We start from the raw sequence: 125,388 nt of genomic DNA on the forward strand, positions 1-125,388 counted from the left end.
ATTTCTTGTGTTCCTTCCCTGTATTTACATTCTAGATAGCTTTTGTCATGCATCACTACTCTTTCCAGCTTGAAGAATTTCTCCAGGTAATTGACTTCTTTTCTGGTCGCCATATTGCCTCGTGTTGCTCGCATTCTGTTTTCAATGTCTCGTTTTTCCATGTTGATTTCCATTTGTTGATTATTTTCTTTTGGATTAATTATTTTGTGTAATATGATTCTTCTTACTCTTTTTGAGTTTCGGAGTCCGTAGTGGACAGTTCAGATAGTCCTGTGGGGGAATCCAGTGCTTCTAAACTGGTATGCTTTGTCCTTGCCATTTTCAGACGATAAAACAACACACACTGTACTTCTCAAGAAGGAGTATAAGAATCCCACTGCAATATACGGGCATTGTGAGCTGTGTTGCCATCGCGATCAGAAACTTTGGTTAATTTATAGAGATAATCCAATCTGTAATAACGATCACCTTAACTAAACAACGGCAAATCTAATTAACCCAGGTCAGATTTGTCTTGTATGTAACGGTCACCTGCCTCTACGTCAGAGGTCAGGTGTTTCCAAATCAAGCAACGATTTCTCCTTGCTTTGGACGCTATCGGTCGCGTGTCCACAGTGCCCGCATGGTATGAGATGATGCAAAATTGTTTGTTTATGATTTATGTTTTCTGTATTTTGGCATTGTGATCAGCAAATTCATTTAATGTATAAATACGTGTATATTGCAATAAGTAGTCATTTTGGCGGACATTGTAGAAGTCCATTTGAGTAAATAATTTGGATCATCAGTGTCGAGTTAATCAGTGTTTTGCTTTGCAGAGATATAGGATAAAACGACAAGAGCCCCCCCACCCCCGTAAACAGAATATAATAATTTAAATAATTAGATCAACAAAAATAAAATTGTACAAGACACTTGAAGGATAAATTTCTACTTGAAAATAGGTACCAGAAGTAATAAAAAATGCAATTAGCTTTTCCGTTTACACATATATGCAAAATTTTGTCATAAATTCGAGTGAACGTTTCGAATTGAATTGTCCGGCACGTCTGCATCTCTGGCCACTCCAGATTCAACGTAGCTTGTCGGTTGGAGTCGACTTCTGCAGCAACACTGTTCCGTCTGGTATTCGCGCTTCATTCAGGCGTAGATTCTTTAATCCGCAAAGGATTCTTTCCATTCATTGTGGAATCTTTCTATCAAGCGTTCTCACGTTGTTACGCTCAGTTTTTCTGACGTTCTGGCGTGGAAGTCATGACGTGTGAGCTCTTTCTCTTTAAAATAAGATAGTACAACTAGATTCATGTTCTACATTGCTCCCTGGAATGAACTAATGTTTCATCTGTCGTCCCCTTGAGAGTTTAGCCATATCGTATTCCAAACAAATGCTAAATGTTAAAATGCTTTCAGAACACAACCTTGCATCCATAATTTGCTTACACACCACCTCTACAAAAGATAATATATAATATAAGAACTTAATATATTCCCCTAATACATCCAACCACCATTACTAATTGATCGAAATCATAGTCTGTACTGACCTCGTACACTTAACAAATAGGCCACTGCAGAATGAGTTATTAATCACTATTTTGACTAATGTCAGTCACATGCAGACATTCGGTCGACAATAAAAAACCGCTTGGTCCCTATTACTGTTCTAATGCTAATTACTGTTCTAATGCTAATTCAACCGACTCAGAGGTTACGAGATTTCACATCATAGTTATACCAATAAATTAGACACGGTTCACTTCTTGTCTTAACTACATCTTTTGCTAACTAGCAATTCAGTGACATAAACATCATACAAACCTAAAAAAATAATCAATTTTTAGCATACATGATTCATATCATTCAACACAAATAAATTAAATCAATTATCTTCAGACTCACATAAAAGAAAACTTTATGAAACTAAGACACTGTACATTGCTCTCTTTTCCACTTTAAAAGAATCGTCTCTCAGGACTTCCAATACACGTCCATTTGACCCTTTTACGATTTAATACTCACTATTCTTCTCAGAGTCAAGACTTCTTGCCTTCGAATGCAGAAAATTAGACTGACGAGTTTTGCGGTGTAATACAATTATAAAACACGAAAGTTCGCCTGAGAAACCTACGCCAATTTAACTTATCTAATCGGGGTTTTATATTTATTTAACCACCATTAACATGCCCATCCAAGGTTTGGAAAATTTCACATCGTTCCCTTTTTCCTTAACAAAGCGATCTCTGCAAAGTTTCAACTCTTGACCAGTTCCCTGAATCAGTCGGAACCTCTTTAAGAATCAATCATGTATCCCCCAGAACGATTAAAGTACCGTATCCTTACCCTTGCCATTGATTTCATTCTGTGCCAGATCTCATATATCAATTCAAAATGGAGTGCATATTTCTGGTCAGATCTTGAAAACTTGGGTTATGTGTTCAATATCATAAAGACCCTGGACAAGTCCAGAAACAAACCACCTATTAATGAGGTGATTTAATATACAATCGGCACATCTTGTTGCTACACTATAGTCTATATTTCTTATCCAGTATTGGTAGAACTAGTTTGCACGATCCACACGTTAATAAGGTCATATTGGAGCAGATTGTTTTGAATCTCTTTCCTATTCTGTCTGCCATATTTCTATTATGATTTTAATTCAGATTTAAAATATGGCCTTATATCTTCATGATCTTGGATGGATTCAATAATAAGCTACATCCATGCATATTAATGAAGTAATCTTGCATTAGGCTGCCTCACCTTGTTACCATTCTGGCTGGAATATTTTTGATCTGATTTTCACCCACGTGGTGTACGTTTTTACATCATAAAGATCTGTGACAAGTCGTATAATGAGTGAAATTGATTTATGTTAATGTGGAAATGTGTATTACGAATTAGGTGAGTGGACTGAATTCTGCATGGGTTTTATGTGAGGCCTGACCTGTAGTGATTAATCAAAGTAATTATGGATGCATACACTATGTTCTGCTGGTTATCACTCCTAGGTTACTCAATGTCTGTGACTTTCACCTAGGAATATATTACTTCTAGCGCTGGACAATGTTTAAATTTTCTAACAGATTTGACGAAAAATGTTTTTAATTAACATTAATCTGTTTATTACTAACTTATTTCCTCTTATTTGATATGATATAAAATAATGTTCTTTTTATTATAAATATCTCACTTTTTTGTCCTGACACAGTAGGTATATTGTTGGGTGGGTACTTCACAGTATTATTGGCCATGTTGTTCCAATGACAGTAAAATTGCCAAATTTTAAAACAATTAAATGTTTAAACTTAGAGATAAAGATTGCCAAAAAGTCTTTAGTTGAAAAACGTCCAAGAATCATTCTAGTCCGAATTTATTTTCAGCATGATAATGCTTGCAGTGGTTACCATGGACTAGTGCAAGCAGAAATAAGATATGAAATCGTTGCTTACACTCTAATTTTTTTTCTCTGAAGTTTATTGTTTTATATACACTAAAACCATAAGAAATGATCGGTTGCTAATTCAACATCTGTATTTTTAAGGTCTCTAAGATTTCTCTCGAAAAAGATAAACTTTTCATTTTTTGTCCCCCACTATAAATTTTCAGCATATATCGATGAGCACCAGGTAATTAGTAATGTCTGCAAGCTTCTCTCGTGACCTTGGATTGTTAGCTATCAGATCAGTTAAGTAATAATAATATATCGGAGTTACCATAATATTGCCATTATAATTCTCTCTCTCTCTCTCTCTCTGAATGCGTGTAACTTGTTTACCAACACGTACTTTCTTTTCTCGTGTGGACGTAATTTGTTACAATATTGATCGAGGCAATGTTTAGATTAGCACTACAGTTTAGTTTGTGATAAGGCGATGATAAAAGAGCTGGAATTAGCCTGTTCGGTTTGCGCGGACTGAACTATCATTATCAGATGACTATTTAGATAAACAATTCTTACTCTTCATTTCTTCAGATTATTACGTCAAGTGTTGACACAGTAGGCAAAATTGGATGACATATGGACAACACGCACACCGTGACGGATGAGATTAAAGTGTCAGTATGTGAGAGTATACATGTATATTTGGGAACAGGAAAAGAAAGACTTTAAATTGCAAAGGACTTCAGAAAAATTTCAACCAGATAAGATAAGTGTATATACGGCCTAAAATACTTGAATGTGCCATAGGAATGGATGACACTTTCAACAAAATGGATATGTCTGTTCCTGTAGTAGATACTCGAGCTAAAGAACCAGAAGACCACGAACCAGAGCCAAAGAGTTCATCATTCTATTATAATAGTGCCTTATGTGAAACTACCCCTCTTACATTATCACCACCTTTTGATTCCAATACAATCATTGGTCTTGAATCAGATCAGGATGCGGCCTTGGATAATAAAAAACCATTGGATGATCAAGAAACTTTTGGGCTTTACGGAAGTTCATCGTCGTCTTATAATAGTGCCTTATCCGAAATAGAATCTTTAAGAATATCACCATGCTTACACCAAGGTATGATGCAGAATTTGGAATACAGTGATGACGAAGACAAAGGTTTACATCACAAACTTACACTGGATGGCTACGACACCTCAGATGTCAATGAGAGCTCATCATCATCTTATACTAGTGCCTTATCTGATATGGACTCTTATGTGCTATCCCCATGTTTCAACCAGGATTTTGAATTGGAGAATGATGTGTTTGATGACTTAGATTTTCAATGCATGCTCCCACAGGATAACCAAGGCACCTCTGAATTATATGGGAGCTCATCATCACCTTATAATAGTGCCTCATCTGAAATATGTTCTATTGCATTATCATCATGTTTAAACCTGGATAAAATACAGGATTTCGAATCAGATGAGGATAGGTTTGAGGATCTAGACTTAAATTGCAAGTTCCCTTTGGATTCCCAACAAAAAGAGGAAAGTACACCTGTGTGTAATGGAGTTATCCAAACACTTTTTGGAGATCATCAAGAGATTAGTCATGGCAGTATGGGTGTTGATTCTTATTCTTGCAATTCGATTTTTGCGTGTGGAAGGCAAGAAAAACAAGTCGATAAAAAAGCGTCTTCAATAACAAGGGCTCAGGAAGGAGAGGAGATACAGTGTTATGATGATATTCCACTATCTAGCTTGGAGTACAACTCTTTGAATACGGATAATGATGTCCCTCTTTGCAATTCAGGTGGTGCATGTGGAGGCCCAGATGAACAAGAGGATATCTTGGGTCCTTCAAAGGCAAGAGTTCAAGCAGTGGCAAATCAGGTGCTTCCTCCCAAAACTAATCAGGTATGTTTCCCTTCATGTGAACAAAAGCCTTGACTGTATAAAGTTTGGACAGATTTACCTTCATGTGATATGTATATTTGGTGGATCTTGAATAATGATTTCTGTTTAAAAGCAATAGTAGAAAAGGAAGAACTGGTTAACTTGATTTATAAATACAAATCACTAACCTTAAGCAAGCGAAAAAGGAATCCTCCCTATTTTATGTTCTTAAGTGTTTTGTCCTTTTCTGTTAACTTATTTTTCTTTGTACAATAACAGTACACGTGTTGGGAAAACGAGGCAGAATAAGCATGGAGCGGATTCTAGCGTTTACATTTTTCGATTTGATTTTTATGTTTATTCTGTTTTCTTGTGATAAGATGCTGAAATGATATAATGAAGGGTGACATAATGTAGTGACGTGTAAGTGTAAGAAGAAATGAAGGAAGAGAATGCAACACATGTCTAAATAAAGGAATAAGTGAAGAAAGAAAGAAAGAAAGAAAGAAAGGGAGAATTAGCTAACTCATAGGGATGACAGAGGAATGATGGGAGAAAAGAGATAAAGAAGAAGAAAGAGGAACGAAATAACGAGCGATGAATAAGGAAGACAAGAAGAAAGAAAGTAGAGCGATGACATGAGATGAGATGAATTGTCTGTTTTACGTTTGTTTTCATTATTTTGACACAAACTGAACGGAAACATACGAGATTTTATGTGAAAATCTCATGCCAATTGAACAACATTATTGATTTGACACCATGCAGCATGATTGTTCTGATCGTAATTGCAATAAAGCTTCCACCTTCCGCCTGTGATCCTAGGCTCCAGCAACCACATGGACCTGTTTCGCTGGATCACTCCAACTAACCGAATGACAGTCGTAAATTACCCAAAGGATCCCAATTACTGACCTAACCTTCTCACAGGATCACAATTTGTACCTAAAACATTTGCCCTTGGTCCTCTGGTTCAGGCTCGGACCTATCGGACTTAATCGTCGGATCAGACTATCTCAACATATGTCAATCACCCGTGATCGAATATATGTTATGGGCCCATAAATGGACCTACCCATGAGTTCGCTTCTTTTCAGTTCGTGCCAATCATCCTTGATCCTATAGGCTGTAGACTCCTGTTGGTTCACTGCTTTAACCTCATTAATACTATGTTCAAACCCGTGCATCAACATGTTATCATTTCGGTCATCAGAACATGTATATATTTTACTAAATCCGACAGAGGTTTAGGGCTCCACATTACCTTGATGCGGTTCATCATAAAAAGGTATCAGAAGACATGTGGTTATTATCCATTTAATATTTGTTGGGTAACTGATAACTCCCTTTCCTTTATAAAGGAGTAAATCGCAAATATTCAGGTTTTCTACGCTGAGGAAAGTTATTCCGACAACGGACAATAATTACGAAATATTTTTTAAAAAAAAACAAGTTAAAGAATTTTCACAATACAGTGTCATATGTTACTTTCATTACATCTCCGTATAATGAACGTAAAAGTCATAACATCTTCACAGATTGATCTAACTTAAGGCTAATTTCCTCATTACCAAAACCTTACACTATTTGAGTTGGAAGCTTGTTGTAATCAGGGTTTTATTAAGAAATGATAATTGGTTACTAAACACCAAAGCTTAGTAGGGGTTATAAAGAATTCAAAACCTTCACAAAACAGTGCCAAAGACAGTAACATAATATTTAAATGTAAAGACTTTCTGTCATCACTGTTTACATCTTTGCTTATCTATATTACAAGTGCAAAATTCCTTATACATCCATACATCATTTTGAATGATAAACCTTACACCTATCTTTGCAATACGTTTATGCTGAATCTCAGCACTGAATTACTACAAGTTCAATATTTGGGACGAATATCATTCATTTTCAGATAATGCTATAGTCCTAGTATACCTCCCCGTTTGTTTGTACCCCCACCCCCACTGATTTAAGAAACGAAAAGCATAAACAAGATTTTTCAAAAATGCACAGAACTTAGTCATTTTATTCATTGATTTATAATTTCTAACCTGACTATGACCAGGTTGCCCCTAACATGGTCATCTTCTACGCATTTCATGCTTAACAAATTTTCCATACCAACAGGGCGCGATATTGCGTACACTATGGGTGAGACTATTTTCCTCGGACAACCAAGTGACGAAGTTCGTCCTAATCGGTGACTGGCGGATAATTCCGTAAATTGTCATAAGGTTGAGAGTCGAGAGTTATAGCCCTTTGCACACATATAAGTAGAAGTTACACCACTTGTTCAATCCACGTAAAAGGCAAATTTGTAATTATTATTCTTTTCCTTTGCTTGATTCGACATCGTAAATATCGGAAGCAGACAATGTAGTATTTACCTTCTATGACATACAAGTGCTGTTGTATATACACTCCTTCACTGAAAATGGACTTGTCCAGGAACTGGAAATGACCGGCGAGCAAGGTCGTCTATTTCACTGAACCTTCTATTTGGTATGAAACGCGCAGACGATAACGGTGTTATGGCCCTCGTGGACATACTCAGGTTTGAAATTATAAATCAATGAATAAACTGACTACCGGTAAGTTCTGTGCTTTTTTATTATCTCATTTATGCTTTTCGTTTTTTAATCGGTAGGGGAGGGGTTTACAAACAAACGGCTAGGTATATTCAGACTATAATGATTAGGTAAAAAAAAAAACAACCCCCCTCCCCAGAAATTTTCTTTTTTACATCCCACCCGTTTATTGCTAATACTTTGAAACTCTCAGCGTTATTATTTTTTTAAATCATACAGAACACGTCAATTCAAAATTATATTTTTAGCAGTTTACCCTATCAGGTAATACTTAACAGATTTAAGAATTATTCCCCCCCCCCCCAAAAAAAATAGCCTGTCAAGAATAAACTAAATTAATGCAAATTTCTGTGCATTTTTGCAATATTTAGATTCTCAATTTTTTTATATAATTTATGGTTTGACACTGGTTTGAGTCAAAATATCTATGATATATAATTAAATTAAATTATTGACATGCGTTGCCAAATACAAATACAAATATGCTTCTAGGAAATCATCGTTGCAGAAAATGAATTAGCTATAAGCTTTGTATCTACTAACTCTATCATGTGCAGCAGCATTAGTAAAGTATTTACCTTATTTAGATTTATTCTCCATCGTCGATGTACAGCGGTTACTCGAAAGTACGAATCATAAGTTGATATTTTCCATTTAATGTATCACATCGAACCTCACTGAGGAATTTAGAAAAGACGATATTTATACTGAAAGTTTTTCCCTATGCAGTGAATTTATAATTTCAAGCTAAATATAACTATGCAGTTATTTGCAGCATGGATTAGTTCTATGAAAAGATTCTATGCTGTAATGTGGTGAAATCAGAATCTTTTATGCCTAACCTCTACCGTCATCTAAGAATTGTGTGTTCACTTTGTAGTGAATGTTAGAAATATAGCGAAATATTTGCAATGCATACTGGAAAATTTGAATTAATATATAACAGTCTAACTATTCAGTCAAGTGACGGTATTGGAAACTATTTGAAAATCAAATGCTGCAAGAAAGTCCAAGTATGACTCTTAGAAGTTCAAGAGTCTAGTTCATTTACAGTCATCAAAGTTACCAAAATACAAATTCGAATGTTACTTTATTTCTTATAGTGAGTGGCAATAAATATAGCCCTTGAATATATACGATAATATGAACTTATCTGCTTGCCAGGGTAAAATGAAATTAAAACTGCTATTAGTAATGCAGTAGAAACTGTTATTCAGCAGTGCAGACTGTAGAAATTGTTATTCAGCAGTTCAGACTGTAGAAACTCATATTCTGCAATAAGTATATGTAAGAGGCTGTTATTCAGCAGCTTGGTGAGCTATTTATAATTCTGGACAGTTTATACTTGTAACAAAGATACAATTGTAAGATCAGTTATTAATTTCAATAACTATTAATTTCCTATTAAAATCAAGAATTTAAAAAAAGTACCGAATATAATAAATTACATGCAAGAATGAGTAGTTTTAATCTCATAAGAATTAGTAAAATTCATTCTGGAGGTTGGAACTTTGAAATGCTGTGCGATTTTTGCACTCAAAGACTTGTGAATGTTTACTTAAAAATTTCTTACTGAAAAATTCCTGCATTTCTTTTACTAAATAGCCTTTTCCTTGTAATGAGGAATAGTTTGTTCCTCAGCTACATCTAATATGGATATAGGCAGCCATTTTAGAACACCAAATTGACATCTTACCTTTACGGAGCGTAGATGACTATATTGTGTTGTTCAGCGGCTTTAATGTATCGTTTGTAAACAAAATAGCCGCTGGCTCTATACTGATACAAATTCAGTTTTCCAGTGAATGAGAAAGACATGTTATATTCACAAAAGAGAGACACAAATATCTTCATAATGCAATCTGTCCCATCAAAAAAAAAATTGTTTCATACTTCAATATTCAAACAAATGAAAGAAGAAAATTCGTCTATGGGATTATTTTGTATACAAAGCAAATGATAAAATAAACAACACCAGCAAGTAGAATGTGTGACGGGTCTTGTTTTATTGCTTCATCAGGCTGAATTCAAACTGAATTCAATATCATTGCTCACGTCATTAAATATATTCAGTTTCTAAGTGATCAATGATATAAACAACATGACATAAATAAGATGACATCATAGCTTAATTAATTTACCATATGTAATTGTTTTAATCTTTAACGAATAATTGGCATGGAAAAATGCATATACAGTACAGATAAATACTATTTTAATACATAAAAATACATAAAACTGGATCTTAAAGATACATATATCTCTCTAGATAACTTTATCAAAACTTTTTAAATAAAGAGATAAACAATTTTATTAATATTTTTATTGTGCATAATGTACTTTTTAAAATGAAATATTATACCTTGATATGCTATTAAAGAATGTTCAGTATTCCATCAGAACTCAAATTATATAATAACTATGATGATCTGCATAATACTAATAATAATGCAAACAAATAAGTATTCTATAAATAATTAATCATATTAATTCCATATTCCATATTTCTATTTATCCATAAAGTATACAAAGCAAGCAGGTTCAAACTTCTCATGTCACATGAATTGTTTTACTTACAATATTAACCAATCAAACAAGAGTAGACTGTGCTTACAGAGAAAACACAGGCACTTGATTCCAGGGTAAAGTAATTAGTTAATTGGTGAGTTTACATATTAGTTTAACCAGGAATCAAGTGCCTGTGTTTCCAATTTATGAGATAACAAATTGTACCGTCTATCGGCCACTAAACTTAACACTAAGCACACTCATTTTATTTATCGTCGTGTAGGCCTAACTGCTACGACAACTTAAGTATTTGATATGATAGAAAATATGTAGAAGATATCACTTGTTCCAGTTTCAGGACAATACAAATCTTAGATGAAGATATGATACACAGAAATGTGGTTTCATTGCACTATGAGATGATACTTAATCTTCAAATTCCAATTTTTCAGCATATACATATTTTTCAGACGGTAATGAGTGACCCCAAGCAGATCAAGATGCTGTTAGACCATGCCAAACGAGCCGTATCTGCCAGTCTGATTCCTCTTGCAAATAAATTTATTACCAGAGCATATGAAAGTTTAGGTGTAATGGCAAATCAAATGGAAGACTCCTTTGTGGCACTTGGGTATGAAACCTGCTCTGATGTATTTCAGAAGGTATGTTCAACAGTACTGTCTATAACTGAACAATTCAACAAATTAGTTTTGACATGTCTGCTGTAATCAGGGTGTATTTTGTGATGTTGTCTGTCCATTTTTTGCCAATATGGATTGTCCACAATAACTTCAGTTGTCAGTGCCATCTACATTAACTTTGTATATTTCTTGTACGTGTGGCAAGGAAGAACCCTATCAATTTGAAGTCAAAGTTCAAGGTCACTGAGACTGAAAGAAGAGAAATAGCTTCTGCACATTTGCTTGAGTTCTTCATGATCTGCAACAGCCAAACTTTGTGGATAGTTTGCACTTAGGGTATAAAATGACCAAATCAATTTAGTGTAGCATAGTGACTTGCAAATGGAATTGTGATACCTGAACTACGCTCACCAAATTTAAATTACCCTCCACATCAAAGGAACCAATTGGCTACTTTGTGGATGATCTGGATTGTTAGAGTGTATCTATAAAAGACTGTTGCACAGAAACTTGAGTTGGTCTGCATCTTGCATCTGTTGTGTTTAGATATTCAGAGGAAAAGACAGTGGTAATCTATTGGTTTTTGAAGGCATTTAAGATATATATATATATATATATATATATATATATATATATATATATATATATATATATATATATATATTATATATATATATATACACACACACACCACAACATACATTACAACCACCATGGTTTTTTAAGTGTTGGTATAAAGCAGTTTGATATACCAATACTATTGTTATATGAAATTGTGATCCGCCAATGGCGTAATAATACACATATATAACATTATTGAAGCCACGTGTTGTTGATTCTAGATCAGTAATGAATTTCCACACATTAATCATTAGTGACGTTTGAAAATAGCCATAAAAAGGATTAATAATGCCCGTTTTCTAAAAGAATTTAATATGGTACACAATTTCATCGCAATCCTTTCTTCTTTCTGTCCTGAGCCTACCCCCTCATGCATAACGGACAAACTGCACAGAAATCTGGAGTGAGAAAGAAAAATAATTTTCTCTGGATGAAAACCTTGAAATTAAACTTACACCAAGAAATTTACAAGTATATGGTTTGTCGTGATGGTATGTGTGTACTTTCCTTGGGATTTATATAATGAATGATACAAAGTTGCAAACCCTGTTGACATTATAGAGTAAATTTCTTGGTTACGTGGTACACATACTTTGATGTATTTAATGTTGTTGTTTCTTAAACCTATTATAATGTTCTATAAATCAATTATTATTAATTAAATATGAAAATGTCCAAAGGCTGCCCTCTCGCTTTTTCTCTCTTGTTTTCTGGACCATCGTAGCATGATACGAGCGAAAATCTGTGAAAAGACGAGCATAAAGGATTCTCATTTGTGTCATCCCACGATGTCTCTGGACTTATGAATGATGATAAAAGTTAAGTCAAACTGAATAAAGGATGAGAGAGAGAGAGTTTTAAAGTCAAACTGACCAAAGAGAGAGAGAGAGTTTTATGGTCGGTAGTACTGTTATTAATGCAAAATAATTACTTAGATAAGCTGTAAATATATTAAAATATTTTAATTACCTCTTGTTGGTTCATTATTTTGCTTAGTTTCTATTTCACCTTAACTTCCATGTGCCAGTACGTTAATGGCTGAGCGTTCATTTGAATGGCGTAGTTAACCATGTGTTTGTAATGCTCTACTTCTTCTTTAAAACCATATTTCAGGTTTAAATCATAAGTGTTTATTATATTGATTTAATCAATGTGATGAAAAAATAGAAACTCAGTAAAGGAAATTATCAACTTATCAATATGCAAAAGTGATTGTATATAGCCACAAAAGGCACAGAACTACATTTTGTAGTGGACACCTTCGGAAGGCATGTGATTAGTTCATTCACCCGGTCAAACCCAGTTGCCTATAGTAAATCTTAACTCTGTTCAGAGGGCAAATATATGTATTTATATGTGATATAAATAAAATATATGTATAGTATGGGAGCTTATCAGTGATATAACACGAGATGTATACATTTTTCATTAAAAGGAAATAAGGCTTGCCGAGTTTCCTTTTAATGAAAAATGTATACATCTCATGGTATATCATTGATACAGATTACATACTACACATATTATATATACATATATATACATATATACATATATATATATATATATATATATATATATATATATATATATATATATATATATATATATATATATATATACATATATATATATATATATATATATATATATATATATATATATATATATATATATATATATATATATATACACACATGTATATGGTTTGACTTAAATTTATTGCACTCATGGAAGTTATTTGTCACCTATAAAGCTATAATTCACTTCCAGATAGTTGCATATGTTGTACAAGACCCACAAAATTGGGTTATTATATTTTTTCATTCAGCTGGTAAACAGGAAACAGTTATATATTGCTTTTTTGTTACTTCTGGTATGTTTGCATCACAGTCATGAATGCTTTTCAGGCAGAAACATTAATAATTATGAATATTAATATATTTCTGTTGACTAAAATGGTTTTCTTTAAATGGAGTGAGACAGTGTCATTTTCACACTTTTATGTGTATGTATCTTTACATTCTTATTTATTTCAGATTGGCATAATCACTATGGCGGTTAGGAGCTTTTATCTAGGCAAGTCTAATTCTTTCTTGCTTGATAGTCATTTTCAAGAATGTTCAAATTGAAGTGCCATGAAGAAAAAAATCAAATAGAAGAGAAGTTTTTAATGTAATCATTTAGTTTATTTAATAGCTTATATATAGTCACATAATCAAATAGTCACGTAGATGGGATACAGGACTTGTTCTCATCAAGTTATACTATATAGTCTTTCACAAGGGTTATAGGGTTTTTTTTGAGAAACTCTTTTCTATGACATATCTGCATTTTTTCCTATAGTTATCCACATCCTATCTGTACTTGGCAATTATAGATGTGATAGCTATTGAAACACCATGCATGCATTTTATTGTTGTCAAATCATATAATATATGTTCATGAGATAAAATTAATTCGTTGATCATGAGATGTATCTTTTGAAAATTCTCTTGGTACATTCATACAGTATATACCTATATGTCTCATACTGTCAGGTTTTGTTAAGTAAAGAAATGAATCATATTAGATTGTTTTTATTAAGTGTTTTTGAAAACAGGTATCATGTATATTTTGGTAAATTAACAAGATACAATAGTACCAACTTTTGCTTATAAATGTAAAGTGTGGGCATATGAAGACTTAATAATGCATGAACATATGCATACCTTTTCTTAAGATGGATTACAAAATGTAGAAGAGTACACCGTGTACATACTGGATGTTATCCAATTTGGATTTCAATTATAGAATTATTGAATATTGGACCAGGTTAATCAAGAGGAAACCAAGAACATTTTTATAGTTATGCTAAAGAAAACTTGCAACTAAATAGTAGTAAACGGGTGGAGAATATGAAAAGTATTTTTCTTGAAATGGGAAGATACAATATTTGGGTATATCAGATTAAAAATATAAATAACACTTGGAAGCGCATTGATAGAAATATACTTTAAGACCAAAATAAGCAAAGTTCATAATGATAACCTGCACCTATCTTCCAAAGGGGTCTTAATTATAGACATTACACCTGTCTTCTAAAGGGGTCTTAATTATAGACATTACACCTGCCTTCCAAAGGGGTCTTAATTATAGACATTACACCTGTCTTCCAAAGGGTCTTAATGATAGACTATACATGTATCTTCCATGTGGTCTTAATTATAGACTTTACACCTATCTTCCTAAGGGCCTTAGTTGTAGACATTACACCTGTCTTTCAAAGGGCCTTAATTATAGACTTAACAACTATCTTTCAAAGGGTGTTAATTAAAGACTTTACAACTGTCTTTCAGAAAGCCTTAATTATAGACCTTACAAACATTTTAAATAAATTTCAGGATCTTCTCTAATACACTTATTTGGATGTTTCTTAGTTTAGAATTGCAACTTATTATTTACTCTTGGATTCGTAATATATTTATTGGGAAAGTATTGATCTTCCAAACAGAAAATATCTATTTTTGTGACAAAAGATGATTTTGGTGACAATTTTTTTTTTATCTTTCCATTTTTCCCAGAAGCCCTGTGAAAACTATATCGATACTAAAGCAACAAACTGAATGGAGTGAACTTGTAAAATGTACAGTAAACTAATGTTTGTTTCAGATTGTATTAATAATAATGGATAAGTGTATACATAGAAATAGCACAATATTCCATATTTTACAATATTCCATATTCATAGATATATGTTAAGTGCCATTGCACAGGTTATGTTATTTGACCCGAGTTATGTTGAATAAATCTTATATCAGTTCTGTTGTGATAAAACCTTAAAAGAGTTGGAATATTTTATGTTTTGGTGTATTTTTGAAATAATCCTTCAAGCATATCCATTGTGATACAATTTAGCAATGTCCATATTTTATTATTGCAAAACACATATTTTCTAAATTGGTTTGAAAAGCGACTTTCATTTTTCAGCTATAAAATATTCTTCCAACTGGGAGGAAAATAAGATGGATCATTTGTGGACAGACCTTTTTGAGGCTTTTGACTTTGTTGATGCAGTTGTAAGTATAGAGGTTATTCATCTTATTTTCTCATTAAAAACGTCACAACAAGCTTACGTTGTTGTGTATGTTCCATCTGTAGCTGTTATAGTATAGAATTGTACTAACTTGTTTTCATACAAAATCCCATGATTTTAAGGTAGACGTTGGTAGGCATGGTGTAGTAGATTAGATATATTGTGCCTCAAAGTTAGTCACATTCTGTTACGCATTTTGTTTCTAAAAATAATTTTCCAAAAATGTGTTTCTACATTAGTAGCGGAAGTGAGTTTTGACCACAGAAAATCAGCATTTGTATAAAACTCGGAAAGATGTTCAAGCTAGAACCTTTTGGGTCAGACTTTGAATACAATTTATTCAGCTGCTTTTTATGAAGTTATTAAAGGTTTTTATATATTTTAAGCAGCGGCTCTATTTGATGACAAAATTTGTGCAGTTTTGAAAGTCCTTTATGCCAGAACACTGTAAAAAAAATTTCAAATCCTTTTGAGTGATTTTCTGAGATGTTTAAAGTATTTGCCAGTTTTAGTGTATGTGTGTGTGTTTTGGATTTTAAATGTAGCTTTAAAACAATTTCAGTCATATCGCTATGATGTCTGCATTGGGACAGTTTTTAGTGATGACTAGTATTGGGGCATCATGCCGCAGACATGTATCATGTCTCACCCAGTTACATTATCCTGACATCAGGCCAATCAATCCTAACACTAACCTCTTAATGCTGAGCACCAAACGAGGTATCTGTTAGTACCATATTTCTAAGTCTCTGGCATGACTCGGCCAGTGTTTGAACCCACGACCTCCTGCATCCAAGGTGGATGCTCTAACCACTAGGTCACTGTAGCAGTCCCAGGTTTAGTAATAGGGACCATATCTGGTGGTGAATGGAGATTATTTTGTATAAATATGGTTACAACATTTAGTCAAAGTCTGCTGAGAAGTTTTCCAGAACAAGTTATTTAAATATTTTTTTCTGTTTTTAGTGACAGTAGCAATACTTGATGGGGGATTGTCATTCTTAGTACAAAGTTAAAATGAATACTTGATGGGAGATTGGCATCCTTAGTACAAAGTTAAATGCCTTTTATGCCAAGAAGCTTTCTGTCAAATTTCATCATTTTCTGTTGAGTGGATATGATGCATTTAGGATTAGTATTTTATGTTATGATATTAACTGTCCATTTGTCTGTTACCACTTTTGTTTCTTCACAATTGATCGTCTTGTCCGATTGATCAACAGCTACCACACTTCGGGAGTGGCTTGCACCAGGGGCTATTAGGAAGAACCCTATTGATTTGGCAGTCAGAGGTCAGATCACTCTGCCTGAAAGAAGATAATCGTTTTCTACACAATAACATTAATTCTGCATCACATACATTGACCAAACTTTGTTGATATCTTGCATTTGGTTAAAAAAGAAACAAAATCAATCAAGAAGAAAATAATTTTTTGCACAAAAATAGCAGTTTTTGACCATGTTTCTTGACCAAGGTTATGACTTATTATTTTGATAAGAAATAAAGTCGTTTGATTTTGGGATAGAAGTGTCAAGACCACTTTAACTGCAAGCAAATGTTTTTTGCATCATAACTTTAGTACGTTGACCAAAAGTTTGTCATGGGCTTGCTCCTAAGACATGGAAGAGGTTTATTGATTTTTAAATCAAATGGCCAGAGGTCATGGTCATTTTGACTCGAAGAAAAATTGTTATTGCAGAATGGGTTTTATTCTATGGCAAGTTCCACACCAAGCATCGTGGATGGCTTGCATTTAATGTAATAAAGGAACCTAAAGGTTCTGGGATCTAAAGGTCAGAAATCATCATTTGCACAATTTTTCAAATAAGAAAAATAATGGTTTCTGCATTCATGACTGCATACTTTGCACATTATTAATAATTTGATAAGTTAACCATAACATACTCAAGGGGCAGGCATATTGTGTGCCATTCCGATTGCTCTTGTTGTAAGAAAGTCATTTAGAAGTATTTGGTTTTTTAGGACCATATCTGATGGCAGATGAGCAGTAGTTGCAGAAACATAAAAGTCCTTGATGCCATGAAGCTTTCTGTAAAATTTGCTTACATTCTGTTGAAAGGTTTTCGGAGAAAGACTATTTGAAATGTTTTTTTCTTCTTCTGGTTTTAATAACGGCAATGTTGATGGTAGATTGGCATCATATACATAGGTAAAAGGACTTCGTGCCGATATGCTTTCTGTCTAGTTTGGTTCCACTCAGGTTTAGAGAAATTATTTAAATGTCTCATATTTTTTTATAACAGTGGCCATATTTGATAGTATATCTGCCTCTGTTTAACAGACTTGTAGATCTTCATGCATAGGTGCTTTCTGTCATGTGTGGTCAAATTTTATTGAGCAGTTTATGTCATTTCAAGGATTAAATATTTTATTTATTAACAGTGGCCATATTTAATACAAGATCAGCATCTTTTGTTTAAATCTGAAAGGTATAATTCATACCAATGTGCTTTCTTTCACATGATTACAATTTGTTCATCACTACTGGAGAAGTAATTTATAGGTTTTACTAGATTTTGGCCATTTTAATGGCATTACAAACTTGAAAGTCCTTTATGCCAGGATGTGTTGCACCAAGTGTGGTTGAAATTGGTCTTGTGTATTTTGAAAAGTTGAAAATAGCAGTTGTTGATAAACAGCTTATAGGTTTTCTAATGTTAATATTGGTGGTCATATTTAAATTTGAATTGGCATCATATATACAAACATGGAACATATTTATGCCAGCATGGTTTCTGTCACATTTTCATCAGATTCTCTTAATTTCTTTTTAATAAGCAGTCGTTTAAAGGCTTTCTTGTTCCTTTTTGTACTGGTGGCATTATTTGATAGCAGATTGGCATCGTTTGTACAGATTTGAAAGTCCTTATTGTCTGGGTGCTCACTGCCAATTTGGTCAAAATTGATCCAGTGGTTTTTGAGAGTATTTTAAAATAATAGTTGTGAATTTAGTAGAAATTCACTTTAGGCAAAAATTTTGGTTTCACTTGCCTTGAGAGTTGTTTAGCTAAAACGTTTTAGGTATATTATCTACATTACTATATCTGATCTTTTTATCTTTTTATCTGCCCAATAGCTGAAAAATTTCAATCATGTTCTTTCTCAAGTGATGTGGTAGTGGAACAGTAATATGCATGTAAGCATCACAATGTGCTTTTAATATGGTACACATCCACACTTGAATGCCACGAGAGAAAATATTTATGTTTTTTGTGCTTCAGTTGCATTTATAAAAAAGATAACTTTTCGGTTATTAATATAACTTCAAAAGGTATGTTTGCTTAAGCCAGTCATCATTTATTTCCATATTTATTGTATTAGCATGTACAAAGGATAAAGAAATGTTTTCATTGAGAAATGAGAAATGTGTTGCTGTCGTTTGTGTGTTTTAGACGACCTGCGTAAAATTATGAAGTATCTTTTGTGACCTCAGGTTTAGCATTGCTAATTCTTGGGCAATAATTATCGAAAGAACAGTCCTTTTAGAATTCTTCAATCTGTTTAGTTCATTTCAAGACAGCAAATGTCCAGGCAGGGTTAGGCTAATTGCCTTGACTAACTCTTGTATGTTACTGTCATACAATTCTTGTTTGCAATTGAATTTGTGTTTTTAATTAAACGATGTGTTTTCATTTTGCCTGAATTGGTTTATTTGTTCGTGTGTTCATTTGTAATGTTGAAATGTCTTGATATACTTGCTTTAAAGATGCATGAAGTCAGACCTCTTTTAGAAGAGCTAGAGCAAATCTCAGTGGATCTGGAACGAGACGAAAAATGGCATAAGTGCTGCTTTGTGTCTCATAATTTGTATGACTTGTATGTAAAAGCTGAACCTCACAACCTCTGGAATCATCACTCCATCCTGGCCAGTGAGAAGAGGATGGTTCTTCAGATGGCAAGATGCACTTATCAAACTGTGAGACAATATAACAGTTTATCTCTTTGCTCAAAAATAAATTTAGAAACAAGAACCATAAAATTTTTGTGCAATCATATAGGTAAATAACATAAATCAAACATGCATTAAATTCAAAGAAAGAATGATTAATCCATACGGATGTGTAACTAAATTGATATATATTTGTTATGCTTTAAGTTGAATGTAAATGGTGGTAATTCTTGATGAATGCAACAGAGATGTCCTTGTTGCATGTTTTTTCTCTAAGATGCATTTTTCAGCAATATTTTGGCAGGCTGTTATTCAATGCACGTTTCTCAATACATGAGGAAAAGAAACAATGAAATATTGTCTGACAGATTTTGCTACCAAATATTTTCGATAGATAAATTTTCATCATTAAATTTAGGTTGTTAATATTAATTTGGATTTCCCTAAGACTCTAATGCATATATAAACACTCCTTATTTGAATCAAACTCACTTTCCTCTTTTTAGAAAAATTTTACTGCTGTCAATCAAAATTGCCGATTTGGTACGTATACAACACATTATAAAACTGATTCATCAAAATGCAACATGCAACATCTTGTGTATATATATATATATATATATATATATATATATATATATATATATATATATATATATATATATATATATTGCTTTTAAAGTGTTGATATAAAGCAGATTGATATACCAGTACTACTGGTATATTAAATTGTGATCTGCCCATGGTGCAGTAGTACACATATATAAACATTCTTGCCACTGTATGCAGTTGATTCTAGACCAATGATGAATTTCCACTCATTAATCATTAGTGAAGTATGAAAATAACCATAAAAAGTATTAATAATCGCCATTTTCTAAATGAATTTAATATGGTACACAATTTCATCTCTGTCAATCCTTTCTGCTTTCTGTTCCCCATCCCCTCTCATGCATTCATGCATAAGGGACAAAATATGCAGAAATCTTGAGTGAGAGAGAGAAAAAATCTGGGTTGGATGAAAATCTTGAAACTGAACTTATACTAAGTAACCTACAAGAATATGGTTCATTGTAATGGTATGTGTACACTTTCCTTGGAATTTATCTAGTGTTTATATAATTATCTTTCTCTCTGATGATATTGATGATTTGGCTCTCCAAATACAGGGATTCAGATTTGAAAGAAAAGATAGGGAATCCATGGATGGTGGGGGTGTTCTTCTCTGTGTAGACAGTTCCATTAGTTATTACACACATGTTATCTAGAGACTATTGGGGTGGATAGTATCTGGATTAAAGTAACCCTTGCCGAATCAAAGACAATACTCTTCTGTTCGGTTTACAGGCCACCTAGTTCTGCAGCTGAATGGATTGATAGATTTGAGGTGCAAAACGATTACAAAAGGAATATTTAAAAACTATCATATTAGGTGATTTTAACATTGACTACATGAAAATTCTACCCTTAACATTGTTAAGTAACTTTGAAACTTACAATTGTACCCAATGACACCCCAACTTGAGTAACAGATAAATGTGCTAGTATCATCAATAATGCTATACTAATAAATCTGACAACATAAGTGAATTAATGTGCTGGTGTATGCATCGAGTTATGATTATCCTGTCTGTGTAACTAGACATGTTCCCAGATTATCTAAAAATGGTCAACACATTGAAATACAATACAGGGACTTTAAACAGTCTGATGAGGAAATGTTCTTAAATGTTTTAATTTGCAAACCCTTCCAATCAGTCTGCAATAAAGCTGATGTCAACACTGCCTAATAGACAAATGGTATCAGATGTTCAATGCAGCCTTAGACAAGCATCCCCTAATTAAAACAAAAGACAGGGTTTAACACCAAATGGCATCCAAGTCAATTACCCCTGAGATCAATGAGACTAGGCACCTAAGAGATAATTTCCACAAGAAAAAAAGATGTGAAAAACTATAGAAAGTAGATCAATAAAGCTAAGCACTTGATAGATAAGGCAACAGAGAACTACTATAAACAGGCTGTTGATGAAACCAAGAGTACCAAGACATTGTGGATGCATCTAAAAGAGCTGAACCCAACCAAGAACAGTTGTTTTTCCCATAGACTTAAGCAAAATGATGATATAGGAACATCGCACAAGACATTGTGGAAATGTTCAATAATTTCTTCACACGCATGTCTAGTAACAATATTCAGAACCAGACTAACTTGATGCTCTTCTGTCATTTATAAGACCTAAAATTCCTGATATTTATTTTTCAATACCTAATGTAGTGAGGCTGTTTTTGATATGCTCATTAAGGTGAGTATTAATAAATCTTCTGGTTTGGATCGTATTTGTCCACAAATTCTTAAAATTGCTGCACCAGTAATAACAGAGTCATTAACACATATCATAAACTTAAGTTTAATGACTGGTAATTTTCCAGAAACCTTGAAATGTGCAAAGGTTACACCTTTCTTTAAGAACAGAGAAAAGGAGGATCCAGGGAATTACAGACCAATATCATTTCTACCTGTATTGTTAAAATTATTTGAGAAGCAAGTAGCCATTCAGGTCTATACATTTTTTGAAACTTACTCTCTATTTCATAAAGCATAATCAGGATTTAGAAAGTACCACTCATGTTAACCACAAAATAATTGATCTTTGGCTGAAGGAAATGGATAATGGTCATATGACTGGGATTGTTTTCCTTGACTTCAAGAAAACCTTTGATCTTGTTGATCATGAAATTCTGCTACAAAAATTGAACTGTTACAGGTTTGACAATCCTTCTTTAAACAGGTTTAGATCATACCTAAACCAAAGGTCTCAACAAGTAAGCATAATATATTAGCTCTCAGACTCACACTATTCATTCACGGGTCCCTCAAGGCTCAGTTTTGGGCCCTCTCCTCTTTCTTTTCTATATCAATGATCTACTATTAAATGATGAATCCACAAATACAGATTTGTTTCCAGATGATGCAACCTTGTATACATCTAGTTCTAATACTGAAGTTGTCCAAAATAGATTAAACTCAGACATTATTAGAGTTCAAAACTGAGCACAACAAAATAGGATGGTAATTAATGAAAGTTAAAACAAAAAGTATGATTTTGGGGACATCACAAAAACTACACAAGTTAGGGAATCCAGAAATATCTCTTACAATAAATAATCATCCGTTAGAACATGTCAAACATGAAAAGCTTTTAGATGTTGCTGCAGAGAATAATTTACAATGGGATGACTATATTGATAAGCTTTGTGAAAAACTGTTATCCAAAATTGCCCTACTCAGCAGAATCAAGAAATATTTACCTATGGAAACTAAAAATTTGTACTACAAGTCATATATTCTTCCAACAATGGATTATTGTTCAAATGTATGGGGAATCTATGCTAAATCTCAGCTTGACAGGATTTATAAACTTCAGAAATGAGCAGTACGCATAATTTTAGATGTTTTAATTGATCATCCCTCAAAAGCATTGTTTACAGAACTCATATGGTTCACAATATATGAAACGATAGATTTTCACAAGGCAGTTCTTGAATATAAAGGTCTACATGGAACTGCACAAGAGCATCTTCAGGACTTAATCAGGTCTTTTTCAACACAATACCAGTTGAGGTCAATATCACATGGAAACCTTCTAGCACCAAAACCAAGAACAGAGCAATATAAAAAGAGCTTCCAGTACTCTGGTACAGTTCTGTGGAACAAGCTAATCCACTACATGTAAAATCTGCTGAAAATATTACAGTATTTAAGAAGAGATATCATGAGCATGTATGTGTTTCTAATACATAATGGAATTTTAGTAGTTTAATACTAAACATGTTAAAATAAACAGTAATTATTGCTATCTTTCATATAATGCACATTGTTATACTCTCTTTAAGAGGGGCTCAAGGGAGAATAGTCCTTGACTAATGAGTCATTCTTTAAACATAAAGTATTATTATTAGTATTATTATTATTATTATAATCAATGATACAAAGTTGCAATAGCCTGTTGACAATATACAGTAAATTTCTTGGTTACAAGACACACTTACTGTAATGTATTTAATGCTTTATTGTTGTTGTTGTTGTTTGTTAAACCTATTATAATGTTCTAAAAATCGATTATTATTAATTAAAATATGAAAATTTCCAAAGGTGGCCTCTTTCTGTCTCTCTGTGTCTGTCTCTCTTTCTGGACCCTCATAGCAAGATACATGCAAAAACCCATGAAAAGAGCAGCATAGAGGAAATTAGCTTGGATTTTAACACGTGTCGCACGACAATGTCTCTGTACCTATGAATGATTGTAAAAGTCAAGTCAAACCGACCAAAGGAGGGGGGAGAGGAAGAGAATTTTATGGTCGGTAGTAACGTTACTTAAAGCAGAATAATGACTTAGATCAACTGTAAATATATTAAATATTTTAATTACCTCTGGTTGGTTTGTCATTTTGCTTAGTTTCTACTCCACACTTATTTCCATGCGCTGTTACATGAATGTGTCACAGGATGAAGCCGGGTTGGGACTGGATTAGGGAAGACACCAAAAGCAACTGCGTTTACAAGATGTTTACTTATAAACGCAATTTGAATATAACAAATCTGACACCATTATAATCAAAAGATCAGGAAAATTATAAAGTTCCATCAACAATTAACTCAACGAGGAAAAACTCTAAGACATGAATTTAACAAATGTAATTTCAAAACAAACATGAATTCCCATCACCGATCAACAATAAAAGTGACCTACACCTCAATATAAAAAGTCTTGAAGGTATCATTCAAATAACGATTTAGAAAAGAATGTAATTATGAATCGTTAAATAACGATTTAGAAAAGAATGTAATTATGTCTCGTTCAAATAACGATTTAGAAAAGAATGTAATTATGTATCGTTCAAATAACGATTTAGAAAAGCAGTGTAAATTACTAACCTATCATTCATAAAATGATATTGAAAAGCAGTGCAAATTGCGAACCTATCAATCGTTCACACAGCGGCATTGCAATAGGAATGAACAACATTATAAACCTATCAATCGTTCACACAACGGTATTGCAATAGGAATGAATAACATAAACCTATCGATCGTTCACATAACAATCTAGCAATACGTGTAATTATTTGCCTATCGATCATTCATGTAATGATATAACAATATGTGTAATTATGAACGTATCAATCTTTCATATAACAATTGAATAGGGATGAATGACATTAACCTATCGATCGTTCATATAACGATAGTAATGAATGGAATGATGAACCTATCGATCGTTCATGTAATGGCATAGCAATAGGGATGAATGACATTATGAACCTATCGATCGTTCACACAACGATATAGCAATAGGGATGAATGACATTATGAACCTATCGATCGTTCACACAACGATATAGCAATAGGGATGAATGTCATTATGAGCCTATCGATCATTCTTATAACGATATAACAATAGGAATGAATGACATGAACCTATCGATCGTTCATATAACGACATAGCAATAGGGATGAATGACATTAACCTATCAATCGTTCATATAACGATATAACAATAGGAATAAATGACATGAACCTATTGATCGTTCATATAACGATAGTAATGAATGGAATGATGAACCTCTTGATCGTTCATATAACGACATAGCAATAGGGATGAATGACATTATGTACCTATCGTTCATATAACGATATAACAATAGGAATGAATGACACGAACCTATCGATCGTTCATATAACGACATAATAGGAATGAATGACATAAACACAATTGTGGAAATAATATGGAACACTACAACTATCATGGCGCCCATTTGACGACCAAGATGTTAACTCCAGTTCCACGCGCTCTAGTAAATGGCCAGAGAAGCACCCATACATGGTCCGCTCCTTTCAGTCTGCTGAAAGATCCCGTACATCACAGACTCATTGGTCGCAAAGCCCTGGTCCCTCGCACCGAGAAAACCAGTTCCCTCTTCAGGTCCAACGTCACCAAACACAGCGCATACATCACAGTAACCCCCACAGAGTTCTGTGACTCCACATCAAACGATGTACAAGGCATGGCAGGCATGTATAAAGCAGCTCTACAGCTGGTGACTCCACATCAAACAATGTACACGGCATGGCATTTAGGCAGCTAAAATGATAACTAAACCGTGTAGTACACATGACATGGTTAAGTACTTCTTCAGTCATATATGTAGCTCATACGCGCACATGAATTCATTACCCAATACATTAATCGTTTAATGCAAACATTGTATAATTAAATACAAGTTGTCTGTTCGGTTGCAACAAATAGCCAACTCGAACCAGACCATAGTAGTTATAATATAGCGTTGTATAACCTAGGTATTGACTCTCCGTAGAATTTAGAATAAATATGTTTCCTGCTTGTTAGCTACTGCATTCAATGAATATGTTTGCAGATAGAAGCCTTTTTGAAACATTAAGGTTCTAAAACATCTAAAGTGTAAAAACAATTCTGTCATATAGACGAATAATAATAAAGAATTTCATTACCTCTACAGCTGGAGATTTGCTCCTGTAAAGGGGTAAGCGTCCTGACAAGACTTGGCATAATGTGATTTGTTTATAGAGAATTTGCTCAATAAGTACACTAGCTGTGACAGATATGCGCAACTAGGTACTTAGTTTCCCCGCTGCAAGCAATTTGTTCGTGCAGCATGGTCTGAGTTTCGCTCAGGATTTCGAAGTAACTAAGCCGAAAAAAATAAACCACCTCGGGTGACGCTGTATGCGGCAACGAAACCCGAGTACATTTTTGATAACATATACATATTGATATAACTCCTACCCAATTCCATGACAGAATGACTGGCGTTCTGTGTTTGTTGTGCTCTACATTCTTCATTAAACCATGTTTCATGTTTAAATCATAAGTGTATCATATCGATTTAATCAATTTGAATAAAAATAGAAACTAAAAAGAGAAAACAATCAACTTATCAATATGCCAAGGTGATTGTGAATAGCCGCAAAAGGCACAGAACTACTTTTTTTAATTTTGTAGCAGACACACTCAGCAGAGATGTGAGGAGTTCATTCACTCGATCAATACACAGCTGCTTGTAGTCAATCTTAACTCCATTCAAAGGGCAAATATGTGTATTTGTATGTGATATAAATAATATATATGTATAGTATGTATGCTGTATCAATGATATACCACTCATTGTATAAATATTTCATTAAAAGGAAACGAGGCTTGCTGAACATTTGTTACATATCATGGTATATCATTAATACAGCATACATATAAATATTTAAAATCAAGAAATATTTTTATAATTATAAATGTTTATTTTCTGAAAACTAAAACAGATTTAATGAAAAAATTTTTCTTAAATGGAGAAATTGATTCATCACATGAGGCAAAAAGTTCACTTGAAATAAAATTTGCGAAGTCATTTTGTTAAAATGTGTTTATTTGAAATAATAATTGCAGTGTCACACATGTTAAATAAAAGTTGCATTGCCACTTTGCTATAATTTACGCCTTTAAAACTTACTTTGTTTTAATGTATAATTGAAATAAAATTTGCACTGTCATTTGCTATGTTTGTGCTTTGCTATAATGTGTTCTTGACATAAAATTTGTGCTGCCATTTGCTATAATGTGTGCGCTTGAAATAAAATTTGTGCTGCCATTTGCTCTAATTTGTGTTCTTGAAACATAATTTGTGCTGCCATTTGCTATAATGTGTGTTCTTGAAATATAATTTGTGCTGCCATTTGCTATGATGTGTGTTCTTGAAATATAATTTGTGCTGCCATTTGCTATAATTTGTATACTTGAAATAAAATTTGCACCAACTTTTGATATGATGACTGTAAGTGAAGTACGGTAAAATTTGCAGCATCATTTGCTATGATGTGTGCATTTAAAATATGTGATGGCATTTGCTTTAAAATGTGTGCTTGAAATAAAATTTGATGTGTCATTTGCTGTGGTGAATGTACTTGTAGTAAACTTTGTAATGTGATTTGCAATAATATGTGTACATGAAGTAAAACTGCAGTCTCATTTGTTATAATGTGTGTACTTGAAGTAAAACTGCAATTTCATTTGTTATAATGTGTGTACTTGAAGTAAAATTGCAATCCTGTTTGTTATAATGAGTGTACTTGAGGTAAAACTGCAATCTCATTTGATGCAATGTGTGTACTTGATGTAAAACTGCAATCTCATTTGATATATTTTGTGTACTTTAAATAAAATGGGCATGCCATTTACTATAATGTGAGCATTTGAAATAACATTAGCTGTGTCATGCAATAATATGATAGAAATGTTTAATTTTCATATAATTTGACTCTTAGCTCTAAAATATAAGCCACAGCTATCTAAGTAAACTATTAAATAGTCTACACTATTTCAGTGTTGGAAAATTTGTGTGAATATGACTGCGTGGAAGCCTTGATGCTGTGGGCCATATCACTGAGGGAGACAAAGAAATATGATGTTGCTCTAAAGAAAGCCGAAAGAGCTTTAGAGTGTTGTAAGGTGAGGATAAATTGATACATTGCTGGGTGTTGTAAGGTGAGGATAAATTGATACATTGCTGGGTGTTGTACGGTGAGGATAAATTGATGCATTGCTGGGTGTTGTATGGTGAGGACAAATTTATACATTGCTGGGTGTTGTAAGGTGAGGATAAATTGATACATTGCTGGGTGTTGTACGGTGAGGATAAATTGATACAGTGCTGGGTATTGTATGGTGAGGATAAATTGATACATTGCTGGGTGTTGTAAGGTGAGGATAAATTGATACATTGCTGGGTTTTGTAAGGTGAGGATAAATTCATACATTGCTGGGTGTTGTATGGTGAAGATAAATTGATACATTGCTGGGTGTTGTAAGGTGAGGATAAATTGATACATTGCTGGGTGTTGTAAGGTGAGGATAATTTGATACATTGTTGGGTGTTGTAAGGTGAGGATAAATTGATAAATTACTTGGTACAAGAACTCACCCAAAGCCCTCCATATTATTTTCTTGCCAACCTCAGTTGAATTTTTCCCAGTTTTACTTTATTTTTGGGGGGAAAAAGTAGCACTATTGTTCCTCTTGGTATAAGAATTCACCCAAAGCCCTCCATATTATTTTCTTGCCAACCTCAGTTGAATTTGTTTCCCAGATTTACTTTATTTTTTGGGGAAAAAGTAGCACTAATGTTCCTTTTGGTACAAGAACTCACCCAAAGCCCTCCATATTATTTTCTTGCCAACCTCAGTTGAATTTGTTTCTCAGTTTTACTTTATTTTTTGTGGAAAAAGTAGCACTAATGTTCCTCGGTTTAGCAGAAAATATGTCCATCTTAAAAGTATAATATTTGTGAAAATGGTTCAATATTTTATTACAAGGCTAATCATATACAAAGATGACCAATTTTTATATATTTTTGTCACCAAACTAAACGGGGGTACAAGAATTGTGTCTCCTGACAGTGTTTGGGAAATTACTGTTTGTATTTTGCAGATCATATTGTTATTCTGAAGAAAATCTAATTGTTTTACTTAGGTCAGCAATTTATTGATGAGTCTGTACTATAAAACTACGCTTTAAGTTTGTTGCATATCATTGTATAAGTAATGAATTACACACACTATATACTGTAATGGTTTCAAAAGTCAACAAAAGTGAGTACCCATTCCTCTCAATGAATTTCTCTCTCATGTTCATTAGTTAAGTTAATCTAAAACAGGATGACTTAGTGATCGAATCAGTTACTGTAGTTATGGTTAAACTGCTTATACTTTAAGGCACATTTTGTAAAACATGACATAGAAATTGGTTGTTATAACATAGCATATCATCTTTAACCATGTGTAACAAGGTTCCATTTGTAAATAGTATAGACCCAAACCCACCTAGCAACAGATCAGAGTCTTCTCTTTCCCATTAGAACCATGATGTGAAGGAATGTTGTAGATACTAATCTGCTGGCACATGATGCACATTCCACAAATGATAAATTCTTAAGTTCTGATTGGTTAATTACATGTATTTATTTTAGGACAGTATGTATTCCCCGTTCACTCCAGGATATCAGGTACTTGTGCCATGTGAAAGTGTCTTATGTCACTAGAGTACAACAGGCACTAGTGTCATGTGGCAGTGTCATATGAAGTCACATTACAACAGGCACTAGTGCCATGTGGCAGTACTATATGATGTCACATTACAACAGGCACTAGTGCCATGTGGCAGTACTATATGATGTCACATAACGGACACTAGTACCATGTGCAATGCAGTAAGATGCCATCACGTGAAATAATAAATTTATTAAAGTTGTAGTTGTTAAGTAGTTAGCTTGTCAAACCTGCAACCAATATGATTTTGGGTTTGAATCGTACCACTGTAGCAGCCTGGGTTAGCAACTGTAATGTGACCTTGGGCAATGCACTTTATTTCATTTGCCTCTGCACTAAATAACATTACTTATGTTAATACTAACACTGTTATTGCTTTCTCTCTTGGAAACTCTTTTCATACAATGTTTTCTATTGGGCTATAGTGCCTGAGCGTGGGCACAATATTGCCCAGAGAACTATGGGAGAAGAGTTCGCTTGGAAGAAAATAATAATAAGATAGATCTAGGTCCAAGCTGTTTGGAGCTGGATGCCTGAAATACACATGCTAATTCAATAAATGCTTTCAAGTAGGGCTGTAAGATTGATAGGAATAGTATTAGGTTCAGTCTTATGGTCATAGTCATGCAGTGTCTTATCAGAGACAAGATGATGTTAGATGATGTAACAGATTGAAGACCAAGACTTTGATGATCATCCTTACCATGATCTAAAATAATATTTATTTCTTTTTCCAACACAGTCAGAGGCAGAGAGACAGGTTATTAAAAAATTAATAGAAGATGTGCATCAAAGCCGTGAACAAGAACAGCCTGAGGATAATCTTTGGGAGTGGCTGGAGGGAACAAATGTTGGGAAGGATGCAGAGGTGAAGACAATTTGCATACACAACAAGTCTTGAGCTGGATTATATATTTTCATATCTTGTACTTAGTGGCTTTAGTGAGATTCTTGGATGCAAGATTTGGCACACCACTGTACTCAGTACATGCATATATTTTTAATGTTATTTTTACATTAGTGAACTTGCAATACCATAAAGTTCAATTTTTGTCAAAAGAAACGGTAGAGGCTTATTTGGCAAGAAAATGTCCATAATTTATTGTGAAGTAATAATACCTAACATATGTTTGAATTCGTGAATTTTACCATGTTCTTTGTTTAAAATTGGCTCATTCACAAACTGTAATAGTCAAACCATTGCTTTTGGTGTCACTATTATGTTTCAAAATCATTTTGAATTGCATGCAATGAAGGGACTTTCCATTTAAGACCTTTGTACATTTTGAATTGCATGCAATGAAGGGACTTTCCATTTAAGACCTTTGTACATTTTGAATTGCATGCAATGAAGGGACTTTCCATTTAAGACCTTTGTACATTTTGAATTGCATGCAATGAAGGGACTTTCCATTTAAGACCTTTGTACATTTTGAATTGCATGCAATGAAGGGACTTTCCATTTAAGACCTTTGTACATTTTTATCTTTCTCCAATTTAAGGAAAGGCAAAGAGCTGAAGAAGCAAGACGCAGATATCTGAAAAAGGTCAAGAGCTGCAGACGTATGTTTACTCAAATTTTATGCTGGCTTACATAAGAATGGCACTCCGAATTAAGAGAAATATTGTTTCATCCTATTTTAATGATGTAATGCTTTCAGGGCTTTTTAACTATGATCCCATTCATATATGTTTGTGTTAAAGTATTATAATAATTGAATCAACCTGTGTGCTAATATGACCGCTCTGGTGACCTAGTGGTTAGAGCATCCGCCTTGGATGCGGAAGGTCGCAGGTTTGAACCCCGGCCGAGTCATACCAAAGACTGTTAAAAAATGGCACTAACAGCTGCCTTGCTTGGCGCTCAGCATTAAGAGGTTAGTGTTAGGATAATGTGACTGGGTGGGACATCATCCTACATGTTTGTGGCATGATACCCCAGTGCTAGACATCACTATAAACTGTCACACTGCAGACATCATAGCAGTATGACTGAAAAATTGTTAAAGCTACGTTAAAAATCCAAATCACACACACACACACAATCACACACTTGTTAATATGACCATCGTAATTCAAAATTAAATCATAATAGACACTCATAGTCACCAGAACCTAGACTTTAAAGATGGTTTGCTTTGCAAAACTGCTGTCTTCGAGATGTATGTCATTTTACTGTTCCTTCAGTTGTGTTAGCCAGATTTAGCAGACATCTGTGCTTCAAAACCTCTGCACATTTCATTGCTGCAGTCTTTTACAGTTAGTTGTTTCTTAAATCTCACTGATTGCCATAAATTGTACTATTTTCTATTTTCAATTTATTATACCTTGTGACTGGATGAAGAGACAGTAACTGATGATGTTAGAGCCTACCAGTCCCTTTTATGAAAACAAAACCTCCTTAAAGTATGCTTTGCCCAACTGAACCTAAAATTGTGCATCTTGGATGTGCTCAAATCAAGAATAGATATTATCAGAGGAAGCATTTGATTAGAGACATTGATATTCAAGACAAGGTACAATTGCTGGCAAGCATGTGCTATGTCCCATGTTATAATTAAGGATCAGCATTTTCTTACACAATTATAAACATTTCACTACTATCTGTTTTTGATAATATAAATTTGCTTCAGTAAGAACATATTTCTTGCTAAAGCCATGTCAAAGTTCACACATTTATTGAGAGAGTTATTTTTAAAACTTTATCATGGTTTTAAATGTTTGGTGAAATAGAGTTTGAGATTTACTATGTTACCAGGTTAAAGTGTCTGACATATTTGCCATCATTATACATTATTTTAATGGTATTTCTTATCTTCATTGCCATTACTCACAAATTATTTCAAATTTATATTTTGTACTTTATGCTTTAAAAACCAAATACAGCAATGTGTTTTTCTTCTGGAACACTTTCTTATTTAATTAAACACATGGCCTAAGAAAAATTCCCAAACTGGGAATTATAATTTTAGTTCATATAAAGCCATTTTTCTGTTGACCTCAAATCAGAGCTTGTCAGTAAACTTAACGTTGAAAGATCTTGGATGATTTTGACTTTGAGCAAGAGGTTCTGCATATAGAATGTCTTTTTATCTTTTTCCAGAATATAGTAAAATAGATAAATCAGTATAATAGTTTGTAGATAGTTTGCATTAGCTGTGTTCTTACAATACTACATAAATCATACTGTCACCTTAGTCAAATGGTCAGCTGTTGAATTAAGCTAGGTCAGTGATATCAGGCCCACTTGGGCCTCATCTTTTATAAATAAATAAGAAAACAGTCTATATTTGCTCAAGCAAAATTAATTTGTTATTGATTATCTGAGCTGATCAAATTAAAAATATTCCCATTCCTTATGTAAATGAAACAAACACTTACCATATTTTCTCACCTATAAATCAAGTATAACTGCAAACAAAGTAGACTGTAATCTGCTTTCACATAATGCACTGGCAGTTCAAGATCTTTGTTGTCTGTTCTCTCGATAACCCCAACAAGTTCCTCAGACCCATCCATATCTGCCAGGTAGATTATTTGGTTTCATTTCTTCAGAGGTTGTCATGTGGCCTTCATATGGTGGTAGAGCTCTTATTTAACCTCTTCCCAGGGCTCAGAAGTTGTCTTGGAAGCCTCAGTGTTGCACTTAATTAAGTTTTGATAGGACTGTAGCTGTTGAGCATGACTTACATGAGTCTACGTTTGTATTATTCCTATGAAAAGCATCGGTAGAGAGATATTTACATGACAGCAGTGCAAAGTGGTCATTGTATTAATGTAGCTGTTTACTCTTATTCTTCACAGCAAAACGAAGGGAAAATTCATCTGACCAGGAAGACACTGCACCTCAACCCTCAGAGATACTAACAATGGAGACAACCAAATCATCACATTCTTTTGTCCCTGAAACAGAATTACTATACAAAAGAACTTTGTCACTTTCTGATATACCTCTTTCAGAAACGATATTACAGAGATCAAGTACTAGCAGTGAAAATGGTACAAATGCATCAGATTTTTCTGCTTCATTGTCAACTAGAATTAGCCCAGTCAAGTTAGGGAATAAAAGGCAGAAACGAATAAATAGGAACTTGTCGGGGATAAATACTAAAATTTTAGGGAACATTGTTACTTGGACAGGCAGCATCATATCTAAACAAAGATCCCTTTCCTTGAATATTGAGAACCTAGAAGATGTACATTGGTCAGAGTCTGATGAAGATATCAACAGTAGTTCCAGTAGTATTTATTCCAGTATTGATGAAGAAAGAGCAAATACTCATATTAGAGGCCAGATAAAAATTGATGATGATGAGGTCTCCTATTTTGAAAGAAGTACGATGTTTTTTAATAATCAAAATGATGTCAGTGCTAAGGAAGAAATGAATATGGCAAAAATGCTTCAGACAGGACTTGACCTTGATGAAGATTTCTTGGAAAAATTCAACAAACAGCCACAAAGGCCACCGTTTTATGAGGAGGAGCTTTCAGAAGAGGAACTTTGGAAGAGAATTAAGAAGCAACCTAACCAATATAAGAAATGCTATCTTCAGATCAAGTTCGCACATTTGGCATATTGTATTCCAGTGGATCAAAATGATAACATTAAAAAGATCGAGATTTCAGGGAGGTCCAAAGCAGGCCAGGCCTTAAGTGATGATATGGTATGGGTTGAAATTCTGGACAAGGAAGACCTTACTACACAGGAAGCAAAGGTCTTTGGTAAGGTGGTAAAAATCATCAAAAGAAATCGAAAAGAAAATGTAAAACATCCAGTGTACGCATGCACAATAGACAATATAGAAAGCCACTTGATGAAACCAATTTGTAAGACATTACCCAAAATTCATGTACTAAACCAAACCATTTTGAGTGAGTGTCCGAAACTGAAAAAGTATAAGGTTGAATTGCACAAATATGATCCTGTCTCCCAAGAGCTAGAGTTTAAAAAATTGATTAATATTCCACCTGAGAAAAGAAATAGCTTCGTATTTCTTGTTGTCTACATGGGATGGACCAGGCATCATGTCTATCCAAGAGGTGCTGTAGTTAAAGTCCTATCTTGTTCCGAAGACTTGGACTCTGGCATTGGGATAAAGCTTTTAGATATTAAATATGAAGTGCCAGGGCTATATCCCTCTCAGACAGTGGCACATGTCAAAAGAGTCATGAGCAGATATACAGATACTGAACCAACTGAAGCATTGAGGGTGGGTCGAAAGGTCTTAACATCTTTGAGAACATTTACCATTGATCCCCCAGGGTCTAAGGATTTGGACGATGCTCTTAGTGTAGAAGGGATTGAGGGTGGCTATCAAGTGGGCGTCCACATTGCTGATGTAACAACCTTTGTTCAGAAAATGGATCCTGTTGACATAGAAGCACAACAACGTGTGACAACATTTTACTCTGGAGTGAGAAATCCTCATCATATGATACCAGAGCCTTTTAGCCAGAATCTTTGCAGTCTCTTGCCTGGAAAATGTAGACTGTGCATTTCTTTGTCCTTTAACATGACAGATGATGGCAATGTGGTTGGACAACCAAGCATAGAGAAGACTGTCATTAGATCCTCAAGGAGATTCACATATGCAGAGGTGCAGGACATAATTAATAAAACTAGCACAGAGTCTGATCAGGGTGTCAGAGAGGATATAGATATTCTCTTCAGATTGGCTACATTGATGAGAAAAAGAAGACTTGGAAATTCCATGTATGCATTGAAAGTGGAATTGGATGATGAAACAGATGAAGATCAATTGTCCAAAACTCTTGAAGCCCATTATCTTGTGGAAGAGTTTATGGTTCTTGCCAACAAAACAGTTGCTGAAATTTTAATTAAGAAATTTCCAGACCTTGTACCACTTCGATGCCAGAATCCACCTCCAGATGGAGAGCTGCAGAGTTGGTTGGAGAGATGGGGGGAAATTGTGTACTTGCTGCTTTCCCTTCAGGACAGGTGCATTTTAGATTACAAAATGCCTTCCATAGAATCAATAAATGGGAATGCTTCACAGCTTTTGATTCCTGTGCAAGAAAAAGTATTTAAGATTTTACATAGCATGCCCAGTCCAAAGGCATTAAAATGTATGAAGACTGATGGACTTCATCCATTACAATATCTAGCGCGTCAAGAATGGCTTCAAATCCAAGAATGTACTGATTATAGATGCTCAGGAAGCTTGAAGAACAGTTCTACAGAAGGGAAACATTTTCGCTTTGAGATGTGTCAGTACACACATTTTACATCTCCAATCCGTAGATATGTTGATCAGATTGTCCATAGGCTACTTCATTGCCTTATAGATGGTAAGGCAGCAACTTATACCCAGAAAGAAGTGGAGGAATTGTGTGTGAGAATCAACACAGTAACTCAGAGGGCAAAGGCATACCAGAAAAATTGCAAGTCTTTGGCATTCGCTGAGAAACTTCAACAAAAGTCATCAATGTTCTATTGCTTTGTTAGTAATGTTACAGACAGAAGTGTGAACTTCTGCACTCCAGCCTTGAATTTTGTGCATCATAGCCCTCGAGAACTGCCTTTCAACCTATTGGACATTAGCTCAAAACCAACTCTAAAGCAAGATACACAAACAAACCAAGACATTGTGACTGTGGAATGGCGAAAACGTCTGTATGAGGTCGGTGGTTCCTCAACAGCTACAAGGCACATCTCAAGAATTGACCCAAATCAACATGTGGTTTATGTACCATATAAAGATTGGGTGCATGCTTTACAATCAGCATTAAGAGAAAATGTTGGTGGTGTTTTTCAGACCTTTAGAAATATCACCCCTGTGCTTTATCGGCTGCCAAGTTCATATGACACAGTTGAAGATGTCAGCATGGAAACTAATGACTCAACAATGAAAGAACCCCATTCCAGATTTAGTACTACATTTGCATATGGACAGGTCATCAAAATTCAGGTGATGGCAGCTGTACAGAAAGGGATTCTTGCACCATGTGTACAGCTATATGATATGACAAGGAATGTAAAATGTTGCCTGCAGCATGTAGAAGATCCCATCAAGTGTCTTTGTTATTACTCAACAAAACCAACCTTGGAAAGATATCCAGATGTCAAACAGTATTTGTATAGATGGCTTCCACTTGTTATGATGGAGGCTGCAACATCTGCCATTCGCAATGAGGGAGGTTTTACCATTTTCAATCTCCCTGTGACTTTTTCAGGAAAGAAAGGGCAGTTTAGACTCCAAACTGCATTTTGTTTTGAGTGCAACATTGAAATCAGTGGTGGTCATGCTTATGGATTAGTGGATGAATCTGAGGAAGCAGGAGAGAATGAAAGCCAGGAAGAAAACGATTCAGCATCTCATGACTGGCTTTGCATCAGGCACACAGAACCAGAAAAACAGGGGTCTTTGACTCTTAGTTCCATCTGGGTGGCCCATGGCCAGATCAAAGAGGTTGAAAAGATAAAAGAACAGGATGAAGTGTCTGTCCACTTTGAAATTTGTGATCACAGCACTGTTCCCAATGATAATAAAGAAGAAAAATGTACTGTGGAATTTCTCATCAAATCAGATGTAGACAGGTGTGTATATAGCTCCAAAGCTGTAAGAAAACAATTTTTTTTTTAAACTTCTTTTAGAAATCATGCATATGATTAAAGAAAATGACATTGGGATGATAGTGCTACAGTGTATTTGATACATTTTAATAGTTCAATCAAAAGGCTTTACACATTGTCTAGAATTTTGTATTATGTTTGTATTAACATTTGATGGTACTTCAGCAATAATAATGGATGTATGAAGCCAATTAAAAGCTAAGTTCTAAAAATGTGAAAAAGATTCAATGCACAACCACCCATCAAAAGATAAACCCTTCCAAGCAATGTAAACAGGAAATACTACAAGATAAATTATAAAAGGAAAAGATGTTACAGGTCTATAAAATGCATATTAAATAAAATATTAATTAAGGAGAAAAAAATCCTGAAAACATATGGTCAGGATATTTTATGTACATCACACTCCCTTAAAAGTCAAAGATTTTCTCAGGTGGTACATTGTCATCAAATTCTTTAATTGAATTGACATAAAACCTTTGTCTCACGGGGTGGAAATCAATACACTCGACAAGAATGTGTCAGTAGACAAGAGCAGGGTATGTACTCAGGTTGAGGTTCATCCTAAAGGAGCTATGTTTGAGTCAGATAAATGTATACTATTTGTGTCAAGAGTTTTAAACAATTTTTATGACTCTATAAGGATTAATATCCATACTTTGAGTTCCTGGCAATGAACAATCATATCGAGCTATAAGAAAAAAACTTGATTCCCCTTTCTCCAATTATTCTCAAGAAGATCAAATATTTCCCTAAGTTTCTGAAAAGATAAAAGTAAAAAATATTTTTAAAACAGTTGAAAATAATTGAAATACAAATGATGTGTTTTGCATTTGTGGAAAGCAAGTTGTATACAGAATTAAAGTGTCAAGATTAGAAATCTTGAGGAACATAAAATGAATGGAAACTAATGAACTTTCTGTAAATTATGAGGAGAGCTGTGCTTTGTAAGAAGATGCTGTTTTGGTGTTTTATCAAATGTATCATGTGCCTTGTTCTGAACATCTTTTAAAAATCTGTACATATACAAACATATCAAAGTTAATAGGTTAATATTTAGACATTTAAAACTAGATATGCTTCTTGATCATGTTGATATTAGTACCCACAACAGTAACATTTTGAAAGTTAAAAGTTTTTAATCTGATGTAAAATATTTCATTTAAATATTGTTTGTATAAATTTCACGATTATCATTTTTTAAGTGAGGCAAAATTCTATATTTTTTCAGTTTATAAGTTGTACAGGAGAAGAATGCTTTTATAGTAAAAATCAAATGTAAATGAAATTGTGTTGCACATTTTGAATGTTTTTTAATTGCAATCATTAAATTTAGCTTTAAAGTTTGGGTCATTTGTCACTTTCAGGAGAACAGAAATATATCTGAAATCACTCGGCAAGGCCAATGATTTGGCAAAGAAAATTGCTTTAAACAGAAAAATACCAAACTTGGGTAGGTATATATCAGCAATAGATGCATAATGTTGTGTACAATGATCTTTTTAAAATGTCTGCCAGATGTTCCGATCATTTTTCAAGATTTCAGTGTCTGATACATATATCTAAGCACCTGTTTCGGGAAACACTACTGTTTGACTCCTTACTTTTAGAACTACTTTCAAATTAATAGATTTTTTTAATACCACTGTATTGACTTTGAACAAAGAGAAATGAGATGCATTTTTGTAGGTTACTGTTGTAGCTGGTAGGTCATCCATAGATAATAATAATAATAATAATAATGAGGACTTTGTATAGCGCCTAATCTTTAGAAGCTCTAAGTGCTTTACAACATTAGACAACACCTATAAGATAAAAAACGTATAATAACATAATTACAAAAACGAACACCATGAAATTAGAAAAAAAACATTTTTAAAAAATGATTATGTAATAGAAAGATGAGAATTTATGTACCTTCATTTGATTATGTTGCCTGTTTTGGACTTAATAATTGCCTTCAGGCTAATTACTAATTGTATTAAAGTCACAGTTCCCTGTTTAAGTGTGTTATCCTTTTAAAAAAACACATTTTGCAGGTTCAATTAATACACTTCTAATATTCTTTTTCATGTTCATGCTCTCCAAAGCCAGCAATATTTGCCATGTGTATAAGGTCTGTGTCATTTTTTTGAACGTGAATTCTTGTACCTGGCACCACATACAGTCTAGACTTTCTATTATGTAATCAGTTTTCAAAACGGTTGGCAAGGCCTGGCCTGTTAGACACTCTGACATTTTATCTTTGAACACTTCGTAATGATGAATAGTTGGAAGCCTATTAAACCAGTGTATGTGTGTGTGTGTATATATATATATATATATATATATATATATATATATATATATATATATATCCTGATATCCTGAAATTAAATCTTGCTGGAAATTGTTTCCTGAATATTAATGTGGCAGTCATATATATTGATAAATGTTTGAGAAAATGCATCATTTTAGGTTCCGGATATGCTACTGCTTTTGTTTTAGTATTGTCCTTCCATGATTGATTTTCTTTCAAATTAATTATTTATAAACTGTATTTTTCTTAATAAAACATTACAAAAGCATTTCATCCAACAACAGTATGTTATACTACTCTACGTTTTAAAAGAAATTGATTGTTAATATACAGCAAGCATTTATACTACTGTATCCACAAAATATGTAATATTTAACTAATGGGCATTTCTGCTGAAGTTGGATGCTGCAGTTTTATTGGATGAAGTCCCTAAATAAGTCTTGGAGGATGGCTATAAAAGTTGTTGATTGTGCATTTTTTTAAAATTTGGGTCTAAGTTGTAAAGATTTTTTCTTTCTTCATTTATCATGTTGAGACTTTGCAACACAGTCCATGCAATGTGAGTGACTGATGTAATGTCTACATCAGGTTGGCAACCTACAGCACTTGTGCCATATGGTTGTAGATCAAGAGGTTTTGTGTGGCACGCAAAGGGCAGCCAAAATTCTCAATTTTAAGTGTTACTCTCTTACTGATGGCACGCACTTGTTCATTTTGTAATTAATCCGAAAAAGTGGCGCACTATTTAAAATAGGCTGCTGACCCATGGTCTAAAGAATATTAGCAAGCATTCAATTAATTAGAGGGTTTTTGATGAGTCCAGGGGGTTAGCTTTCAAATGTCTATTGTTTTCTGAATTGAGGCTGTGGATTGTTTATATAATTGAGAAATGTCTGTATCATCCTACAAAGAACCAATGTGGTCACTTTTGAATTAATCTTAGTAGGCAACATCTTTTTTATGTTTTTATAAAGAAACAGGGTATAAACTGGACATAGTGACCATTGAATTGTACTTTATGATCTTTATGGTAACAAATTTGAATGTGCCAGATAAACCTGGCAAATGCATGTATTTAAGGTTATCTGATTATATATATATATATATATATATATATATATATATTCGGAAACATTTCTGAGGAGTTGATACTTACTCTTATATGAATAGCTATAATGTTATAAAAATTTTGTAAAAATTGTGTCTGTTTGCGTGTTCACATATTTGACATATTTACATGTTTTTCTACAACATCAGGTACATTTGTTTTGTTTAGAATTTGTTATCAGTGCTCCATTCATTAAAATTTTTAAATTTAAATTCATGATTGGAATCCATTAATGGAATATAAAAATTTAATGGTTTTATTAAATCCAAAAGTTTTTCCTACATTCAGCAGTCCAAATAGAGTTCAGTAGATCTTAATAATTTTCATTCCTGATGCAAAGCATACTGTTATGACATACTTACCTTCACATTAACCTAAGTTGACATACTGTGTTCCCTTTTTACAATTCATATTTTTCTTCCTTTGATCCTTTATGCATCTTTGTCATTTTCTTTCTTCCTGTCCACCATTGTTCTGAGACAAAATTCTTTAATTAATATATATATATATATTGTACCAACTTTGCAAAGTGATTGCAGTGCTGGATTTTGTTTTCTTTTCGACTTTGTAAAAACAGGAATTATTTATCAAAAGACACCATTTTTTTTACACATGACAAATTTTTAGTAGAAACTTTGCCTTGTCATCAAGATTAATATTGCATAATACAGTATATTATACAAATATCTTTATTTACATTGAAATCTCAGAATTCCAAAACATCTCTAAGGTCAAATACACTGAAAACTAAAATACTGTTTTGGGGGTACTGAATGTTCTTTTCTATAACCTCAATAATATTTTCTTCAAAAACTGAGTAATTGTACTTGGGACCAAATATTTATTTAGATTTTCCAACTATATACATCATATGGCATGTAAATAAAGCAGACATAAATATATATCATTATCTGTTAATATACATGTGTGAATGGATAAAACTTGGTCGATCATTTTTTTCTGGATCAAATAAGAGAAGTGTCAGCAAACCGAAACTCTGATTTGGTCTTGAGCATTTTCGGTCTTGAGAAGTTTCATAGTACTTGTATGAAGATATCTTAAGTTTATATCAGATGTTTACACATCTTTAGTTCAGCCACAAATATATAAAAAATTGTTGTAATCTAATCCACAGTTAGACATTATATTGGCAGTAACTTCCTGTCTCATTGCTTCCTGCTACTACATAACCATCGTAAGTGTACCGATTTCATTCAGTGTAAGCAAATCTCTATATTATTTCAGACAAAGACCACCAAGATTTGGCGAAGAGATTAATTGATAAGGAAGAGCTAAATGTTGGAACACTTCCAAAAAACAACAAAAAACAGATTGAAGCTATCACTAAAGCTCTTACATCACGGTTTTCTCTCATCCAGGGTCCACCAGGTAATATATTACGCATCATCCTGGCCAAGGAAAGCAAATAGCACTTCAGACAAATTAACACTTTAAACCTGTAAGATATAATATGTTAACTTACTTTCTGTTACCATTCATACCATATTTACCGTATATGTTGGGACATAATATTTGTTGGGACACCATAAATTAATTTTTAAGTAATTTTTTGTGCACTGTCAGATTTTTCAGATCTGTACCAGTTGTGCTAATTCTCACACTTTTGATCCAAATATTGTTGTCAGTCCTTCCATGAATGAGATCAAAGTACACCAGAATTTCATCTATACTGATGATCATATTGTCGATGAAATCATCTACTTCTCTTCTTGCCTTCAAGAATTCATCAAATGATTTTATTCTCTCCAAATCTTCTGGGCAATAGTTGACCTGGATATATTTCAATCTTGGTTATTTTGCACCTAACACTGTGCCATGGGTGAATGGCAGTTGTCTTCAAGATATTGGTTGATTATTTCCCTCTCATCTGCAAAATCTGCTTCTCTTCTGGCCTTCACGAATTCATCAAATGATTTTATTTTCTCCAAATCTTCTGGGCAGCACAGGGTCATGGATTTCCATGCATGAAGCACTATATTGTATTCACTTTAAAAATGTTCTATTGTTTTAATTTTTTTCCAAATTGCTGTGAAAGCTGGTGAAAAGGAACCGAAGTTGGCTTCCATATCTCAGCCGTTTTTGTATATTAAAAAAAATAATTAAAAAATCAGCATACTTAAAAGAATCCAATGTCGACCTCCAAGGTCAGCTTGCTTTTCAATAAAATTACCTTTGTATTGATATCCTTTAAAAACAGAGAACCCAGCTTCGAAGTGTCCCAAGTCGGCTTCCAAGGTCCGCTTGCTTTCTTAGAAAAATAGCCTTCGTCTTTGATGCCCTGTCAGTAAGTTCAAAGAATGAGTTTGCTGAACACTGCCAGTTGTGTTACTCACCATCTGGGCTTCTATTTACTTTGCATCTGTTGTTATAATACAAATGGGCATTGATGTTTGCTGGTAAATAGTATACACTTGCTTTAATGATACTTTTGTAACCTGTGCTAGTGTAAAGCTTGTCATTTGCGCTCAAGTGAATGCGTTGTCAAATAATTATTTTTATTTCTGAGATACGCTGTCATATAGTTGATCTGGATATAATTCAGTCTTGGTTATTTTGCACCTAACACCATGTGATGCGTGAATGACATTTGTCTTCAAAATATCAGTTAATTATTTCTGTGTGATTGGTGATTTGGTTGGATCCAGTTTTCAGTCAAATAACATTTTCAGACCTTTGAGCACAACCAAACATGATTTGTTTCTCAATGTTCATGTAAATGACCAATATGTCATGTGTTATCAGACATAAGCGATGCATGCTACAGTATGGAAGCCTATGCTACATATATATGGAGTTCATGGAGATACTTTATTTTTTAATGCTCATGATGAAAAAAAGGAATAAATGATCAGTTTCTTTCTTTTTAGTATCAAATAAGCGTGTTGTTTATCTATTTTATTGGAATGTGCAGTGGAGGGGCACAAATTCAATGCAAATTTATTTTGTGTCTTAAGTCTTGGGACATATGACCTAGGGGAAAAAAGTTTCACCATAAGTTCTGGGACAGGAAAAAAAAATTATTTTATTGTGTCCCAATATATACTGTAAATATGGTTGCTTAAAGGAAAAGTCAGTAAAAGGAGCTAAGCATATGAAGTATTTTTGTCATGTTTATATCTACCCAGATGGTACCTTCTTAATAGTTTTGATATTATGTATGTGTCATCTCCAGCATTATTATTATTATTATTTTTAGCAAATTATATTTCAAACTATCATCTGAAAGGCATTTTATTGTTCACCTGAAATGTCTCAGTATTTGCTACTCATAGGACTGAAATAGAATTGTTTACCATCGTTAACTGAACTCTTTCCAGTATGATAGAAGAGATATTAAGGCAGTTCATTATCACTTTGCAGGCACAGGAAAATCGTACACAGGCATTAAACTTCTTTTCCTTTTCAACAAGATCAATAAATTGTGGGAGAAGGAGGGTAATCCACGAAAGCAAGTTCTCTTCTGTGGACCTTCTAACAAATCCGTTGATCAGATTGCACGTAAGTTATCATTGTTAAAGTCCTTGTCATTTGTATTAAAAGCAAGATGTCCAAGTGTAAGTGTCCTTGAACCCAGTAGCTCTCTAACTTTAGATTAGAACTCTACCACACAAACTGCACCAGACCTGTTTCCGATTCATATTACCCCTGCTTTTAGAAGATAAATCCTCATGTCTGTATTATTCATACCATGGATAGATACCATTTGGGTTTGAAAGTTGAACACTTGGCAAGTATGACATGTAGCATGCATGAGTCCAAACTGTTGCCACCAAATGTAATAGGGGAGAAATATGCACAGCTTAACTAGGTGGTGGGTTCAATCCAATCAACTCCCTAACTTTAAATGGGTACTCTACCATCAGAACCATTCAGGCCAGTATAACATTGATCTGTTCCTGCATTACTTTCTTTCTATACATGACATCATTAACGGACTTTTGCAAATCCCAAATTAGGTGACTGTGGCCATCATGGCAGCTTATCATGATTGAGTTGAAAGAAAAAGCACATATAATCACACACTATTTTATGATATGAGTCTAATGCAAAATTTGTTGTCCAGATTTCTTAGACCTGGAAGTAGTCATTATGCTTACAATTCCAAATTTAGATTTGGTGATATTCTAGAACAATTCAGACTAGATGTGAATCAGATAGATTAAACATAGTTGTCACAGCACATTTTGCCCAAGAAGCACATTTCATTGCAGCCATTTAACACTAAAGACACTTCGATCAAAAAGGGTGCAAAATAACTGAATTGACAATTTGTGATTTTATAATGGTAATGACCAGCAATGTCTTTACTGGACGAATATGGTGAAAATACTCATTGCAAGCTGTACTTATCCTTCATTCTATCAGGTTGGATGATCAACAGACTTGAAGAGCACTGTCCCAATATTGTCCGCATGTATGGAAGATCAATTGAAGCAGTTGATTTTCCTATCCCAGGAAAAACATTCCTGTCTAAACGGAGCATGCGCGATTCTAAAGCAGCAGAAGATCTTAACGATATTTCCCTTCATCATCTCATCAGGAAGAAAAGTAAACCGTACGCAGAGGAAATAAATGCATTTGATAAAAGATTTAAACTACCAGATTATATTCCAGACTATAAAGAGGTCCAAAAGTACATCCATCTTCTCAGGGTTGCAACTATTGAGGAGCTGAAGAAGCATGACATCATCCTTTGCACTACAGCTGTTGCTTCCAACGCCAAATTATTGGAAGGTTTGATAGACATTTTCATTCTTAAATGCTTTTTTCCCTTTCCATATTTCAATTTTCATATTATTTTAATCACCTCCCAGGTTGTAAAATATGATATGAACGTAGTTTAAAAAAATTGACTGCAGCTGAACTCCCAGTAATAGGTCAGTAGTGATATACATTGGTATGTTTAGAAGTAGAGTAATGTTTGTAACTTGTATTTGAATGTTAAAAGATTTAAAAGATATTATGAATATATCTTAAGGCAAAGTATAGTGCCTTAGAATTTCTTGATCTAAATATATATGTTTATATCATTTGTAAATATTCATGAGATTGTTGCTTTTTAGGAGAAAGTAGAGCCTTCAGTTTGAAAAATAGTCTATTAATTGCAGTAGTACATAACCTGCGACTATTACATTGCTGTCTTATTTTGGGACTTATGTAGGTCCTTTCCACATTCAGTGAGAGCTACTGGCTTCGTTTCTATGATCACCCTACCATATAAGGTTCTCCATGTACTTTCAACAGTCCAAAATGTTTCATTTAGGGGAAAAGATACACACCTTTCTGCAGAGGGTGGAGAATGAAAGAATTTGGACTTCTATTCCAAAATTGTCCCATGTTTATAAACGACGAGAACGTTTGGTTCATGATGGACCTTTCTATCTTAAACAGATCCTTTTGGGAAGAACACTTCAAGCTGGAAAAGACTTCCATAGTTGGGAATGCCTTAAGGCCCTGCAACTGGGTGGTCTCCATCAATGTGTACCTTTAAATCCCCATCTTCCCACCAGGCAGAAAATACCTCTTCTTTGTTTTGACCAGGAAGTAACTCAGGTTCAAGCTCTTCCATTTGGCCTTGCCTCTGTTGGGTTATGGAGTTTCTCACAGACTACTTGAGGTTTTAAAACAATCTCTATCTTCCATGCGCAACATCCTCAGAGATTGGCTTCCAAACGACTTATCCCTCTGTTGGTACACAGTGACCAGTCGTGGTCTTTCCCAAACCTTGAGAAGTTGGCTTTCATCCCTTCCCAGGACTGGTTATGTTTGGAGATGAATTTCCTTACCAGCTTCAGTAGAATTTGTGTTTTCCCAGAGAGGATCAATAGAATCAGATCCATCATTATGGGTCTTCTGGCAAAGACCTGGTTATCAATTTGCCTTTACCTGTTGCTCCAGGGACCTAAGAACTCTGCTGTTAACTTCGTTCCCCTATCAAGTCTTGCACTCTCCCAGCGTTTGCTTCTATTAATTTGGAGACCACACAATGATCCCGTACTGATCCTTCTGGGATCCAGTTTTCACCATTACCTCTGTTGGTGACTAAATCAGAACTGGTTTAAGAGCAGAGTCCAAACTGACACCCTTCAAACACCACTCCTTTCTGTAAACCACCGCATCAGATCCATCTTTTGGCACTCACCTGGAGCCAAGGGGCATAGTTTTTAGGGATATTGGTTTCAAACAAAATTGACCCTGAACATAAACAACTTTGAAATGCAGGCCGTGGTTCTAGCATCTGAGCATGATGGTCACTCAGGCAACAAATCACCTTTGATGGCAAGGAGGCATGCATGCTCCATCTCTTTGTATGGAAGCCTGGAACATCTCCCAATGGGCAGCCTGGAAAGAGATCACTCTTTGAGTCTGCAATAGTCCAGGTAAGAGAAATATTCTGGCAGAAAATATCTCCGGAGGGGTTGTGGGATACTCACAGAATGGTCTCTACAGCAGTTGTTTGCAGAGTCACCTTTCCAACTGTGGGTTAGACCTGTTTAAAATGTTGATAGGACACACATTCTGTCCATGGTGCCTGACCAAAACTTGTATGTCTCTACAGTCCCAGATCAGAGACCAGAGGGCCTAGAGAGTGTACACTTTCAGTCTAAAGTAAAAGTTTGTGTATACCTTCAAGTCTTTCAAAATAATTCTGCTCTGCTAAGTGAGGATCTTGACTGCTTTGCTGTTTCTGGTAGCCCCCCCCCCCCTTCCTGGTCTCAGTGGTTGTGGTTCAGCAACCTGCTTGATGTGCTAGACAAGCCCAGGAGATTTCCACTATAGGAGAGACCTGCTGTCACAGCACAAGGGCTCTCATCTCCACAACGGCTCACAGATTTCCAACCTTCACACTTAGCTCATGACAAGCGATCAGTCTGCCATGACCAGTTATCAAGCAATTTGGCAACTTCATTGTCCAGGCTTGATGGCAGTTCACTTCTGTTCTCCCGAGATCCTGCCATTGGTCGAATCCTTATCTGTCTGATCTCTTCAGTTATTTTGAGCTCAGAGACTGGTTTGTCACATACTGATGCCTTGATGGAATCTCTTGTGTTATTTTGATGTTGTGATAACTCCCATATGAACTGTTGAATGAAGCCTTAGCCTCAGTGAGGATAAGTAGCGAGTTTCATGCCTTGACAGTAGAAGAGGGTTGTTTACAGTTCAACGTAATAATGATTCAGTTTCTCTTATTTGCCAGACTGTTTCTGGTTACCCTTGGTAGCTCCAATCCCTACTGAGATCTTCAGACCTACTCAGTTGTATTTTGTTTTGGGACCTATAGTAATGGAACAACAAATGTCCCAACCTTTTACCAGCATACAGTAGTGAACACTTGTTCCATTCTGGTATGTACAATAGTTATTATACCAGAGTAGTTGAGGCCATCAGCCTCCCTTCTAACTGGTTAATTTGGCAATGCAATAATAATAAGCAATATATTGTTATTAGTTTTCTTACGGGGTGGGATGGTAAACTAATTTTAGTTATGCAATACTTACTTGCTACTATTGCAATGATTGTTTCCCTCCTTCTAGCCTACTCCTATGTCCTGTATTAAACATCCAAGTCATAGAAGGATAGTATTTCACATTTTAAATTTGAAGTTGCTGTTGCTTCGAATACTTGTCCCCAGATATAATGTCTTTTCTAGTTTCCTTGGCTTGTGGTTTAGATTGTATAATGCAGCTTTAACAATTTTAGTCCTATTGCTACAATGTTTGCAGTTTGGCAGCTTATTGTGATGTCTAGCACTGGGGAATAATGCCACAGACATGTAGCATGATGTCCCACCCAGTCACATTATTCTGACACCAGGCCGACCAGTCCTAACACCAACCTCTTAATGCTGAGCGCCAAGTGAGGCAGCTTCTAGTAGCATTTTTATAAGTCTTTAGTATGACTCAGCTTGGGTTTGAACCTGTGACTTCTTGCATTTGAGGCAGATGCTCTAACCACTAATAGGCCACCAGAGTGGTTTCTAATTTCCTTGGAGCTGAAATATTGACCATATTGTTGAATGAGCAAGACATGCAAATTTGTCCATAGAAAAAAATTGTTATGACTGATGATAACCTTTATTGGTTATATAGGTCATAGATTTGTCCAACTTTTGTTTCACTTTTAGTTAATGTAATAGCCATGAAGATGCTGCTTAAGTAATTACTTTGTATTTTCCAGGCACAGATGTCTATCAAATCATCATTGATGAGGCTGCAATGTGCCCAGAGCCACAGTGTTTGGTTCCAATCATTGCCAGCAAAGTAGAGCAGGTTGTCCTCATAGGGGACCACAAGCAGCTGCAACCAATCATCATGTGCAAGGAGGCTGCTGAACTGGGTCTTGAGAAGTCTTTGTTTGAGCGTTATGCCTTATCACAATACCGTGACAGCAACAACATACAGTATACACTTTTGGAAATTCAGTATCGCATGGTAGGTCTGCCAAGCCTAAAGATTTCAACTGTTATTGTTTGGCTGGTTCGAATTTATGCTTGATATTTCAAATGAAAACGTTATAAAATGAGCGTTAAGTGCTTTACAGTCCATTTATTACTCTGGAATATTTTGATACATGGACCATGCACACATTCCTAAACCCATTTATAGATTCTTATCATTTATCATGGGCTCAGCATGCAAGATGACCTGACCATCTTGTTTACTGTATTACTTGATAATTCTCCACACTTGCTCAGTTTAAAACTCATTATTCAGGGACTGACACTTAATTAGCAGTAATATTTACCAGTGATGACATAATAGTTTGTTTCATTTATAAAACTCACATCATCCTTATATTGATATTTAACAAGGCAATAATTCATTTATCATGTGTCTATATTATGTAAACCTATTTAGCTGTAGTTATTTAGACATTAAAGAAAGCCTTACATCATTTAAATTTAACAAACTTATAATTTTCATTCATTCTGTTTTCAAAAAAAAAATGTTGATTTGTTGCTATTTCATTTGCAATTGTGATCTTTCCACAAAAATTGTGATAACAAATACAAAGCTATAACTTGATTTATAGTGATTGGCACTTGCTACTTTTTAGTTCTCTTTTTACACTAAGATCATAGGACATTAGAAGTTTTACCACATTGGAAAGAGACTTGCATATCCCAAGAATATATATTTTATTTTATATGTAGCACCCACAGATTTGTGATTTTCCTTCCAAAGAGTTTTATGATAACAAGTTGAAAACAGCACAAGTTAATTATTGGAGAGAAGGCTACAGGAGGAAAGGTCTTAATGGTCAGTCTGATCAATGGATTAGCCGTCCACTGAAAATGTGGCCTCAGAAAAACTTCACTCATGTCTTTTGCCACATAGTAGGTCAGGAAGAAGTATTGACTGTTTCGACAGAGGAAGGCAATGAATATTCAAGAAGCAACATGGCAGAAGTCAAACAGGTGGTAAGTAGGCTGCCATCAACTTGTCTTGAATCCTTTTGGTTTCTGTATTTGTAATATTTGTTATCACTCTGATGCCTTTCGCCTTTAAGAAATGTCATTCAGGTGCATATACTATCATTTCAATGTACTTTTTCCTTAAGTTATTTTTTAAACAGGTTTTTTGTCTTAGTCGACAAGTACGTTTTTCTATCAATGATGATGTTTTGTCTTTTGCCACTGTATATGGAAACACGTATTTTTTGGAAATATTCACACCTTGAAACTTGTGCCCAATGCTTAATTTAACCTTAAAATTTAGCTTTGTCTCCTAAAGTAAGTTACTAAATTTACAATGTTTATTGTACATGAGTCAATTGTGAAAGATTATTTCTTTGACTCACACCCTGTAAAAAGTAGAATCAGAGCAAATTATAGATATAGACCTTATAAAGGACTTTGTAGGACACATTCTTCACTTAGAAATAAATATATTTGATCAAACGTTGCAGTATTTCTTTTATAATTAGTCAGTTGAACATCGTTTGGCAAAAATAAAACTGAAGATGCAGTTCTTAAAGAAAATTTAAGGTCTGAAATTATGTTTCCAATATGAACTTCTTTTCCCACCTAATTGTAATCTTATTTACCTTGAAAGGTGAAAGTGTTTACTCATATGGTGATTTCTGAGAAGGTGAAGAGTATCCGGATCAGTGTCATCTCTCAATACAGTGCCCAGTGTCATAAACTGCGGGAAGAACTTTCATCGCAGGGGTTCAAAAGTTTAAATGTTAATACCGTTGTTGCCAGTCAAGGTATATATGAACACAGTATAGATGACGAATGTTAATACATATTCCTCTTGTACATGAAGATGACTTTCAAATGTAGATAATGATAATTTGTTCAGGAAAAAAGTGGATAATCTTTGAAAGTACTTTTGTCATACTTATTAATTAAAATGACAGTAAAATAAATCTGATTTAGAAACATATTGTTGCCATATACATGTACATGATAGCGGATGGTTTCTATATGTTATTGTTTTCACTTGTTTGTCTCAGTGGTAACATTGACAGTGAAGTAAATATGAATCTACAGACATATTTGTAACCTTACATAAGATGAAAGATTACATCTAATAAATGTTTATAATTGTTTCTCTTGGCATCTTGGTAGAAATGACAGTAGCGTTAATAAGTATTAGGAACTTATAAACAGCTTTTTAATTCTAAACTAGACAACAAATTTTAATGTATCAATACACTAAATGCTAAAAACATAGTAAGCTTAGAACTTTATTTGTATTGAATCAAACCTATGAAATCTTTGTCACATGGTGCTATGCATCACATTTCAGTCATATTATACTATTTATCACATTTCAGTCATATGGTTCTACTCATCATATTTCAGTCAACAGTACTACTCATCATGTTTCAGTCATATGGTACTACTCATTACATTTCAGGCATACGGTACTACTTGTCATGTTTCAGTCATATGGTACTGCTAATCACATTTCAGGCATACGGTACTACTTGTCATGTTTCAGTCATATGGTACTGCTAATCACATTTCAGGCATACAGTACTACTCGTCACATTTCAGGCATACGGTACTACTCGTCACATTTCAGGCATACAGTACTACTCGTCACATTTCAGGCATACGGTACTACTTGTCACATTTCAATCATATGGTCGTACTCATCATGTTTCAGTCATATGGCACTATTTGTCACATCTCAGTCATAAGGTACTACTCATCACATCTCAGTCATATGGTACTACTAATCATGTTTCAGTTATATGGCACTATTTGTCATGTCTCGGTCATAAGGTACTACTCATCACATCTCAGTCATATGGTACTACTAATCACATCTGTCATAAGGCACTATTTGTCACGTCTCAGTCATAAGGTACTACTCATCACATCTCAGTAATTTGGTACTACTAATCACGTCTGTCATATGGCACTATTTGTCACATTTCATTCACATGGTACTACTCATCACATTTCAGTCAAATGGTACTACTCATCACTTCTCAGTGATATGGCACTATTTGTCACATTTCAGTCATATGGTACTACTTGTCATGTTTCTGTCATATCATACTACTTGTCTTGTTTCAGTCATATCATACTACTTGACACATCTTAGTCATATGGTACTACTTGTCACATTTGAGTCATATGGTACTATTTGTCACATTTCAGTCATATAGTGCTACTTGTCATGTTTCAGTCATAACATACTACTTGTCACATCTCAGTCATATGGTACTACTCATCACATTTAAGTCATGTGGTACTACTCATCATAGGTCACTACCTGATGTTAATGTATTTTTCACAATAAGTATTTTCTCTTGTTATGGATAGAAAGGTATGGTGCTACTCATCACATTTCAGTCATATGGTACTATTTGTCACATTTCAGGCATACGGTACTACTTGTCATGTTTCAGTCATATGGTACAACTCATCATGTTTCAGTCATATGGTACTACTCATCATGTTTCAGTCATATGGTACTACTCATCATGTTTCAGTCATATGGTACTAATCATCACATTTCAGGCATACGGTACTACTTTTCATGTTTCAGCCATATGGTACTGTTTGTCACATTTCAGTCATGTGGTACTACTCATCACATTTCAGTCATATGGTACTGTTTATCACATTTCAGTCATATGGTACTATTCATCACATTTCAGGCATATGGTAGTACTCATCACATTTCAGTCATATGGTACTGTTTGTCATGTTTCAGTCATATGGTACTACTCATCACATTTCAGTCATATGGTACTAATTACATTTCAGGCATATGGTACTACTTGTCATATTTCAGTCATAAGGTACTACTTGTCACATTTCAGTCATACGGTACTATTTGTCACATTTCAGTCATACGGTACTATTTGTCACATTTCAGTCATATGGTACTATTTGTCTCATTTCAGTCATATGGTACTATTTGTCACATTTGAAACAGATGGTACTAGTCACATCTCAGTCATATGGTACTACTCATCACATTTCAGTCATCTGGTACTACTCATCACAGGTCACTTCCTATGTTAACGTATTTTTCACAGTGAGTATTTTCACTTGTTATGGATAGAAAAGTATGGTACTGCTCATCACATTTCAGACATATGGTACTACTCATCACATTTCAGTCATATGGTACTACTCATCACATTTCAGACATATGGTACTACTTGTTATGTTTCAGTCATATGGTAATATTCATCATGTTTCAGTCATATGGTACTACTCATCACATCTCAGGCATACGGTACTACCTGTCATGTTTTAGTCATATGGTAATACTCATCATGTTTCAGTCATATGGTACTACTCATCACATTTCAGGCATATGGTAATAATTGTCATGTTTCAGTCATATGGTACTACTCATCACGTCTCAGTCATATGGTACTGCTTGTCATGTTTCAGTCATATGGTAGTACTCATCATGTTGCAGTCATATGGTACTATTTGTCACATTTCAGTCATATTGTACTACTCATCACGTCTGTCATATGGCACATTTTGTCACATTTCAGTCATATGGTACTACTTGTCATGTTTCAGTCATATCGTACGACTTCTCATGTTTCTATCATCTTTTACTACCACAGGTTACTACCTGATGTTAACATATTTTTCACAAGGTGTATTTTTGCTTGTTATAGAGAGAATAGTATGGTACTACTCATCAAATTTCAATGATATGGTACTGTTTGTCACATTTCAGTCATATGGTACAACTTGTCATGTTTCAGTCATATGGTACTATTTGTCACATTTCAGTCATATGGTACTACTTGTCATGCTTTAGTCCTATGGTACTACTTGTCACATTTCATTCATATGGGGGGGCCCCGAGTTGCCGAGTGGTCTAAAGCGCTCTACGTTATGGATCACTGCCATCTCACCTCTGTCTGCATGGGTTCGAGTCTCAGATTCAGCCAATGTGGATATGTGAGAAAGCTTGCCAGTAGCTTCTCATGGGTCGGTGGTTATTTCCGGGGTTTTCCCGGGTTCTTCCTTCACCATTAATACTGGCCACCATGTATAGCCTATCATGTGTTGACAAATGGCGTTAAATCCTACAACAACAACAACAACATCATTCATATGGTACTACTTGTCATGTTTCAGTCACATCATACTACTTGGCACATTTCAGTCACATGGTACTACTCATCACAGGCCACTACCTGATGTTAACGTATCTTTCACATTGAGTATTTTCACTTGTTATGAATATAAAAGTATGGTACTACTTGTCACATTTCAGTCATATGGTACTACTCATTACATTTCAGTCATATGGTACTACTCATTACATTTCAGTCATATGGTACTACTCATTACCTTTCAGTCATATGGCACTACTTGTCATGTTTCAGTCATATGGCACTACTCATCACATTTCAGCCATATGGTACTGTTTGTCACATTTCAGTCATATGGTACAACTCATCACATTTCAGTCATATGGTACTATTTGTCACATTTCAGTCATATCGTACTACTCATTACATTTCAGTCACATGGCACTACTTGTCATGTTTCAGTCATATGGTACTACTCATCACATTTCTGCCATATGGTACTAGTCATCATGTTTCAGTCATATGGTACTATTAGTCACATTTCAGCCACATGGTATGAGTCATCACGTTTCAGTCATATGATACTATTAGTTGCATTTCAGTCATATGGTATGAGTCATCACGTTTCAGTCATATGATACTATTAGTTGCATTTCAGTCATATGGTATGAGTCATCACGTTTCAGTCATATGATACTATTAGTTGCATTTCAGTCATATGGTACTTCTCAGCATGTTTGAGTCATATGGTACTACTCATCACATTTCAGTCATATGGTACTACTCATCATGTTTTAGTTATATGGTACTATTTGTCACATTTCAGTCATATGGCACTATTATTTACATTTCAGTCGTATGGTACTACTTGTCACATTTCAGTCATATGGTACTATTTGTCACATTTCAGTCACATGGTACTACTCATCACATTTCAGTCATGTGGTACTACTCATCACAGGTCACTTCCTGATGTTAACGTATCTTTCACAAGGAGTATTTTCACTTGTTATGGATAGAAAAGTATTGTGAAATGTTTTTATTATGGTTAGAGCTTTTTATTGATGTACCATTCTTTGTGTCATAAAGATGATGTTTGCAGAATTATCTTATAAAAATGCTTTCTTCAGCTGTTGCTATACCATTTAAAACAAATCTAAAAACAAAACATGTGACTCCTTTTTGGTATTACACAAAATACTCAAAGTCATCTAATGCTCATTTTGCTAAATATTTTGAATAGAATTTTCATATGACTGCTCTATCAAGCTGTTAAAAGCCAAGATAATCACATTCACTTAAATGTTGACACAGATCATTTAGATTAATATTTGTGCTAAATAATACAAACTAATAAGGAGATTCAAGGAGGCTTTTCATTCTACTATGGGAGCCTTTCTTGCCGATTTTGTTTATTGTTCTCACAGCAAGAGAAGAAGTATATAACAGTATAGTGTTTGTGATATTTTTATTTAATATAAAAGACATTGAAAAGTGAACTTGAAATAATAAAAAGATCAAATTAAAAACTAACTTAACATGTTCATGCCTTTCACAAATGAGAGCTGCTTAGTTCTTTCCTTGTAAGATTTTCCTGTGGGCTTGGGGATGTAGAATAGTTCTTATGTACCCTCCAGTATGTTGTAAGAGGGGACTGATAATGGCAGTCTGGTATATGAGAGAAGGAGACCTTTAGTACTGAGTCAGATCCTAGAACTGGCCCTCAAATTGGACTAGAAACATTTATTACAGAATATTTCATTGGTCAAGGTAGATAATACACTTTCTATCCTTATGATAGGGGTGTACCACAGAGCAGCATATTGCCAGTCAGTCCCCCCTTTCCACATCAAAATTCATGTAACAACATAGTGAAATGCCTTAATGCAGGAACTTAAACTTCTGACAGTATGTTGATCAAAGAGTATGTATGCTGTTAAAAGCAAGAACAGGTATGTTTCAAGACTAATTAGAAATGAGCCAGAGAAGTGGTTTCAAATTTTCTCAATCTAAGCTCTTGGTATTGTGCTTATGTTGATAACTCTGACATGATAACCCAAACTTCTCTCTTAATGGTTCTTTTATTCCTGTTGTAGATGAGACCAAATGTTTAGGTCCTACATTTTGCATGAACTAACTTTTCTTCCTAACATTAAAAACCTCAGACAGATTTTAAAATCTCCTGGATTTAATCTAGCTGAGTTATGACAACAAAACTTTGAGAGCAAACTCAGTTGTCTTGCTCAGGTTACAGAGGCTTTTAGTAAGGTCTCAATGTGCCAGCAGAGAAAATCTAGAACATTTTGAGGGAATGGAATTTTGATCCCACACTTTAAGGATTTTATGTTCTACATTTATCTTTCATTTCCTACATATTTTACAGAATCTTAACACCTTCACCTTTTATCTTGAATCTTCATGTTTACATTTATTTGAAACAATTTTTGTTCCTAAAGTTTTGTTTGCAGTTCTCTCTGTTTGGTTACATTTTTAGAACCTTATTTTTAATCTGAAGCATATAGATGTTATTGTTCTGATTGTGTGGTTAGGCCCTAGTACATTCATCCTAGTATGATACCAGAATCACAGTCCACTTTGGTCAGTGTAGACAATACTGACTCATCATTATCTTCATTTAAATAATTAGGTGGAGAATGGGACTATGTCATCTTTAGTACTGTGAGATCGCTACCTGAGTACATGATTGAACGCAATCCAACATTAGGCTGGTGCAAGCACAATCTTGGATTTATATCTGACCACCATCAGATCAATGTTGCCCTCACCAGGGCCAGAAAGGGGATTGTCATTGTGGGTAAGCTCCATCACACATTACCAATATTAGGGACCTCATGTTGCATATCTAGTAAGCAGACAGTTTCTCACTGCTTCATATTTTACAGTTTTCTTATGTTGAAAAAGGTCATAGCAGTTTTGTTTTGCAGATTTGCCTCTGCTGCTGTGTAATTCTTGAAAATTTTTAATGTGATTCAAGTGAGTCTCTTGTTAACTCTACACAAAAATAATGGACAATTATACTTGGATAAAGCTGGCTATGTGACAGTCCAATTTATTTTAAGTTGGTGGTGATAAGGTGATATTTAAGGAAAGGGATCCATCCTTTCTGGAAAAAAATAATTTTGTCCAAGCCACTCACCCGCCCACCCACCGACCTTACCTGTATGAATTTGTGATATTCTTAATAAATATGATACCACAGTGTTTATACATTTTAACCAATCTGAACATAATATAAACTGTATTCAGCATCAGGCAACAGAAATCACCCTATTTGATGCAGAGCTCTCTTGTAGCAACATTATTGGAAAGAGAGCATTTTATTGAATACACCAATTACATACTCAACAGCTGGTAGGGATCAGCATCTATGGTTAAATTGGTGTCCTGGCATTTGTAACTCTCGTCAACTTAGCTTATTTAATGTTATGTCATGTCCATAGTGGAAATCATGCATACTTGAGGAAAATAATTAACAAACAAATCCCACCAAACAGTCCATTTAAGCAGAAATATGGAACTATGTCATTCAGTTGGAACTGACAATGACAGTATTACTGAAAGTTGTGTAAATATTTGTTTATATGGTTACCAATTCTGTAAATGTTCACAAGCAATAAACTTAACTAAGCCATTTACACATGTTAATGTTGCAGCCTAACCCATTATGCTAACATAATGATAGGTTATACATAACTTATCATATATTGTAAAGAGTCTGTTATTCCTAGAAATATTCATGTTTATCAAATGTTTGCTTAATGATAAATTGTCCTAAATTATCTGTACTCTACGTTTAAACTGTATCTAATGAATTTTTTAATTTCTGTAATATTTTGAGAACAAAGTGTCAAGTTAGATATAAGTGTCTGGAATAGTTGGTATTCGGAATCCACTCATGGCTATTTACTGTACGTTCCATCATTATGGGTGAGGTTTCTATAACTAGACAACTTTTTCCCCGCTAATAAAACTCTCTTCAATTTAATTTAAAGCAAGGAAACAAAAAATTTAAACGGTATTGATGGTCCTTTTCCTCTACTAACATAATATGTCCAACATTTTCCACAGGCAACCAGAATCTGCTTCAGTGTGATGAAGTATGGAAGCGACTTATTAATCTGTACGAACAGAGAGGATGTGTGAAAACTGCAGAGGAATTTCCGCACCAGTAGAAAGAATCTTTTAATTTAAAAATGTAAGTTACTGATTGTTCCAAAACATATTATATTGATCAGTACTGTATATACAGCATATGACCAAAAATTAGGTCCACTTTTGAAAATGAGAGAGAAATAGAGAGTATACACTTTTTGACACTACACACAAAAACAAACAACAGAGATTGAATGGCAGTGAAGGTGGAGTTTTGAAATTATCTTATGATCATTGCTGCTGGCAGTACAGGCTGCTAAGCAGCAATTGTGTATTTATATTAACTCATTCGGCCTGGAGGTTTTTGTTGTTTTCGCCTGAAATGCGAGTAGGAAAGACATTTTGGAGGCTATTTCTGAAAACATTGTAATACATTGGCTTTCAACAGATTTTCCATGATACTAATGCCTAATTATTTTAGAAACATTGTTTTCCATTGGATTTTTTTTTCCCTTATCGGACCCATCATTTTTGCATGGAGACCACTCTTTATTCCAAATGTCTACCTTATCCTAGTTTTTGCAAAGGTTCACCTGTCTGTGCGCAGTTCAGACCGGTCTGCCTTAGATTTGAGGCCAAAAGGTCTAAAATCCGGACACAAAATTGCATTCTGACTAGAGAAAATTTTGGGTGAAAAAAAAAACGGGTCCAAAAAATGAGGTTTTTCTCTCTGTATTTTGTAGTGCAACTAGAACCTCCAGATAATTTGGTATCATTGTAAGCTATATCTGTCTGCTTTTTTGTAATACCACCTACATTGGTGTATCTTCAATGACCTTGATGCTGCATAGCTCGGAAATAGGGTACAGACTCATCACGCCTACAGGCAGGATCGGGGCCAAATGAGTTAAAAACATGATGTCATATGTTTAAATGTAAATAACAAGTCATTTTTCAAAACAAGACAGAGTATTATGTCATGATGTTGTCTGTCAGTCCATCAGTACATCCATCTTTCCATCCATTCATTACCAATTTGGTTTCCACACAATCACTCAGGTTGTTCACCATCTACAGTTACCAAACTGTGAATGGTTTGTAGTTGTGGTAAGGAAGAACAGTATTGGTTTCAGGCTCAAAACTATCAAAAGCCTAAGTTACTGTGATTGAAAGAAGAAAACAGTCTTCATAGAATAACTCAAGTTGCTTACCATTATCAGTTTCAAGGTCAATTATGATGAAAGATTAAGGTTACGGTATCTGGATTTCTAGCCAAAGTACGGAAAAACTCTATCACTTTTAGACTCAAAAGCACAAAGGTCAAGGTCACTATTTTAGAAATAAGAAAGTGTTTATGCACAACAACTTGAGTTCTCCACAATCTACAAGTACCAAACTTTATGGTTAGCTTGCACATGTGATAATGAAGAACTGTGTTTAATTTTAGGGTTCTAAAGGTCAGAGGTCATGGTCACTGTGATTGATTGAAGAAACATGGTTTTTGCAGAACAAGAATAGTTCTACTTAACTGATCTGGACCAGATTTTGTGGATGGTATGCATGTAGGGTGACAAAGAAATCTGTCAGTTATAGAATGAACATATCTAAGGTCAATGTCACTTTGACAGAAAAGGATAAAATAGTTTGTGCACACAAAAATAATTGAGTTCACCACCTACAGTTAGCAAACGTTTTTGGCTAGCATGCACTTGGGGTAATGGATAAACAATATTGGTTTTAGGCCCAAATGGTCAATGGACAAGGGCAATATGGTAAAGAACTCTTTAACACATCTACAATCACCACACTTTGTTAATGGCTTGCATTGGGTTAAGGAAAACTGTGACTTTCAGACTCATATAATTAATGTTAAGGTCACTGTAAGAGAAGAGAAGTAGTTTCTACACAACAAATTGGGTTCTTTATCATCTGTAGCTATGGAACTTTATTGTTCACTTGCACTTTGGAGATGGCAGTTCAAAAGGTCAAGGTCACTGTGACTGAAAGAATGAAAATAGTGTTCACACAATAAAGTCAGTTCTGCTCAACACCTGAACTGATCAAATGTGAATGATTTGTACTTTGGGTAAGAAAGAAGTTCTAATGATTGGATGTGTGTGTGATGTTACAGGTCAAGGTCACTGTGACTGAAAGAAGCAAAATAGCTTTTGCACAGTGACATTATTTCTACATCTCTTACCTGAATGAAACTTGTACATAGCTTGCTCTTTGATTAAGAAAGAAACTTGCAGACATTAAAGTCAAAAGGCCAGTGGTCAAGGTCACTGTGACTGGAAGAAGGAAAATGGTTTCTGCATACAAAGTTCACTTATCTACATAGAGGACAGTTGTATAATTATTTTTGGTACTCTTGTATAAATGTAAATAATATGTTATTTTTCACTAAAATTAAGTGCAGTGTACAATAGTGTTTAGCAATGAAACCCATTTTTGTCTTTAGATAGTTTTAAATTCCTCCATGGTGATGGAATCAAGTCTATTCTGTGTTATCAAATTTGATTCATATTACTAAAAATAGTAACAAATGTATGGTCTTACTGCTGACCTTTCATGTAAATTTTATATGTCAGGAGAGAAGGCAGCTCAAACTTAGGTAAATTATTTGACCTAATACAAGCTTTCACTGATGATAATACTTGAATTCTCAAATGACATCTAAGGAAAAACAGAAATGAAGATTATTTAATGTATTATGTCTATCATATATAATCCATAATCACATCATCCCTCCAAACCATCAGTATTGTCAATACTTTGATGAAGATTTATGAGTTTTATGTTCATTTGCTGTAAAAATAGATGCAGCAGTTCTATCATTTGCATAAATACAATGTACAGTAAAATTATGAAAGAGTGTGTGAGATTTATATATGTATTAGGGGTATGTTTAGACCGCTGCGGTGGCTTAGTGGTTAGAGCTTCCAAATCAGATGCGGGAGGTCACAGGTTCGAAGCCTGGCTGAGTCATACCAAAGACATAAAATTGGTACTAACAGCTGCCTCGCTAGACATTCAGCATTAAGAGATTAGTGTTAGGACTGGTCGACCTGGTGTCAGGATAATGTGTCTGGGTGGGACATCTTGCTACATGTCTGCTACATGATGCCTTTGTGCTAGACATCACTATAAACTGCCACACTGCAGACATCATAGAGATATGACTGAAATTTCTTTAAAGCTAAGTTCAAAATCCAAATCACGCACACACATGCTTTTCAAATCTCATAGATTCAAATCATTATATGACTGATATTTGAAAGGTTTGTATATTATTTTCTGTGTCATGGTACAAAATTTTCTTAAGTAGGTTCCAGTCTTTATTAGTGAATTAACTTGATATTTGCATTGATTAACTTGGGGATTTTTAATCATATTTAAGAAACAACAGCTTTTAAAGAAATGTATTTTTAGAATAATTTGTTTACTATGTTTGTCTGTATAGGAGTGCATTAAAAGGCAAGTTTTGTGTTTAGTCATACAATCTGGTATGCAGATGTGTCCAAGTAAATACAAAACTTTTTTAACAACAACCTATACCATTTTCTTAGCATTTAAAGTTGTATAGTGTGTTTAGAACACAAGTTTCATTTTAATAAGAGTCATTGAAGTCTTAGAAATGTTCTTTAGTATTTGTGTTTTTTCTGTACCTTTTCATAGTTATTCAGTGTAGCCCATTTTTCTCAAATCATTTTCATGTGAAAATGATAATTATACAGAAATTCATTGTACATAAAATGTTTCTGTATTTCAATTTCATATCTACTCTTTGTGACATGCATTACATATACACGTTTTGCATAAAATTTGTAAGTCATTTGTTGGAAAAATCTTGCTGATCCTGTACATGTAGTTTTGATTTAATGCTGAACATTCCATTTTTTTAAAAATACATTATCCATTGATTCTTTCCATTATTTTACATCATGACAGATCAGTGCATGAGCACTAATGTTTGGGTTTCATTAATACGCCTAGTATTGATGGTATTTTAAAATATAAAGAAAAACAAGAGGAAAACTTTTTCTCACATTGCTGTATATTGCACTTCAGTATAGAACATAGGTCCAGTATATCTCTGTCTTCCATCATGTAAGCATAGGGCATACAGCGTGGCAAATTCTCCCAAATTTCCATCATCATTCCATAATTCTTTCAAATAATCAAGATAAACATTAATTGCAACATATTTCCATACTAAAAGAAGCAGCAGTTGAAGTTAGTGTCCCGCAAATTGAGATGTTCTTATCCTGATCAATCTATCTACAGTATTCTTTGTATAGCCTTCTCGATTTTTAAAATAAAAGGCATCATGGATATAAAAAATGCACAGAACATAATGATAGTCATTTTATTAATCAGTGCTATGAGCCTCCAGGCAACATTCATGTTCGAAATTATCAATTGATGAGTGAATGATAAGTTCTGTGTATTCTTTTAGATCCTTGAAGCATTTCAATTTTCAGGTCAGTAGGGAGTACAAAACTAATCGGAGGGTGTGTGAATATATACATATGCAGCTTCAGTTGTGCAATTTACAGTTGATAAAAACATTTGATGTGATTATGTTTTTAAACATTTGTATTACTATTTGTGAAGGATTAATCAGTTCTTCATCAGAGTTCAGTCAAGGACTGTTTCACTATTATTTTAGAATGGGTTAATTAATAGTTGATCACTGTTCAATCAGGGATATTTTAGAATGGGTTAATTAATATTTGATCAATGTTCAATCAGGGATATTTTAGAATGGGTTAATTAATATTTGATCAATGTTCAATCAGGGATATTTTAGAAATGGTTAATTAATATTTTATCACTGTTCAATCAGGGATATTTTAGAATGGGTTAATTAATATTTGATCAATGTTCAATCAGGGATATTTTAGAATGGGTTAATTAATATTTGATCAATGTTCAATCAGGGATATTTTCGAATGGGTTAATTAATATTTGATCAATGTTCAATCAGGGATGTTTTAGAATGGGTTAATTAATATTTGATCAATGTTCAATCGGATATTTTAGAATGGGTTAATTAATATTTGATCAATGTTCAATCAGGGATATTTTAGAATAGTTTAATTAATATTTGATCAATGTTCAATCAGGGAGTCATATTATTTTTGGGGGTTTAATCAATTCTTGATCAGTATTCAATCAAGGACTGTCTCATTATTATTTACAAAGGGTTAATCAGTTCATAATAAAGCTCAATCAAGGACTGATCTCATTATTATTTATGAAAGGTTAATCAATTCTTGATCAGTGTTCAATCAGGGGCTGTCCCATATTTATTTATGAAGGGTTAATTAATTCTTAATGACTGTCTCAATTTTATTCATGAACGTTAATCAATTCTTGATAAGAGTTAAATCAAGGACTGTCTCACTATTTATTCATAAGGCGTTCATCAATTCTTGGTCGGAGTTCAACCAGGAACTGTTTCATTTATTCATGAAGGGTTCATCAATTCTTGATCAGGGTTTAATCAAGGATTCTTGATCAGAGTTCAATCAAGGACTGTCTCATTATTTATTCATAAAGGGTTCATCAATTCTCGGTCGGAGTTCAGCCAGGAATTGTTTCATTTATTCATGAAGGGTTCATCAATTCTTTATCAGGGTTAATCAAGGATTCTTGATCAGAGTCCAATCAAGGACTGTCTCATTATTCATGAAGGGTTAATAAATTCTTGTTCAGAGTTCAGTCAAGGACTGTCTCATTATATTTGCCTGCAAAAGGCAATTCAGAAGCTGTGTATTGCCATTTCCATGCACACTTCTCCACTGAACAGTGATATTTGTTCAATATCATTTAAAATTTACACTAATAATATCTGTCTGCACCTAACTTTGTACACTTTATCGTAAGGTGATGACATTTGGTGTTTGCCTTTATGAAACTTAATCATTATGCACATTATACCATGTGACTTTGACCCTCGTATTTCATTCAGGTATGTGAGGTAAATAGACCATGCATTATTGGCATTAGAATTTTCCTATCCTACATATAATTAAATGAATGATTCTATTATTCATGTACACTGATTTTGACAATGAAATATTAATAGACTGTCATATGATTTTCAATAGCAATATATATTTCTTCCGAAGTTAAAAGTCATTATTGTTGTTTTTTTGTTTTTTTTTAAAAACGAATAATTTACAGCTGCAGTATTGGGATATTGTCATACCCCTCCATCAATCTGTCCATTTTTCCATATGTTCATCTGTCTGTCCTTCTGTCTTGCTAAGAGCATCAGCCTTGGATGCAGGAGGTCATGGATTAGAACCCAAGCAGAGTCATACCAAAGACTTATTAAAAAAATGGTACTAACAGCTGCCTTGCTAGGTGCTCATCATGACAATGTTAGCATTAGGACAAGTCAGCCTGGTGTCAGGATATAATGTGACTGGGTTGGACATGATGCAGGCAAGGCAGTGGGTGCCGTTTATCCCCGGACCTGGGTTCAAATCTCCATTGAGTACGAATTAAAAATTATCTAACCTGTATGATAGTGTTATTTGTGTGTATATATATATATATATATATATATATATATATATATATATATATATATATATATATATATATATATATTAATGACGACTTATGAGAGTGCTTAATTGTTTAAAACAAAAAGCTCTTAGCACTTTTACAGCATCAAGTTAGCACATTGGGGCAGAAGAATAGTTTGCATACAGATAACATAAAACACATGAACATGCCTCTAAAAATTATTACACAAAATACCAACATAAAACATAAATGGGTTTATACAAAATGAACTAAAACACAAAATGAATTTACAGTAGTTTCAATCTAAGATAATGAGAATGTATGAATGCCAACTTTATTCTTGCTGGTGGAAAAGATGTCTTGTGAGCACTCTTGAATGTGAACAATGTATCTTTGTGTCTGAGATCCATACTTAAATTCTAAATAATGTTTATTTCTTTAATTGTTATCAGCATGTTTTTGTTTTATAATTTGTTGTTTGGTTTGTAATGTTGTTATTGTATATAGTTTTGTGTGTTATCGATTGTTGCGAAGTGCTTAGAGCTTCTACAGATTAGGCACAAAGCTAAGTTGACATTATTTTTGTTATTATCTAGAGGCAGTTTATTCCAAGGAGCTTTCACTGATATGTAAATTAACGTTGTCCATAGGACTTTGCTTTTTACCTTGGGAATACTATGAATACAGGTGTCAGATGATGATCACAAGCTTCTAGCAGGAGTGTACATGCTTGTGAGATCATGTAAGTATTTCAAACCAGAGGCAGTCGATGAAATGTAAGAGAGATAAGATATTGTGTGTTTGATTCTATTGTGTATAGGCAAGAAAAGAAGCTTGTGTAGAAGTGGAATGGTATGATCAGTTCTTGGTACTTTAAGACTGTTCCTAGCTGCAGTGGTTTGTACCTTTTGAAGTTTCTGCAGAAGACAGTGGCAGACCAGAAAGTGGACTGTTAAAATAGTCACATGATGTATGATGGCCATATTGTAGTTAGATTGGCACCATTTTTATTTAGCAGCAATTAGACATTATAAGGCTTTAGGTGAAAATCCAGTGTTGACATCACCATCCATTCAGGAGGATTAGTGATAAGGTTTTCAAGATGGATGTCATGGTGGCCATATTGGATGTCAGATCGACAACATTTTCTTTTAGGAACAGCTAGAAAGACAATTTTTTTTAGCGAAACTACCATGTATATATGAGCATCCACGTAGGAAAAGTAGCGATAAGAAGATTCTGAATATAGCCACTGTGAAATTATAAAGCACATGTCGATTTTGAGTATCTATTCAGGAAGATTAGCGATAACAAGACTTCATGATAGCAGCCATAATGGATGTCAGATCTGCATCAGTTTCATTTAGGACCAACTAGGCATCATAAGAAGTCTTTTAGAGAAAATTCCAGGATTAGATGGCATCCAGTCAGGAGGAGTAGAAATAATATATTTAGATCACATGACAGCTTCCGTCCCAGGAGCTGCGGTGGCTGAGTGGTTAATGTTACGGACTCATGACCAAAAGGGGACGGGTTCAAATGGTACTACTGGACCAGCCTGAGACAGCTACCATGGTGTGCCTTTGGGCAATTGTCTCAGCACTAAATAATCTACTTGTGTTGCTGTGCCATGAAGAACCAAACCAAACCTAACAACTTTCCTCTCCTAGCAACATATCAACAATTAGATCCCATGACCCTCCACAGGTGAAGCATATTGAATATGATCTTGACAGCAAATTTACCTTTAAGCTTGTGATATTTTTCTATCTAGCAAACTTTGGTCTTTTCCTCTGACACTCCCTTTAAAGTTGTATTCGATAAAATATTGCAAAAGTAGTCATCCAATATTTCTTTGTGGGTGGATACACATGCACCTTTGACTATAAGTGGAAGCAACTGGATGCAGATAAAAATACTATATATGTAAAACCCACAAATGCAACAAAAACGTAAAGCATGTGAACAAAATGTAAGGTCAGTTACCAGAATCAAATTGGATCTTTGAACCCACTCAAGATATTTAGATATCGAGGCTGGTTTTCTCTGGCTTAATAGTTGTTTTAAATGACATGGTTATAAGTTAAAGTGTGTTAGCCAAAGTAATGAATGGACAGTCCAAAATCAATTTGTCTCTTTTCTTGGGTAGAGACATAATTGCACGTGAAATATATGCAATAGTTAGGTGCATAAATATTTAAATTCTACAATTAACTACTGTTGATGCTACTGCTGTACAATTAACTACTGTTGATGCTATTGCTGTACAATTAACTACTGTTGATGCTATTGCTGTACAAGTAACAACTGTAGATTGCTTCTTCTATAGCATCCAAGATAAACAGAGAATTTACTCTATGTGAATTAAGTAAGGGAGCAGAATGAAATGTGTTCCAAACGCCACCACCTCCATGAGTATAATGCTTTTGGAAAGATTTTGGAGTACAACAGCTTCCTTGCAAATGGTCACATTAAATAAAGACTGTTCACTTTTTCTTCATAGAAGGGGTTTTCATGAGGCCACACAAATGTGAAGTTCTTGTTTACACAAATGTGACGTTCCTGTTATTACCCAAAATGTATACTCCACCTATAAAATATCTAAAGACAGTCCACTCCCCTATCTTTGTCTTCTTACCAGTATATATGACCGCAATGAATATATAATATGGCAAACATTTCTTAAATTGTGTGTGAATTTTAATTTCAAATTTAGGTAATTAAAGAAGATTTAATAAGATTAAAGTTCTTTCATAGACCAAATGGTCTCCGCAATTGTTAACTGTTAACCTGGTTTACTAATAGGAATACTGTACTACTGAGCTCATTGGAAGTGAAATTGTTTTTTTACTGAGAAAAAAATCCACTTTATTTTTCAAAAAGTACATATAGAATTACTCAATTTATATGTATAAAACCTTTTTGAAGAGTTATCTCCCTTCAATTATAATTACATTTTACAACCATTTTACATATATCCTGGAATAGGAGGGTGGTGATGAAAGTATGTAATTGAACTTCTTTGTTTTAATTAGGAGGAAAAATACTAGCAACTAGTTGAACAAATAAAAAACCATTAAATACCATATTCCTTTGTTTTGACTATAGTTGGCAAAAAATCTTCGCTAAATATTGTGGAAATTTAGTACCATACAGTAGATAAAATAATGACAGACACATATCTTAAATATCTCTCAGTATTAAACTAAATAATGATGCACAAAAAAATGGCTTGACTTCACGTCACAAAGTGGTTAAGATGTTATAAACTATATGAAGTGCTTTCACGTACAAATTTTAAAGGTAATTCAGATACTGTTTATACAATAATTAAGGAGAAACGTTCTGCAAAGCAATCAGACATAATAGGCTTCAATTAATTTATATCTTTTGATTACAACACGTATGAGAAATTCAAATTATAAAATACCAGAATGGACTCAAGGTATAATTATCATAGTTTATTGTTCTGTGTATGAAAACCAAATACAAGGAATAAACTTACTGGATTGACTTTACATATAAAAAACAAAAATAATGTATGAGTAGGAATTGTGATACCTAATGTAGGTGCTGAAAGATGACAGTACTTTTAATGAGTACAGATGAGCATGACTGGATTCAATATAAAACATCATGATCTCAAAGTACTCAGCGGTCATATGGAGGTTTCTGTTCAATACAATGTGATGTCCACTCAAAATCATTAAATGAATGCTAATGCCATAGTTATGAAAATAACAGCTGATAAGGGTTTTATTTAACTGCAATTGAACACAGGTGACTGGAAAACATTAGCTGAATGTGAATTCAATTTATTCAGCAGTTAAGGTTGGTGGGGGTAATTGGTGATCAGTACCTATTGAAACATAAACCTGAACACGAAATTAAATAAAAATGAATAAACTTTAAGTACTTTTCATTTGAGCAAGATTGGATATCTTCTCTGGAATAAAAACATAAAGAATTAACTGTACAATAATGGTAAAGGGTGTAAAAAGGTGCCATTCAGCCTCATCTTGATCTCATATGATTATCGGAACATACGAAGATTTTGTCATAGCAGCGCTTAGTGTAGTTACTAAACTACTCAAGACATTTAAAACATGTAAAAGCGTCCAAATGTAATATGAAATTGACTCCATCTAGGGAATAAGCAAACCTAAAAAGCAGATCTGTAATCGTTGACCAATTAAACAATGTTGTCACTGTTGGTCCAATCTCATTGTATGTCCGAATTTTTTTATAATTCATAATTTGAAAAGTAAGCAATCCAAATTATTTTTTATATACACTGTATGAACCAACTTGCACTTGAAACATCTTTCATAGAGCCAAAGACAACCATATTGCACTGGTTCCAAAGACAACCAGATTGTACTGGTTCTCTTGGCTACTTTTTCAAACTTCATAATGAAAATGAAACCTAAACCAGTCTGCAACCATTTTTAAATATTGGATTTGCTCGTACCAGGCCCACATTTGGACTCCGGTCACAAGTATTACTTCCAGTTAAATACCTACAAATTAGTCTGTTTTTATAGCATTTAGCTCATTTTGATGGTGATACAAGAGTTAGATTGTGGCATCTTTTGGTGCTGGTTTAAAGGTAATTGTGTAGTTGTTAGAATATGAGCATTATGATGGTGTTGTGTGTGGATTTTGCTGATAGTGCACAATAGATTAATGAGGCTTTTATGCTGATCCAGCCTGAATTAGTCTAAAGTTCACTATATTTAGCAGCTATTAAAATAGGGAAAATGAATTTTGCCAGACTAGAAAATACCAGCTTCTAAAAATGCAATGAATGAATTATCCAATACATGTATATAAAATGCAAAACCAATATCAGCTCCTTTCTTTTACAATTTACCACTGAAGTTCAGGAAGAGAAAATGACCAAGTGGAGCTAGCACTTTTTTGAAAGGTCCACATCCGGAGTAAGGCCAAGCTCTATACTCTACAACCCATATAACACCCATCAATCATACACCAAAATAAAGGAAATTTAAGGTTCTTTGAACAAAACCTAAGATAAACGAGGTCTTTTATACATATGCAGTATAACCAGTGAGGAAACCTGGGGAATTATTTTTCTTTAAAATTCTAACCCTAAGCAACATATGTAACTATAGAGCGCCACCTTAAAACAAACATGAAAATGTATGCAATTACTTTTTATTTTCATATCATTATGTATGATGTTCTGAACAAAGTAGTACATAACATTGATGCTATGCATGAAAATAAGCTGCTTGTGCTTATTTTGCTCTTAAATGTTGTTGTTGTTGTTGTATGGTTTAACGCATTTTTCAGCACACGAGAGGCCATACATGGTGGCTAGAATTAATGGTGGAGGGAAAACCCGGAAAGAACCACCGACCCACGAGAAGCTACTGGCAAGCTTTCTCACATACCCACATTGGCTGAATCCGAGACTCGAACACACGCAGACAGAAGTGAGATGGCAGTGATCTGTAATGGAGAGCGCTTTAGAGCACTCGGCCACTCGGGGCCCCCTTACTTAAATAAGGTGCCTTGAAGCATGTTGGTTTAAGTAGTAACCTTAATTATGGGGATATTAGAAGTCTTAGAAGAAGGGAATAAAAAATCAACTTAAATTTAAAACTGTTGCATTAAGTAAAAGAAATAAACAGTGAAAATGTTACTTTAAATTTATTTGCAATGAAATTTTTTTAAAAAAAGATGGCAAAGCACATTTGCTTCATTACATCTTAAACAATAACCAAATATTTTAAACTTAGACCTTTGACCTTTATGAACCTCATCTGTTCCATCCCTTTTCAAACTGTAAAATGTATTGCTGACATCTCTGGAATAATTCTGGCAAGTGTCCTGTGCCTGTCTTTCAGCATAATACTGGTTGCTACGTTGACAAAATGTAATGTGCATTTTTAACATATCTCAATTTTAATCATGGGTGGGGAAGGGGCTGCCTTGTGTGAGACTTTGACACTAATACATGCTGTTTTATATGGGGAAAATACAGGATAATTACTCAAAAGGACTGGTTTTATGCTTGCAATTTAAATTTATCAGCCATACAGTCAAAATTAAATCATACAATAATAATATATATGTGCTGGTTAAGGGGACACTCACCAGTTATTTTGTAATTTTGAGAGAGTTACGTATGTAAGGTGAAGTTGTTTGGATCTGAAACATAAATGGTGGAGAGAATGTTGGCATACCTCTATTCTACTTTGATGTAATGTGGCTGACATTTCTTTGGACATTGTATTTGTGAAAATTGTACAAGATCTAAGCACACCGCTAGCTAAAATAGCTGCCACCTTGTACTAAAATGTCAGCCTGAATTAGTCTACAGTATCTTTAATAGCTATTAAAATAAGGAAAATGAATTTTGCTAGACTATACAATCCCAGCTTCTGAAAGTGCAATGAACAAATTACCAAATGTATATAATGTAAAAAAAAAAGTTATCAGCCCTTATTTACCATCTGTCTCTGAAGTTCAGGAAATGAAAATGACCAATATCTAAAATTTACAAGGTCTTTTTTAAATACCCGGTATAACCAGTGAGGAAACCTGGGGAAATGCTTTTTCTTTAAAATTCTAACCCTATGCAAAATATGATACTGTAGAGCGCCACGTTACAGTTCTTTGGTGTGAAACTAAATAACAGAAAAGATTAAGAACCAAGTTTTGTAGAATTTAACAAATAATTTATTTCCATATAACACAAAGTAAAAATTTAAAAAGAACTTGCAGTATTGTAAATTAAATCTCAAACAGTCATAAAAGCTATATCACAAGTCAAAAACTATGAAGTTCCAGTTCAATTCTAGTCGTGTTCCAAATAAATTCAATATTGAATGTGTTGATGTGCCTGGAATCTTAAATGTGCTAATGTGCCAATGACATGGGAATGTGGTGCTGTGTTTATGTTTTGGTGTGTCACAATAATATAATCCAAAATTCCATTGTCTGAACTCACCATAATTCCAAATTTATGTGTAGTCAAGAATATTATTGAGCACTTGGTAATTCCAGTGAATAATAATTTGAATATATAATTCCACCCAAACTAAAAACGGAATACAACATAAAGACTGATTCTGCTTCAGATGTTAAAAGGAATGAATAATCACAATGTAAACAAGGTTATATATCCCTCTACTCGACCTGGGTCAGCAAGGTTATATACCACTCTACTTGACTCGCAATTACCATTTCCAGAAAATAACCACTCAACTAAAAAGAAAATATTTCCATTCTGGAACGTTTTAAGGCCAAAATCAAGAGTTAACTCAAATTAAAGTAAACATGTTTACTCTTAATAATGATATGAATATTTAATCCACAATTAAAGATAAATATTAGCTGTGTATTATGTTTTTTTTTTTTACAAACTAAATGTCATTGGTTAGGTACACTATTACTTGACTTTGAACAAATGTCAAGTACAGAATACAAGTAACAAAGGTAAATAAAATATTATCATTAAGAAAATCCAACAAAACTATATAAATTAAATGTACATCACACATCGTTTTTGGATAGTTAAAGATACACATCCCAAATCCTACAATTATCAGTTATAACATTATTTTACATTGTTTTTTTGAAAGGAAATAATGACAATTTTTTCTTTTCAAATATACCAATCTTATCAAAGGTACACTTTTTATTTCACCTTTATTTAATGCAGTATTAATCAGTATATTTACAACCAGGACACCTCCATATGCATGTATTCTATACTTTTAAGTTGATTCTAGTCCGAGTTGCCCTTTTTTATTTGATATGCAGTTAAATAAGAATGGTTTTCAGTGCGAACTTTGTACTGAGACACGTTTTGTACAGCTCGGTGAGGAATGATAATAGAGGAATTATATGCACATGAAATTTCGTTTGTATCGACCATTTTGGTATTATTGATGGAAAAAAGCTTTTGTATAGTGTATCAATGGAAAAGATTGAGTTTCACTTAATACAAAAATACCACACGCTGTCGCGATCGTCTGTAATATGCTCAATCCGTTGAGGTTCGTGTGCATATGTTATTTACATGTTGCCAGAGTAGTGAGCAGTCACGCGTTTCAACATTTGGTCTAACACTAAAAATAACTAAAAGGACATTCTTTTAAAACTAAACACTTATTGCTGCAGAGTTTTGTGCTATTGTGTGCAATAAAAACACAATGTCTCCGCTGGAACATATTAAATAGTCAAATTACAAAAATTATAGAATTTCCGCCATTTTTCTTTGTTTTCGCTGGATTATGTCATTCGGTATTGCTTGCCTGGGGTAAGTATTTTAACCAACTACCCAGGGTACCAGGATGGGTACCTACCTACGAAAATGAAAGAAAATATACGCACCTGCAACAATGAAGATTTGGTAACTAGATTTCTCAGATATGCATGGGATATGTTTCCTTTTGCAAAAATAGGTAAACGTCTTTTATTTACGAAGAATTTAATTTGGCTTGAATTACAATCAAGAGAGATATTATCATGAAATAAATACATACATATGTCACCTCCGAGTTTGTCGGCGTAAGAATAATATCTAAAATTGCATAGTAAATCGCCCGATGGCAGAGACGCTTATTTACCTGCAATGGTGCATAATAGTAGCTAGTGTTTCAGCCGACGACCCAGGATACCCGCATAAGATTGTAATCATGTCGGGACATTCTCGGCTATGTCTACGAGACAAAATTGTGGTACATATGATTGTCATCACCCAAATTATCAAAATGAAAGTGGAAAATATATTCCATATTAGACTGAAAGAGGGAGCAACTGCAAACAGTTAAAGCTGTGGATGGGCTTGGTGCAATTGTCAGCTTAACTGTTGGATTTTTGAAGAGTTTAATCTTTCATGGGCTACTAAGTAAGTACGTGTCTCGTTTTGTTTAATTATATTATTTATTTATTTATTTCTATGGTGTGTGGGATTTTCCGCGTGCTGCAAATTCATCTTAACACTTTGTCACTTTTGGTCATGATGAGATGTGTTTTGGCAGCATGACTTCAGATGAAGACAGTCACAGCAGACATCAACTTCTTGCAAATCACAAGTCACGCGTTACTATGGTGTTTGGTTGGCAAGGTGTAGTCTTACATTGTAAGACGTCGACATTGGTATGGAGGCGCTCTACAGGTGTAACGAATTTCTGAGAGAGTGTCTAAACTTGCAACATGCACACTGGAGAGAATGTTGGTACGCCTTAACGTTTCTTTCATGTACTGTGGGTGCGTGAAATTTTGTTGGATATTGAACTTGTGGAAATTGTACATGATTGAAGCACAAAGAAAACAAAAATGATTGTTCCTTTGTGCTAGAAAAATCAGCCCGAATTATTCTAGTATCTTTATCAGTTATTAAAGTAGGGAAATTGAATTTTTTCACACTAGACAATACCATCTTCTGAAAGTGCAATGAATAAATTGCCAAATATTTAAGATGTAAAATGTTATCGGCTCTTCTTTTTTTAAAACCAATTTACTTCTGAAGTCCATGAAGTGAAAATGACCAAGCGGAGCCAGCAGTCTTTTGAAAGATGCACATCTGAAGTAAGGCCAAGCTATGTATTCTATAATCCATATTACACACATCGATCATGCACCAAAATAAATGAAATTAAAAGTTCTTTGAACAATACCTAAGATATAAGATTTTTTATTAGCCAGTATAACCCGTTAGGAATACGGTGGCCATTCCTTTTCTTTAAAAATCTAAACCGTATAAAACACGAAACTATGGAGCGCCACCTATATGTGATGGGACAGGGGTCGACCTGTAACTACAATAATATTCGGTGCTATGAAGACCTGTTCCATCCATTTCGCCAGAAGAAATGGAAGCCAGTTTTCAAGAAATGTCTTTCATAGTTGGCAGTGAATGTTGTTTGACTGAAATCAAATGATTGGATCACGATTTAAATCACAAAATAGCATCCAGAATGAGTTTTAAAATTTCTTGTATAAATGACGATTTACTACACAGATTCTGTGACCCAAATCACTTTATAATTTGCTCAGCTAATTGTAACTGTGTGTATGAACATTAAATTATCTTAAATGTAAGTCTGAGTTTTAAATAAACACATGTAAGACAGTAGGATTTACTGAACCAGTGTTTCCCTTTACCCTCATTTGCGCTTCAGAGACCCCCAAATATTTGTATTTGACCCCCAGTTTTTACACCAAATTGTGTTGTTTTACTCAGTCTGACCCCATTTCTCACACCAAGGAGATTTTTTACTCTCAGTCTTGCACCCCTAGGGGATACACGGTACTGAACTAATTGTAACTGCCAGTTTTGTGTTTGAAGTTTGAACATTTAACTCTATAACATTCTCGAAAAAGTTTTAAAAAATGTATGAGTTTGTTTTCTCTTATTTTAGTCACATGATAGTTGTGTTTCGGGGCTTTTCCTTTAACTATTTCGTCAAGTTAGTAGCAAAATAAATGTTTTTCTGGTTTCTTAACACTCCAGTAATTACTAAAAAGCAGGCATAGAAAATGTAAGCTGCTGATTCATTTGCTCAGGTACCATTATGGCGGAAAGCCATGGCTGATCTCTTAGACTATGGAATCTGTAAATCTCTCTGGTTCTACTTTGACAGGATTGTCACTCCTGGAAAAAGATGGGTGTCGTACGACATGTGAGATTTGTAATAACTGCAGGGAATATTTACGCGTATGAAACATAACTTGAAGTCTGCAAACAGACGCATGGTAGCAATGACATGGAAGCCACCACTGTAACTGAGAAACCAGTCACTACTGTTAAATCTATAGTATCAAGAAAATGGGAGGCTTCTCCATTTCAGTCAACATCACAGAAGCAGCTTAAACAAGGTCCTAGCATTGACACCTTTGGGATGCAGATATGAGCAAGCACGAAAGTAGCACGAGACATGAAAGTGGCCCGCTTCTTTATGTTTTGATGCGGCACGTCATGGGTTCGATCCCCGACCGAGTCATACCAAAGACTTACAAAAATGGTACTAACAGCTGCCTCGCTAGGCGCTCAGCATAAATAAGTTAGTGTTAGGACTTGTCTGCCTGGTGTCAGGATAATGTGACTGGGTAGGACATGATGCTACACGTCTGCGGCATGATGCCCCATTTTTGGACATGACGATAAAATGCCACACTGCAGACATCGTAGCGATATGACTGAAAAATTGTTAAAGCTACGGTAAAAATATCAAAATCTCCCTCACACACGCGCGAGTGCGCGCGCTTCACTAACATTGCCTGCTCAGCTGTGGAACATGAGGAGTTTGTCAAACTTCCCAACATACTTCTGCCTGGATACTAGAGATTTCCAATACATATTAATTTAATCTGGCTTTTTAATTACTTTAAAATATAACATTATAAATTAAGCATATAATCTGCAAATAAATTGAAAACTTATATGTATTCTTGTATTTACTAAATTTAATTAAAATAACATAATCTGATTTAAATTTAGAAAGTCCGACTAAATTTTAAAAAATAGGATTTTTAAAAAAACTTATTAAAATAAATCATCATTTTTGTAACTCTGTTGGTAGTCCATATATTCATACTTAGATGTTTTTTCCGGACTGAAGTAAATCCCTGCACGATGAAGTTGTTGTGCTTTTCATAATCTGTTGACGTATATTACATACGCCTCGAGACGATTGGTAGGCAAGGAATTAATCCCTAGTTCAAATGACTTCACCATTTCTCAGCTTCAATAGAATGGATTGATATTCTCATCTCGTTAAAGAAAATTAACTCCTAGTTCAACCATGCTCACCATTCATTGTTATGTATTAAATGGTCACATGTTACCCAAAGTCAAATTGTATGCATTTCCGAAACAAATAGCGGTTCATACATGTGACAGAAAAGACAATCCGGGTCAGGACAGATCAGGATATTTCCAAACTTTGATCAGTAGTTTTGACATCAAAAGAAGGAGAAATTTTATCGACCTGCTTTTTGCCATGCAAGTGGAAAACAATTTCACCTATTCAGCAAATATACATGTTATTAATATTAAAATATACAATCATCTCATTAAATCAGTTCATTGACAATAATGCCCTTATATTTGCTATAAGCATTTCTTAGGAGATCATTGCTGGATTATAGTCAAGGCAGTCCCCATCATTATTGATCTCAACAATTTGGAGATGATGTACTGTTACTGAATTGAGGTATCCACTAGAATCAGTCTGAATTTTCCTCAGAATGGAAAATATTTTTAGTGTCTTCATTGGAATGTGGCATCAAGAAGTTTACATTGTTTCATGCCAATGGAAAGATTCAGATTGCTGACTTCCTTCCGGAACTGCTCAAGATTGGTACTGTCTTGATCTATTTTTTTAATATCAGTAAGATTTTTAACATGAAGCACAAATAATTACATTTTCCGTCACACCCTTTGTGACTTTAAGTCTAATTTGCAGACACCTTTTTTGTCAATTTTGTCATCATTCTCTAATAATGACAATCAAATCTGCAAAACGAATATCACTTACTAGCATTATCGATGAAGACAAAGACCCAGGCATTACACATTACAATGGCAGTTAGTGACATGCAATTTTGTCTGGTTTTCATTCGTATTTGTAAAGAAATAGATCAAGGTTAATGGTGTTTACCTCCATTTTTACAATGCAGTCATTCGTAGCAGTGTTGAACGCATATTTCTTCTAAATATCGTGGTCGCTGGTTGCGTTCTGCAGATGGTCGCTCACTTTTCTAGTTTATATAATAATAAATTATTATTATTATTATTATTATTATTATTATTATTATTATTATTTAACAATTAAGGTTATGATTTCTTAAAAAGAGTAAAATAGTCGCTTTGTGAGCAGTGGTTGTCCGTTTACATGTGAACTTTTGTGCTATTTATGAGACCGGGGACACATTTATTTTACTAGATGTGAACAAATTGATCTACCAGATACTGGAGATTATCTTCGGCTGTAAAGTTGACTGATAGTGTCTCGGCACGTGTAACTGGATCCATATTTAATGCAGATTAAGCGATCTTGGAGTTCAGTGCAGGAATATTTGTTGTCGCGGTTAATATGCTTTAATGAAATAGGCTTTTTCCATGACGTGTGATGTCATTCTTATATATGTGAGCTCCTTGCAAGTTCCCAGCTATATTAACTGATAAGCCTTTGATACGTCCCCTATGTGGCTGATGTTTTTAAAAAATAGGATTATATATATTTTTTATCCCTCGAGGTTTGTGATTTTGTAGCATTATTAAAAGAATTTAATGACACAATTTTATTTAAATAATTATTCTGAAATCTGGGGTTGATCGTTTTCTTAAGAGTTTTGTTGATACTTGCCAAGGTCCCCCCCCCCTCCTCCCGGACTGGTTTTTCGAAGTTCCCCATATCTAAAGTAGGAGATTATGGGGTTTGTACTTCTTTTCACATACACGTGTCACAGACAGGTTTCCTTCCTCCTTGTCCCATTATTATCTTTTGCCAGAATATTTTCCTATTGTCCTGTGTTTGACATGAGTAGTTAAGTGGGATACCCTACGTACAATGGGAATTAGCATTACAGGGACCCCTGGGACACTCTACGTACAATGGAAATTTAACATGGCGAAAAATCGTGGGACACTCTACGTACAAGGGGAATTTAACATGGCGAAAAATCGTGGGTCACTCTAGCGACAAGGGGAATTTAACATGGAACTATAGTGTGGGTCTGTCTAGCGACAAGGGGAAATTAACATGGGAATAGAGTTTGGGCTTGTCTAGGGACAAGAGGAATTGAACATGGGGAATAGAGTTTGGGTCTGTCTAGGGACAAGGGGAATTGAACATATGGAAATTGAACATGGTGGGTCTGTATAGCGTCAAGGGGAATTGAACATGGTGGGATTGTCTAGGGACAATGATGGTAGAGGGTCAAACACAACAGAGACAGAAACATACATACACTAGTACAAGCGTGAGATTTATATATAAAGCATTACCAAGACCTGAAATCTTGCTGGGGTGTTCAAAAATTTGCATAATTGTAATGATGCTATAAATAGCTATAATCAAGGAAATGCTCAACGACAAAATGGATGTGACTAAAAGTAACGATAAAATGACGAAATTGTCCCAGAATTTAAAGGAAAATAAACATATCCCCGAAAATTAAGTTACAATGGTTTAGACTAAAATGGATAAAATTAGTAACTACTTACAATATCAACTTCTGTGACGATCGTGAATAAATACCTATGTATCTATAATCAGCTGAAATTCCTATGAAATCCCACTATCTATTTATAGCTCCAACTTGTGGGTTTTTCCTTTGGAAAATCCCACTATCTTTTTATAGCCTCAGCTTGCGACGTTCCTGTTTATGAATTCTAATATTAATGTATAGCTACAAAATGTGGAAATCCCCAAGTCGATATTTATAGTCTCAAAATTTCCAGCGTCAGTGACGTCACTGTACTGAACACTAGGGGATAAATGTCAACAGTGTTGCAAGTGGCTGACCTGAATACACGCTACTGCAGGTAGGTAGGTAGAGTGTATCTGATAGGGATAAAGTGAGTTTTTATAGGGACAAACAGAGACCAATACACACACACACACACACACACACACACACACACACACAACGTACGCGCGCAGACACACACACACACACACACACACAGAGGGAAGAGGAAAAAACAAACCCCAAATATACTATCAATACAGAAGGGAGATAACACAAACCCCAAATAAACTATCAACACAAACGTACGCGAACGCATACAAACCCCAAATGTACTATTCACACAACGTCGCTAACGCATACAAACCCCAAATATGCTATCCACACTCGGAAGGAAGAAGAAAAAAACAACCAAATATACGATCTACACAACGCACGCGAACATACACACACACACACACACACGCACGCACGCACACACAGAGGGAAGAGGAAAAAACAAACCCCAAATATACTATCAACACAGAAGGGAGATAATACAAACCCCAAATAAACTATCCACACAAACGTACGCGAACGCATACAAACCACAAATATACTATCAACACAGAAGGGAGATAATACAAACCCCAAATAAACTATCCACACAAACGTACGCGAACGTATACAAACCACAAATATACTATCAACACAGAAGGGAGATAATACAAACCCCAAATAAACTATCCACACAAACGTACGCGAACGCATACAAACCCCAAATATGCTATCCACACTCGGGAGGAAGAAGAAAAAAAACAACCAAATATACGATCTACACAACGTACGCGAACAAACACACACACACACATACACACACACACACAGAGGGAAGAGTCAAAAACAAACCCCAAATATACTATCAACACAGAAGGGAGATAATACAAACCCCAAATAAACTATCCACACAAACGTACGCGAACGCATACAAACCCCAAATATACTATTCACACAACGTCGCTAACGCATACAAACCCCAAATATGCTATCCACACTCGGGAGGAAGAAGAAAAAAACAACCAAATATACGATCTACACAACGTACGCGAACACACACACACACACATACACACACACAGAGGGAAGAGGAATAAACAAACCCCAAATATACTATCAACACAGAAGGGAGATAATACAAACCCCAAATAAACTATCCACACAAACGTACGCGAACACATACAAACCCCAAATATACTATCAACACAGAAGGGAGATAATACAAACCCCAAATAAACTATCCACACAAACGTACGCGAACGCATACAAACCCCAAATATACTATTCACACAACGTCGCTAACGCATACAAACCCCAAATATGCTATCCACACTCGGGAGGAAGAAGAAAAAAACAACCAAATATACGATCTACACAACGTACGCGAACACACACACACACACACACACACACACGCACACACAGAGGGAAGAGGAAAAAATAAATCCCAAATATACTATCAACACAGAAGGGAGATAATACAAACCCCAAATAAACTATCCACGCAAACGTACGCGAACGCATACAAACCCCAAATATACTATCAACAAAGAAGGGAGATAATACAAACCCCAAATAAACTATCCACACAAACTTACGCGAACGCATACAAACCCCAAATATGCTATCCACACTCGGGAGGAAGAAGAAAAAAACAACCAAATATACGATCTAAACAACGTACGCGAACACACACACACACACACACACATATATACACACAGAGGGAAGAGGAAAAAACAAACCCCAAATATACTATCAACACAGAAGGGAGATAATACAAACCCAAAATAAACTATCCACACAAACGTACGCGAACGCATACAAACCCGAAATATACTATCAACACAGAGTGAAGAAGAAAAAGTCTTTTGAAAGCACCTAAGCCTTCACCTGCAATGACCAACTCTGCCAAACACCTACACCCCACTGCCCCACTCCCAACACTACAAAACCCATTTAACCCGTTATTTTATGGCATCAGTATGTGATTTAGGAAACATCAAGACACAAAATGATGGATGAATAGACTGACTATTGTTTACCGACTTGCATGCCTAAAGAGCGTGCGTGAAGGAAAACATCCTTCCATTTCAATTCTAACTAAAACATGATCCAGAGGGATAGAGAGAGGTGAAAGAGCACAATTTCATAAAGTGTGAGTAAAAACAAAACACGCCATCCTTATTATACAATGTCAAGACCAAGAGACACCTACGTTTTCTTTCTGGTCTATTCTCTTTTAGAAGGTAGTATGAAATTTCACATCAGGGCCAACGCATCGGCTCACATTGTCAATTTTTCCATTTCCATGTCTTTACTGGCACAAGTTCTTCATCATCTTCAATTTCTTCTTCTTCTGAATCCCTCTTCTCTGTTTCGTCTTGTTTTTGTTTCTTCTCCTTTCTCGCAGGGCACTCTGAATTCCAGTGTCCTTTCTCCTGACAACGATATTAGGTATCTTGACTTTTGTCTCTCTTTCTTAGACGAAGCAGGTATTCTGGAGACAAATACCCATTTACCTTTGCAGATATAGCAAACTTCATTAGCACTTACACACTTTCGTATGTCTCTCATCAAATCAACGATCAAAAGAGTAAGTTTTGTTGCCACTTTCGCATGTGAATTATGCTTTCGTATGACTTTTAGCAAATATTTGACCAGCAGGTCGATCTGTGCTGACTTTTCCATCTTCTTGATCGTTTGAGAGCGGAATGAATACTCTGACGCTAAGACACTCTCCTTATATACAGGGACCTGCTGCGTATGAAACCTAGTCAAATGTAATTTTGCAATAAGATGAAACGATTTCATTGAGGAAGTAAAAAGCAATGATGTACCGTATCGCCTCACACAAAACCTGAAGTGTTAGTTCAAATCCGTGTCAGCGATTTCGAAGACGACATAACTGAGCTTTAATCAATGCTCGCCAATTATGCCACAAAACCACGAGTCCTGATTCACGCCAAAAGAAATTTCGTTCGGTCCATAAAAAATAGTATCATATCTGAGAAACGCAAAAAGGAACTTCCAGAAAACTGAGAAAGACGGCTTACACCTACAACGTAAATGTATGAGTTCAAGTAGTGCGTACAACTTAGTCAAATTAAATTTTTATAGTCAAGACGAAACGATCTCTTTTCAAACAAGAAAGCAGACACCAAGCGACAATGGCGATCCGTGTCACACAACACTTTTCAAAATGTAAATTATCAGAGGTTTGTTCTAGCGATCTGCACGGTTAAATTAAATGTTGATGTATTTTGCAATAAGACGGACAAAATTTCCATGGGATCGCCCATGGTACGAATGTTCGTGCATTAGTTTAATTTTTAAAAATATTTTTTTTATATAAATCGCCTATAGGATAGACCCAGTAAAGCATGGCCATTCTCGTCACTGTCTGAATAGCTACTCAAGTCAATTCGAAGCGAACGCGGTAAGAAAATAAGTATAGCCAATGAAATGGCTTACAACGGGTGATGCATTGTTTTGTTCTAGGACTGTGTGGCATAATAATCCCTATGTTCTTGCGTTGTTACCATTACAGTGCAGACAGACTGAAATGTGAACTTACAAGCCCTCTTTGTGTGTGTTGTACCATTTCCTCTTACCACATCAAAATACTGAGCGTCACAGTGTTGGTTCGCGTTTTCAAACTGACCATTTTTTTTTATATCTCACTTAAACATTTCGACATAAACACTCACACTCACATCGGTAGAGTCAGAACAGACGTGTTACAGTATTGAGGGGCATGTTATCTTTTCGTTTTCAAACTAACAAATTTGGGGCTTGTATGAAGTAAAGAACCGAAAGTACAGTGAAACTCAAGGATGATGACCCAATCTGTCTGTCTATTGATGCGTGTATTTACTTAAGAAGAAATATGACCTTTAAAACACAAAGAGATACGGCAAGCATGATTAGATCAAACACAACGATGTTTTCCTTCACGCCCGTGTAATTTAGAGTTTCAATCGTCTTTGAAGACAAACTTGGTCTCCTTTTGTAGGGCTTGAAATAATAAAAGAAACTGAAAAATCTTAAGCACTTTGCTATAGATAATTTCATCAACAGACTAAACAACATAAATACCGTTACAACAATAGAAAGCCTTAAATCTTCTATCAAAAAGAAATGCATGAAAAAAAATAAAGATTAACGATAACTAACCAATGAAACCGAATTTAACAAAGGCAATGACATGTGAAGAAATGCCTCTCACTTTGGAAAGGTAGGCGAATGTACTCTGTCATGCACCATCAACTTGAAAAAAATTATAAACAGAGAGAAACCTGAATTCAAAATTCAGTTGTTTCTTTTTCTTCAAAATTGTTTCGTTTCTTTTTTCTTTTTTTTGGAACAAATCTAAGCACTAATATAGAGTGGAAAAGGGAAAATGCACATACAAGCTTTGATATTTCTGAAAAAATGAGGGGATATTCCTAACGTTCATAACCACCTATATATGCTTGGACTTGTCTGTGACTTATCCACAAAACAAGATGTACATATTTCTGGTCAAGCTGCAAGTGTGTGCGTGTTTTTGAAAATGGTAAAAATGGGATATACAATTTTCTCGTGACACTTATAAAGTGAAGAGTCTGTGCAAGTGTCAAAAGCCAAAGTCATATAAGTTTTGTATTTTGTACGGCTTGTAAAGATTTCCACTTTAGAAAATGTGAAGTATCACAAGTTATTATCACAAACAGAAGTGGAACATAGAGGCTTGCAAGAAAGAAAATAACCCAGACAGTTGGTGTCATCAAGAGTGCTAGAGACGGTACCCGAACTAGCAGCAGAGGGGGCGAATCGGACATTTTGTCCAATCGTTATTTTGCTTAATTATTACTTTCTGCACTCAACGATCTAGTGTCGTCAGCGCCTGGTAAAAAAAAAACGACGACGTCGTTGGGGGATCGTCGCGTCGTCATTTGGTTTAATTAACACCTTCTGCGCGCCGATCCCCAGCGTCGTCAGCGTCCGGTAAGCACATCGACGACCGCGTCGATGTCATTGCCCCCTCTGCTGCTAAGTGGTTATTTACAATGAAAATTATTTACAACTAACCGAATATTTGGTCAAGTCCGATACGATATCGTGTCCGAGGATCATGTAAATTTATCGTTACGAATCCATGTGGGGTCGACTGAGCATGACTAAAAAAGTTTCGAAAAACATTAAAGTCCATGTCACCGCCGCACCATGTCTGCCAAATATTTCGTAGCGTGTGTGTATCAACGCCGTTGAACACAGCAAGAATATTACAGTTGTCTCTAATTACTTTTGGAATCTGAGTGTATCGTTGAGTAACATATATCACGTCAGTGTTTTTATGCCTGCCTCTGGAAAATATCCTAGCTGGGTTTTTTTGATTGTCTAACATAACATCATCGTACACGACTAGATTGTTAACGTCGCCATCAATATCATCAATACCCGGTGCATCATTGATATCCGTAATAAACTCAATAACATTTTTTTTAGCGATCGCTGATGCATTCTCGTTGAAATCTTTTAACACCTCGTAGCATCGTTGATCATCTACGCTAGGAGCCACCAAATACAACTTATCCCACTTCATCCATCTCATTATTAAATTAAGTAACAATTGCGTCTTGCCGGATCCAGATGGTCCGATGATAATCATCCGGATCGAGTTTGGTAACGCTGCAACATGCTTAACTGGTTCTCTTGTTTTAGTCGCCGAAAAATCAATTATATTCATATCTCTATACATAAATTATGGATCTATATTGTGTGAAGTGTAGAGTACGTACTGGCACAAATGATATGACAACCGCTACAACAAGAAATAACAGATCGGCCCTTACTGGCAAGTGTGTACAATGCGGTACAAAGAAATTTAGATTTATTTCTATTAGACCCGGAGATGTTTTAAAAAAAAGCGAGGAGGTGATATTGCAGCCAAGTTATCAAAACTCCCCGGAACCCCGTGGGCAAAGTATCCAGGAGAAAAGCACCTCCCAGGATATAGCTACTGTGGCCCCGGAACGCGATTAGATATCAGACTCGATGATCAAAATCAGCCCAAACCCGGTGAGTATCCAATAAACGCTATCGATAAGGCGTGTCATGCTCATGATGTTGCTTACAAAAGTAGCGATCTGCAACAGCGTCATATCGCGGACGTAAAATTAATTCACGCGTTAAATGCTATTCCTGATAAATCCGTCAAAGAAAAATTGGCCTCATGGTTGGTAAAATCGGCTATGAAAGGTAAATTAATGATTGGAAGCGGAGCTTCTCGCGCTGGTAATTGAATACGCTAGCGTTTATAATAACAACATGGAATCCATCTATTATTCTCCGAGAGGATACTGGAAGGGGAAGGCCGCTATTGGTAAACTCGCAAGCGCTGCAAAAGTAACGAGGGTCACTGCGGCTAATTGGTTATCCAAACAGGCTATATGGCAAATCTATCTACCACCGCCTAAACAAATCAACTTCTCGCGCTTTGATGTCAGCGTACCCAATGAAGTTCATCAGGCTGATATACTATTTTTGCCGCATGACAACGGTTACAAATACGCGCTAACCGTAGTTGATGTTGCGAGTCGATACAAACAAGCGGAGCCGTTAAAAACAAAGTCAGCAACTGAAGTAGCCGATGCGTTTGAGCGGATTTATCGAAGAGGTCCTCTGCGCTGGCCAAATCTATTACAAGTTGATCCTGGTAGTGAATTTCGCGGCGCTGTTTTATCAACGCTGAAACATCATAGCGTCGCGATACGACGAGGTCATACTGCGCTACATCGTGATCAGGCAATTGTTGAACGATTCAATCGGACTCTTGCTGAACGGTTATTTGGATATCAATACGCGAAGGAATTCATCCAAGAAAAACGATCTCGTGAATGGGTCAAAAGGTTGCCAGGCGTAATTGCAGCGTTAAATAACGAGATTACCCGAGCAATCAACATGAAGCCCAGCGACGCGATTAAATACGAGTATATACCCGGAAGATCAAAAATAGATAGCGTTTCCAAGCCGATTCTCGGCGATGTCACTGTTAGATATCTATATGAACCAGGAGAGCTTGAAGGCGGTAAAAAAAGAGCTACTGATCCTATCTGGAGTGTTACCACACATAACATATCAACGATAACACGATCAACTGGTAGACCACCGATCTATAGACTGGATTCAACTGCTCCTCAGCGCGGATTTACACGCGAGCAACTACAAGTAATACCTAACGATACTCAATTACCCCCGCGTGGTCTTAACTAGCGCCGTTGCGTCTATTGCACTCGAGACAGGTCAATCTCACATTGTTTTTGACATGACCGAGACTGTTATCGATCCTGTCCACGGTAAATTGGCGAGCGTCTTTATCCAAATAACGTCAGCGCATTACACAATTGCAACTCGCGCAGTGATTATTCTGTTGTTGTCGTAGCGAGATTATTAATTCGGCATCAATATCAAAACGCCGCTGTTTTTTTTTATCCTGTTGGCGGTAAGCCGAGAGTTTTCTATCAATGACGCTTGCATCGATGATGTCGTTGTCGTCACTGACTCCGTCAACAACAATTCTTCGAAGCTGATTTATCCTCCGTACTCGGGACACCGCAAGATAGACTAGATTTGACCATTCGATGCGGTTATCAACCATCCAAACAATTGTGTCCGTGATGGTTAGTCCCTGCGAGGAATGTATTGTCGTTGCGTATCCTAGCGTCCACGGGGATTTATCAGCACGTAGCGCATCCTCGACGACGCTGATATCAACGAGCACGATATCATTCAGCACGAGAATTTGTTTTTCTGTCCGGCCTGGGATTTCAACTTCAATGTTTTGCCGCCGTGTGTCCGCGGGTCTATAACATAACGGCACTGGGCGCGTTGGAAACTTTTCCTTATGCAACGCAAACAACCTCCGCTGAAGTGTGTCTCTGACTATCTTTCTACTCGCTACAATCAAATCGTTTGGTCTCCATGTTTCCCAGAATTCATTTAATGGCGTTTCCGGAATCACCTCGCGGATTATTTCACATTGAATTCTATCCGGCTGTAATCTGATTAATTTTTTAACCTCGCGCAGTTGTTCATCAAGTGCTCGGTAATCAGTATCGGTTTCTTCATAATAGTCCACAAAACCCCTTAACCAATCATGTGGACCCTCGCCGACAAATGGTGGTGGTTGACCATGATCCCCACACATGATCACCGCTGTATTCGCGAGCAACAACCACTCAAGAAACATTTGTAAAACGTCTAACGAAACAGTACATATCTCATCCCAGATGATAATGTCGGGAATAAATTTTTCCCCCATTCGATCAGGAGTCCACTCACCGCCGCTGTATCGAAAAAAGCTGTGATAAGTAACGGCGTCAACATTTCGTTGTTTTATCTCTCGCGCTAGTCTATGGGTCGGTGTAAGCACGATTATACTTGCCCGCGTTCGAAATAATTCAATTGCCCGAGTCGTTTTTCCTGACCCGCCACAGCCGCTTAAATAAACTGTTTTGTGTCTACAAATTGGATCAGAACACGGTGGTGCATTAGACCATTCTGATAATTTATCACCGCGTAGGTAATTGTTCTCAACGGTGACATCTGCTGACGGGGAATAATCGCGTCGTATTTCATTTTTAATTCTCCATGTACCCCAGCTCTCGTCCGGACTAGTAAACTCGGCTATGTTTCCCTTATACATCGCGTCTATATAAAATGAATCAACGGCTACTCTAACCGCGGTATCGGGGAATCTATTTATCATCGAGAATAAATTGATAGCGGCATATCCCAGCATAGACGCCCTCAAATGTGGATACGCCGGGCTGTCTCCATCGCTGTAGGTAACAACTGTACCCAACCTCGTTCCATTGGACAAGAAAGCTGTTTTGCAGTTCACGTATCTATTTTTTGCCACTGCGTCCTTGATTACGAAATCATATTCTGCGTCATCTATAATCAGCCGTGAGCAATATCGTTTGTAGTCGTGGTTTTTTCCACCTTGTGTGAACTTACCAATTATTCTTCTACCGAGATCTTTTGCCTCGCGGTTTCGTTGGTTAAATATCCTCCTGGACCATTCGATGATATATTCCTCGTCGGCATCAATGTTTTTTCTGGACTCGTCAATTATGCTATCTAGACGCTCCGGTTCTGGTAACCAGACTTCAGTCTGTGCCCGGTATGATATAATCGCGTCACTGACAATCAACGAAACTAGCATGCTACAATCAATCATATACCGTAGCAGCGCTATTGGCAGCCACTTCTTTTCAGCCATGTGTCTACCGATCCAAATATAGCAACAGCGATGGAGTCCTGCCGCGAATTCAAATGATACTATGCGAGCGAATCCGGTTAAATCAAAATCAGGCAGTGGTCCATTAATAGCAACACGAGTCATTTCATGACTGGGGTGTCCAAATCGTCTAAAGTACTCAGCGGCGGATCCATACCCGAGAAAACTCGCTGGATAACAGGCAACCATATCAACCGAGATCATAGCGTCGCGGTTGTATTCAGTGTTCCATAGTCCACCGTGATAGTATTCCAAACAACTGGATTGTACATCCGGTAGAAATTCCCTGCGCGTTGGTCTCCACGCATTTTTCCTTGCTGCAACATGAGCTACAACCGATGGAATCGTAAAACAATTTGTTAGCAGTTGTTCATCATGCTCCTCAAATTCTATGGCGGTTTTTTTCATCCTGTTGTGAAATGCTTCAGTGCGATATAATTCACCGTTTGGTCTTACAAACTGATCAAAAGTATCCGCATCGTTTTCAGCGCTGCGAAGTAACCACATTGATACAGGGTCGTTTTTACACAAGTAGGCAATAGCATCAAATAGTTTCCTCTCCGCGAGAAAACCGTCCTTGGAGAATTGTTCTCCCAGGAATTCTTCGGGTATATACTTTACTGTTCTATCCCGTGGAAATATTGTGATCACGGGCGTCCATGCGTGTTCGTTATGATCGATAATTTTGATTGGGGCTCCCTTCGATTTATACTTCGATTCGTATAATACTTCACCGGTTATCGTTGTAACGGTTATTGGAAATCTCAGCGATGTTTCTAATCTCGCTATGTCGCTGATGGTCGCTCCACGCTCTTTTACGGTTAGTTCCCACTGGTTGATTTTGCTACGTCGTAAATCAGTCAATTTGTTTCCTCGACACGCATTTGTAAAATGCTCTATTATTCGTTCTGCTACACAATTTATCCCGGTTGACTGTTTCATCGGTTTCAGTTTTCCGATATCAGGTTTCTTATTTAACGGGTATATTCCATAAACAACTGCTGTTTCAGGATACGCTCGTTCATAGTATGGTCTATCAATTCCGGTTAACAACCCCGGCTTGGAGTCGCGGCTGACAGTGACTGTTTTCTTGTCGCTGAGAACTGGTTCAAATTTATCACGTATGATCCAATCGCCTGATTCCACCCGGACAATGAATTTTACTCTGAAGAAATACCTTTTACCGTCAAGTTGTGATATTATCATTGCTGCGCGGTTGTCGTTCATGGTAGCATCAACAACGCCATCAATTCGAAATGTTGACCAACTATGAGATGCGCCATCACGCTTGAATTCATTGATACAATCGCGTATTTTATTCAACAGGGTTTTATCGTTTATTAACGCTTTTGGTGTGTCCTTGAGGACTCTATCGAGATTGAATTTAATATTTTTCCGGGGCTTAATTGCTGCCAATCTCTCAAACTCATCCATATAATTAAAACAAGTATTTAAATGAAAGAATATAGTATAATGAATCACTGCAAATGGTTGATGATTGGGTCGACAACCCCGTGCAATAAATCATGTAGAGGTGAATTCTGCGGATACCATTTACAAAGCGTTCGTAATGGTTCTCTTGGCCCTCTCCCGTGCTTGGTTTGCCACGTCGGTGTAAGAGGAAAATCACAGTTATGTATTAATTGTGGCGGAAAGCGATACAGGGAACTAAAACGCTATTATGACAAGCGAATTAAAAACGCCGTCATTGACCCTACCGCAGACTTCGTCATCAAAACCCCCCAAGACTACGTTGAAAGATTTATAATTAAACCAAATAATAAATTAGACAAATAGTATTATTATACAAATGGACCAAGAATTTCAGCCGCATCCTGTGCTCGTCAGTTACGAGGCATCTCGCGACGGCATTGTTAGAAACCGCAAACTGAAGAAGCCGGTTGGTACCGTGAATAATCGGGGGTATTTGCAATTTAGTGCTGGAAAGAAGACGTATTTTGTTCACAGGGTGGTATATGAAGCGTTTAACGGATTGATCAAAGATGGCCTCGTTATTGATCACATTAATTCTAATTGTCAAGATAACAGACTGTGTAATCTGCAAGCTATCTCTCAGAGCGAAAATATTAAAAAAGGCCAAACTGGTAAGTGTTCAAATCAAGCAAGAGGTGTCAAATCGTTTAATACATCAACGCACGAGGAAAAAACATTTCACTCCATGCATGCGGCAGGAAAATATTTCGACATTTGTAGGGCCTCAGTACGATTTGTTGCAGAACGAGTATATCAAACAGCGATCTCAAAAAGGACCGGACACAGAATTCGATTTTCATATGTAAATATCAGCGAGTGACGAAGTCACCGGCGCCTATGGCGCTGACAAGGCCACCGGCGCTGACAATAAATTGTCCGTTCCGGAAGAAAACAAAGTATGAACACCTCGGAATTGATACACGGGGTTTTCATTTTTTTTTATTTAAAAACAAGATGTTTTATAAGAATAATGAATATCGAAGACATCAATAATATATTAACTGAGATTTCAAAATTAAAAAATCAAGGAATTGAATTATCTGATGGTCTCGACAGTGAAAAAATATTATCCGATTATGAGATTATTAACGAACAGTCGAAACGGGGGCGTTTTACCCTGGCCCGCGAGTACTTTTTTATAAAACGATTACAACATACGATTAATGAAAACTTGTACCACAATGACGCAAATGCATTCATTGGACTATTTACTGCCGTTGAAATAATACGAAAAAAACTCGGACGTGTTTATGAACGACGCCGGGAGATTTCTAGTAAGATCAAAAACATTAGAAGGATTATAGACGAAAACTCCGGCGAGAAATTAGAAATTGCTTCGCAATTGCAATAATGGTAGGCGAATCACTTACTACTCGGCTAGCCAGAGAGCGGCTAGCAGCGCTTAAAAAGTTTATACCGTTACGAGACAGGGTCCGAGAACAACTTCAAACGCGGCAGCAACTACAAACCGATTTTACTGTTGGAAGCGAACAACTCTTTGCCCCGGTAACTAAAGCGACCAAAGATGTTACGGCGGCAACTGTACCCGTTCTTGGTGCGCTTGAAAAGATAGCGGCTCAGACCGAACAAACAAAAAGGTCTTTAGAAACGCTTCCTGCAAAAATAGCGGCTGCTACAACACGGAGGCCGCCACCACTCGCTATAACCGAACCACAAGAACCCTATGTTACAATGGCCGATGAAGAAGAACTAGGTGCTACTGCGAAAGAACCGGAAGAAGAAATACCCGAAGAAACACCGGAAGAAGAAATACCGGAAGAAAAAGAGGGAAATATACCCCGTATTATACTCAAGAAGAGCACAATAGATGAAATTAGAGGCTTCAGCAGCAGGGAAGAATTAATTAATTTTACTGCCAACAATTTTGCTAAGAGCATACGAGATAAGAAGCATATCAATAGCGGTTACGAGAAAAATATAAAGTCGTTAAAGGACTGGGCAAGAATAGTGTATTTAGCGAGTAAACATAAAGATGCATTACCACATCGTGGTGATCCCGATTACGATGAATTCCACAAGGAAGTTAAGAGTATAACACCAAAAAAAGGAAAAGGATACTCTGTTGGTAAAGAATCCTACGGCGTTACCTGCCCTGGTAGTGTTCTCAGTGATATATCACGGCTAGAGGTACTAATTGGAGGAAAACGAGCCGGAAATAACTCTCCGGAAATAATCAATGAGGCCGCTGATATTTGCAAGCGTTTATTTGCAGGCGGTATTATGGACATTAATGCATATCGAACGCTCATAGACGAACTCGTGGATGATTAATTGGAAAACTGGTGTTTTTAATAAGGATGATCATACACTACAACCATGATAAACCAGTACTCGTCTACGTGGTAAACTCGCGATTGCCTGTTTACCGCGCGTACTATGGAGATGGTCTGGGTAGCACCATTGCGGGGTTATTTACAAGAATGGCTCCAAAAGTAGCGCCGTTAGCCAAACAATTAGGGATGAAGGCTATTGATGTTATTCGTGATAAGGGAATTAGTGCTATTGGAGATGTTGCCGGAAAGGCGCTTTCAGCCGCGCGGGACAAACTAATGTCGTTGGTGAAATCCAGGAGAAAAAAACAGAAACCATCGGTAATGCCATCAACGACAGTGATGCCTGCAAATGTCAGTAAAGTAATAAATAACGCCGTGGAAGAAAAATTAGAGTCGTTGGCGACGACTCAGTCGTTGGCGACTTCGCCATCCGCCGATGCGGCAACCAACGCGCTCATGAACGCGATAGCGGGGAGTGGTTTAAATTCAAAGAATTTACGACGAAAAAATCGCAATTGAAAACATCAACATGATAAATAATAAAATGTTTGCGCGAACCGCTGATCCCGCGTTTGATATGGACGCCCCAGTGCGCAGGGATGATTCTGTCCGTGATTATCAATATTATTCTTATTATGCAGCGCAACCCGACCTACGATCGCGAATTGAACTTCAGGTCCAAGATACCAGTAAATATTTTTTGCCGTGTGAAGCGTTTATCGAAATTGAGGGAGAACTCGTGACAAATGCCGCCGATAATGCACCATACGCAGATGACCATCGTGTTCGAGTTGGCTTCGTCAACAACGGTATTATGGCGTTATTTGAGAGCGCCAGATATCTTATTGACGGGCGAGAAATTGAATCAATAGAACGCGAGGTTGATGTTGCAACGACGATAATTGGGTTAGCGAGATACTCGGATGATTATACAAGATCGGCGGGTCCATCTATAATGTTCGCAAAGGACACCACTAATAACGCTGATCATCTTCAGTACATCAACGTGCTGGCGGAAAGAGATACCGCAGTTGACCCACAGGCTGAAGCAGCCAATCCAGACCGCAGAGCAAGACCAGGCGCTAATTTCAATATTATAAAAAGCACCAACAATGATTACAATCTAGGATTCGCAGCACGAGTAGGAATGTTGCAAGGACCACGCCGACAGTTTTCATGCGCGATTCCACTCCATCACATATTTGGATTCTGCAGAAATGTCAGAAAAGTTGTCTATGGGGCTAAGCATACAATCGCGCTGACGCGAAGGGGCGATGATAACAATGCAATATGGCGTGCTGCTGGCGTCGCTGCCGGTAAAGTCGTTTTAACTAAAATGGCATTGTGGATGCCGGTGCTGACTCCATCAGTTACCACGGAAGCACGATTGTTAGCATTTATGGAACAGGGAGGGAAATCGTTGTTGAGTTGGCTAGCGGTAACAACTGATGCTAAAGAGGATAACGTCGCCGATACGTTTACATGGCACCTGGCGTCAAAACAGGGTGTTTCAGCCCCGCGTCATATATTCATAGCGCTGCAGAATAGGGAACGATTGGGTAGTCAAGAACGCAGCCATATGATATTTGATCAATTAGGAGTCAGGGATGTTTCGCTGAGAATAAACGGACAACAGGAACCATCCGAGGATATACAGCTTAATTACGGCGACAACCATATCGCACGTGTGTATCATCGATTGCTGTCGTATATGGGTCGTGATCAAAACGTCGACACTGGTTTGCAAATATCACAACTTGATTTTAAAAACCTGTATCCGATTTATTATTTTTCGCTGGAACATCTTGATTTAACGAGACAATCCGTCGTTGATATACACTTCAGAGCTCGTATAGCCCCGGGTGGTGTTAATTATAGAGCGGTTGCTGTCATTCTCAGCGATAAATCAATGCTGCTAGAAGGTGTTGGTGGACGAATGAGAATCGTTGATGCGCCAGTGGAAAACATGCAATTGAAAGCACAAAACGCGTTTACAATAAAATGTCGTATAGTGTCGTCAGTGTAGAGTTGACTGATGGTCAAGTCAAGAAATTACGATCAAAGTCGGCTAAACAATGCGGGACCACAATAACGCTGAAGCCGTCGCAGATGGCAGGTGGTAATCATAAGATATCGTTGACGGCGCGTCAAATAAAACATTTCAATGATGCGATGAAGAATAAAAAGGGTGTTCAAATAGATTTTTCAGCCGCAGCAATTAAAAACATGGAAAAGACCGGTGGGATATTTCCGCTGTTAGCTGCGATTCCAGCGTTGATTGCCGCGGCCGCACCAGCAGTGGCTAAGGCGGCGGCGTTAGGAGCCGTTGGTACCGCGGCGGGGATGGCATTGAAGAAGGCAACCGGGAAAGGCTACAAAAAAAAACGACCCGTGGCCGGAAAGGGTCTAAGACTACCGGGAACCCCGTATTCATGGTACTCGGGAAAGGGTCTAAGACTACCGGGAACCGTTTAATGACTCCCATGTCTAATTTTGATTTAATAGACGCCGCAAACGCGCTAGCGATAAAAAACTTCAGAGGTGTTTTTATGAGGGATCAATTACCGGCGGCACCAAGGAATATTGAAACCGGCATAATTAACCTCGATGGGTCCTCCGGAGCGGGAACTCATTGGGTTGCATACGCGATTGATCCGCGTGCGATCGTCTATTTTGATTCATACGGGTTAGCTCCGCCGAAAGAGTTCATGCGGTATATCCGGGCGTGTTCAGCCCGGGCGTGTTCGGCCCGGGTTTTTTATTCCACGCTGCCAACACAGCGATTAAGTGACCCACCGATATGTGGCCGTGAGGTATTAAACGTACTTGCGGCGATTTCATCATCGCGAAAACCACCTCATGTGGTTGTAAACGAATACACTAGTGGGGTCGTAGAAGCTCAACGGATTTTAGAGAATAACATTTACAATAATAATGATTGATATCTGGGGACGACCGGTTTCGGCGCTGAAAGAATCCAAGGAAACGGCCGCCGCCGACATAAAAAAACTAATTGAGGATGAAATCGCTGATACGTTGAATTTAACCAGTGTTGACCCGGACGAAATAGTTGTATTTCAAGACCGCCAGGGTAAATTGAAATCCAGTAATGTGTCACTGGATGATGTTTTAATACGACAGCGCGATGCCGCCGAGGACACTATCGCGTTGTATACCGTCGACGGACGACTCAAACCGGGTGAACATCTGTCGACGGTGACGGATAGGGTAACATTAGTCCAAGACGGTTTTACAAGGTTAGATAGATCGGTGACCGATATACAACTCACTACCGCTAGTTTTTTTGGAACCCCGACGGTAACCGAACCGAATCTTGCAACAATAAAAAATACTATTTTGGAGTTTACGACGCTGTCGGGCCAATTTACCTCGTTACGAAAAAATGTTAACAGGATCGATAACGCCGTTGATAAATTCTTTGGTAAAAAAAATGTCAAACCGGATGAGATTACAATAACTATAAATGATATCACTGCGTATGGACAGGAAATAAAAACAATCAACACTAATGTTGCAACGAACAAAAGGAGTATAGACGTGCATGAACGGGAAATAAATACACTCATTACTAATGTTACAACGATCATAAATAATGTGGACGCGCATGGACAGAGAATAGAAACAATCAACGTTAATGCTATAGCGAGCAAAAAAAGTATAGACGTGCATGAAGGGGAAATAGAAGTACTCAAAATTAATGTTATAGCGAACAAAAAAAGTATAGACACGCATATACAGGAAATAAATACACTCATTACTAGGGTTGCAGCGAACAAAAAAGATGTGGACACGCATATACAGGAAATAGGAACGATTAAAACTGATGTTGCGGCGATTAAAGACAGACTACCTAAAATGACAAAGCAACTCGAAAAAATAAAAATCCCTCACGAGAACACCGTCAACACAGTATACACGATTCGGCATGGATCATTCGCTTGGACTCCTACACAGAATACAGTAAATATCACCGCAACTGTTAAGGGCATTTATCGATTGACACTGGTTTCAATGATGCAGTTTAATATATTATCGTCGAGTTCATCCGGGTTTAACAATACAATATCAACAATTATAGACAAGGACGCAACTGAACCGTTCACAATTTATGCCGTTGATAGAAATCTAGCCGGGGCAAACATTACATGGTATGTGGAATTTGTAGCGAATCTAAGTAATTAAAAACACTAGCTCTTTTAAAATAAAAATGACCACCAAGGAAATTGAATCAGAGGTATCACCGACGTCACATCAATATCGATTCGATACCGCAAAAGAATTCTCCGCGAACTTAAAAACGCTTTCCGAACAATACCGTGCAAAAATAAAAAAATACCGCCGAAAAATAACCGCCATCGACGCGGTCGTGTACTCGGTGTCGGGTATAGTAGCTGGCGCCGGTGTTATTTTATCCACGGTGACCACGATAACCCCGATCGCTGTTCCAATCGCTGTCTCCGCAATGACAACAGTTGCTGGAGTTGCCAACGCAATCACTAGGAAGATATCATCGTGTTTTCAGAAAAAACTCAACGAGTATACAGTAAAACATCAAATAGTATCCGACGCATACTCGAAATTATCCGGGTTGATCTCGTTATCGATTGATAATTTGTTCGTATCCGATGTTGAATTCTCCACGATGGTCCAGTTATATAGCTCCGCGATGTCAAAAATCGAGGATTTTCAACTGGAAGCCGAAACCACCTGGTTGTTAAAATTAGACACTAAAAACAACGAATAATAATAATGTCGCTGAACCCCGAAGGGTCTCAATTACTTCAGCGGATCGCGGAGAACACCACTCCGGTACAAACAAGTATGATATCGATAACATCAACGAAACCCGAATTCAGTGTGAACTTCCCATCACCGGTTCCAGTAAAGGAAATAGCGCTGGCAAAATTGCGAGTATATCACAGTTGGCCTAATATCCGAGCGGACGCATTTAACGGACAACAACCTAATAACTCGCTGGTTTTTGCACGGACAAATAAACCCGATGGGACCCCAAACTGGGAGGAGGTTACAATACCAACTGGGTCATACCAAATAGAGCAAATCAATAAAGAATTTCAACGCAGGATAAAATCGATCACAGGAAAGGAATCAAAAATCGCTATTACGGTTCATGAACCGACGTTATCGTCGACGATTGAAATAAGCACACCGGGGTATATGGTTGATATTTATAACAGTTCAATAAGAACCATACTAGGATGGCCTGAGAATCCACCCGCGGACACCCCCCCATCAACTATCCTCAGACACGATAACGGAGATGGTGGTAGGCATATTGCTCCATACAACGTAAATATTGCATCGGTGATAGCAATCAATCTGGTGTGTGATGTTATCGAAGGGAGTTACCAGGTGGATACCAAGCAATCAAATCAGGCTCAACAGGGGTATATCCTTTATTCGTTTTCACCAACAGCCCCTCCGGGATTTTTAATCGTTGAGAGTCCGATTAATCCGGTCTATATGCGATGCCATGATCGGTTTTTAACGAGAATTAATTTCAGACTTACCGATCAGTCAAATAACCTAATTGATCTGCAAGAGGAGGAGTTAGTGATCACTCTGTTTGTAAGATCATAGCAGCAGAGGGGGCGATGACATCGACGCGGTCGTCGATGTGCTTACCGGACGCTGACGACGCTGGGGATCGGCGCGCAGAAGGTGTTAATTAAACCAAATGACGACGCGACGATCCCCCAACGACGTCGTCGTTTTTTTTTTACCAGGCGCTGACGACACTAGATCGTTGAGTGCAGAAAGTAATAATTAAGCAAAATAACGATTGGACAAAATGTCCGATTCGCCCCCTCTGCTGCTGAACTTGCTTGCTTGCTTACTTGAATTAAAGTGATTTTCGCTCTAATGGAGCATGTATCACTGGTTTAATAACGCACCGCGTGATTTTTAATTACTCCTGGGGAAGGAAAGAGAGCCTCATCCCCCCAGGCTTTTATGTACTCACAGACTACTTTTAAATTTAGCCAATCAGGTGTAGGACTAACTAGTCCTTAACAACCTGACTGAAAGGCTTTAAACATGAGTGGGAATTGTCTCACCACACACTCATTTTTCTGTCCGAGCGTGGTAAAGGAGGAAAAAGGTGCTCAGCAAGACAGCCATGGATGTTAAGTACTCACCAAAACGCTAGCCCGTACTTATTTCAAATCAAGTCGTGTCACCAAAAAAGACGACGTGTACGACATCAAAGGCATTGTCAAACGCAGAATGCCTCAATGCTAACTGGCTAGGTCTGCATTTCTTGCTCCCGCTGCTGTTGCGTATATTTCTTCCCTCCACACCGAGTTCTCGGCCTAATTCTTTAAATTTCGTTGTACCCGAACTTACATTATCCATATTATCACCAACAAAAAAAAAAACAAAAAAAAAACGCACAGACCTAAAAGAAACACTCACTCACTTTTTACAGAACATTACTATTTTTAAAATTTTGATAAGCGACGGAAACGAACAAGTTAGAGTCACACTTTCTAACCAAGATAAAGAAATCATGTGCTGATAGACTCACTTCTGTATTTTTTCTTCTAACTGACTAACATATCATAGGCAATGGAATGTTATTTCTTTTCGAGAGTATGGGGTAGCCCTGAATTTTTTTTTGGGAACTTGAAGCGATCGCCATAGCTTCAAGTTCCCAAAAAAAATTTCAGGGCTACCCCATACTCTCGAAAAGAAATAACATTCCATTGCCTATGATATGTTAGTCAGTTAGAAGAAAAAATACAGAAGTGAGTCTATCAGCACATGATTTCTTTATCTTGGTTAGAAAGTGTGACTCTAACTTGTTCGTTTCCGTCGCTTATCAAAATTTTAAAAATAGTAATGTTCTGTAAAAAGTGAGTGAGTGTTTCTTTTAGGTCTGTGCGTTTTTTTTTTGTTTTTTTTTTTGTTGGTGATAATATGGATAATGTAAGTTCGGGTACAACGAAATTTAAAGAATTAGGCCGAGAACTCGGTGTGGAGGGAAGAAATATACGCAACAGCAGCGGGAGCAAGAAATGCAGACCTAGCCAGTTAGCATTGAGGCATTCTGCGTTTGACAATGCCTTTGATGTCGTACACGTCGTCTTTTTTGGTGACACGACTTGATTTGAAATAAGTACGGGCTAGCGTTTTGGTGAGTACTTAACATCCATGGCTGTCTTGCTGAGCACCTTTTTCCTCCTTTACCACGCTCGGACAGAAAAATGAGTGTGTGGTGAGACAATTCCCACTCATGTTTAAAGCCTTTCAGTCAGGTTGTTAAGGACTAGTTAGTCCTACACCTGATTGGCTAAATTTAAAAGTAGTCTGTGAGTACATAAAAGCCTGGGGGGATGAGGCTCTCTTTCCTTCCCCAGGAGTAATTAAAAATCACGCGGTGCGTTATTAAACCAGTGATACATGCTCCATTAGAGCGAAAATCACTTTAATTCAAGTAAGCAAGCAAGCAAGTTCGGGTACCGTCTCTAGCACTCTTGATGACACCAACTGTCTGGGTTATTTTCTTTCTTGCAAGCCTCTATGTTCCACTTCTGTTTGTGATAATAACTTGTGATACTTCACATTTTCTAAAGTGGAAATCTTTACAAGCCGTACAAAATACAAAACTTATATGACTTTGGCTTTTGACACTTGCACAGACTCTTCACTTTATAAGTGTCACGAGAAAATTGTATATCCCATTTTTACCATTTTCAAAAACACGCACACACTTGCAGCTTGACCAGAAATATGTACATCTTGTTTTGTGGATAAGTCACAGACAAGTCCAAGCATATATAGGTGGTTATGAACGTTAGGAATATCCCCTCATTTTTTCAGAAATATCAAAGCTTGTATGTGCATTTTCCCTTTTCCACTCTATATTAGTGCTTAGATTTGTTCCAAAAAAAAGAAAAAAGAAACGAAACAATTTTGAAGAAAAAGAAACAACTGAATTTTGAATTCAGGTTTCTCTCTGTTTATAATTTTTTTCAAGTTGATGGTGCATGACAGAGTACATTCGCCTACCTTTCCAAAGTGAGAGGCATTTCTTCACATGTCATTGCCTTTGTTAAATTCGGTTTCATTGGTTAGTTATCGTTAATCTTTATTTTTTTTCATGCATTTCTTTTTGATAGAAGATTTAAGGCTTTCTATTGTTGTAACGGTATTTATGTTGTTTAGTCTGTTGATGAAATTATCTATAGCAAAGTGCTTAAGATTTTTCAGTTTCTTTTATTATTTCAAGCCCTACAAAAGGAGACCAAGTTTGTCTTCAAAGACGATTGAAACTCTAAATTACACGGGCGTGAAGGAAAACATCGTTGTGTTTGATCTAATCATGCTTGCCGTATCTCTTTGTGTTTTAGAGGTCATATTTCTTCTTAAGTAAATACACGCATCAATAGACAGACAGATTGGGTCATCATCCTTGAGTTTCACTGTACTTTCGGTTCTTTACTTCATACAAGCCCCAAATTTGTTAGTTTGAAAACGAAAAGATAACATGCCCCTCAATACTGTAACACGTCTGTTCTGACTCTACCGATGTGAGTGTGAGTGTTTATGTCGAAATGTTTAAGTGAGATATAAAAAAAAATGGTCAGTTTGAAAACGCGAACCAACACTGTGACGCTCAGTATTTTGATGTGGTAAGAGGAAATGGTACAACACACACAAAGAGGGCTTGTAAGTTCACATTTCAGTCTGTCTGCACTGTAATGGTAACAACGCAAGAACATAGGGATTATTATGCCACACAGTCCTAGAACAAAACAATGCATCACCCGTTGTAAGCCATTTCATTGGCTATACTTATTTTCTTACCGCGTTCGCTTCGAATTGACTTGAGTAGCTATTCAGACAGTGACGAGAATGGCCATGCTTTACTGGGTCTATCCTATAGGCGATTTATATAAAAAAAATATTTTTAAAAATTAAACTAATGCACGAACATTCGTACCATGGGCGATCCCATGGAAATTTTGTCCGTCTTATTGCAAAATACATCAACATTTAATTTAACCGTGCAGATCGCTAGAACAAACCTCTGATAATTTACATTTTGAAAAGTGTTGTGTGACACGGATCGCCATTGTCGCTTGGTGTCTGCTTTCTTGTTTGAAAAGAGATCGTTTCGTCTTGACTATAAAAATTTAATTTGACTAAGTTGTACGCACTACTTGAACTCATACATTTACGTTGTAGGTGTAAGCCGTCTTTCTCAGTTTTCTGGAAGTTCCTTTTTGCGTTTCTCAGATATGATACTATTTTTTATGGACCGAACGAAATTTCTTTTGGCGTGAATCAGGACTCGTGGTTTTGTGGCATAATTGGCGAGCATTGATTAAAGCTCAGTTATGTCGTCTTCGAAATCGCTGACACGGATTTGAACTAACACTTCAGGTTTTGTGTGAGGCGATACGGTACATCATTGCTTTTTACTTCCTCAATGAAATCGTTTCATCTTATTGCAAAATTACATTTGACTAGGTTTCATACGCAGCAGGTCCCTGTATATAAGGAGAGTGTCTTAGCGTCAGAGTATTCATTCCGCTCTCAAACGATCAAGAAGATGGAAGAGTCAGCACAGATCGACCTGCTGGTCAAATATTTGCTAAAAGTCATACGAAAGCATAATTCACATGCGAAAGTGGCAACAAAACTTACTCTTTTGATCGTTGATTTGATGAGAGACATACGAAAGTATGTAAGTGCTAATGAAGTTTGCTATATCTGCAAAGGTAAATGGGTATTTGTCTCCAGAATACCTGCTTCGTCTAAGAAAGAGAGACAAAAGTCAAGATACCTAATATCGTTGTCAGGAGAAAGGACACTGGAATTCAGAGTGCCCTACGAGAAAAGAGAAGAAACAAAAACAAGACGAAACAGAGAAGAGGGATTCAGAAGAAGAAGAAATTGAAGATGATGAAGAACTTGTGCCAGTAAAGACATGGAAATGGAAAAATTGACAATGTGAGCCGATGCGTTGGCCCTGATGTGAAATTTCATACTACCTTCTAAAAGAGAATAGACCAGAAAGAAAACGTAGGTGTCTCTTGGTCTTGACATTGTATAATAAGGATGGCGTGTTTTGTTTTTACTCACACTTTATGAAATTGTGCTCTTTCACCTCTCTCTATCCCTCTGGATCATGTTTTAGTTAGAATTGAAATGGAAGGATGTTTTCCTTCACGCACGCTCTTTAGGCATGCAAGTCGGTAAACAATAGTCAGTCTATTCATCCATCATTTTGTGTCTTGATGTTTCCTAAATCACACACTGGTGCCATAAAATAACGGGTTAAATGGGTTTTGTAGTGTTGGGAGTGGGGCAGTGGGGTGTAGGTGTTTGGCAGAGTTGGTCATTGCAGGTGAAGGCTTAGGTGCTTTCAAAAGACTTTTTCTTCTTCACTCTGTGTTGATAGTATATTTCGGGTTTGTATGCGTTCGCGTACGTTTGTGTGGATAGTTTATTTGGGGTTTGTATTATCTCCCTTCTGTGTTGATAGTATATTTGGGGTTTGTTTTTTCCTCTTCCCTCTGTGTGTATATGTGTGTGTGTGTGTGTGTGTGTGTGTGTGTGTGTGTGTGTGTGTTCGCGTACGTTGTTTAGATCGTATATTTGGTTGTTTTTTTCTTCTTCCTCCCGAGTGTGGATAGCATATTTGGGGTTTGTATGCGTTCGCGTAAGTTTGTGTGGATAGTTTATTTGGGGTTTGTATTATCTCCCTTCTTTGTTGATAGTATATTTGGGGTTTGTATGCGTTCGCGTACGTTTGCATGGATAGTTTATTTGGGGTTTGTATTATCTCCCTTCTGTGTTGATAGTATATTTGGGATTTGTTTTTTCCTCTTCCCTCTGTGTGTGCGTGTGTGTGTGTGTGTGTGTGTTCGCGTACGTTGTGTAGATCGTATATTTGGTTGTTTTTTTCTTCTTCCTCCCGAGTGTGGATAGCATATTTGGGGTTTGTATGCGTTAGCGACGTTGTGTGAATAGTATATTTGGGGTTTGTATGCGTTCGCGTACGTTTGTGTGGATAGTTTATTTGGGATTTGTATTATCTCCCTTCTATGTTGATAGCATATTTGGGGTTTGTTTTTGACTCTTCTCTCTGTGTGTGTGTGTATGTGTGTGTGTGTGTTTGTTCGCGTACGTTGTGTAGATCGTATATTTGGTTGTTTTTTTTCTTCTTCCTCCCGAGTGTGGATAGCATATTTGGGGTTTGTATGCGTTCGCGTACGTTTGTGTGGATAGTTTATTTGGGGTTTGTATTATCTCCCTTCTGTGTTGATAGTATATTTGTGGTTTGTATGCGTACGCGTACGTTTGTGTGGATAGTTTATTTGGGGTTTGTATTATCTCCCTTCTGTGTTGATAGTATATTTGGGGTTTGTTTTTTCCTCTTCCCTCTGTGTGTGCGTGTGTGTGTGTGTGTGTGTGTGTGTGTGTTCGCGTGCGTTGTGTAGATCGTATATTTGGTTGTTTTTTTCTTCTTCCTTCCGAGTGTGGATAGCATATTTGGGGTTTGTATGCGTTAGCGACGTTGTGTGAATAGTATATTTGGGGTTTGTATGCGTTCGCGTACGTTTGTGTTGATAGTTTATTTGGGTTTGTGTTATCTCCCTTCTGTATTGATAGTATATTTGGGTTTTTTTTTTCCTCTTCCCTCTGTGTGTGTGTATGTGTGTGTGTGTGTCTGCGCGCGTACGTTGTGTGTGTGTGTGTGTGTGTGTGTGTGTGTGTGTGTGTATTGGTCTCTGTTTGTCCCTATAAAAACTCACTTTATCCCTATCAGATACACTCTACCTACCTACCTGCAGTAGCGTGTATTCAGGTCAGCCACTTGCAACACTGTTGACATTTATCCCCTAGTGTTCAGTACAGTGACGTCACTGACGCTGGAAATTTTGAGACTATAAATATCGACTTGGGGATTTCCACATTTTGTAGCTATACATTAATATTAGAATTCATAAACAGGAACGTCGCAAGCTGAGGCTATAAAAAGATAGTGGGATTTTCCAAAGGAAAAACCCACAAGTTGGAGCTATAAATAGATAGTGGGATTTCATAGGAATTTCAGCTGATTATAGATACATAGGTATTTATTCACGATCGTCACAGAAGTTGATATTGTAAGTAGTTACTAATTTTATCCATTTTAGTCTAAACCATTGTAACTTAATTTTCGGGGATATGTTTATTTTCCTTTAAATTCTGGGACAATTTCGTCATTTTAGCGTTACTTTTAGTCACATCCATTTTGTCGTTGAACATTTCCTTGATTATAGCTATTTATAGCATCATTACAATTATGCAAATTTTTGAACACCCCAGCAAGATTTCAGGTCTTGGTAATGCTTTATATATAAATCTCACGCTTGTACTAGTGTATGTATGTTTCTGTCTCTGTTGTGTTTGACCCTCTACCATCATTGTCCCTAGACAATCCCACCATGTTCAATTCCCCTTGACGCTATACAGACCCACCATGTTCAATTTCCATATGTTCAATTCCCCTTGTCCCTAGACAGACCCAAACTCTATTCCCCATGTTCAATTCCCCTTGTCCCTAGACAAGCCCAAACTCTATTCCCATGTTAATTTCCTCTTGTCGCTAGACAGACCCACACTATAGTTCCATGTTAAATTCCCCTTGTCGCTAGAGTGACCCACGATTTTTCGCCATGTTAAATTCCCCTTGTACGTAGAGTGTCCCACGATTTTTCGCCATGTTAAATTTCCAGTGTACGTAGAGTGTCCCAGGGGTCCCTGTAATGCTAATTCCCATTGTACGTAGGGTATCCCACTTAACTACTGACATGTGTTGTCAGGGCCGGCGCCAGACCCGGCCAGACTATCTGGCGCCCTAGGCAAGGTTAGATTCTGGCGGCCCCCCCTCCCCCGGAAAATATCAATTTCCAAATTTATAAACAATAAAAAAATAAAATTGAGCCCACCGAAATCTGCGCCCTAGGCGGCTGCCTAGTTTGCCTATATGGTAGCGCCGGGCCTGTGTGTTCTCAGATATAGTATTGTGTGTTCGTGCACGTGTTTGTGTTAGTACTGTCATTCTTGCCACCGTAAAAAAATTGAAATCAGCTTTACAGGAACATGAGAATTCATATTAATGTCCCTTTGAACTTGATTGCAATCGCTGTTATTTCTGTTTCAACCGTCATTGAATTTCGTGTGATATATCATACTTGGAGTTTTTCCACAAAGGCACGCTTGGACACCCCGACAGACTTTAAACACTGAAGTCACCGACCCAATTTTATGCCACTTGAGCTCTTGAGTAATCAAACCATAATCAAATAACATTTTAATCATGTGCAAGTTACTCTCAATCAGACGTAGTATCGACTCGAGTCTATCTCGACAACTTTAAGCACAGAAGCAAGCCGAACATGCTCAGCGTAGAGTATCAAAACAACGTCTATTGTTTTATGGTAATTAAACTCTTTAGTTCCTTAACCATAAACAATCAATGTATTTAATCATTTTGCAATTACATCTGTTAATACACAGCATGTTCAACCTCGACAAACTTCTAACAATGAAGCTAGCAGACCGTACCGACATGATGAAAGGGTGTAATTAAGAACTACATTGTCTTTTTCTGCTTAAGCCAGCTCGCAGAAACATGATCACAAGTAGTATTACTGTAAATGTACTATATTGGAACCAAACTCTGTGTGTGTGTGTGATTTGGATTTTTAACGTAGCTTTAACCATTTTTCAATCATATCGCTACGATGTCTGCAGTGTGGCAGTATATAACGATGTCTAACACTGGGGTATCATGCCGCAGACATGTGGCATGATGTCCCACACAGTCACATTACCCCAAGCGAGGCAAATGTTAGTACCATTTTTGTAAGTCTTTGAACCAAAATTTGATAATAATAGAAAATAAAATATTTTATTCACTAATAATTTTCCGTTAGCGGGAGATTCCATTGCGTAACATGATTGAGGGAAGACACTCCTAAACACGGTTGAATCCCCCCCACAACCACCAGTGAGGGACGTTCGCATGTATGATTGTTTTTTACTGCTTAAAAACTACACTCAAGCAGGTTGACCCTGCAAATGAAGCTTTTGTTTTTCCAAGAAAACCATTGTTTTGGCAGTGTATGTGTGTGTGTGTGTGTGTGTGTGTGTTTAATCTAAAATGGGCAATGATTTAATATCGAATTTACGAAACGAGTTGAATAATGTTCAGCTTCTGCGAGCCAAATTTTTATTTCAGTAGAAATTATATTAGATAGAAAGAAGAACGAATAATTTCGTTTATTGACAGACGCTGACCCTTTCATTTCTTGTGTTAAAAAAATAGTCCCAAACAAAGTTGAAATAGTAAAAGTAGATTATACTTTTTCGCAAAGTATAAATCAAAGAAGAAGCGTCCATGCGAATAAAAAGAATATTCTACAAGAGACAAATTCAGTTTTCAAACACAGAATGTCCGAAACGAGCGATGTTAAAAAGGTTTTCCCACGATCGCAGCCAGTCCATAAAGAGAATACTGCACAATAATTTCATGGGCTTATCTGGACCAACCAAAATTATATAAAGTGATATGTAACACGTTGTGATATAAAAACTATGAAACTGCACTTACTATCGAAAAACTGTTCCGAATATACTCAGCTTTTACATGTGGCTCCAAGAAGCTGTGGCATGCGCGGCGGCCACATACTGGAAAACAGCCTCAACTGGCAGCCGGCGCTAAGGCTAGACTACGGGTCTTAAACATTCGGTGAGTGAGGCTTTGTCTATCTAGCATGTGAGGACTGGATTCGGCAGCCTGCGCAGAGGAACCACCAGATGGTCAACGGCAAAAAAGCGATTCCCAGCAAAGCGCCGTGGAGCGCTAAGAGCTTGACGAGACACGCAGGATGTCCGGGTCGTCCGCTGCACTCAACTCCGTCTCGGGCCGTCTCGACTTTGTCATTCTGCTGAACACAGATTGTTTGGGGCGAGAGAGTGAGGTCGACAAACTGCGTAACTCTTCCTCAGTTAAAACAAAGTCACCGCGCAAGTCACTCTTGTCATCCACCCATTCCATTTCATCACCCACTAAAGTCCGGTGGCGACAGGCAAGCGACGAATCGGCAGGTGTGGGTACACTGGCAGCCGTAGCCGCAAACCAGAAACGCAGGCGCCTCAGGCCATTCGAATTGTTTACCATTGACACGGAGCATCAGTGGAGTCCGGAAGGCCCCTGATCGACTGTGTAGCCCAGTTCAGGAATGCACTGCTCATCTCCTTGGCATGAGGAATGGGTTAGAAAAGGTGCCCTAAACATTGACTGCTGTAAACCTCCCATCTCTTCGACCACGTCATTGTAAGGAAGGGGGACAGGCAGGATGTGCGTGTGACCAAGTCATTGTGCGGCGCCGACTACTGGACAGACCACCGCCTTATCATTACAAGCTCAACATCCTCATTCAGCCCAAAAGACTCCCGTAGGGAAAAAATGCTCCTAAACGACTAAACATCACCAAGCTGACACATACAAGTACCAAACAGTCTCTTGTGGATGCCCTGGAAGAACGTCTGAAATCCACCCCTCTGGACAATCAGAATGTGGAGACCGACTGGGCGGCATTCAGATAGCTGGTCTACAGCACAACTTTGGAAATCCTAGAACCCTCAACCAGAAAGCATCAAGACTGGTTTGATGAGAACTGTGACGAGATCAAGCAATTGCTAGATGAGAAACACCGCCTCGACCAAACCTCAACAACCCCAAGTCCACCTCCAAGAAAGATGCGTACAACAATATACGCATAACTGTACAGCAGAAACTTCGTCAGATGCGAGACACATGACTGAGCAACAAAGCTGATGAGATCCAGTGCTACGCAAACAGGAATGACATGAAGAACTTCTACAACGCCCTGAAAGTAGTGTATGGACCTACATCCTCTGGATCATCCCTTCTTCTCCGCGTAGACGGGAACACATTAATTTTACCGACAAAGAGAAGATTCTTCAGTGATGGGCTGAACACTTTGACAACGTTCTGAATCGCCCTTAATTCATCAACGATGAAGCCATCAGTCGGCTCCCCCAATTACCCGTCAACGAAGCACTGGATGACCCACAACCTTGCTCGAGACACAGAAGACGATTCGACTTCTCTCAGTGGCAAAGCCCCTGGTTCGTACTCCATCCCAGCTGAAGTCTACAAGAACGGAGGCACAGTCCTGATAGAAGGGCTCCACCAATTGCTTTTAATGATGTGGCAGCAAGAGACGATCCCCCAGGATTTCAAAGACGCTTCCATAATCCACCTGCATAAGCTCAAAGGGAACCACCAGGACTGGGGCAACCACCGGGGTATATCCTTGCTCTCTATCGCAGGAAAGATACTCGCCAGAATCCCAATGAGTCGCTTCACTACGCACCTGGACCAGGGACTCCTACCAAAAAGCCAGTGTGGATTCCGAAAAGAACATGGGACCATCGATATGGTGTTTTCAGCGAGGCAGCGACAAGACAAATGTCAAGAGCAAAACGCCATCCTCTTCTCCATTTACGTCGAATTGACAAAGGCCTTTGATACTGTCAGCAGAGAAGGCTTTTGAAAGGTAATGGCCAAGTACGAATGCCTGAGAAAATTTATATCACTGTTCAGTCTATTGTTCTCCACCATGTTGACTAATGCTTTCAGAGATGAAGATGTTGGAGTCGGCATCAGTTACCGTACAGATGGAAAACTGTTCAACTCCAGAAGGCTTGAAGCAAAAACCAAGCTTATGACAAACACCATCAGGGAATTCTTATTTGCTGATTACTGCGCCCTCAACACTGACTCGAAAGCCGACCTACAACGCAGCGTTGACAAGTTCTCCAGGTCATACACAAGCTTCTATCTCACCATCAGTACCAAGAAGACTGAAGTTCTGTATCAGCCGGCCCCTGGAAAGCCCTATGTTGAGCCCAACATCGCCGTCAACGACCAAAAACTCAACGTAGTGAACCACTTCACCTACCTTGGCAGCATACTGTCACAGAGCGTCACTACTGAGACGAAGACAACCTCCGCATTGCCAGAGCCAGCTCAGCTTTCGGCAGAATGTATGCCAACGTCTTGAATAGAAGAGGCATCAGCATCCAGACCAAACTAAAGGCCTACAGGACAGTTGTGCTCCCCACACTACTTTACGCATGCGAAACATGGACAATGTACCGACGCCACGCTAGGAAGCTGAACAACTTAAACACCACAAGTCTCAGGAAAATCCTCATAATCAAGTGGCAGGACAAGGTTCCAAACACTGAGGTACTCGCCCAAGCAGGTCTACCCAGCAACCACACCATCCTAATGCAGTCGCAGCTACGCTGGGCGGGACATGTTGCCACACCACCGGATGCCTAAGAGACTCTTCTATGGCGAGCTACAGAAATGGCATAGATCCAACAGAGGGCAGAAGAAATGCTTTAAAGACAATCTGAAAGCTGAATTGACAGCTTACAACATAAACCCTGATTCCTGGGAGCAAACAGCAAGCTATCAAGTCCGTTGGCGTCCCTCCCTGAACAAAGGCTCCAACTTATGCGAATCTAGCAGGACAACAGCTGATATGAAATATTATATTCAGTTGTATTGCATAGACTTATTGTACTCTTGAACTGCTTTGTTATACATGTAGCTTTCATTTACTTGCTTCTGGTACACATTGCTTTTTTATTTTCTACATAATGTTTGTTTGTCATGTTTATGCCATATTACCAGTCTTCAAAACTTCGTAATTCCTTCTTGTATCACAATGTCCAAATTCATTTACTAGTATGTCGTGTATGTTTATGTTATTCTGTGTTAGACCAAGTTTTTAATTTGCATAGAAATCTGGATATATTTAATTGCAAACTATCGTAATTGCGAGAAGACCTGATGTCCATCGTGTGTATGGTATGATGGTTCATCAGTCCTTTACGATCCATCTGTTAAGAATTGCTTATTGCTAGTGTAATGGTATATGTGTGTCTCTGTGTGTGATTTGGATTTTTAACGTAGCTTTAACGATTTTTCATTCATATCGCTGTCACAATGCTACATTAAATATCTAAATCACACACACACACACACACACACACACGTTTTCAGTCATATCGCTACGACGTCTGCGCTGTGGCAGTTTACAATGATTTCTAACACTGGGGCATCATGCCGCAGACTTGGGGCATCATGTCCCACCAGGTCAATTGAGCACCAAGCGAGACAACTGTTTGTACCATTTGCATAAATCTTGATATGACGCGGCCGGGGTTCGAACCCGTGACCTAGCGTATCTGAAGCGGACACTATAATCATTTAGACTACCGGAGAGGTCGCCAATGTTACGGGTGGCGTTGGGTGGTAGAGGTTACCGTTGTTTAGAGGATGATCGACCATGGTGTTATCGCTCAGATCGAAGGAATAATAAAAAAATGAAATTAATGAATAAATGGGTCCCCGTATAAAGAATATAATAATTTAATAAATTAAATCAACAAAAATAAATTGTACAAGGCACTTGAAGGATAAACTTCCACTTGAAAATAATTGCCAGAAGTAATATAAATAAAATTAGCAGTTCGATTTACACAGATATGAAAGATTTTGTCATAAAATTGAGTGAGCGTTTAGTACTGAATTATTCAGCATGTCCGCATAACCTGATCTGGTTGCTGGTCACTCCAGAGTCAACGTAGCTTGTCGGTTGAAGTCGACTTGTACAGCAACACACTGTACCATTTGGTCTTCGTTCTTCATTGAACCCTGGATTCTTTAATTCGCCATGGATCCTTTCTATTCACTTTGGAATCTTTCTATCCAGCATTCTCATGTCATAACGCTCAGTTGTTCTGACGTTCGGAAGTGGAAGTTCTGACGTGAAAGCCCCTTCCATTTAAAATAAGACAATGCAACTTGATTCCTTTTCTACATAGCTCCCTCTTGTTCCCTTCAGAGTTTAGCCATATCATATTGCAAATAGACGAAAACTGCTAAAATGGTTTCAGAATGAAACCTTTGCATACCATCAGTAATTTATTTATTTATCACCTCTTCAAAAGAAAAATACATACTACAAGAACTTAATATATTCCCCTAAATACAATCAGCCACCATTACTAATTAATTGATCAAAATCATAGTTTGCTCTCGCCTCATACACTTAACAAATATGCCTCTGCAGTGTTAACTAGCAATCATTATCTTAAATAATATCGGTTACGTGTAGACATTCGGTCGACAAAGAAAAAAAAAACAGAATGGACCATATTACTGCTCAAATGCTAATTCAACCGATTCAGAAGTTAAGAGATATCACATTACATTTATACCAATGAATTAAACACGATTCATTTCTTGTCTTAAATATTTGCTAGCTAACAGTTCAGTGGCATAAACATCATACAGACCTAAACATATTCAGGTCTTAACATACGTGATTCATATAATTAAACACAAATAAATTCAAATAATAACCATCAGACTCACATAAAAGAAAACTTTAAAACACTAAGACACTGTACCTTGCTCTCTTTTTCCCTCTCTCAGGACTTCCAATATGCTTCCCTTGGACGTGTTTACGATAGAATACTCAGTTTTCTTCTCGGAGTTAAGACTTCTTAACTTCCGCAAAATATTTAGCCTGACTAATTTTGCGGGATAATACAATTATAAAACACGAAACATCGCCTGAGAAATCCACGCCGATTTAACTTATCTAATCAGGATTTTGGATTTTTTAAACTGCCATTAGCACGCACAACCGAGATGTGGAAAATTGAACATCTTTTCCGCTTCCCTTAACAAATCGATCTCTGCAAAGGTTTAACTTATGACAATGATTTCAGCAAGCACAAACACTGTTTCTTCAACATTTCAATCTTGCCATTTTTCTATATGTGAAGCCAATTCACCTCCTTTTGACCAGTTCCCTAAGACAGCTATCAGACGGACCCTCCATAAGAATAAATCATCGTTCCGGCAGACCGATTAAAGTAATGTAGCCTTACCCTTGCTATTGATTTCATTCTGTGCCAATTCACATATTTCAGCTCGAAATGGCCATGTGTATCAATGACAACTGCAACGTTCACTCAATTATGTGTTACAATAACATCTGCAAATTTCACACTTTCACATCCACTGTGCAATCAATATTTCTCAACTGGTTTCAGTTTAACATGGAATTAAGTGTTATGTCATTCAAATCTCAGACGAATTCAACAATGAGTAATTTCTGAGCATATTAATGAGGCGATCTTGTATCTGATTGGCTGTCATCTTTACACCTCTTAAGACCACATTGATAATCAGATCTTTTATCAGGCGTGTTATCAGGATCTTGAATGAGTTCAATACTGAGTGAGATAGATGCGTATTAATCAAAGAATCTTATATCTGATTGCTGAGGTAGTTTCACTCTGGAGTTCATAGTTCTGGTCTGATCTTACAAAACGTGGAATAGATGTTCAATATCATAAAGACCCTGGACAAGTCCAGAAACAAACCACCTATTAATGAGGTGATTTAACATACGATCGGCAGAGCTTGTTGCTACACTATAGTCATTAGTCCTTATCCGGTATTGGTATAACTAGTTTGCACGATTCACACGTTAATAATATCATATTAGAACATTTTGCTTTGAACCTCTTACTATTCTGTCTGCCATACTTAAATTCTGATTTTAATTCAGATTTGAAATATGGCCTTATATCTTCACGATCTTGGAGAGATTCAACAATGAAGCAATCTTGCATCAGACTGCCTGACCTTGTTGCCATTCTGTCCGCAATATTTCTTATCTGAATTTCACCACACATGGTGTATGTGTTTACATCATGAAGATCTGTGACAAGTCGTATAATGAGTGAAATAGATGCATATTAATGTGGGAATGTGTATTACGCATTAAGTGGACTGAATTCTACGTGGCCTCATTTGTAATGGTTAATCAAAGTAATTGTTGATGCATGAACTTCCTACTACTGGTTGTCACTCCAAGGTTACTCAAAGACTGTGACTTTCACCTAGTAATATATGACTTTTAACGCTGGTAAATTATAACATTTTCTAACAAATTTGACGAAAAATGATTTTCATTAACATTAATCTGTTTATTACCAACTTATTTCCTCTTTGTTGATAAGATATAAAATAATACTGATTTTATTATAAATATATATCTTTTATGTCCTGTAACAGTAGGTAGGTTGTTGTTGTTGTTATAGGGTCACTACGCCATTTTTCAGCGCAAGTTAGGCTATACATGGAGGCCAGGATAAATGGTGGAGGAAGAACCCAGAAAAATCCCCAGAAAGAACCACCATCCCACGAGAAGCGACTGGCAAGCTTTCTTACGTACCCACATTGGCGGAGCCCGAGATTCAAACCCACCCAGACAGCGGTTAGATGGCAGTGATCCGTAACGGTGAGCGGTTTATACCACTCGGCCACTCGGGGGCCCCCAGTAGGTATGTAGTTGGGTGGGTACTTCACAGTATGTCCGCGCATTATTGGCCATGTTGTACCAATGACAGTAAAATTACCAAATTTTAAAACAATTAAATGTTTAAACTTAGAGATAAAGATTGCCAAAAATATTTAGTTGAAACAAGCGCCAAGCATCCCTCCAGTCCGAATTTATTTTCAGCATGATAATGCTGGCAGTGGTTACCGGAGAATAGTGCGAGAAGAAATGAGATATCAAATCGTTGCTTACACTCTGTTTTTCTTTTCGTCTGAAAGATTATAAATGTATATACACTAAAAATTTATATACAATAAAACCATAAGAAATGATCAGTTGTGTTTGCTAATTAAACATCTGTATTTTTAAGGTCTCTAAGATTTCTCTTGAAAAGATACTTTTTACAGTTGTCGTACCCCCACTATGAATTTTCAGCATATATCGATGAGCACCAGGTAATTAGCAATGTCTGCAAACTTCTCTCGTGACCTTGGATTGTTAGCTATCAGATACGTTCACCAATAATAAGTATAAATTATCTCTCGGGGCCCCGAGTGACCGAGTGGCCTAAAGCGCTGTCCGTTACGGATCACTGCCATCTCACCTCTGTCTGCGTGGGTTCGAGTCTCGGATTCAGCCAATGTCGGTGGTTCTTTCCGGGGTTTTCCCGGGTTCTTCCTCCACCATTAATACTGGCCGCCATGTATAGCCTATCGTGTGCTGAAAAATGGCGTTAAACCCTACAACAACAACAACAACAACAAAAATTATCTCTCGCTCTCTCTCTCTCTCATTCTCTCTGTCTGTCTCTCTCTGTCTGTCTCTCTGTCTGTCTGTCTGTCTCTCTCTCTCAGAATGCCAGGAACTTGTCTACCAACACGTACTTTCTATTATCGTGTGGATGTAATCGGTTACAATATTAATTGAGGAAAATGTTTAGATTAGCAAAACAGTGTAGCTTGTGAGATAAGGCCATGATAACAGAGCCGGAATCTCGAATATATAGATAAATAATTCTTACTCTTCATTTCTTCAGGTTTTTTCGACAAGCGCGTTGACACAGTAGGCAAGATTGGATGACATAGGGACAACATGCACGCCGTGACTCATGAGATAAAAATGTCAGCATGTGAGATTATACAGGTATATCTGTAAGCAGGATAAGAAAGACTTTACATTGCAAAGAACTTAAGAAACATTTCCACCAGATAAGAGTATATATGTTATAGAGGACTTGAATGTTCATAGGAATGGATAACACTTTCAATAAAACGCATGTGTCTGCTCCTGCAGATGATACTCGAGGTAAAGAACCAGAAAACCACGAAACATACTCTCTTGCATCATCACCACATTTTGACGCCAGTACAATCATTGACCTTGAATCTGATCAGGACTTAGGCTCGCATCATAAGGAACCACTGGATGATCAAGATAACTCTGAGCTGTATGGAAGTTCATCGTCGTCTTATAATAGTGCCTTATCCGAAATAGAATCTTTTACAATATCAACATTTCTAAACCAAGGTATGATGCAGGATTTGGAATACAGTGATGACGAAGACAAAGGTTTACATCACAAACTTACACTGGATGGCCACGACACCTCAGATGTCAATGAGAGCTCATCATCATCTTATACTAGTGCTTTATCTGATTTGGACTCTGATGTGCTATCTCCGTGTATAAACCAGGATTTTGAATTGGAGAATGATGTGTTTAGTGACCTAGATATTCAATGCATGCTTACAAAGGATAACCAAGGAACCTCTGACTTTTATTGGAACTCACCTTATAATAGTGTCTCATCTGAAACAGACTCTATTACATTATCACCATGTTTAAAACTAGATAAAATACAGGATTTCGAATCAGATAAGGGTGGGTTTGAGGATGTTGGCTTAAATTGCATGTTCCCTTTGGATGCCAAAGAAAAAGAGGAATGGGCACCTGTGTGTGATGGGATTAACCAAACAACTCTTGGAGATCGAGATATTAGTAATCATAATATGAATGCTGCTTCCTATTTTTGCAATTCGACTACTGCATGTGGAAGGCCGGAAAAGCAAGCCGACAAACACACGTCTTCAATATTAGGGGCTCAGGAAGGAGAGGAGATACAGTGTTCTGGTAGTATTCCACTATCTAGCTTGGAGTACGATTCTTTGAATATGGATAATGGTGTCTCTCTTTGCAATTCAGTTGATGCATGTGGAGGCCCAGATGAACAAAGGGATAACTTGGATCCTTCAACGGCAAGAGTTCAAGCAGTGGCAAATCAGTTGCTTCCTCCCGAAATTGATCAGGTATGTTTCCCTTCATGTGAACAAATGCCTTGACTGTATAAAGTTTGGACAGATTAACCTTCATGTGACATGTCTATTTTGTGAATCTTAAATAATGATTTATATTTAATATATATATAGCGGAACAGGAAGAATTGGTTAACTTGATTTCTAAATACAAATCTCTAGCCCTAAGTAGGTGAAAAAAGTATCCCTCCTATTTGATGTACTTGAAGATTTTACTTCTTCTTAAGCGTTTTCTCGTTAACTGGTGTCATTCTTTGTCTAATGAACAATACACGCGAAGGGAAAAAGCAGCTGAACACGCACCGAATGGATTTTAGCGTTCTCATTTTTTGTTTTGATTTTCATGTTTTTTCCTCATTTGGTAAGATGTTGAAATGATATAATGAAACGTGACATAGTGCAGTGACCTGTGAGTGTCAAAACAAAAAAAGGAAGAGAATGCAGCACATGTCTAAACGAAGGAAAAACGAAGAAAGAAAGAGCGAATTAATTAACTCATAGGCATGACAGAAGAATGATGGGAGAAAAGAGTTCGGCAGACAGGAAGATGGAAAGGTAGAGAGATGCCATTTTTCTGACACCACCTAAATGGAAATGTATACGAGATTGCATGTGAAAATGTCATGCCAATTGAACAGCATTATTGATCTGACACCATGTACCCTAATTGTCTCTGATTGCAATTGCAATATATGTATATCTAGGCTAATTTGTCTAAGCTTCCACCATACGCCTGTGAGCCCTAGGCTCCGGCAACCTACATGAACCTATTCCGCTGGATCCTTCCAACTAATCGCGTGACAGTCGTTAATTACCCAAAGGATCCCAATTACTGACCTAACCTTCTCGTAGGATCTCAATTTGTACTTAAAACATTTTCCTTGATCCTCTGGTTCATTTCGGACCTAATCGTCAATCAGACTATCAAAACTCAGGTCAATTACTCGTGATCTCAGATAGGTTCTGGGACCATAACTGAACCGACCAAAGAGTTTGTTTCTTTTTAGTTCGTACCAGTCATTCCTTGGTCGTATAGTTTGTAGATTCTAAAATAGACCATTACTCGTTAGATCACAAATGTTACCGCATTAATATGTTATTCAAGCCATTACATAAACATACTAACATTTCGGTCATTAGTACATGTATATAATTTGCTAAATCCGAAAGAGGTTGGGGGCTTCACATTACCTCGATGCGGCCCATCAAACAAGTTATCAAAAGACAAGTGGTTATTATTTATTTAATATTTGTGTGTTAATTGAGAGCTCCCTTTCCTTTATAAGGAGTAAATTGCTAATATTCAGGTTTTCTGCGGCGAGGAAAGTTATCCCGACAACCGACAAGAATTGCGGAATGTTTTTAAAAACTAAGTTAAAGAAGTTTCCTATAATTCATAAGCAGACCAAAGTACACAAGGTCATATATGTTACCTTCATTACATCTCCGTATAATGAATGTGAAGTCATCACATCTTAACAGAGTATCCTAACTTAAGGCTAGTTCCGCATTACCAAAATCTTACGCTATTTGATTTGGAAGCTTGTTGTAATCAGATTTAATAAAGAAATGATAAATAGTTATGGTTACGCAGCACCAAATTTTGTTAAGTGTTAAAAAGAGTTCAAAACCTTCACGAAACTGTACCAAAAATAGTGTGTGTGTGTGTGTGTGTGTGTGTGATTTGGAGTTTTAACATAGCTTTAACAAAATTAAATCATATCGCTACGACATATGCAGTGTGACAGTTTATAGTGATGTTTAGCACTCGGCATAAGGACCGCAGACATGTAGCATTATGTCCTACCCAGTCACATTATTCTAACACTTAACTTCTTAATGCAAATCTCCAAGCGAGGCAGCTGTTAGTACAAGTCTTTGGTATGACTCGGCCGGGGATCGGACGCTCTAACCACTAGGCCACCGGAGCGGTCGCCATAAATAGTAACATAATATTTAAATATAAAGACATTCTGTCATCACTGTTTATATCCTTGCTTAGGTAGATTACAAGTGCAAAATTCATTATACATCCATAAATAATTTTGAACGATATACCTTATAACTCTCTATACAACAGGTTTGTGCTAGTTTTAACTATGAATTACTATCAGTTCAATATTTGGGACGAAATTCAGTCATTTTCAGATAATGCCATAGTGTAAGTGTACCTCCCTATTTGTTTGTACCTCCCTTACCGATTTAAGAAACGAAAAGCACAAATAAGAATTTTAAAGGCTCACAGTTTCTCGGGATACGATGTACAATTTCTTCACAGATTCTATATGGAGCAAAGTACCGAACGTCCTAAAGTCACTTTGAACGGAGCCAGTCATTTCCAGGCAAGTGGGTCTAGTACAGTATAAAGATTCGATGAGCTGCTTGGCTATGCCTTTCAGCTGAATGCCTAAAACGTTTGGAATGACAGAAATGGCCAATGGCTATTTTGCCGCAGTTTTTCAATCCCTTTCGATTTTCAGGAAGAAATGTTAAAGTATTGTCCTTCCGACGCGGACATTGCTGTGGAAAATTTCGAGAACAGTTTATGGAACACGGAGGGATCAATCCTTTGAAAGAAGCCTGCATCATTGCCAAAGCAAGTTCCTTAGTGTACCGCCAACGATTCATGCCCGAAAACAATCTGTCATTAGCCCTCAAACGACTTAGTCAAATGTCAACACTCAATCAAAGCCATACGCTGGATACATTACTTGTGCGACAAGGAAGACAAATGGATCCAGCACGCCCGAAACGGAGGAGGCGAAAATATCATCAGAACGTATTCAGTGGATGGATGGGACCTAGAAAACCCTCAGATCGTGTACGAGTTCAACGGGTGCTTATTATGTCCACTCTGCTACCCTCAACGTGACTCTAAAAATCAGTGTTTACAACGTACCATGGAAGACTTGTACCAGGCCACTTGCCAGCGACGCTTGAAGTTAGAACAGCAATGATACCAAGTGGTGGAAATGTGGGAACACGAGTGTGATCACCATTTGACACTGAACCCACGAGATAGTTTGTAAGGAGGACGGACGAATGCTACCTGTTTGCTGTACCACGCCGACGAGGAGAAAGGAGAAAAATCAAATACTTAGACGTGTGTTCGCTGTATCTCTACGTGTTCAAATATTGTCACTTTTCCGCAGCGCATTCGCAATTAGCGGACGGAACACATCGACCTGAACAACATTCGACAATATGAAGGATTGATTAAATGTAAAGTCTTGCCTCTCACGGACTTGTACCATCCCGTTTCACCTCACCATTGCCAAGGAAAACTGATGTTTCCCTTACGCCGTTCTTGTGCCGAAACGTGCAACCAAGACCAAGCTTGTCAGCACATCCATGAAGAACGCGCCTTGACAGGAACGTGGGTCAGCATGGAATTGTTCAAAGCTCTGGACCTGGGATACCAACTGTTAGAAGTCAACGAAAGTTGCCACTTTTCCAAGACAGAACAGGACCAGAAGGGCGACGAGATTCAGAAAGGCCTTTTCTCAGACTACGTTGATTCCTTTTTGAAACTGAAACAAGAAGTCAGCGGCTATCCTTCTTGGTGCCACACTCCCGAAGATCAAACTAAATTCAAAGAGAAATACTGGGAGCAGGAAGGCATTGCTTTAGACCACGTGGAGAAAAACGAAGGAAGACTATCGTTTGCCACAGTGATGTTAAATTGCTTTTGGGGTAAAATGGCACAACGACCGTGTTTACCCAAAACTGAGTATTTGACAGAACAATACAGAAACTTCCAGATGATTCACGACAAAAACAAAACACACGAGACACGCAGACGTCCTTCGTGAGGACTTGATCTTAATCAATTACGAAGAAAAACTGGACTTTGTACAAACCGACGAATTTGTAAATGTCATCATTGCGGCTTACGTGACAGACCATGCTCGCTTAAAATTGTACGAAGTTTTAGAACTGTTAGGAGATTGCGTCCTGTATGTTGACACGGACAGATGCATCTACATCAATCGCCTGGGTCAACGTCATCCTGACTTTGAAGGAGACCGTTTAGTTTTGCTAGTGGTAATCCTACAAATTACGACTACGTATACCGGGACCCACAAAAAGAAGTGCACACGGAGTGTAAAGTGATAGGATTGACTCTAAATGATCGCACCAGTCGAGTGGTGAACTTTGGTGTACTGAAACAAGCTTTGTAGTCTGGACAGATTCGACATTTTAGAGTGACCACCCACGAACCGCACAAGATTATACGTTTACCGGCTCACCAAATCGTCAGTCGGCCATGGAAATTTTTTCTCAAATTGTGTACCAGAAGAGAGTATGGCTTCCCAACCACTTCACTCTATCATACGGACACGTCGATATTGGTCAGCATATAAAAAAGGACAACCTCCAAGACCGATAATTCACTGTCACTACCAAGACCAAGCGAAAATGATGATTTCTTTTAAACAGACATCATTCAAGTTCGGTGATTCTCAAGTGGAGTGCGACGCTGTGCCTTGCGATGAAAGTGAGGCCGTAACGTTGTGACCTCAGCGATGTAGTAAAGCATCATGGGAACTTTGCTATTACTACTACTACCACTACTACCATACCTACAATTGAAAGTTATGCTGTGCGTGTCAAACCTGATGGATGCGAAAGCGATGCCACTCGTTATCGTAGACTCTTTACATTTTTCATGTCCAAGGTCAGCCACCACGCGAGACCATACGTGTATCACCCTACGGATATCATCCAAAACTGAGCAAACTCCTGCGGATATTACCGTACAACCATCGAAATGAGCATGTGAAAGACGAATATTCGTTCTCTGTTCGTTTGCCTGAATACTGCAACTTTGAAAGTAGATTCCAAACCTTCCAAGGAAAATGGCGTAAATATCTGAGAAGACCTACCCCAAAAAATTAGCCAGCGCCGGATTCTTCTACTTGGGCGAAGGGGATAAAGTCAAGTGCTTCAGTTGTGGTGTGTCACTACACCAGTGGGAGCAAAAAGATTCGGCTTACCTGGAACATGCTCGATGGTCTTCGGATTATCACTACCTACCTTTAGTGGGACGACCTCAGTAATCTCTGGATGGATACTTAACAAGAAAGCATTCATGGTGTGCCTAAGGAATTGAGAGAACACATTTACCGGGAGCTGGTCAAAATACAAGTTCAACGCAAAGAACAACTGCATCCGTCACGTCAACGATGTTGGAACCATTGGTACCGGAAGGGTATAAGAGCACTGATTCATTTCAAAGTGCTCCATTGGTCAGACATTGATGAATCGCGTGAGATTCATACAATTTTCGATGTTGCTCATTCTACTTATAAGGTGATCCTAATACACCGAATTCCAACGGACGAGTTAGAGAATTACCAAAATCTTTTACACAACGTAAATTTAGTTCAAGCCGAAACATCTGTACGACGTGTGGTGTGTGAGTTCGTGACTCAACAATTTTGGTACGAAACTAAAATAAAACCGGTGGTATTCAAAAAGTACATTTATTACCTTAAATCAAAGAAGGTATAAAAAGTCGCTCCCATGCCACGACCTCTATCACTCGTGATACAACATATTTTGTGAAGAAAATCAATGACACTATTCAGACAGCGGAGGATTACGAGAACTGTGTCCACTGAATTGGGGTCGACGTGTGGTGTGTCTTAGTGACTTCCTTTCTGGGATTTCCTTTAACAGCAGATTCCTAGTGAACTCTTTACGAACAGTACTTGTAAATAAATAAAGCATGAAAGTGGTCCCTTTAAATAAGCACGAGAAACTTATTTTGTTAAAAACCTTGCGTTTTTATCTGGATACGTCTCGATCTCTACGGGGGAAAAAAGGTTCGTCACCTTTTAGGCTCTAGATATGTGTATGACGATGTGTGTGTAGCTTGTGACTTACACCCTCACTGGACGTATGTACATGACTGGAAAAATTGGGTTTTCGAGGCTTGGACTAAAGAAGTGGCCAGTTATGCCCAAGAGTTGTGATCCTCAATTCAAACGTCCGGGGAAAAAAGTAACTTTTAAAACTGTGTTAGTGACAGTTTCAGAAGCAGAAGAACCCGTCACCGAAGACAACCACTCCCTTCAGGACAGGACTGTCATAGACATTCCCAAAAGACCATTCCGGAAGGACACCTGTGTGACTATACCCAATGTAGAGACTGTAAGAACATTAGTAATAATAATAATAATAATGAGGACTTTGTAAAGCGCCGAATCATTAGAAGCTCTAAGCGCTTTACAACATTAGACAACACCTATAAGATAAAAAAACATATAATGATATGATTTCAAATACAAACACCATGAAATTAGAAAACATTAAAAAACATGCTGAGAATATTATTAGGTCTTTAAGTTTGTTCTTGCAGTCGAAATAAGTGAGTTTTGAGAGCCCTCTTGAATGTGATCACTGTGTCTTTGTGTCTAAGTTCAGTGGGCAATTCAGTTCACGTTGCTGGGCCCTGGTATGCAAAAGAACGCTCTCCATATGACTTTGTTTTCATAGTGGCAATAATGAGTATACGACTGTCAGAAGAGGAGAGTAAGTATCTTGCTGGAGTATACACAAAGGTGAGGTCGGATAGGTAAGTTGGACAAGAGTCCGACAGTGAAACGTAGCACAGAGAAGACATTTTGTGTTTGATTCTGGATCGAATGGATAGCCATTGTAGGGTACAGAGTAGCGGGTAGGTGTGCTCTGATCGTGGTACTCTAAGTATGATCCAAGCAGCTGTGTTTAGAACTTTTTGAAGTTTCTGGAGTAGATATTGAGATGAACCAGACAGAATTGAGTTACAATAGTCCAGTCTTGAAAGTACTAATGAACACACAATTGTTTTAGTGGCATCAACTGAAACATTATATACTGTCCGTAGGACACCTTGATTACCAAAATCATGTTGTACAGTGACTTGTTTATATTCCACTTTGATCGTTTTGATGTGTATTTTATCGCTGTACTTAACCATTTAGCTTTGATGTATTTTTGTCTTTCTCGTTGTTCCATTTTAACTTGCAATAAAACTGTCCTGAACAAAGTATAAAAACCCCTGTCTTGTCTGTTTTCGTGTCAAAAGTGACATTTGTACACTACTATGGCTACCTATGCTGTCAGTACTCCCTCTTCCTTCACTTTCACAGTCATCGACGAATACTTAGATCGTGCCAGTTGGGAGGCCTTGTTGCTTCGCCATCCCTTTAACATGTTAATTGCCGAACCTAGCGGTTCAGGCAAAACCGAATTTGTCAAACGTTGTATCGGACATAAACATCACTTGATTGATCGTCCACCTCAACGGATTGTGTGGTGTTACAAATAGTGGCAATCGGCGTACAGCCTCCAGCGAGAAAGTCGTGTTTGTGGAAGTCATTCCTAACGAAGACGACGGGATCGTGTCTGACCCCAGTCAAACACATCTGGTCATTTTGAACGACATGTTAGAAGAAGACGAAGAAGAAATTAAACTGGTTTACGCGCAAAGGGCATAAAGGTTATGCCACTGTCATTTACATTACTCAAAATTTGTTTCAACAAAGTAAAGTCCATCGCGTCATCAGCCTCACTGTTCATTACGTGATCTTGTTTAAAAGCCCTAGAGATAAATCGCAGGTGCAAGTCTTAGCCAAACAGTTAGGAACGCCTTGGCTGACACATGCGTAAGACGCTGACACTCAAACCCCACACGCCTATTTACTCGTGGATTTAGAACCCACCACCCCGATTATTTGTGATTTCGTACCCATCTGTTTCATCACTGGTGCCAAGATGGAGGACCTGTTGAGTACACGTTCTGTTCGTCGACTTAACAAAACAATCTATAAAATCCCCGGACACTGGGTCTGTCTCACGTAGCATCAACATGACGTCTCTTCAGTCTCATCTTCTGCTTCTAAAACTGTCATCTTCCCGTTAAATGGATTCGTGTCTTGTACGAGATCAGTCGCGAAAAAAAATCCACAAATACGTGCACGTGCTCGTTTCTTAGAAAGCAGTCTCAAAGAAGTCTCACGATGGTTTACGGTGACAGCACGTCAATTACTGCAAGGCATCATTCACATTCCTCATCAAACCAAACGCTTTTTTTGACAAAAACAAACTAGCCTTGACTCAACTGACCAATCTCCGCATCAACAATCAATCCAAAAAGCAAATCCTTTTGAAACCTGGAGGTAGTGCTTCTCTAGGAGGTGTCATCATTCGCTCCCTCTTAAAATGGGATCTTAATGCCCCCAAAGTTCTCCCCAAGAAAAAGACACTCCCCAAAAAGCCAAAACGAACCCCGAAGAAGAAACCGAGCAACGTTGTCAAGATCATGTTACAACCCAAGAAGAAGAAAAAGAAAAGTCCCCAGAAAAAGGAAAGCCCCCAGAAAACAGTTTCTACCCGCAAGAGAGACACTTCAGCCACGACGCATCCTTACATTCGCAAACCACGACCTTCAGCAACGGTGACCGCATCTCCAGTAGTCTCAGATGCAGGGCAAACCCAATTTGACACCCGTTCTTCCTCAGTTGATGAAACAATGGAAACCCACGTCTCCAAAAATGTCTCCTCCAGCGGTGACACCCGCATCCTATTTAGCTAAAGTGTCAGCTGCTCACAAAGTACCTGCTCCCAAAATCAAAGTCCAAGAGAGATCGGGCATGTTACAGAGTTTACTGGATTTGTCCAAGCAAGAACTGTCCCGATTTCGTCCGTTGCGAACACCTTCACGATACGTAATGTCTGTCATTAAGTTGATACGACGTAAAGACGATCAGTGGCGACGTGTTCCAGTATAAAAAATACCAGAGGCAAAGAATGGGAATCAGTGTTTTTGTGCTCCTTAAACCCAAAGATGTCACCCCACAGAAGTCATTCCTCTTCTAACCCCAAAGGAAAGAAAACGAAAGGACTACCTCTTGGTTTAATAAAAACATGGGGACATGTTGTCCAAAGCTTCTCCACCCATGCGAAAAAGACTCATTCAAACAGCTTCCAAAGACATCATCGATACCGTGTGCGAATGTTGTTTGAATGTCTTGAAAGGCACGACAC

At 36.8% G+C, this 125,388-nt stretch overlaps 1 protein-coding gene across 1 annotated transcript; it reads left to right on the forward strand.

Annotated features, from left to right (window-relative positions):
* Positions 1-3,990: 3,990 nt before the first annotated feature.
* LOC149772726 (3'-5' exoribonuclease HELZ2-like) lies at positions 3,991-64,597 on the forward strand. Its single transcript, XM_089947437.1, has 19 exons — positions 3,991-5,307; positions 10,853-11,044; positions 13,681-13,720; positions 15,611-15,699; positions 19,445-19,633; positions 20,134-20,170; positions 28,040-28,164; positions 30,502-30,627; positions 31,262-31,322; positions 33,564-37,317; positions 38,721-38,806; positions 42,006-42,149; positions 44,142-44,279; positions 45,147-45,515; positions 48,960-49,213; positions 49,936-50,202; positions 50,837-50,993; positions 56,965-57,132; positions 58,407-64,597. Exons 1-19 carry the CDS (start codon positions 4,195-4,197, stop codon positions 58,508-58,510), a joined length of 7,413 nt encoding a protein of 2,470 aa, XP_089803563.1. The 5' UTR covers positions 3,991-4,194; the 3' UTR covers positions 58,511-64,597.
* The last annotated feature ends 60,791 nt before the right edge of the window (positions 64,598-125,388 follow it).

Source organism: Sinohyriopsis cumingii, unplaced genomic scaffold, assembly GCF_028554795.1.
Source record: "Sinohyriopsis cumingii isolate HCF-2022 unplaced genomic scaffold, ASM2855479v2 utg001196l, whole genome shotgun sequence".
In the NCBI taxonomy this organism is placed as follows: Eukaryota; Metazoa; Mollusca; class Bivalvia; order Unionida; family Unionidae; genus Sinohyriopsis; species Sinohyriopsis cumingii.

Excerpts from the sequence above, each read along its gene's own strand:
- LOC149772726 (XM_089947437.1), top strand. The coding sequence starts at position 4,195 with ATGGATGACACTTTCAACAAAATGGATATGTCTGTTCCTGTAGTAGAT. Across the intron at positions 38,807-42,005 it reads CAGAAAAATACCAAACTTGG|ACAAAGACCACCAAGATTTG; the intron begins GTAGGTATATAT and ends ATATTATTTCAG. Across the intron at positions 50,994-56,964 it reads TACCGTTGTTGCCAGTCAAG|GTGGAGAATGGGACTATGTC; the intron begins GTATATATGAAC and ends TTAAATAATTAG.